The sequence below is a fragment of the Tetrao urogallus genome (genome assembly GCF_951394365.1).
Source record: "Tetrao urogallus genome assembly, chromosome: 4".
Classification (NCBI taxonomy): Eukaryota; Metazoa; Chordata; class Aves; order Galliformes; family Phasianidae; genus Tetrao; species Tetrao urogallus.
The window spans coordinates 309,885-454,063 of NC_136817.1; the positions used below are offsets into that span (position 1 = coordinate 309,885).

General features: G+C 43.3%; 1 protein-coding gene and 1 pseudogene across 2 annotated transcripts; one reads left to right on the top strand and one right to left on the bottom strand.

Moving 5' to 3' along the window:
* Nucleotides 1-20,831: 20,831 nt before the first annotated feature.
* On the top strand, nucleotides 20,832-91,111 carry LOC306945805 (osteoclast-associated immunoglobulin-like receptor; annotated as a pseudogene). The gene is made up of 4 exons: nucleotides 20,832-20,880; nucleotides 20,999-21,277; nucleotides 21,359-21,590; nucleotides 91,066-91,111. The product of its transcript is annotated as an osteoclast-associated immunoglobulin-like receptor (transcript).
* A 1,343-nt stretch (nucleotides 91,112-92,454) lies between these two features.
* On the bottom strand, nucleotides 92,455-109,126 carry LOC306945806 (osteoclast-associated immunoglobulin-like receptor; the record flags this gene model as incomplete). Its single annotated transcript, XM_079534632.1, is given in 7 exon segments — nucleotides 92,455-92,461; nucleotides 108,286-108,425; nucleotides 108,429-108,517; nucleotides 108,599-108,869; nucleotides 108,873-108,877; nucleotides 108,996-109,031; nucleotides 109,105-109,126. Coding segments are annotated over 7 exon segments (570 nt in total).
* Nucleotides 109,127-144,179: the final 35,053 nt, after the last annotated feature.

Below are 144,179 nucleotides of genomic sequence, written 5' to 3' on the forward strand. Positions count from 1 at the left end.
AGGGATTTGAAATATTTGATGGATTGAGATAAAAAAGACCTAGTGGAGATTGTAGGGATTGAACTGTCTTTCCTTCTTCACGTATCAAATTGGAAAGTGCTCTTCAATATCAGGCGAAGGTGACAAATTTCAATTCAATCATATCTCTACAGATTTTTTTTCTGTTCTCATAAAAACGTTGTACAGAAGACTGCAATATTGAAGAGGAAGAGTGAGATTCAATTTCCAGCCACCTACTTTCCTGAACATAGGTGTCCTTACGTTGGTGTCCACATGGGAGCTAGGAACTTGACTCAGGTCCCCACATAAAGGCACCTGATGAAAGTTGAGGTGCTGCAGGGTGCTCCTTGCTTCCTGCTGCTGGTACCGACAAGTCCGGGTGTCTCTGGAGCTGCCTGTCCCATTCAGCAGTCCTGTATGTCCTGAACTGCTGCACAGTTCTGTGCCCTTTTAAGGCCGTGCTGTTGGATAAGGTGATGAGAGCACTTGACCAGTATAGGACAATACAGGAACACAGGATTCAGCCTTGTCTTGAGACTTTGGAGAGAAGAAATAAAAGTCAGCTTCAAATAGGCCCAGAACTGGGAAAGGGTCTTCCACCCCAGGCAGATCCTGCTGATGAACTGCACAGCGCAGAGTTGTCCCACGCTCATAGTGAGGAAACATCAAGAGGAGCAAAGCTGAAAGCTTATTAAAATTCCACATGTACAAAGCTAAGTATGACTGAATTGTTGTATCTAGTATTTTCTGTTCTCACCTCAGGACCAACTGCAAGTAGAGTTCAGTATTTCACTGCTAACTGTAAGGTCAGAACCTTGAGAAACAGATGAGGACTCAACAAATCAATCAACAGAATTATGCTCTCCTTTTAATATAGCTGTCCCTCCTTGATGATAGCAGAGAAGGGACAGTTTGCATTAGTGTTTAATCAGTCGGTTCCCTGACTTGGTCTGGAAATGTCAGTTCTTAGTCCCCCTTGCCTTGAAAAATGAAGATACTGGAATTTGGTGTAACTCCTTTGTGTGAGAGGTACAGTCCTCCTCCCAGTATTTGCCTCATGGAAGGGCTTGCTCATAACCCAGAGTGTAGTGCTCATAACCTCACGTAGCGCAGTGAGTCTTGACAGAAGACTCGGTGGTAAACTCGGAAGTTTTCTCTGTTTATTTTCTTCAGCCTTAAACACATGAATTTTTAGTCATTTTATTTAAACCTTGGTTTCGAGAAAATGTTACCAGTAAAACCTGGTCAGGAAAAAAGCATGATGAAATTATTCACTCTGCTGAAAGTTTTCAAATTATCAAGGTGAATGAAATCCCATCTATTTGAAGTTTCATTAGAAATACCCAAGCATTTCCCTTCCTACCCCGACATACCTTAACCCAGAGGTGGCAATTAAGTATTTGTTGTCCTACAAAAGGAGGTTGAGTATGAACTGAGAAATCGGTCAATTTCTAATGGCATTTCTGTACGCCTTGTGGTGAAAGTGGTGAAGACAGATGAAAGGCAAGTAGGTTGGTATATGAAATGATCATTCTTCACCCTGAATAGCAATTTCATGCACTTTGAATCCAAGAATTAGAGCCTCTTGTTTTGTAACTTGATCACAGCACAGTAACTCCTAAGCTAATTTCTTCAAGGCTCATCTGTAGTCTTAGCTGATTAGCCTCCCGCAGTGAAATGTTTGGGATGGAAGACAGCAGCAAGTAGAGATCGCTGATTTATTTGATTGCAGCCATTATGGCTACCCTAGGAGGACTTGGGAGCAAATCCTGTTTTCCATGTACTCAAGCTAGAGTGAACCTTTGCTCCAACTGTACCAAATGTAACTATGTGAAATGCTTGTTAGTGTCTCAGTAGTAAGGGTGAGCGCTCTATTCAGAGTCACTGCAGTCAAAGACTTGCAGGTAGTTTTCAGAGTTCAAGACAAGTGGCTCTGTGGGCATGCTGCCCAGCCACGGTCCCTCATGCATCCCTACTGGTGGACTGCCAGAGTGCCCTGTGCTTCCCTTTCAGCCTCTGCACCTTTGTTTCCTTCTCAGGGAATCGGGGTAAGAGATGAAAGGCAGAGATAACACGCAGAGTGCTTTGCCCACCTGTATTTTCTGGAGAAGTGCCTTCAGATGTCTTGGCACAAGTTTTCCCTAATGACTTCGGGCTTACAAAATAGGGCTTCATAGTCCTGGATATTGCAAGCATTAGATCCATATGGGTTGAACTCCCTAAGAAAGTCACATAAGCAGAAGCACACACGAAAATAGAACTTATTTTAGTTCAAACTCTGGTACATAAATACAGGAAGGTTTTATGGTTGTTAGGATCTTATGCTTTCATGACACTACAAAACGTCATAGGAAATCAGCAAAATCGTAGCAGTTTTCATTAACAGATTCTTACTAAAAAAAAAAAAAAAAAAAAAAAAAAAAAAAAGGGAGGGGGGTGGGGACTTTAAAGTAGGATAGAACAGAACACTACAAAAGGAAACTTGTGAAGGTACATCAGCTTTGTGAGAACCTATAATAAACAATGTGGATTGCTCATATCTGAGTCCATACAAGGACCCAGTCGGACCGAGAGTGCTGGAAGGAAGCTCGTGCTGCACAGAAGCTGCAAGGAAGTTCAGGCTGCAAAAAGTGCTGCGCTGAAAGAAGCAACCCCGTGCGGAGTCCTGCTTTTCTCTGGATAAGGAACAGCTCCAAGGTGGATGGAATGTACTCAGGGGTCTCCTGAGGGGTTTTTGCAGGGTAGATACAGAATTTGTTAAAATTAGGACTAGTTTGGCTCATTGCCTTTTTGTGGGTTTCGATTTGTGTTTCACACTTGTTGCAGTGTATAGAAAAATGATACAGGATGCTATGAACCGTGCCTTCTTTGTTAATAAGGAAGGGGGAGATGTGGGGGAAGATGTAACTGTGAGCAAGTCAGCCAAGAGTCTATCAGACTCCTTGATAGAGCCTATCACCGTGAAACCTTGGGAGTCTGGAGTGTAAGACTGAGAGCAAATGGGCTCTGTTTGTGTCTAAGGGCAAACAGGAGGTTGTGTCTGTATGCACTGTTAACCTTATCACCCTTAAGAAACCTTTCATCCTTTATCACTATTGTTTGGGAGAAGCTGGGCCAATTAACTGAGGAGGGGGACAGCACTTTCCTGCTTATAAGTGAATGGTACATGAGATGTGTGTTGAACACCATAAAGCAGAACTATTCGGAGAACGATTCTGATGCGACAAGAAACCGTGCGAGCTCTCTAACTCGGCTGAGCGCCGACAATTGGCGCCCGAACAGGGACCCCAAGCCGGGCCCGACTTGAAGACTGACCGCTCCGGAGCACGCTGAGAAAAGCGTGGCAGGTGCCGAGAAAAACACGGAGCACGCTGAGAGAAGCGTGGCACACGCTGAGAGAAGCGTGGCACACTCTGAGAAAGGGCGCAGAACACGCTGAGAAGCACGGCAGACGCGGAGAGAAGTGCCACAACCTGAGGATTCATCGCCCCGACAGCTCGGAGTGCCTTTCTCCGGACCGTTGCCGTGGGGATTCATGTGAGCTCCGAACAAAAGAACGTCCGAGTTACTTTGCAGATTGTTCTGAAAAAATGGGAAAAGACGGTGCCCGCTGCCGTTTTACAGCAGGTGCTGCTCTGGGCTGCCAAGAGTGACCCCTCGATCGCAAATCAGACCATTTACGACCCCGAAGGAGGGGACCGGGTCGGGGTGAAGCTATGGGACGCTGCTGCTGCGGGTGGTAAGACAGCGTTCGGGGAGCTGCAGACTCGGAGAAAGCTCTTTGAAGCGCTAAAGAGTCACTGAAGATCGCAGTCCGACAGCGCCAGTCTGCCTGAGGGCGAGGGAGAGGCTGGTTGCTCTGCAGATCAGCCCACGATACCATCGGCTGCCCGGCCGCCGCCGTCGGGTGGGATTTTCACTGCCGGAATCAGGTGAACGGGAATGCTCATTTCCCACTGATGACATGGGGGAGAGGAAGAATCTTGGGGATATCCTGTCCTGGTTATTGTCACTGTCTTTGTGATTGGTAAATGCTTATGGCAATGAAAGTGTAAATGTAAATGGCAGATGGAAATGTAATGGTTAATGGTATACGGAGGTGGAATTGTTAACAGTGCACAGAAGTGTGAATGTTAGTGCTGTATGGAAGTGCAAACATCAGTGCTGCATGGAAGTGGAATTAGGAACGGTGCATGGAAGCGTAACTGAGGGTACAAATAGTGGAACTGTGAAAAACAAAACAACGAAGACAAAAATCAGCACAACGTTTAAAGAAGAGCAGCGGGTTAAAATATTCAAGTCTGTGATCTGCTCCAGCCAAAGCAGATCAGTGCCGGCAAGAGAACGCATCCCCACACTGCTCCTCCCCCCGCTGGTAACCAGAACGCAAACGAGGCGTTAATGGCGAGTGGGGACGAAAACAAAAGACTGGAAGCGAGAAGAGCCTTGATCTGCAGAGATGTAGGAAACTCGGTATCCCAGTGTCAGCACGGGAAGCCTGAGGAGGGAGGAGCTGAGAGAAGGGCTCTAGGACCCAGAGATCTCCGCAGGAAGAGCTGGGAGGGGGGGCTGGCAGGGCCCAGGAGGGTTCTGCCCTCACTGAACAGAAGAGCAGCTTGTGCCAAAAGCGGCGCTGCGTCTGGTAACAGATGCGATAGCAGTGAAGGGTGGAGAAAATGAAGCTGAGGAAGGAATGACAGCAAGGTGTGGAATTCGTAGCAAACGCTGAAGCAAAATGTGGTGTTCTTACTGCAGTAAGTGATGAGTTTGTAACCAGACGGGAAACCACTGGCAAAAGTGAGGAGGTTTGCTTTGTTAAACGTTTGCAATCTAGTATAGGAAAACAGGTAGGCATACACAGATTGTTGTACGTGCCAAATTAATCCAAACCTTGACTAGGCATGATTTACTAAAACAACAGTGCCACAGCCCATATACAAAGGGTCTGGGCTCTCAGCTGCAGAGGGCAGCAGTAACCTTCCCACTGAAATGTGGCAGGTCTCCCAGTAAAGAAATACTCATGGCTGGACTGTGCATGCGTATTATAAGTGCAGTGCAACGGAGAGCACAGGATACTATGTAAGTATTCAGAACAAGTGAGCTTTCTGTGGACACGCTCAGGGTAGCAGTGGTTCCTGTTCTTCAGGCGGCCGCTCTTGACTCAGTGAATACCAATGCCCCAGTAACAACAGAGGTCTGTCTCTTCAATGGTTTGTATCATATCTGATCATAAATTGATAATCATAAATTAAATAAAATATCTCCATGGCTTTACCTTCTCCAATCAAAACGGAAAGGACTCATAGCCCCTTACAGTGAGGATTATCTAGTTAGGTTTTATACACCAAGTGCTCGGGAAAACTGTAGCAATTACTAACAGTACAAAAAGAAATTTGAGATAATTATAGCTGGCTAATACATTGTAGCTATGTAAAGAATGGAGGAGAGGCAGAATTCAGAAAGTTTTCAGAAATAGTTCAAAGACGTTAAAAAAGGTGAATTCCTGTATGACTGCAATGCACCCTGAGCCTTCTGAGTCCATAGGATGGCACTGTGTAGGCCTCTCATGCTGCTGCTGAGACCTTCAGCTCCAATTCTATCTGATCCAGACTGAATCTTCCTCGTTCATTTGTCAGTCCATCACCAAGAAAAAGCCCAGTCCCTCTCCTCTGCAAGCAGATGCAACAAGGGAACCCCAGGTTATGAAGGCAATATTTACATCCAGATGAAGTTTCTCACTTTTACTTAGGGCCAGCCTGACTTCCTTGCTGGCATCCCAGTCGTCCCACTGCCAAGGCCCGTCACCTCTTCTGGAAAACGCAAGTGCAGCAGTGCTTCTTCCTTGGCAGGGGACAGGTAACAGGAGGAGGCCCCTGGCCTCACCCCATGATTAAACAGTTTTGAGAGAAAGTGTGTGTGCTCATCCACTAGAAAAGGAGGCTGTTTGCATAAGGGGCTTCTCAAATAAAGCTTATGTACAGTTCATTGAGTGCTTTGAAAATTCAGGCTGTTTACAATGATTCTGATTTTGTAAGAATCAATTCTTACAGAGTCTACACTTCCTGAACAATTGAACTAACATTGTATTCCTAATAAACATAAATGTAATTTTAATCAATACACGTGTTGTATGTTTACACAATCCCAACTCACCTTTCTGAAACATTCTTTGGACTTTTCTGATCACAAGAGTATTGCACTGAGTGCAGGTGTCCAGTTGTGGAAAGGCCTGCCATAATGCTGATGTGTGGTGTGAAACTGGGGTGCTAGACACAACTAGTTCCAGCCCACTGCTACTCCCTCCTACTGCCCCACAGGACCCATTAGCCAAAGGGCAGGCAGCTCAGAGGGAGTGGAGCTCAGAAGAAAGATCCCAGAAAAGAGTGGGAACACCTTGGAAGAAGGTCATGGAGAAGGTGCTATGTGCCCCCAGCAACGCTCACCCTGCAGCTCCTGAAGAGCGTATGCTGGATCAGGGAGAGGTGTGAGGAGGAAGGGAGAGCGGAGAGGAGCTACTCTGCGACAGATGAAGGAGTCAGAAACGGAGGGGTGAGGAAGACCTGCTGAGCAGGGCATGGGATGAATAAATGAAATTTATTTTCCCGAAGTTAAATTTGTTTGACTTCTGAGGTAATATTCCCATGGGCTTTCCCCTCTCTCTCTGGCTTTCTGTGCAGGGGGAGTGAGAGAGAGGCTGAGTGAGTGTCTGGTGGCCATAAAATCAACACACCAAATACACTGTGGCAAAAGCAATAGAAAATCAATATACATAGATTGACAAGTTACAGTCTCAGCACCTCGATTATTAGGAAGTCAGGTAGATCTTGATGCATTATACAATAGATGTTCTTATTGATGGTGTCGATTGCCTAAGCAAATTATGCCTTTGAAGTGAAAATCGTACAGCAGATTCCATGTGTATGTATGAGGTCTGCTTCAACAGTAACGTCTCCTATGTGATTATATTCGTCCACAAGATCAGAGGCCGATGCTGGTGGTGTGACAATAGAGGATGAACCTTCTCAACAGTATTCCACTACACGTATATTACATACCTGTATATATACATACGTATATACAGGCGTATTAGTGTTTAGTGTATTTAGCTAACATTTTGACAGTTACCTGCTTTTTTCTTTTTTTTTTCTTTTTTTTTTTTTTTCAGTTTCATACCACACATCAGCATTATTTCTCCAAAGGTGATAAAGGATTACATATTTTCTATGGATATTTTCTTTGAGAATTCTTTTTTTGCCCTCGAATATACAAAATCCGAACATCCATGCTGCTTGTGATTTCATGCTCCTTCTGAAAATTCTTGCTTTTTTCCAGACAAGAAAACGTATATTTGTGTGATCCGTGTTTTATTATTTTTAGATCAAGTGATGACCGTTAGTCTTCTCAGTAAGACTGACATTCACTACCTATTTTTTCCATAAGAGCGCAATCCTTATTCTTGAGATGTAGTTAATATAGCGAGGCTAGAAATGATGGGAGCCACACCGAGCTTGGTCACTACTTCAAAGGTATCATTTTAAATCATATCTATTGAAAGTGAAACTGCCTAGTCATTTCTGTAAGCTAGTTGAACTTATTTTGATAGCACACGTTTAAAGCGTGGATCTGAATGATCTTTTGTAAAATCTGGTGATATTCAGAAGGCAGACACCTTTGAGGTCTATAGAATAATAACACTTAGTTATACCAGTTATTAATCCACGTTTGCTCACGTTACTCATCCTTTTAAGTGAAGGTTGGGTGTCACTATATTATTGAAGTTCAGGGAAATAAAGTAAAATTGATTTTCAAATGGATTCTAAGATTTCATTTGTGTTTTTAATCCCTCTTTAGAGGAAGACAGCATGTCAAGTTATGCAGTTTGACACAGTAGATTGAGGCCATGATCTTGGCTTTATAAACAAATACAGCAACAGTGGTAGTGAGAATCCATGATTTTATTTTCATGCAGCTTGAATGGTCTTTTCTTACTTTTATGTAATTATTATTACTATTTATTTGTATCATTTTTATTAATTGATGTTTTTAATTTATGCAAGTTCTGAAAATGATCAACTGGTTTTCCTTGGCCAAAACAAAACACCATGAGGTTTCCCTCAGGTGGCCATGGCCTCTTAATTGTTTGTTACTCCTAGTGGCTTCTTCTCTACTAATCAGTTTGTAGATGACCTGTTGAAGAATAATGAGGTTTCCTTAGTTGAGTGAAGTATCAGAATATCAGTGAAAGGGTGTCTGTAGTCAATGCTTTTCATATTTGCATTAAAGATCATAATACAAACAGATTTCTGAGATGGACATATACTGGAGTCACTTGGAAGCAGACAGACAAACAGAACAACCAAGCTAAAACAACCAACTCAGCCCTCCCAAAACCCCCTTCTCCCCCCCCCCCCCCCCCCACACACACACACAAACAAACAAACAAACAAACAAAGAAAGAAAAACGAAAGCAACAGCCATACAGATAGACAGACAAACAAAAATAAAAACAAAAACAAAAAAAGAAAGAAAAAAGAAACGAAGAACAAGAAAAAAAAACACACAATGGAAACTACGAAAAAGACAATGAGACATACAGAGTGATGGGGAAGAGAATTGTCAGCAATACCTGTAGACAGTATCTTCTAGAACTAACATTGCAAAGGCAGATATACCTATGCAATAATAACACCAAAAACAAGATCACTACTGCATTATAATTCATATGTCATTCTTTCTAGGAGGCAGTTCTTTTGTCTATGACGTAATCCTGGAATGCAAGGAAATAGCAAGTATCAACTAGTAACAGTGTTACACTATCTCCAGCTCTAAAATGAGACTCCTTATCTGGTTTGGACGAACGGGCTTACAGCAGGTCAGAAAAAGACTTGTGTAAATACTAAGGACAGAGAACTTTCTAAAAAGTAAGCAGCTAATCAGCAGTATTTAACCTGAAGGAAAAAAAACCTATATGCTTTACTGTGCTTTGACTAATTATAGAAATATTTATAAGGCCCCATCCATACAGAATTCAGAGATTTACAGTACAAGGCAGTAAGAATCCCAAATGAATTTTTGCCCTTTTCTCAGAGCTGAAGTTAGAAATGCAATTTCTTGCTCAAACCAGAAAGGCCAATAGATTGGTAAAGAGCTTGACACTGTCACCATGTCAACACTTATAGAGAATGCAAGTAACAAAAGTTTGGGCCCAAAATAGAACAGAACAGAACCTTGCGCTCTATATAATGCATGCCTCTGGGGCCAGGACCACATCCATCAGCCCAGGAAACAGAGCTGCTCTCCTCACCAGTAATAGCAGCCGGAGGAGTCACAGAATCACAGAATCACAGAATGGCCAGGGTTGGAAGGGACCTCAAGCTTCATGAATCTCCAAACCCCCTGCCACATGCAGGGCCACTAACCACCACATTTAATACCAGCGCAGGCTGCGCAGGGCCCCATCCAACCTGGCCTTGAACACCTCCAGGGACGGGGCGTGCACAGCCTCACTGGAAGAAAGTGGCTTATTATTCCACATTTATGCACACTTAGTAGATAAGATGAAATACTTCAGAAGTACCAAAATTGTAACTTTTGTATTATAGGCTATTCTGTTTTGCCAAGAGGCCCTCAGCAAAAGAACAACTTAAGGGGCCTCTGACAGGAGGTCAAACTGCCCCTCCTTTATATTAGGAGGAATGCAAGTGATGCTCCCCTACATTTTTCCTCCCAACTTACCTCTATCCCAGGACAGCAGGTGTCCAGGAATTGTGGCCTAGTGCAGAATGAGCAAATGTGAGAATTAGCAATATACGCTTAGCTAGCAACCGTTCATCTTTAGCCAGTACCTGTATGTTTAGTGGAATGTTGGGAAATTGGTGAGCCTGCAGTACTCAGCCAGTGGGGAACCAGGGCAGGGAGAGAGAAGCGTTGGCTGATAGGGCATAAAAGACACGAAGGCTGTTCTGATAGTTCTGATGGCTGTAACCCCTTTCCCACAATGTAATTTCTGCCAGGTAGTGGTGGTTTTTAGAGGTAGTAGCTCAGATACGATCAGTAAGGAACTTCATTTTCACATTGGCAGACTTTTTAGGAGCTCCTATCTCCTTAGTTCACTTGACAACTGGTGTCTTTAAAGAACTGGAAACGGCACTTATGTACTATCCTGTTGCAGGGACTTCAGAAGCTTGCTTCCTGTGACAAACCTAACTGCAGCTTTTCCACATTTGATTATGCATTGGGCATCTTTGCCAAGCCTTGTAGGGGTATGAAAGAACAACAAAGGAATTCCATGAATTGTTATGGGCTGTGGATATATCCACTTCTGCTTACTAATTAAATAAATAAATTAAAAAAAAAAAATGCGATGCTTTGTGGAAAGCAGCATCTTCTCTTGCAATCTTATCTGTCTTAGGAAAAAACACCCTTGTTTCTCAGCTTTGGTGCTGTCTCGTTCTTGATATGCTTTGTGAATTCACATGACAGTTTTCTAACGACAGCTCTCTCCCACGATCACTGCAGCGACCATCTCCTGCATGCAACACAGGAATCTTCCTGAATTTCATTTCTGTCTGTGCAGATTTCCAGAAGAGTGCAATGGAACCAGCAACAGGTTTTGCAAGAATGGGACTTACTTATTTCGTTGATCCATAGTCCAATAGTATTATTGTGTAAATAAATACGAAGCTTGCATTTTGCCAAGGTTTGAACTTTGAATGGACTTTGGCCTGTTTCAAGAAAGAATGTTCCTGAGCCTTCTCAGCATCACCAATCATCCGGCTTGCCTGGGTGGCATTAGCTGAAGAGTCATTGTCTTGGGCTGAAGATAACGTGTCGTCAGTATATATGAGTAACAAAGCTTCTTTGTAACGTGTGACTAAAACATAAAATGAGAAAGCGTAACACTAGTGGGAATGTGGACCTTGCTTTTGAGAAACAATGCATCAGTGTCTGATTCCAGGGAAGCAGTTGCAATTTTGAAGGAGTTCTCCAGGTGTCTGTGATGCATCTTTGAAAACAGGTTGTTCACATATGTACCTACTGCCAAAAAGGTAATGCGGCTAACTAGGTAAGCCATGTCTCATCTTCACCTTGAGGAACAATATTTCTTCTTGATTCCATCAATGATTTGATTTCATTTGGCAAATCATAACATCTTCTTAGCATTTTATCCCAACTTAGCAACTCCTCTGCCTGCTGGAGGCCCACTATTGCAATTGCAAATAAAATCTGCTTGATCAGAGCTACCGTCCCAGAAAATTATTTGGGTGTTTCCAACGCTTACCAAGATACCATTACAATTACCTGAGTATTTGAAGTTACAATGCAAGGAAACTTCGACAACGAATTTCTATATCTAGTGCTGCCGATCCCAGTTGATGCCCTAGTTCACTAGAGCGTATATACACAAACAGTGATTCTTGAAGAAAATTGAAAAGACACCACAAGAAAAGGGCTCTGGAGATACCAGTATAACAGAGTGGAAATCACAAATTCAGTGCAGCATGTAATCAAAATTAAACTGGCCAAAGCAATATTCCATAACATCTATGTTATAACATATGTTCTATGTTATGACAATATGTTCATGCCGAAGGAGTTTTGAAGGGGACAGAAACTCGTCTAGCTCTCTTCTGGTGCTTCGTAGGTTACATTTGCCTAGTGTTTTGCAACATACATCACTCAATTAAGATTACAATTAGCTCAGCAGTGCAGGAGAGAAGCGAAGGTGAGTTCTGGCTCATCATAAATATGCATGAAGAGTGCCCATATCTATGGGAGTGCAGATAGGGCTAGGCTCGGGGGGTAATATTCTCATATTCTGAATCCAACAGGCCGACCGTCTCTTTAAGTAGTTCTCTAAAAGTATCGGACTTACCGTGCGAAAGAAATGCCGTTTCTGCAGTGAGAAGCAGCAAGATGAGTATTTCATGGTCTCTGCTGCCATCTATTGTCATTTATTGGTCCTAACAATTCTTGCTGGGATTCTCTTTGTAACTGGAAACAGCACTTACGTACTATCCTGTTGCAGGGACTTCAGAAGCTTGCTTCCTGTGACAAACCTAACTGCAGCTTTTCCACATTTGATTATGCATTGGGCATCTTTGCCAAGCCTTGTAGGGGCATGAAAGAACAACAAAGGAATTCCATGAATTGTTATGGGCTGTGGATATATCCACTTCTGCTTACTAATTAAATAAATAAATAAAAAATAAAAAAATGCGATGCTTTGTGGAAAGCAGCATCTTCTCTTGCAATCTTATCTGTCTTAGGAAAAAACACCCTTGTTTCTCAGCTTTGGTGCTGTCTCGTTCTTGATATGCTTTGTGAATTCACATGACAGTTTTCTAACGACAGCTCTCTCCCACGATCACTGCAGCGACCATCTCCTGCATGCAACACAGGAATCTTCCTGAATTTCATTTCTGTCTGTGCAGATTTCCAGAAGAGTGCAATGGAACCAGCAACAGGTTTTGCAAGAATGGGACTTATTTATTTCGTTGATCCATAGTCCAATAGTATTATTGTGTAAATAAATACGAAGCTTGCATTTTGCCAAGGTTTGAACTTGGAATGGACTTTGGCCTGTTTCAAGAAAGAATGTTCCTGAGCCTTCTCAGCATCACCAATCATCCGGCTTGCCTGGGTGGCATTAGCTGAAGAGTCATTGTCTTGGGCTGAAGATAACGTGTCGTCAGTATATATGAGTAACAAAGCTTCTTTGTAACGTGTGACTAAAACATAAAATGAGAAAGCGTAACACTAGCGGGAATGTGGACCTTGCTTTTGAGAAACAATGCATCAGTGTCTGATTCCAGGGAAGCAGTTGCAATTTTGAAGGAGTTCTCCAGGTGTTTGCCAGAGGTTTTTGATGGAATATTGCTCTTTTGTCTCTGGGGTTGTAACCTTGGTTTTCCCTGTTTGTGTTAAAGGGAGATTTACAATTCTCATTCAGTTAATATTCTTTGATCCTTCATTTCAGTTGTATTTAATTTCTTGCCAGAGTAACCTGGCATGTTCTAGAATATATTTATTCCTTCTTGTTTTCTCAGGCCATATTCAATTAATCCCAAAAAGTGAGCTATTCATTTATTTGTTTGCTTGCTTGTGTATTTGTTAGTTTGTTTGTTTTTTTTATTGGCATTAGCTGCTTCTGTTGTTACAAAATCATCTACGGGCAGGAAGAGGCACCCGTATCCACGAAAGGTAAACTTCTTTATCCTGCTCCCCTAGCTGTAATTTAACCAAAGGAACTGCTAGGGTAGACTTCCCAAATTCCCATCCTTCGTCTATGCAACCAGAAATTGCTCCCTCTTTCTCAGTAATGTAAGATTACTTTCATTCCAATGGGGCGGAGCCCTCTCTGGGCTCTTCCAGCCCAGAGACTGCGGCGAAAATAAGCCCCTCCGGAGGAACGGCAGCAGGCTGAATTCGGACGTTCTCGGCTTCAGACCGGCACGACTTCGCTGTCACGGCTCGGAAGTGGCACTCGTGGTGAAGCGCTCCGGAGCGATTGCCGTTGCTGCCCGAGAAGTCGCGCTTATCGCCGAATGCCGCTTTCAGCCTCCAGCCGCGGTGTCGTGTTCCTCCGTCGCCGAGAAAGGGCAACTGTCCCCGGCAGCTTTTCTCCGAGTTGCGGGCTCTTCTCCGCACATCGGAAAGGAGCGGTTTGGACGTCGCCGAGTGTACATATATGCAGAAGGCACTACGCCTGGCTCTGAATGTTGTGTCCGTGCCTTCATTTCGAGCCACAAAGTGTGGTCTCTGTGGCTCCACTTCTGTGTTCTGTGACCACAAGGGTAGAAGAGAAAAGCCTCTCTGAAAGAGGCAGCTGGAGATTCGAGGAGCGACAGATGCTGTGCTCCCAGGGAGCACATTCGAAGAAGTCGGGAGAGATCCTTTCTGGACTGCCGAGAAAATAACCCCCTCTCGGAGGAGCCGCACTGAACATCATTATGTCCAATGGACTGAATAGTTGCTAATTACAGGAATTCATGAGAAGTATAGATGCTGATTATGGGGGCATCATTTACTTTTCCGAAGGAAGGTGGCTGAGTTGGGATAAAATGCTAAGAGGATGTGATGATTTGCGAAATGAAATCAAGTCATTTATGGAATCCAAAAGAAGCATTGGTTTTAAAGGTGAAGATGAGAAATGGCTTTCATAGCTAGTTTTTTTGTGGGATTTGACTGCTCATTTAAATGAGCTGAACATGCATCTCCAAGATGAGAAATCACCTGATCTGTGCTGTTTCAAACCAAAACAAAACGAAAAAAAAAGGAATGAATCTTGAATAATGGCAAGTTGAACTTATGGAAAATGCTTTCATGTGTTTTGATATGCTGGCTAAACAGAGTCCAGTGAGCAGTGCAAAATACACACCCTTGCTTTCATTTCTGATAAAGAAATTTGAGACGAGTTTATGAGTCCTTGTAAGGACTCAGATATGAGCAATCCACATTGTTTATTACAGGTTCTCACAAAGCTGATGTACCTTCACAAGTTTCCTTTTGTAGTGTTCTGTTCTATCCTACTTTAAAGTCCCCACCCCCCTCCCTTTTTTTTTTTTTTTTTTTTTAGTAAGAATCTGTTAATGAAAACTGCTACGATTTTGCTGATTTCCTATGACGTTTTGTAGTGTCATGAAAGCATAAGATCCTAACAACCATAAAACCTTCCTGTATTTATGTACCAGAGTTTGAACTAAAATAAGTTCTATTTTCGTGTGTGCTTCTGCTTATGTGACTTTCTTAGGGAGTTCAACCCATATGGATCTAATGCTTGCAATATCCAGGACTATGAAGCCCTATTTTGTAAGCCCGAAATCATTAGGGAAAACTTGTGCCAAGACATCTGAAGGCACTTCTCCAGAAAATACAGGTGGGCAAAGCACTCTGCGTGTTATCTCTGCCTTTCATCTCTTACCCCGATTCCCTGAGAAGGAAACAAAGGTGCAGAGGCTGAAAGGGAAGCACAGGGCACTCTGGCAGTCCACCAGTAGGGATGCATGAGGGACCGTGGCTGGGCAGCATGCCCACAGAGCCACTTGTCTTGAACTCTGAAAACTACCTGCAAGTCTTTGACTGCAGTGACTCTGAATAGAGCGCTCACCCTTACTACTGAGACACTAACAAGCATTTCACATAGTTACATTTGGTACAGTTGGAGCAAAGGTTCACTCTAGCTTGAGTACATGGAAAACAGGATTTGCTCCCAAGTCCTCCTAGGGTAGCCATAATGGCTGCAATCAAATAAATCAGCGATCTCTACTTGCTGCTGTCTTCCATCCCAAACATTTCACTGTGGGAGGCTAATCAGCTAAGACTACAGATGAGCCTTGAAGAAATTAGCTTAGGAGTTACTGTGCTGTGATCAAGTTACAAAACAAGAGGCTCTAATTCTTGGATTCAAAGTGCATGAAATTGCTATTCAGGGTGAAGAATGATCATTTCATATACCAACCTACTTGCCTTTCATCTGTCTTCACCACTTTCACCACAAGGCGTACAGAAATGCCATTAGAAATTGACCGATTTCTCAGTTCATACTCAACCTCCTTTTGTAGGACAACAAATACTTAATTGCCACCTCTGGGTTAAGGTATATCGGGGTAGGAAGGAAAATGCTTGGGTATTTCTAATGAAACTTCAAATAGATGGGATTTCATTCACCTTCATAATTTGAAAACTTTCAGCAGAGTGAATAATTTCATCATGCTTTTTTCCTGACCAGGTTTTACTGGTAACATTTTCTCGAAACCAAGGTTTAAATAAAATGACTAAAAATTCATGTGTTTAAGGTTGAAGAAAATAAACAGAGAAAACTTCCGAGTTTACCACCGAGTCTTCTGTCAAGACTCACTGCGCTACGTGAGGTTATGAGCACTACACTCTGGGTTATGAGCAAGCCCTTCCATGAGGCAAATACCGGGAGGAGGACTGTACCTCTCACACAAAGGAGTTACACCAAATTCCAGTATCTTCATTTTTCAAGGCAAGGGGGACTAAGAACTGACATTTCCAGACCAAGTCAGGGAACCGACTGATTAAACACTAATGCAAACTGTCCCTTCTCTGCTATCATCAAGGAGGGACAGCTATATTAAAAGGAGAGCATAATTCTGTTGATTGATTTGTTGAGTCCTCATCTGTTTCTCAAGGTTCTGACCTTACAGTTAGCAGTGAAATTCTGAACTCAACTTGCAGTTGGTCCTGAGGTGAGAACAGAAAATACTAGATACAACAATTCAGTCATACTTAGCTTTGTACATGTGGAATTTTAATAAGCTTTCAGCTTTGCTCCTCTTGATGTTTCCTCACTATGAGCGTGAGACAACTCTGCGCTGTGCAGTTCATCAGCAGGATCTGCCTGGGGTGGAAGACCCTTTCCCAGTTCTGGGCCTATTTGAAGCTGACTTTTATTTCTTCTCTCCAAAGTCTCAAGACAAGGCTGAATCCTGTGTTCCTGTATTGTCCTATACTGGTCAAGTGCTCTCATCACCTTATCCAACAGCACGGCCTTAAAAGGGCACAGAACTGTGCAGCAGTTCAGGACATACAGGACTGCTGAATGGGACAGGCAGCTCCAGAGACACCCGGACTTGTCGGTACCAGCAGCAGGAAGCAAGGAGCACCCTGCAGCACCTCAACTTTCATCAGGTGCCTTTATGTGGGGACCTGAGTCAAGTTCCTAGCTCCCATGTGGACACCAACGTAAGGACACCTATGTTCAGGAAAGTAGGTGGCTGGAAATTGAATCTCACTCTTCCTCTTCAATATTGCAGTCTTCTGTACAACGTTTTTATGAGAACAGAAAAAAAATCTGTAGAGATATGATTGAATTGAAATTTGTCACCTTCGCCTGATATTGAAGAGCACTTTCCAATTTGATACATGAAGAAGGAAAGACAGTTCAATCCCTACAATCTCCACTAGGTCTTTTTTATCTCAATCCATCAAATATTTCAAATCCCTTTTTACATCCTTGGTATTCACCCAATAGCTGATATTAAAATCCACCCCATCTTCATTCTCATTTTCATCTTTACAGATCAAAAGTATCTAAGATAATCGGTGTTCCTGAGCAGATCCCAAGCAGCAGCCCAAATACAAAGTGACGTAGAATAGAAAAAAGTATAGGCAATAACTGTTTCTCCTGCTCTCAGAGAATCACCGAGGTTGGAAAAGACCTGCAAGATCATCACCAACAGTTCTCCCTAAACCACGTCCCTCAACACCAAATCCTTGAAACATTCCGTGAATGCCTCCAGGGTCGGTGACTCCAGCACCTCCTGGGAAGCCCATTCCAGTGCCTGACCACTCTTTCCGAGCAGCAGTATTTCCTAACGTCCAACGTGAATCTCCCCTGGTGCAGCTTGAGGCCATTTCCTCTGGTCGTCTCACTGCTTACATGGGAGAAGAGGCCGAGTCCAGCTCACTGCAACTTCCCTTCAGGTAGTTAGAGAGAGCTGTAAGGTCTCCCCTGAGCCTCCTCTTCAGCAGATCGAACAATCCCGGCTCCCTCAGCCAAGCTGATAACAGCCTACACCACTCTGTCAAAGGGAGGAGCTGCACAATATCATAGCAGGGTAAAATTACTCAAGTTCCCCGATAGGCAGGAAGGCAAATATTAAAACTAAAGTCCAGCTGGATCAAAATAACCAAACATATGATTTTCAATAATACAAATTTTAGTTTCATGATTAGGGAGTCACAAACTGCATGGAAATCAGAAACTAGGAGGATTCACCTCTTCAATAGATTTTACTAACGGTGTTTTATCATGAAGTTCTGCACTGATATCTCAGGTCTCCTATAAAGCTGCAAGTAAATCTGCCCCTCCAGCAAGTCTGCTACCTTGAACACATCCCATATCACAGTGCGTTTGGGAAGAGTGACAACTGCTAACTCTTCTTGTACACCTGTTTGTGCATTTACCCTGGAGGTCTCCCTTTAAGCAGTAAGCAAACGCTGTCATTGCTTCAGTTGTGTGATGAGATCAATGTCTGAAGCGTCCTGTCTGACAGTGAATCTCTGCTCTGAGGAAGAAGGTCAGATATTACACGGACTTCTTCATCATTCACATCTGTCACTTTTATCTCAATCTGTGCGTAACTGCCTTATTTTGTAGGCTTTTTTTCCCAGCTGCAAAGTTCAAGTCTTTTGCTTCTGCCTTGCCACACATTCCACTGGAGCCACAGATAGGTACAAGATGGGCACCTTATCAGATGTTCCCCCAGACAACAGAGGAGAAGCAGCCAGCACAGCTGCTTCTTCCACGTGGCATTTCTTATCCCCCTTACAGTTCAATAACACAGAAACAACTTCAGCTGGAGGTGAACTGCTTCCTGAAAAGGCATGCTGCTTTGGAAAGAGTACAGCCATACTGCCACATTACGGAGTACAGCATGAACCAAAGATAGCATACACTACAATTCACACTGAGATGTACACACATACTAAATAGGGAATTTTTTAGATGGCTTTCTTAGAGTGACTTCCAGCTTGAGGCAAGGCAAAAATAAGAGATACATGAAATGAATACATAACAAGCATTTCAAGTTAAAACAGAAAAAAGAGCATGGCTCAGATAAGGTCATTTGCAATAGCTTAACAGCTTTTGGAATAATATTCCATGGTGATGATGAAAGACAGATGGAATCTGTGACTCTGATAAATCTTCAGTACTTAGAGATGAGCAAGGACTACATGAAAATCTTTCAAAATGGAAAGACTCACTGGTATGCCCTTACCTTTGTCAGCTGCTCCCTTTTAACTATATGCTGATGATCATAAAGACAATTGCCACAGTCTGTTTCAGGCGATGAGTAAATCCATGGAGAATACTCAGTTCTGCAGCGCTGCCTGTCTTGTTACTTTTTTGGCAAAAAAGGCCCGTGGCTGAATGGTGCCTTCAGCACTATACCTGACATTTCCCACGCGAGCCTTGAAAGGAACACGTTCTATCATCTTCTTCTCCCTACATGGAACATTCCTTCTTAGCCCAGGTTTTTGATTCAACAGAAGGGGAATGCAAGCTCATCAAATATATGCCTGTAGTATGTGCGGGTACAGCTCTCCTGAGTTCTGAAAAACCACATCTTTCTTCTGCTAAAGGTGGATTTGGCACGCAAATTTGCCCAGAGAATACCAGCTTCTGTCTTTTCCTTCACCATTCTATTCCATTTAGTCAGAGTTGCAGCCAAACAGAGAACGCCACGACCATTGCTACAAACACCTCAAATCACAGAATCACAGAATCACAGAATTGTAGGGGTTGGAAGGGACCTCCAGAGATCTGTGTGCCAGAACGGGCATTTGAGATCCAAAGAAGTCTCAGGCAGGGTGCAGTACACGGTTGATTTCCCCTTGGTTTGTGTAGAGAAGGAAGATGCAGAGAAGTATCAGTGCCAGTGCTGGGTGTTGGAGCCACCAGCGACATCGGAGACAGTGACCCGAGGAGCTGGTGGTAACAAGTGAGGGCACTGGGAAAATGAGTGTCCTTGTGCTGTTCTCCCCAAGGCCATGTCACACTGCTGTCTCCTCTCTGCACTCAGATCACGGGTACCCCCACCAGGCATTTCCCTCAGCCCTGAGGAACATGTGGAAATGGCGACCAATGCTGCCATCCACTGCTGGAACAAGAACTATGGGGCCGCCTTCCTCCTGCACAAGGATGGGTCTTCAACCCCCGTGCAGCACCAAGAACCCAGTGGTGGGGGCACAGCCACCTGCATCCTCTTTGGTGACCCCAGCAGGTGCTGGCACCTATAGGTGCTCCTACCACATCAGGGGTTGCTGCCTACAGTCCTCCCCCCTTGGGGTCAGCATGATGCTGGAGGTGATGCCCACACCTGCACTCAGGTAGGTGTCAGCACCCATTTGTTTGTCCTGCCGTCCGTCAATCCTTCGTGTCAGTGTCTCCACATCCCATCCCTGCGGATGTAGTGGTGGAGAATGGGGACACATAAGCAGCCAGAACCCGCAGGTGGCAGGGAGGAGTTGGACAGGAACCTGGTGGTGGCGGTGGTGGCAGTGGTGGGGAGCTGTGATTGATGTCCCCATCGCACTCACAGTTATTCCCTCCTATGTTTGATGCAGGTGCAATCTCCGGAGGTCGTGAGGCAGTGCAGCAGGGCACGAGGGCATTTGAGAAATGCACTGATGCAAAGCATCCCCACAGTGCTGGAAAAAGCAAAGAGGAAGCGTAAGGGAAAAGGGAGAGGGAAGAGGATGGGGAAGGGGAAGGGTTCTTCAGCCTCGTGTTGATGTTCAGATGTAACGAGATGGAGAAGGCGAGGGGCAGATTTACCCTCATCTCTTGATGCTGATTCCTCACAACTCCCTCTCATTCCCTCCCTGGGCTGCCGCACTCCTTCACCACATCCACCCCTCCAAGTCAGCAGCTGCTGTCTGAATCTGACGCCCTCTCACAGAAGCATCATGCAGATGGCTCTGCAAAGTGTGCTGAGCTCTCTCTGCCTGCCACCACCGCTTTCCCTTGAATTATAGCTCAGATTGCAAACTCTTAATCACCTCCCCTAGTGACACAGTTCTTCCCTCCTTTTATCTTTCTGCCTTGCTATCAGAGCAGCATCAAAAAGCCCGCAAACAATACGCTCTTCTTTACGAGCTCTACATCTATGTTCTATTGCCAGCTCCTGTATCTGTGGATCTAGAAAAGGGATCTGCAGACACTCCCTGTCCCCACTGCAGTCTCGCTGTCCCAAGCTGCTCCTGTCCCAAGGCACCAATGGCGCTGGCCCTCCTCCTGGGTGAGTGACAATGGGGACGTGGTGCCACGGGGGTTGGTGGCCCTGTGTGGGACCAGGACCATGTCCCTTGCAGGTTGGTGGCTGGTGGCAGCGAGCAGGGCAAAGCAAAGTGAATATGAGGACGGGGGAAGAATGGGGCCAGAGGGAGGGGAGCGTGGTCAGTGGGCCATCAGAGGGGCACAGGAGGGTGTGCAGGGAACAAGGCTGACTGCTGTCCCCTGTCCCAGTGCCCTGACCCTCCCTGTTGCTGCACCCTAGCCAGGGGTTAGAAGTGGGGGACAATGTCACCCTGCGGTGTCACCTGCCCCGGCCATCTGCCTGGGTCCGGCTCTGCCAGGAAGGAGGTTTCACCCCCTGCATGAAGAAGTGCAATGTTCAGGACATGGCCGTGTTCTGCTTTGCTATCACAACGTGGGTGCACACAGGGACGTATCGTTGCCAGTACCGGCTGTCTGAGCCAGCAGAGACATCAGAGATGAGTGACCCTGTGGAGCTGGTAGTTACAGGTGAGTGCACTGGGGTCAGAGGGAGGCCCTGAGCTGTCCTCACAGGCCCAAGTCCCATCCATTTTCTCTCCCATCATGCAGATCACTGCTTCCCCCCACCTGGCATTTCCATGAGCCACAAGAGACGTGTGGGGATGGGGACCAACATCACCATCCGATGCAGGAACATGTACCAAGGGGCCACCTTCCTGCACAAGGATGGGCACTCGGCCCCTGTCCAGCAGCAGGACCCTGATGGTGGGGGCACGGCCACCTTCACCCTCTTTGGGCTGACTCCAGCTGACACCGGCACCTATAGGTGCTCCTACCACATGTACACCTCTCACAGACACCTGGAGAACTCCTTCAAAATTGCAACTGCTTCTCTGGAATCAGACACTGATGCATTGTTTCTCAAAAGCAAGGTCCACATTCCCACTAGTGTTACGCTTTCTCATTTTATGTTTTAGTCACACGTTACAAAGAAGCTTTGTTACTCATATATACTGACGACACGTTATCTTCAGCCCAAGACAATGACTCTTCAGCTAATGCCACCCAGGCAAGCCGGATGATTGGTGATGCTGAGAAGGCTCAGGAACATTCTTTCTTGAAACAGGCCAAAGTCCATTCAAAGTTCAAACCTTGGCAAAATGCAAGCTTCGTATTTATTTACACAATAATACTATTGGACTATGGATCAACGAAATAAATGAGTCCCATTCTTGCAAAACCTGTTGCTGGTTCCATTGCACTCTTCTGGAAATCTGCACAGACAGAAATGAAATTCAGGAAGATTCCTGTGTTGCATGCAGGAGATGGTCGCTGCAGTGATCGTGGGAGAGAGCTGTCGTTAGAAAACTGTCATGTGAATTCACAAAGCATATCAAGAACGAGACAGCACCAAAGCTGAGAAACAAGGGTGTTTTTTCCTAAGACAGATAAGATTGCAAGAGAAGATGCTGCTTTCCACAAAGCATCGCATTTTTTTTTTTTTTTATTTTTAATATTTCAATTAGTAAGCAGAAGTGGATATATCCACAGCCCATAACAATTCATGGAATTCCTTTGTTGTTCTTTCATACCCCTACAAGGCTTGGCAAAGATGCCCAGTACATTATCAAATGTGGAAAAGCTGCAGTTAGGTTTGTCACAGGAAGCAAGCTTCTGAAGTCCCTGCAACAGGATAGTACATAAGTGCCGTTTCCAGTTCTTTAAAGACACCAGTTGTCAAGTGAACTAAGGAGATAGGAGCTCCTAAAAAGTCTGCCAATGTGAAAATGAAGTTCCTTACTGATCGTATCTGAGCTACTACCTCTAAAAACCACCACTACCTGGCAGATTACATTGTGGGAAAGGGGTTACAGCCATCAGAACTATCAGAACAGCCTTCGTGTCTTTTATGCCCTATCAGCCAACGCTTCTCTCTCCCTGCCCTGGTTCCCCATTGGCTGAGTACTGCAGGCTCACCAATTTCCCAACATTCCACTAAACATACAGGTACTGGCTAAAGATGAACGGTTGCTAGCTAAGCGTATATTGCTAATTCTCACATTTGCTCATTCTGCACTAGGCCACAATTCCTGGAGACCTGCTGTCCTGGGATAGAGGTAAGTTGGGAGGAAAAATGTAGGGGAGCATCACTTGCATTCCTCCTAATATAAAGGAGGGGCAGTTTGACCTCTTGTCAGAGGCCCCTTAAGTTGTTCTTTTGCTGAGGGCCTCTTGGCAAAACAGAATAGCCTATAATACAAAAGTTACAATTTTGGTACTTCTGAAGTATTTCATCTTATCTACTAAGTGTGCATAAATGTGGAATAATAAGCCACTTTCTTCCAGAGAGGCTGTGCACGCCCCGTCCCTGGAGGTGTTCAAGGCCAGGTTGGATGGGGCCCTGCGCAGCCTGCGCTGGTATTAAATGTGGTGGTTAGTGGCCCTGCATGTGGCAGGGGGTTTGGAGATTCATGAAGCTTGAGGTCCCTTCCAACCCTGGCCATTCTGTGATTCTGTGATTCTGTGACTCCTCCGGCTGCTATTACTGGTGAGGAGAGCAGCTCTGTTTCCTGGGCTGATGGATGTGGTCCTGGCCCCAGAGGCATGCATTATATAGAGCGCAAGGTTCTGTTCTGTTCTATTTTGGGCCCAAACTTTTGTTACTTGCATTCTCTATAAGTGTTGACATGGTGACAGTGTCAAGCTCTTTACCAATCTATTGGCCTTTCTGGTTTGAGCAAGAAATTGCACTTCAAGTAGGTGCACTTGTTTTAGTTTGTGGGATAATTTCTACTCCTATGGTATCATATCCTTTTGATATTTTACAGTTGAACAACTAGAGTAATAAAGACAGAGAGTTTTGGCAAATGCAGAAGCAATCAAAGCACAGAAAGCAAAGCTTTGTAAGAGTTCCATAGCTTGTATCATATCTGATCATAAATTGATAATCATAAATTAAATAAAATATCTCCATGGCTTTACCTTCTCCAATCAAAACGGAAAGGACTCATAGCCCCTTACAGTGAGGATTATCTAGTTAGGTTTTATACACCAAGTGCTCGGGAAAACTGTAGCAATTACTAACAGTACAAAAAGAAATTTGAGATAATTATAGCTGGCTAATACATTGTAGCTATGTAAAGAATGGAGGAGAGGCAGAATTCAGAAAGTTTTCAGAAATAGTTCAAAGACGTTAAAAAAGGTGAATTCCTGAATGACTGCAATGCACCCTGAGCCTTCTGAGTCCATAGGATGGCACTGTGTAGGCCTCTCATGCTGCTGCTGAGACCTTCAGCTCCAATTCTATCTGATCCAGACTGAATCTTCCTCGTTCATTTGTCAGTCCATCACCAAGAAAAAGCCCAGTCCCTCTCCTCTGCAAGCAGATGCAACAAGGGAACCCCAGGTTATGAAGGCAATATTTACATCCAGATGAAGTTTCTCACTTTTACTTAGGGCCAGCCTGACTTCCTTGCTGGCATCCCAGTCGTCCCACTGCCAAGGCCCGTCACCTCTTCTGGAAAACGCAAGTGCAGCAGTGCTTCTTCCTTGGCAGGGGACAGGTAACAGGAGGAGGCCCCTGGCCTCACCCCATGATTAAACAGTTTTGAGAGAAAGTGTGTGTGCTCATCCACTAGAAAAGGAGGCTGTTTGCATAAGGGGCTTCTCAAATAAAGCTTATGTACAGTTCATTGAGTGCTTTGAAAATTCAGGCTGTTTACAATGATTCTGATTTTGTAAGAATCAATTCTTACAGAGTCTACACTTCCTGAACAATTGAACTAACATTGTATTCCTAATAAACATAAATGTAATTTTAATCAATACACGTGTTGTATGTTTACACAATCCCAACTCACCTTTCTGAAACATTCTTTGGACTTTTCTGATCACAAGAGTATTGCACTGAGTGCAGGTGTCCAGTTGTGGAAAGGCCTGCCATAATGCTGATGTGTGGTGTGAAACTGGGGTGCTAGACACAACTAGTTCCAGCCCACTGCTACTCCCTCCTACTGCCCCACAGGACCCATTAGCCAAAGGGCAGGCAGCTCAGAGGGAGTGGAGCTCAGAAGAAAGATCCCAGAAAAGAGTGGGAACACCTTGGAAGAAGGTCATGGAGAAGGTGCTATGTGCCCCCAGCAACGCTCACCCTGCAGCTCCTGAAGAGCGTATGCTGGATCAGGGAGAGGTGTGAGGAGGAAGGGAGAGCGGAGAGGAGCTACTCTGCGACAGATGAAGGAGTCAGAAACGGAGGGGTGAGGAAGACCTGCTGAGCAGGGCATGGGATGAATAAATGAAATTTATTTTCCCGAAGTTAAATTTGTTTGACTTCTGAGGTAATATTCCCATGGGCTTTCCCCTCTCTCTCTGGCTTTCTGTGCAGGGGGAGTGAGAGAGAGGCTGAGTGAGTGTCTGGTGGCCATAAAATCAACACACCAAATACACTGTGGCAAAAGCAATAGAAAATCAATATACATAGATTGACAAGTTACAGTCTCAGCACCTCGATTATTAGGAAGTCAGGTAGATCTTGATGCATTATACAATAGATGTTCTTATTGATGGTGTCGATTGCGTGAGCAAATTATGCCTTTGAAGTGAAAATTGTACAGCAGATTCCATGTGTATGTATGAGGTCTGCTTCAACAGTAACGTCTCCTATGTGATTATATTCGTCCACAAGATCAGAGGCCGACGCTGGTGGTGTGACAATAGAGGATGAACCTTCTCAGCAGTATTCCACTACACGTACATTACATACCTGTATACATACATACGTATATACAGGCGTATTAGTGTATAGTGTATTTAGCTAACATTTTGACAGTTACCTGCTTTTTTCTTTTTTTTTTCTTTTTTTCTTTTTTTTCAGTTTCATACCACACATCAGCATTATTTCTCCAAAGGTGATAAAGGATTACATATTTTCTATGGATATTTTCTTTGAGAATTCTTTTTTTGCCCTCGAATATACAAAATCCGAACATCCATGCTGCTTGTGATTTCATGCTCCTTCTGAAAATTCTTGCTTTTTTCCAGACAAGAAAACGTATATTTGTGTGATCCGTGTTTTATTATTTTTAGATCAAGTGATGACCGTTAGTCTTCTCAGTAAGACTGACATTCACTACCTATTTTTTCCATAAGAGCGCAATCCTTATTCTTGAGATGTAGTTAATATAGCGAGGCTAGAAATGATGGGAGCCACACCGAGCTTGGTCACTACTTCAAAGGTATCATTTTAAATCATATCTATTGAAAGTGAAACTGCCTAGTCATTTCTGTAAGCTAGTTGAGCTTATTTTGATAGCATACGTTTAAAGCGTGGATCTGAATGATCTTTTGTAAAATCTGGTGATATTCAGAAGGCAGACACCTTTGAGGTCTATAGAATAATAACACTTAGTTATACCAGTTATTAATCCACGTTTGCTCACGTTACTCATCCTTTTAAGTGAAGGTTGGGTGTCACTATATTATTGAAGTTCAGGGAAATAAAGTAAAATTGATTTTCAAATGGATTCTAAGATTTCATTTGTGTTTTTAATCCCTCTTTAGAGGAAGACAGCATGTCAAGTTATGCAGTTTTACACAGTAGATTGAGGCCATGATCTTGGCTTTATAAACAAATACAGCAACAGTGGTAGTGAGAATCCATGATTTTATTTTCATGCAGCTTGAATGGTCTTTTCTTACTTTTATGTAATTATTATTACTATTTATTTGTATCATTTTTATTAATTGATGTTTTTAATTTATGCAAGTTCTGAAAATAATCAACTGGTTTTCCTTGGCCAAAACAAAACACCATGAGGTTTCCCTCAGGTGGCCGTGGCCTCTTAATTGTTTGTTACTCCTAGTGGCTTCTTCTCTACTAATCAGTTTGTAGATGACCTGTTGAAGAATAATGAGGTTTCCTTAGTTGAGTGAAGTATCAGAATATCGGTGAAAGGGTGTCTGTAGTCAATGTTTTTCATATTTGCATTAAAGATCATAATACAAACAGATTTCTGAGATGGACATATACTGGAGTCACTTGGAAGCAGACAGACAAACAGAACAACCAAGCTAAAACAACCAACTCAGCCCTCCCAAAACCCCCTGTCTCCCCCCCCCCCCCCCCCCCACACACACACACACAAACAAACAAACAAACAAACAAAGAAAAACGAAAGCAACAGCCATACAGATAGACAGACAAACAAAAATAAAAACAAAAACAAAAAAAGAAAGAAAAAAGAAACGAAGAACAAGAAAAAAAACCACACAATGGAAACTACGAAAAAGACAACGAGAGATACAGAGTGATGGGGAAGAGAATTGTCAGCAATACCTGTAGACAGTATCTTCTAGAACTAACAGTGCAAAGGCAGATATACCTATGCAATAATAACACCAAAAACAAGATCACTACTGCATTATAATTCATATGTCATTCTTTCTAGGAGGCAGTTCTTTTGTCTATGACGTAATCCTGGAATGCAAGGAAATAGCAAGTATCAACTAGTAACAGTGTTACACTATCTCCAGCTCTAAAATGAGACTCCTTATCTGGTTTGGACTAACGGGCTTACAGCAGGTCAGAAAAAGACTTGTGTAAATACTAAGGACAGAGAACTTTCTAAAAAGTAAGCAGCTAATCAGCAGTATTTAACCTGAAGGAAAAAAAACCTATATGCTTTACTGTGCTTTGACTAATTATAGAAATATTTATAAGGCCCCATCCATACAGAATTCAGAGATTTACAGTACAAGGTAGTAAGAATCCCAAATGAATTTTTGTCCTTTTCTCAGAGCTGAAGTTAGAAAAGCACTGGACTGGGCTCCCCAGGGAGGTGGTTGAGTCACCATCCCTGGATGTTTTAAAATCCGTTTGGATGCGGTGCTCAGGAACATGATTTAGCAGAGGGTTGTTAGAGCAAAAGTAGTGTGGTTAGGTTATGGTTGGCTTCGATGATTTTTAAGGTCTTCTCCAACCTGAGTGATTCGATGAGTGTAAGTGAGAAAACGACCTGCCAGGAATCACAAAACATACATAGAAATTGTCTGTAGCTCTGTCAAGGGTTGAAGCCTAGCAAGAAACCTTTTTTAACGTCTTTGAACTATTTCTGAAAACTTTCTGAATTCTGCCTCTCCTCCATTCTTTACATAGCTACAATGTATTAGCCAGCTATGATTATCTCAAATTTCTTTTTGTACTGTTAGTAATTGCTACAGTTTTCCCGAGCACTTGGTGTATAAAACCTAACTAGATAATCCTCACTGTAAGGGGCTATGAGTCCTTTCCGTTTTGATTGGAGAAGGTAAAGCCATGGAGATATTTTATTTAATTTATGATTATCAATTTATGATCAGATATGATACAAACCATTGAAGAGACAGACCTCTGCTGTTACTGGGGCTTACTGTCTGGAAGTGCTTTTTGGGAGAGCAATTTGAAGGACATCATCCTGGGAGCTGGAGGCATTTCTAACTGTAGACAGCGCTGTTTAGGTCTGTTTCTGACCACCACAGAGCCAAGAGGACAGCTACCCCAACTCCTGTGAAGGGGTCTTATGTGACTGATGATGGGGTGAGGCCAGGGGCCTCCTCCTGTTACCTGTCCCCTGCCAAGGAAGAAGCACTGCTGCACTTGCGTTTTCCAGAAGAGGTGACGGGCCTTGGCAGTGGGACGACTGGGATGCCAGCAAGGAAGTCAGGCTGGCCCTAAGTAAAAGTGAGAAACTTCATCTGGATGTAAATATTGCCTTCATAACCTGGGGTTCCCTTGTTGCATCTGCTTGCAGAGGAGAGGGACTGGGCTTTTTCTTGGTGATGGACTGACAAATGAACGAGGAAGATTCAGTCTGGATCAGATAGAATTGGAGCTGAAGGTCTCAGAAGCAGCATGAGAGGCCTACACAGTGCCATCCTATGGACTCAGAAGGCTCAGGGTGCATTGCAGTCATACAGGAATTCATGTTCTGTGAGGCACTCACAGTAGGGGTTGCATGGGGAAGGCATCTGGCTTTTGATCTGAAATGTGCTGCATTTAACGCACTGCTCAAAGGGATGGTATGGGGCCAGAGCAATGGGAATCTGTGCCCTGATATGCAATTAAGTCATATTATGGGCCCTGCAGACAAACGTAATGCCAACAGAAAGATCAGAATTTCCCTTCTCCCAGTAGAAGCTTTTAGTGGAAAAGAAAATAAGGCTTAAAATCATACTTTTAGAAATATTATTGTTATCTGGGAGAGAATATCTGGACAGCATGCCAAAGGCAGCTGAATGAAAGGATTTTCATTTGTAATTGGCTTGAGGCTAATTTCTTTTCCATGAGGATCTCCTCTCGCAAGGTTTAATAGTAATCAGAGGGCTGAAGAGGCTTCCCATGCCCTTCAGTTGCAGTAGCGTGTGCAGTTGGGTGAAGTCTGTGTCCTGTATCTCAAATCCCTGGGCACTGCCTGCCTTTCAACTACATTTCTGGCTTTTCATCTGATATTCCTACCCTTGTTTACAGATGCTTGATTTTACCTTGGTAATCCAATTGGGCCACATCAGTTTTCTGCAATGAGGAACTATAAAAATGAGCACGGGATAATGAAGGTAAAGCTTATGAATTATTGGAAGGTCTTCTTAAATGAAAAAGAGATAATGACTGAAAAATAGATTTCAGATTTTTCTAAGGAAGTGCAGAATAGGTAGAACATTATTTAAGCATACTGAAATACAACCATTTGAAATCTCCTTTGAATTTCAGAATCGCATGCCTTGTGTGCATTTTATCCTTCACAGAGATCAGCTATGTGTTGGAGCTGTGTTCGCCTGTCACTGACCTGGTAGGAAGTTCCTATATGTGAAGTCTGAAAAACGCTGAAAAATAGATCGTGGGGAATACCACTATGACTCACTTTTCAAATAGAAATATGTCATTGCTACAACTGGATCATTATCCTCTTCAATAAATTAAAAACAAAACAAAACAAAAAAAAACAACATTTTGAAAACTCTTTTCCTCTCTGCCAAATTTGACTGAAAGGGGCCTAGAATTTCAAAGAGATATGATGCCAAGTGTCAGTGACGCCCCCTGCCATTGTAGAAGTTAAGTTCTGCAACCAACTGAGAGCAACAGAGTAATGTTAATCAAATCCAGACTAAACGGTGTCTTTTTTCCGTCTGCCTTCCTTTTCCAAGACTCACAAACTGCATTTCAGGTATTGCTGTCAAGAGTGACAAAAGTTGCGCTTGTAAGAAAAGAGTTATCTGCTCATGGGTAAGGTATTCTGCCATGTATTCATGTAGATTTGTACTGGCAGGGTCTGTCCTTCCATCTGCAATATAAAGGAGTTCATTCTTCTCTCAAACAAATTCCATTGTATGTACTTTGATGAAGCAGGTAAAATAAAATTTGTCTATTTTTTCTGCCAGCTCTCTGAGGTGGCGTATTAAAAGGTGTTGCTTCTCCTCACAGACGCTGAATCGATCACATGGATTTCTCCATTTTGCTGCTGAGAGGTTACAGATCAGTAGCACTATGCTGTTTACTGATGTCGGAGTATCAAACCCTCATTTCAGAAGACTTCTGACAACACAGCATTAGTATACAGCTCCCAGAAAGCTGAAATAACTCAGTACTCAGTAGTGTATCACACATGCTTGTCTTTCCAAGTCAAAGAAATAATGTGTGTGCATCTGAAAGCCAAGCAGAAGCTTGGTTACATATGTTTTCTTGGGACAAATCTACTTTCAGTTATTTTAACATGCTTAATAGAACGGTTTCATGTATATATATGTTTCATGCATATTGCCATGTTTCCATAGAATAATCAGGCTATAATTGCTGCGCCTGGAGTGTTTGCTGATTTTATTTCTTGCTGGGATGAATCTCAGCTGTATTCACTCCTCTCTCTGCCTTATTCTCAGATTTGGTCATTTCCTCCTCCTTTTTTTGGTTTCTTTTCCCATGCATTTATGAAAGTGCAAACTTTTCCACGCAGTCCTTTCCTTCCTCTGGTGTCCAGACAGTACTACTACCTCGTCTTCACACTGAGCTGATGAGATCTATTGCCACCCTGATTCAATCTGATCACGTAGTCAAGAACTTCCTTGTTGCTTATGTAATTTTTAAAACTTCCCCAACTATGCTTTTGAAGTGTTTCAGTCTCGTGAGGTTACTTCTGCAAGATCAAGGTTCTCAGAATTCTTTTATGCCTCTTCATTATGAATAAAAAGAGTATTTTCATCTGTAAACTGCATACATGCTCAGATTGCTAAGTAAACATACTACAGCAAACGGCAAGAAGGCTAAGCCTGTAAAATCCCCTTCATTGGCTGTGGTTTGTGACTTTGGTCTTGTATTTTCTGAGTTTTGTAGGACTTGCGTCTAACCCTCTCACCCTGTGTCGTTCATTCAGATGCTGTACAGGTCAGAGCACAAGTCTGCATCTGTACGTTTGAGATTTACTGCAGTTTGAGTCTAGCTTTAATACATTGCTTCCTTGTGTGAAGACTGATTCAACCTTAATGTGACTGTTAAACTGCAGTAGATAGAGACCGTGATTGACTACAGCTTGCCCAGCCCTGAGCTTGGCCGTCACGAGCACTTAGGCACTACTCCTGGAAAGCTGCTGAGTATAAACTTAGCCTGAGAAGATAGATCGGCTGAATTGTCTAATTTGTAACAGATGGACTTGCTGAAACACAGAAGTCTTTGTTATTCTATGGAAAAGGCCATTCAAAACTGAGGCAGATGTATGAAACGGAAAAATACGTAAGATTTTCTTTGGCTGTGGGCCACTCAGAACAACTTAGCAATTACAGTTGGTATGTAAGTAATGTGAAATCAGATGAATTTTTTTTTTTCTGAATCTGAAGTTTCCAAAGCTTCAGAGATGTCACAGATGAAATAGAATTAGAAAAAATGCTTTATGTAAGCAAGAATGAATTTGGTATTCCAAGCACTGTCATTCATAGTGGAAAATTCTTGGTGCTCGTGTACCTTAGATATCTACTGGGGTACTTCCAGATACATGCACTTAGGTACAAGGCATAGTATCTGCAAACTAATGAAGATCACTTAGTTCAGGCACTGAAACCTAGCAAAAAGCTATTAAATAAACCTGAATAAAATAGATTAACTCCACAGTGATCAACTGTTAGGATTCTAACAGGCTTTTATAACAAGTCTTTCTCTTGGATGCAGAAAATACCTTTGGAAAAGACAGATGGGAGGCTATCTGACTGATTTGTGAGAACAGTCAAAATGTGCTATGAGAAGGGATTTCCTCCCGGGTGACCCGCTGCACTGATGTCCAAGCTGCAGCTCATTTCAGAAGTGTTGCTGAGCTCCTTAGTGGTGCTTTGGGACAGCTTTTCCTTATCTGAAACCACTCCTTAATGATACCAAGGGTCTAACTAACTCGCATTGCTTTCAAATACCTGCATACTGAACAAACTCAATTACATGAACTTGATTGCTCTTCATTCTTTAGAGATAATTTGATTGGAAAATCTTGGAGTCAGCTAAAAGGATCCCATTCACCCCTGTGAGCGTAGGTGTTGCTATCCACGTTTCTTAGATAACGACAGATTTCTGTGAATTGCAGTTATTCAGGATAGGACAGCTATTACACTCCCCAGACTGGCTCCTATTGCATTGTAGACCTCAGTGTTTTTGCAACATGGTGTGTACCGCTGCTGACAGCACTTTGCTATATTCAAGATGAACCTTCTTTTGAGTGCAGTGATACCATGGTTTTCATATTGCTTTACCCCAGTCTATGCACATCTGATTGCTGTTGTGGGCCTTTCCCTGTACAGGTTTGATTTCACACACCTGTATCTACCTGTATTACATTGTACAAAACCTTTTGCTTGGAGAGTAATAAATGACTTTACCCCGGAAAGAACAGAAATATTCCTTCCTTCCTTCCTTTCTTCCCTCCTTCCTTCCTTCCTCCCTCACTTACTGCTTTGGCTTATTATTGAAATGCAGATCTCCTAGAGGTCTTCTTTCAAGTGTTTCAAATATTCTCTACAATACTTGTCATTAATTGATGGTATTGCTTTTTTGCCCACATTCTATTGATTAGATGGAGCTGGCCTCAGTATGAGCCTTGAGAGATTGCCATCCAGGAGCATTAAAGAGGTTTAAATCCCTTAATGTTCAGTGCTTCAAAAAGTATTTTATGATAAGGCAATTAAAAATGACCTGCTGCAGAAGGTAACAGGATCCCAGAGTGCGTTACAGGTATGGCTCAGCAGAAAATGAGCACTATATCCAATTTCTCCCCTTGGCCTCTGCTTATCTCATAACAACTGTCACTTTCAAAAAATAAAGGAAGCAACCCAGATCTCTGCTGGGTTGAAGGATGATGTTTTGTTGCAGTGTGGAAAGTTGCAAGTTCTGAGAAAACAATGACCGTTGAAAGGGGTCCGTTCATGGTGCAGGAAATCTGATTTCTGGAGCTGTGTGTGCATGTGTGTTCTCACTTCACAACTGCTTCCAGATAATGGGGCTACCAACTCAGGCAGGAACGGTAGGGTTGTCATCCTTAGTCTAAAGTTCAGATCTTCTTTCTGCCTTGTTACAGTTCATTTGAGGTGTTTGTAGCAATGCTCGTGGCGTTCTCTGTTTGGCTGCAACTCTGACTAAATGGAATAGAATGGTGAAGGAAAAGACAGAAGCTGGTATTCTCTGGGCAAATTTGCGTGCCAAATCCACCTTTAGCAGAAGAAAGATGTGGTTTTTCAGAACTCAGGAGAGCTGTACCCGCAAACACTACAGGCATATTTGATGAGCTTGCATTCCCCTTCTGTTGAATCAAAAACCTGGGCTAAGAAGGAATGTTCCATGTAGGGAGAAGAAGATGATAGAACGTGTTCCTTTCAAGGCTCGCGTGGGAAATGTCAGGTATAGTGCTGAAGGCACCATTCAGCCACGGGCCTTTTTTGCCAAAAAAGTCACAAGACAGGCAGCGCTGCAGAACTGAGTATTCTCCATGGATTTACTCATCGCCTGAAACAGACTGTGGCAATTGTCTTTATGATCATCAGCATATAGTTAAAAGGGAGCAGCTGACAAAGGTTAGGGCATACCAGTGAGCCTTTCCATTTTGAAAGATTTTCGTGTAGTCCTTGCTCATCTCTAAGTACTGAAGATTTATCAGAGTCACAGATTCCATCTGTCTTTCATCATCACCATGGAATATTATTCCAAAAGCTGTTAAGCTATTGCAAATGACCTTATCTGAGCCATGCTCTTTTTTCTGTTTTAACTTGAAATGCTTGTTATGTATTCATTTCATGTATCTCTTATTTTTGCCTTGCCTCAAGCTGGAAGTCACTCTAAGAAAGCCATCTAAAAAATTCCCTATTTAGTATGTGTGTACATCTCAGTGTGAATTGTAGTGTATGCTATCTTTGGTTCATGCTGTACTCCGTAATGTGGCAGTATGGCTGTACTCTTTCCAAAGCAGCATGCCTTTTCAGGAAGCAGTTCACCTCCAGCTGAAGTTGTTTCTGTGTTATTGAACTGTAAGGGGGATAAGAAATGCCACGTGGAAGAAGCAGCTGTGCTGGCTGCTTCTCCTCTGTTGTCTGGGGGAACATCTGATAAGGTGCCCATCTTGTACCTATCTGTGGCTCCAGTGGAATGTGTGGCAAGGCAGAAGCAAAAGACTTGAACTTTGCAGCTGGGAAAAAAAGCCTACAAAATAAGGCAGTTACACACAGATTGAGATAAAAGTGACAGATGTGAATGATGAAGAAGTCCGTGTAATATCTGACCTTCTTCCTCAAAGCAGAGATTCACTGTCAGACAGGCTGCTTCAGACATTGATCTCATCACACAACTGAAGCAATGACAGCGTTTGCTTACTGCTTAAAGGGAGACCTCCAGGGTAAATGCACAAACAGGTGTACAAGAAGAGTTAGCAGTTGTCACTCTTCCCAAATGCACTGTGATATGGGATGTGTTCAAGGTAGCAGACTTGCTGGAGGGGCAGATTTACTTGCAGCTTTATAGGAGACCTGAGATATCAGTGCAGAACTTTACGATAAAACACCGTTAGTAAAATCTATTGAAGAGGTGAATCCTCCTAGTTTCTGATTTCCTTGAAGTTTGTGACTCCCTAATCATGAAACTAAAATTGGTATTATTGAAAATCATATGTTTGGTTATTTTGATCCAGCTGGACTTTAGTTTTAATATTTGCCTTCCTGCCTATCGGGGAACTTGAGTAATTTTACCCTGCTATGATATTGTGCAGCTCCTCCCTTTGACAGAGTGGTGTAGGCTGTTATCAGCTTGGCTGAGGGAGCCGGGATTGTTCGATCTGCTGAAGAGGAGGCTCAGGGGAGACCTTACAGCTCTCTCTAACTACCTGAAGGGAAGTTGCAGTGAGCTGGACTCGGCCTCTTCTCCCATGTAAGCAGTGAGACGACCAGAGGAAATGGCCTCAAGCTGCACCAGGGGAGATTCACGTTGGACGTTAGGAAATACTGCTGCTCGGAAAGAGTGGTCAGGCACTGGAATGGGCTTCCCAGGAGGTGCTGGAGTCACCGACCCTGGAGGCATTCAAGGAATGTTTCAAGGATTTGGTGTTGAGGGACGTGGTTTAGGGAGAACTGTTGGTGATGATCTTGCAGGTCTTTTCCAACCTCGGTGATTCTCTGAGAGCAGGAGAAACAGTTATTGCCTATACTTTTTTCTATTCTACGTCACTTTGTATTTGGGCTGCTGCTTGGGATCTGCTCAGGAACACCGATTATCTTAGATACTTTTGATCTGTAAAGATGAAAATGAGAATGAAGATGGGGTGGATTTTAATATCAGCTATTGGGTGAATACCAAGGATGTAAAAGGGGATTTGAAATATTTGATGGATTGAGATAAAAAAGACCTAGTGGAGATTGTAGGGATTGAACTGTCTTTCCTTCTTCATGTATCAAATTGGAAAGTGCTCTTCAATATCAGGCGAAGGTGACAAATTTCAATTCAATCATATCTCTACAGATTTTTTTCTGTTCTCATAAAAACGTTGTACAGAAGACTGCAATATTGAAGAGGAAGAGTGAGATTCAATTTCCAGCCACCTACTTTCCTGAACATAGGTGTCCTTACGTTGGTGTCCACATGGGAGCTAGGAACTTGACTCAGGTCCCCACATAAAGGCACCTGATGAAAGTTGAGGTGCTGCAGGGTGCTCCTTGCTTCCTGCTGCTGGTACCGACAAGTCCGGGTGTCTCTGGAGCTGCCTGTCCCATTCAGCAGTCCTGTATGTCCTGAACTGCTGCACAGTTCTGTGCCCTTTTAAGGCCGTGCTGTTGGATAAGGTGATGAGAGCACTTGACCAGTATAGGACAATACAGGAACACAGGATTCAGCCTTGTCTTGAGACTTTGGAGAGAAGAAATAAAAGTCAGCTTCATATAGGCCCAGAACTGGGAAAGGGTCTTCCACCCCAGGCAGATCCTGCTGATGAACTGCACAGCGCAGAGTTGTCTCACGCTCATAGTGAGGAAACATCAAGAGGAGCAAAGCTGAAAGCTTATTAAAATTCCACATGTACAAAGCTAAGTATGACTGAATTGTTGCATCTAGTATTTTCTGTTCTCACCTCAGGACCAACTGCAAGTTGAGTTCAGTATTTCACTGCTAACTGTAAGGTCAGAACCTTGAGAAACAGATGAGGACTCAACAAATCAATCAACAGAATTATGCTCTCCTTTTAATATAGCTGTCCCTCCTTGATGATAGCAGAGAAGGGACAGTTTGCATTAGTGTTTAATCAGTCGGTTCCCTGACTTGGTCTGGAAATGTCAGTTCTTAGTCCCCCTTGCCTTGAAAAATGAAGATACTGGAATTTGGTGTAACTCCTTTGTGTGAGAGGTACAGTCCTCCTCCCGGTATTTGCCTCATGGAAGGGCTTGCTCATAACCCAGAGTGTAGTGCTCATAACCTCACGTAGCGCAGTGAGTCTTGACAGAAGACTCGGTGGTAAACTCGGAAGTTTTGTCTGTTTATTTTCTTCAACCTTAAACACATGAATTTTTAGTCATTTTATTTAAACCTTGGTTTCGAGAAAATGTTACCAGTAAAACCTGGTCAGGAAAAAAGCATGATGAAATTATTCACTCTGCTGAAAGTTTTCAAATTATCAAGGTGAATGAAATCCCATCTATTTGAAGTTTCATTAGAAATACCCAAGCATTTCCCTTCCTACCCCGACATACCTTAACCCAGAGGTGGCAATTAAGTATTTGTTGTCCTACAAAAGGAGGTTGAGTATGAACTGAGAAATCGGTCAATTTCTAATGGCATTTCTGTACGCCTTGTGGTGAAAGTGGTGAAGACAGATGAAAGGCAAGTAGGTTGGTATATGAAATGATCATTCTTCACCCTGAATAGCAATTTCATGCACTTTGAATCCAAGAATTAGAGCCTCTTGTTTTGTAACTTGATCACAGCACAGCCCTCCCTAAACTCAGCCCTCCCAAAACCCCCTGTCTCCCCCCCCACACACACACACAAACAAACAAACAAACAAACAAACGAATAAAGAAAAACGAAAGCAACAGCCATACAGATAGACAGACAAACAAAAATAAAAACAAAAACAAAAAAAGAAAGAAAAAAGAAACGAAGAACAAGAAAAATAAACACACAATGGAAACTACGAAAAAGACAACGAGAGATACAGAGTGATGGGGAAGAGAATTGTCAGCAATACTTGTAGACAGTATCTTCTAGAACTAACAGTGCAAAGGCAGATATACCTATGCAATAATAACACCAAAAACAAGATCACTACTGCATTATAATTCATATGTCATTCTCTTCTAGGAGGCAGTTCTTTTGTCTATGACGTAATCCTGGAATGCAAGGAAATAGCAAGTATCAACTAGTAACAGTGTTACACTATCTCCAGCTCTAAAATGAGACTCCTTATCTGGTTTGGACTAACGGGCTTACAGCAGGTCAGAAAAAGACTTGTGTAAATACTAAGGACAGAGAACTTTCTAAAAAGTAAGCAGCTAATCAGCAGTATTTAACCTGAAGGAAAAAAAACCTATATGCTTTACTGTGCTTTGACTAATTATAGAAATATTTATAAGGCCCCATCCATACAGAATTCAGAGATTTACAGTACAAGGTAGTAAGAATCCCAAATGAATTTTTGCCCTTTTCTCAGAGCTGAAGTTAGAAATGCAATTTCTTGCTCAAACCAGAAAGGCCAATAGATTGGTAAAGAGCTTGACACTGTCACCATGTCAACACTTATAGAGAATGCAAGTAACAAAAGTTTGGGCCCAAAATAGAACAGAACAGAACCTTGCGCTCTATATAATGCATGCCTCTGGGGCCAGGACCACATCCATCAGCCCAGGAAACAGAGCTGCTCTCCTCACCAGTAATAGCAGCCGGAGGAGTCACAGAATCACAGAATCACAGAATGGCCAGGGTTGGAAGGGACCTCAAGCTTCATGAATCTCCAAACCCCCTGCCACATGCAGGGCCACTAACCACCACATTTAATACCAGCGCAGGCTGCGCAGGGCCCCATCCAACCTGGCCTTGAACACCTCCAGGGACGGGGCGTGCACAGCCTCTCTGGAAGAAAGTGGCTTATCATTCCACATTTATGCACACTTAGTAGAGAAGATGAAATACTTCAGAAGTACCAAAATTGTAACTTTTGTATTATAGGCTATTCTGTTTTGCCAAGAGGCCCTCAGCAAAAGAACAACTTAAGGGGCCTCTGACAGGAGGTCAAACTGCCCCTCCTTTATATTAGGAGGAATGCAAGTGATGCTCCCCTACATTTTTCCTCCCAACTTACCTCTATCCCAGGACAGCAGGTGTCCAGGAATTGTGGCCTAGTGCAGAATGAGCAAATGTGAGAATTAGCAATATACGCTTAGCTAGCAACAGTTCATCTTTAGCCAGTACCTGTATGTTTAGTGGAATGTTGGGAAATTAGTGAGCCTGCAGTACTCAGCCAGTGGGGAACCAGGGCAGGGAGAGAGAAGCGTTGGCTGATAGGGCATAAAAGACACGAAGGCTGTTCTGATAGTTCTGATGGCTGTAACCCCTTTCCCACAATGTAATTTCTGCCAGGTAGTGGTGGTTTTTAGAGGTAGTAGCTCAGACACGATCAGTAAGGAACTTCATTTTCACATTGGCAGACTTTTTAGGAGCTCCTATCTCCTTAGTTCACTTGACAACTGGTGTCTTTAAAGAACTGGAAACGGCACTTATGTACTATCCTGTTGCAGGGACTTCAGAAGCTTGCTTCCTGTGACAAACCTAACTGCAGCTTTTCCACATTTGATTATGCATTGGGCATCTTTGCCAAGCCTTGTAGGGGTATGAAAGAACAACAAAGGAATTCCATGAATTGTTATGGGCTGTGGATATATCCACTTCTGCTTACTAATTAAATAAATAAACAAAAAAATAAAAAAATTCCATGCTCTGTGGAAAGCAGCATCTTCTCTTGCAATCTTATCTGTCTTAGGAAAAAACACCCTTGTTTCTCAGCTTTGGTGCTATCTCGTTCTTGATATGCTTTGTGAATTCACATGACAGTTTTCTAAGGACAGCTCTCTCCCACGATCACTGCAGCGACCATCTCCTGCATGCAACACCGGAATCTTCCTGAATTTCATTTCTGTCTGTGCAGATTTCCAGAAGAGTGCAATGGAACCAGCAACAGGTTTTGCAAGAATGGGACTTATTTATTTCGTTGATCCATAGTCCAATAGTATTATTGTGTAAATAAATACGAAGCTTGCATTTTGCCAAGGTTTGAACTTTGAATGGACTTTGGCCTGTTTCAAGAAAGAATGTTCCTGAGCCTTCTCAGCATCACCAATCATCCGGCTTGCCTGGGTGGCATTAGCTGAAGAGTCATTGTCTTGGGCTGAAGATAACGTGTCGTCAGTATATATGAGTAACAAAGCTTCTTTGTAACGTGTGACTAAAACATAAAATGAGAAAGCGTAACACTAGCGGGAATGTGGACCTTGCTTTTGAGAAACAATGCATCAGTGTCTGATTCCAGGGAAGCAGTTGCAATTTTGAAGGAGTTCTCCAGGTGTTTGCCAGAGGTTTTTGATGGAATATTGCTCTTTTGTCTCTGGGGTTGTAACCTTGGTTTTCCCTGTTTGTGTTAAAGGGAGATTTACAATTCTCATTCAGTTAATATTCTTTGATCCTTCATTTCAGTTGTATTTAATTTCTTGCCAGAGTAACCTGGCATGTTCAAGAATATTTTTATTCCTTCTTGTTTTCTCAGGCCATATTCAATTAATCCCAAAAAGTAAGCTATTCATTTATTTGTTTGCTTGTTTGTGTATTTGTTTGTTTGTTTTTTTTTATTGGCATTAGCTGCTTCTGTTGTTACAAAATCATCTACGGGCAGGAAGAGGCACCCGTATCCACGAAAGGTAAACTTCTTTATCCTGCTCCCCTAGCTGTAATTTAACCAAAGGAACTGCTAGGGTAGACTTCCCAAATTCCCATCCTTCGTCTATGCAACCAGAAATTGCTCCCTCTTTCTCAGTAATGTAAGATTACTTTCATTCCAATGGGGCGGAGCCCTCTCTGGGCTCTTCCAGCCCAGAGACTGCGGCGAAAATAAGCCCCTCCGGAGGAACGGCAGCAGGCTGAATTCGGACGTTCTCGGCTGCAGAACGGCACGACTTCGCTGTCACGGCTCGGAAGTGGCACTCGCGGTGAAGCGCTCCGGAGCGATTGCCGTTGCTGCCCGAGAAGTCGCGCTTATCGCCGAATGCCGCTTTCAGCCTCCAGCCGCGGTGTCGTGTTCCTCCGTCGCCGAGAAAGGGCGACTGTCCCCGGCAGCTTTTCTCCGAGTTGCGGGCTCTTCTCCGCACATCGGAAAGGAGCGGTTTGGACGTCGCCGAGTGTACATATATGCAGAAGGCACTACGCCTGGCTCTGAATGTTGTGTCCGTGCCTTCATTTCGAGCCACAAAGTGTGGTCTCTGTGGCTCCACTTCTGTGTTCTGTGACCACAAGGGTAGAAGAGAAAAGCCTCTCTGAAAGAGGCAGCTGGAGATTCGAGGAGCGACAGATGCTGTGCTCCCAGGGAGCACATTCGAAGAAGTCGGGAGAGATCCTTTCTGGACTGCCGAGAAAATAACCCCCTCTCGGAGGAGCCGCACTGAACATCATTATGTCCAATGGACTGAATAGTTGCTAATTACAGGAATTCATGAGAAGTATAGATGCTGATTATGGGGGCATCATTTACTTTTCCGAAGGAAGGTGGCTGAGTTGGGATAAAATGCTAAGAGGATGTGATGATTTGCGAAATGAAATCAAGTCATTTATGGAATCCAAAAGAAGCATTGGTTTTAAAGGTGAAGATGAGAAATGGCTTTCATAGCTAGTTTTTTTGTGGGATTTGACTGCTCATTTAAATGAGCTGAACATGCATCTCCAAGATGAGAAATCACCTGATCTGTGCTGTTTCAAACCAAAACAAAACGAAAAAAAAAGGAATGAAACTTGAATAATGGCAAGTTGAACTTATGGAAAATGCTTTCATGTGTTTTGATATGCTGGCTAAACAGAGTCCAGTGAGCAGTGCAAAATACACACCCTTGCTTTCATTTCTGATAAAGAAATTTGAGACTAGGCTTCAAAACTAAATAGGCTGAAAATAGAAGTGAATAAGCTGGTATTTGGGGAAGAAAGGCCGTATTTTTATAACTAAGCAGGTAATTCCGGGGGAATATATCACATCATTGGGAGAAACTGCTATACATCTGAGAGAAAACGTCAAGTCCTTGGGAGACTTCCCGATGTGCGGAGAGGAGCCCGCAACTCGGAGAAAAGCTGCCGGGGACAGTCGCCCTTTCTCGGCGACGGAGGAACACGACACCGCGGCTGGAGGCTGAAAGCGGCATTCGGCGATAAGCGCGACTTCTCGGGCAGCAACGGCAATCGCTCCGGAGCGCTTCACCGCGAGTGCCACTTCCGAGCCGTGAGAGCGAAGTCGTGCCGTTCTGCAGCCGAGAACGTCCGAATTCAGCCTGCTGCCGTTCCTCCGGAGGGGCTTATTTTCGCCGCAGTCTCTGGGCTGGAAGAGCCCAGAGAGGGCTCCGCCCCATTGGAATGAAAGTAATCTTACATTACTGAGAAAGAGGGAGCAATTTCTGGTTGCATAGACGAAGGATGGGAATTTGGGAAGTCTACCCTAGCAGTTCCTTTGGTTAAATTACAGCTAGGGGAGCAGGATAAAGAAGTTTACCTTTCGTGGATACGGGTGCCTCTTCCTGCCCGTAGATGATTTTGTAACAACAGAAGCAGCTAATGCCAATAAAAAAAAACAAACAAACTAACAAATACACAAGCAAGCAAACAAATAAATGAATAGCTCACTTTTTGGGATTAATTGAATATGGCCTGAGAAAACAAGAAGGAATAAATACATTCTTGTACATGCCAGGTTACTCTGGCAAGAAATTAAATACAACTGAAATGAAGGATCAAAGAATATTAACTGAATGAGAATTGTAAATCTCCCTTTAACACAAACAGGGAAAACCAAGGTTACAACCCCAGAGACAAAAGAGCAATATTCCATCAAAAACCTCTGGCAAACACCTGGAGAACTCCTTCAAAATTGCAACTGCTTCCCTGGAATCAGACACTGATGCATTGTTTCTCAAAAGCAAGGTCCACATTCCCACTAGTGTTACGCTTTCTCATTTTATGTTTTAGTCACACGTTACAAAGAAGCTTTGTTACTCATATATACCGAGGACACGTTATCTTCAGCCCAAGACAATGACTCTTCAGCTAATGCCACCCAGGCAAGCTGGATGATTGGTGATGCTGAGAAGGCTCAGGAACATTCTTTCTTGAAACAGGCCAAAGTCCATTCAAAGTTCAAACCTTGGCAAAATGCAAGCTTCGTATTTATTTACACAATAATACTATTGGACTATGGATCAACGAAATAAGTAAGTCCCATTCTTGCAAAACCTGTTGCTGGTTCCATTGCACTCTTCTGGAAATCTGCACAGACAGAAATGAAATTCAGGAAGATTCCTGTGTTGCATGCAGGAGATGGTCGCTGCAGTGATCGTGGGAGAGAGCTGTCGTTAGAAAACTGTCATGTGAATTCACAAAGCATATCAAGAACGAGACAGCACCAAAGCTGAGAAACAAGGGTGTTTTTTCCTAAGACAGATAAGATTGCAAGAGAAGATGCTGCTTTCCACAAAGCATCGCATTTTTTTTTTTTTTATTTATTTATTTAACTAGTAAGCAGAAGTGGATATATCCACAGCCCATAACAATTCATGGAATTCCTTTGTTGTTCTTTCATGCCCCTACAAGGCTTGGCAAAGATGCCCAATGCATAATCAAATGTGGAAAAGCTGCAGTTAGGTTTGTCACAGGAAGCAAGCTTCTGAAGTCCCTGCAACAGGATAGTACGTAAGTGCTGTTTCCAGTTACAAAGAGAATCCCAGCAAGAATTGTTAGGACCAATAAATGACAATAGATGGCAGCAGAGACCATGAAATACTCATCTTGCTGCTTCTCACTGCAGAAACGGCATTTCTTTCGCACGGTAAGTCCGATACTTTTAGAGAACTACTTAAAGAGACGGTCGGCCTGTTGGATTCAGAATATGAGAATATTACCCCCCGAGCCTAGCCCTATCTGCACTCCCATAGATATGGGCACTCTTCATGCATATTTATGATGAGCCAGAACTCACCTTCGCTTCTCTCCTGCACTGCTGAGCTAATTGTAATCTTAATTGAGTGATGTATGTTGCAAAACACTAGGCAAATGTAACCTACGAAGCACCAGAAGAGAGCTAGACGAGTTTCTGTCCCCTTCAAAACTCCTTCGGCATGAACATATTGTCATAACATAGAACATATGTTATAACATAGATGTTATGGAATATTGCTTTGGCCAGTTTAATTTTGATTACATGCTGCACTGAATTTGTGATTTCCACTCTGTTATACTGGTATCTCCAGAGCCCTTTTCTTGTGGTGTCTTTTCAATTTTCTTCAAGAATCACTGTTTGTGTATATACGCTCTAGTGAACTAGGGCATCAACTGGGATCGGCAGCACTAGATATAGAAATTCGTTGTCGAAGTTTCCTTGCATTGTAACTTCAAATACTCAGGTAATTGTAATGGTATCTTGGTAAGCGTTGGAAACACCCAAATAATTTTCTGGGACGGTAGCTCTGATCAAGCAGATTTTATTTGCAATTGCAATAGTGGGCCTCCAGCAGGCAGAGGAGTTGCTAAGTTGGGATAAAATGCTAAGAAGATGTTATGATTTGCCAAATGAAATCAAATCATTGATGGAATCAAGAAGAAATATTGTTCCTCAAGGTGAAGATGAGACATGGCTTACCTAGTTAGCCGCATTACCTTTTTGGCAGTAGGTACATATGTGAACAACCTGTTTTCAAAGATGCATCACAGACACCTGGAGAACTCCTTCAAAATTGCAACTGCTTCTCTGGAATCAGACACTGATGCATTGTTTCTCAAAAGCAAGGTCCACATTCCCACTAGTGTTACGCTTTCTCATTTTATGTTTTAGTCACACGTTACAAAGAAGCTTTGTTACTCATATATACCGAGGACACGTTATCTTCAGCCCAAGACAATGACTCTTCAGCTAATGCCACCCAGGCAAGCTGGATGATTGGTGATGCTGAGAAGGCTCAGGAACATTCTTTCTTGAAACAGGCCAAAGTCCATTCAAAGTTCAAACCTTGGCAAAATGCAAGCTTCGTATTTATTTACACAATAATACTATTGGACTATGGATCAACGAAATAAGTAAGTCCCATTCTTGCAAAACCTGTTGCTGGTTCCATTGCACTCTTCTGGAAATCTGCACAGACAGAAATGAAATTCAGGAAGATTCCTGTGTTGCATGCAGGAGATGGTCGCTGCAGTGATCGTGGGAGAGAGCTGTCGTTAGAAAACTGTCATGTGAATTCACAAAGCATATCAAGAACGAGACAGCACCAAAGCTGAGAAACAAGGGTGTTTTTTCCTAAGACAGATAAGATTGCAAGAGAAGATGCTGCTTTCCACAAAGCATCGCATTTTTTTTTTTTTTATTTATTTATTTAACTAGTAAGCAGAAGTGGATATATCCACAGCCCATAACAATTCATGGAATTCCTTTGTTGTTCTTTCATGCCCCTACAAGGCTTGGCAAAGATGCCCAATGCATAATCAAATGTGGAAAAGCTGCAGTTAGGTTTGTCACAGGAAGCAAGCTTCTGAAGTCCCTGCAACAGGATAGTACGTAAGTGCTGTTTCCAGTTACAAAGAGAATCCCAGCAAGAATTGTTAGGACCAATAAATGACAATAGATGGCAGCAGAGACCATGAAATACTCATCTTGCTGCTTCTCACTGCAGAAACGGCATTTCTTTCGCACGGTAAGTCCGATACTTTTAGAGAACTACTTAAAGAGACGGTCGGCCTGTTGGATTCAGAATATGAGAATATTACCCCCCGAGCCTAGCCCTATCTGCACTCCCATAGATATGGGCACTCTTCATGCATATTTATGATGAGCCAGAACTCACCTTCGCTTCTCTCCTGCACTGCTGAGCTAATTGTAATCTTAATTGAGTGATGTATGTTGCAAAACACTAGGCAAATGTAACCTACGAAGCACCAGAAGAGAGCTAGACGAGTTTCTGTCCCCTTCAAAACTCCTTCGGCATGAACATATTGTCATAACATAGAACATATGTTATAACATAGATGTTATGGAATATTGCTTTGGCCAGTTTAATTTTGATTACATGCTGCACTGAATTTGTGATTTCCACTCTGTTATACTGGTATCTCCAGAGCCCTTTTCTTGTGGTGTCTTTTCAATTTTCTTCAAGAATCACTGTTTGTGTATATACGCTCTAGTGAACTAGGGCATCAACTGGGATCGGCAGCACTAGATATAGAAATTCGTTGTCGAAGTTTCCTTGCATTGTAACTTCAAATACTCAGGTAATTGTAATGGTATCTTGGTAAGCGTTGGAAACACCCAAATAATTTTCTGGGACGGTAGCTCTGATCAAGCAGATTTTATTTGCAATTGCAATAGTGGGCCTCCAGCAGGCAGAGGAGTTGCTAAGTTGGGATAAAATGCTAAGAAGATGTTATGATTTGCCAAATGAAATCAAATCATTGATGGAATCAAGAAGAAATATTGTTCCTCAAGGTGAAGATGAGACATGGCTTACCTAGTTAGCCGCATTACCTTTTTGGCAGTAGGTACATATGTGAACAACCTGTTTTCAAAGATGCATCACAGACACCTGGAGAACTCCTTCAAAATTGCAACTGCTTCTCTGGAATCAGACACTGATGCATTGTTTCTCAAAAGCAAGGTCCACATTCCCACTAGTGTTACGCTTTCTCATTTTATGTTTTAGTCACACGTTACAAAGAAGCTTTGTTACTCATATATACTGACGACACGTTATCTTCAGCCCAAGACAATGACTCTTCAGCTAATGCCACCCAGGCAAGCCGGATGATTGGTGATGCTGAGAAGGCTCAGGAACATTCTTTCTTGAAACAGGCCAAAGTCCATTCAAAGTTCAAACCTTGGCAAAATGCAAGCTTCATATTTATTTACACAATAATACTATTGGACTATGGATCAACGAAATAAGTAAGTCCCATTCTTGCAAAACCTGTTGCTGGTTCCATTGCACTCTTCTGGAAATCTGCACAGACAGAAATGAAATTCAGGAAGATTCCTGTGTTGCATGCAGGAGATGGTCGCTGCAGTGATCGTGGGAGAGAGCTGTCGTTAGAAAACTGTCATGTGAATTCACAAAGCATATCAAGAACGAGACAGCACCAAAGCTGAGAAACAAGGGTGTTTTTTCCTAAGACAGATAAGATTGCAAGAGAAGATGCTGCTTTCCACAAAGCATCGCATTTTTTTATTTTTTATTTATTTATTTAACTAGTAAGCAGAAGTGGATATATCCACAGCCCATAACAATTCATGGAATTCCTTTGTTGTTCTTTCATGCCCCTACAAGGCTTGGCAAAGATGCCCAATGCATAATCAAATGTGGAAAAGCTGCAGTTAGGTTTGTCACAGGAAGCAAGCTTCTGAAGTCCCTGCAACAGGATAGTACATAAGTGCTGTTTCCAGTTACAAAGAGAATCCCAGCAAGAATTGTTAGGACCAATAAATGACAATAGATGGCAGCAGAGACCATGAAATACTCATCTTGCTGCTTCTCACTGCAGAAACGGCTTTTCATTCGCACGGTAAGTCCAATACTTTTAGAGAACTACTTAAAGAGACGGTCCGCCTGTTGGATTCAGAATATGAGAATATAACCCCCCGAGCCTAGCCCTATCTGCACTCCCATAGATATGGGCACTCTTCATGCATATTTATGATGAGCCAGAACTCACCTTCTCTTCTCTCCTGCACTGCTGAGCTAATTGTAATCTTAATTGAGTGATGTATGTTGCAAAACACTAGGCAAATGTAACCTACGAAGCACCAGAAGAGAGCTAGACGAGTTTCTGTCCCCTTCAAAACTCCTTCGGCATGAACATATTGTCATAACATAGAACATATGTTATAACATAGATGTTATGGAATATTGCTTTGGCCAGTTTAATTTTGATTACATGCTGCACTGAATTTGTGATTTCCACTCTGTTATACTGGTATCTCCAGAGCCCTTTTCTTGTGGTGTCTTTTCAATTTTCTTCAAGAATCACTGTTTGTGTATATACGCTCTAGTGAACTAGGGCATCAACTGGGATCGGCAGCACTAGATATAGAAATTCGTTGTCGAAGTTTCCTTGCATTGTAACTTCAAATACTCAGGTAATTGTAATGGTATCTTGGTAAGCGTTGGAAACACCCAAATAATTTTCTGGGACGGTAGCTCTGATCAAGCAGATTTTATTTGCAATTGCAATAGTGGGCCTCCAGCAGGCAGAGGAGTTGCTAAGTTGGGATAAAATGCTAAGAAGATGTTATGATTTGCCAAATGAAATCAAATCATTGATGGAATCAAGAAGAAATATTGTTCCTCAAGGTGAAGATGAGACATGGCTTACCTAGTTAGCCGCATTACCTTTTTGGCAGTAGGTACATATGTGAACAACCTGTTTTCAAAGATGCATCACAGACACCTGGAGAACTCCTTCAAAATTGCAACTGCTTCTCTGGAATCAGACACTGATGCATTGTTTCTCAAAAGCAAGGTCCACATTCCCACTAGTGTTACGCTTTCTCATTTTATGTTTTAGTCACACGTTACAAAGAAGCTTTGTTACTCATATATACTGACGACACGTTATCTTCAGCCCAAGACAATGACTCTTCAGCTAATGCCACCCAGGCAAGCCGGATGATTGGTGATGCTGAGAAGGCTCAGGAACATTCTTTCTTGAAACAGGCCAAAGTCCATTCAAAGTTCAAACCTTGGCAAAATGCAAGCTTCGTATTTATTTACACAATAATACTATTGGACTATGGATCAACGAAATAAGTAAGTCCCATTCTTGCAAAACCTGTTGCTGGTTCCATTGCACTCTTCTGGAAATCTGCACAGACAGAAATGAAATTCAGGAAGATTCCTGTGTTGCATGCAGGAGATGGTCGCTGCAGTGATCGTGGGAGAGAGCTGTCGTTAGAAAACTGTCATGTGAATTCACAAAGCATATCAAGAACGAGACAGCACCAAAGCTGAGAAACAAGGGTGTTTTTTCCTAAGACAGATAAGATTGCAAGAGAAGATGCTGCTTTCCACAAAGCATCGCATTTTTTTATTTTTTATTTATTTATTTAACTAGTAAGCAGAAGTGGATATATCCACAGCCCATAACAATTCATGGAATTCCTTTGTTGTTCTTTCATACCCCTACAAGGCTTGGCAAAGATGCCCAGTACATTATCAAATGTGGAAAAGCTGCAGTTAGGTTTGTCACAGGAAGCAAGCTTCTGAAGTCCCTGCAACAGGATAGTACATAAGTGCCGTTTCCAGTTCTTTAAAGACACCAGTTGTCAAGTGAACTAAGGAGATAGGAGCTCCTAAAAAGTCTGCCAATGTGAAAATGAAGTTCCTTACTGATCGTGTCTGAGCTACTACCTCTAAAAACCACCACTACCTGGCAGAAATTACATTGTGGGAAAGGGGTTACAGCCATCAGAACTATCAGAACAGCCTTCGTGTCTTTTATGCCCTATCAGCCAACGCTTCTCTCTCCCTGCCCTGGTTCCCCACTGGCTGAGTACTGCAGGCTCACTAATTTCCCAACATTCCACTAAACATACAGCTACTGGCTAAAGATGAACGGTTGCTAGCTAAGCGTATATTGCTAATTCTCACATTTGCTCATTCTGCACTAGGCCACAATTCCTGGACACCTGCTGTCCTGGGATAGAGGTAAGTTGGGAGGAAAAATGTAGGGGAGCATCACTCGCATTCCTCCTAATATAAAGGAGGGGCAGTTTGACCTCTTGTCAGAGGCCCCTTAAGTTGTTCTTTTGCTGAGGGCCTCTTGGCAAAACAGAATAGCCTATAATACAAAAGTTACAATTTTGGTACTTCTGAAGTATTTCATCTTCTCTACTAAGTGTGCATAAATGTGGAATGATAAGCCACTTTCTTCCAGAGAGGCTGTGCACGCCCGTCCCTGGAGGTGTTCAAGGCCAGGTTGGATGGGGCCCTGCGCAGCCTGCGCTGGTATTAAATGTGGTGGTTAGTGGCCCTGCATGTGGCAGGGGGTTTGGAGATTCATGAAGCTTGAGGTCCCTTCCAACCCTGGCCATTCTGTGATTCTGTGATTCTGTGACTCCTCCGGCTGCTATTACTGCTGAGGAGAGCAGCTCTGTTTCCTGGGCTGATGGATGTGGTCCTGGCCCCAGAGGCATGCATTATATAGAGCGCAAGGTTCTGTTCTGTTCTATTTTGGGCCCAAACTTTTGTTACTTGCATTCTCTATAAGTGTTGACATGGTGACAGTGTCAAGCTCTTTACCAATCTATTGGCCTTTCTGGTTTGAGCAAGAAATTGCACTTCAAGTAGGTGCACTTGTTTTAGTTTGTGGGATAATTTCTACTCCTATGGTATCATATCCTTTTGATATTTTACAGTTGAACAACTAGAGTAATAAGGACAGAGAGTTTTGGCAAATCTGCAAAAAGCAATCAAAGCACAGAAAGCAAAGCTTTGTAAGAGTTCCATAGCTTGTATCATATCTGATCATAAATTGATAATCATAAATTAAATAAAATATCTCCATGGCTTTACCTTCTCCAATCAAAACGGAAAGGACTCATAGCCCCTTACAGTGAGGATTATCTAGTTAGGTTTTATACACCAAGTGCTCGGGAAAACTGTCGCAATTACTAACAGTACAAAAAGAAATTTGAGATAATCAGAGCTGGCTAATACATTGTAGCTATGTAAAGAATGGAGGAGAGGCAGAATTCAGAAAGTTTTCAGAAATAGTTCAAAGACGTTAAAAAAGGTGAATTCCTGAATGACTGCAATGCACCCTGAGCCTTCTGAGTCCATAGGATGGCACTGTGTAGGCCTCTCATGCTGCTGCTGAGACCTTCAGCTCCAATTCTATCTGATCCCGACTGAATCTTCCTCGTTCATTTGTCAGTCCATCACCAAGAAAAAGCCCAGTCCCTCTCCTCTGCAAGCAGATGCAACAAGGGAACCCCAGGTTATGAAGGCAATATTTACATCCAGATGAAGTTTCTCACTTTTACTTAGGGCCAGCCTGACTTCCTTGCTGGCATCCCAGTCGTCCCACTGCCAAGGCCCGTCACCTCTTCTGGAAAACGCAAGTGCAGCAGTGCTTCTTCCTTGGCAGGGGACAGGTAACAGGAGGAGGCCCCTGGCCTCACCCCATGATTAAACAGTTTTGAGAGAAAGTGTGTGTGCTCATCCACTAGAAAAGGAGGCTGTTTGCATAAGGGGCTTCTCAAATAAAGCTTATGTACAGTTCATTGAGTGCTTTGAAAATTCAGGCTGTTTACAATGATTCTGATTTTGTAAGAATCAATTATTACAGAGTCTACACTTCCTGAACAATTGAACTAACATTGTATTCCTAATAAACATAAATGTAATTTTAATCAATACACGTGTTGTATGTTTACACAATCCCAACTCACCTTTCTGAAACATTCTTTGGACTTTTCTGATCACAAGAGTATTGCACTGAGTGCAGGTGTCCAGTTGTGGAAAGGCCTGCCATGATGCTGATGTGTGGTGTGAAACTGGGGTGCTAGACACAACTAGTTCCAGCCCACTGCTACTCCCTCCTACTGCCCCACAGGACCCATTAGCCAAAGGGCAGGCAGCTCAGAGGGAGTGGAGCTCAGAAGAAAGATCCCAGAAAAGAGTGGGAACACCTTGGAAGAAGGTCATGGAGAAGGTGCTATGTGCCCCCAGCAACGCTCACCCTGCAGCTCCTGAAGAGCGTATGCTGGATCAGGGAGAGGTGTGAGGAGGAAGGGAGAGCGGAGAGGAGCTACTCTGCGACAGATGAAGGAGTCAGAAACGGAGGGGTGAGGAAGACCTGCTGAGCAGGGCATGGGATGAATAAATGAAATTTATTTTCCCTAAGTTAAATTTGTTTGACTTCTGAGGTAATATTCCCATGGGCTTTCCCCTCTCTCTCTGGCTTTCTGTGCAGGGGGAGTGAGAGAGAGGCTGAGTGAGTGTCTGGTGGCCATAAAATCAACACACCAAATACACTGTGGCAAAAGCAATATAAAATCTGTATACATAGATTGACAAGTTACAGTCTCAGCACCTTGATTATTAGGAAGTCAGGTAGATCTTGATGCATTATACAATAGATGTTCTTATTGATGGTGTCGATTGCCTAAGCAAATTATGCCTTTGAAGTGAAAATTGTACAGCAGATTCCATGTGTATGTATGAGGTCTGCTTCAACAGTAACGTCTCCTATGTGATTATATTCGTCCACAAGATCAGAGGCCGACGCTGGTGGTGTGACAATAGAGGATGAACCTTCTCAACAGTATTCCACTACACGTACATTACATACCTGTATACATACATACGTATATACAGGCGTATTAGTGTTTAGTGTATTTAGCTAACATTTTGACAGTTACCTGCTTTTTTCTTTTTTTTTCTTTTTTTTTTTTTTCAGTTTCATACCACACATCAGCATTATTTCTCCAAAGGTGATAAAGGATTACATATTTTCTATGGATATTTTCTTTGAGAATTCTTTTTTTGCCCTCGAATATACAAAATCCGAACATCCATGCTGCTTGTGATTTCATGCTCCTTCTGAAAATTCTTGCTTTTTTCCAGACAAGAAAACGTATATTTGTGTGATCCGTGTTTTATTATTTTTAGATCAAGTGATGACCGTTAGTCTTCTCAGTAAGACTGACATTCACTACCTATTTTTTCCATAAGAGCGCAATCCTTATTCTTGAGATGTAGTTAATATAGCGAGGCTAGAAATGATGGGAGCCACACCGAGCTTGGTCACTACTTCAAAGGTATCATTTTAAATCATATCTATTGAAAGTGAAACTGCCTAGTCATTTCTGTAAGCTAGTTGAGCTTATTTTGATAGCATACGTTTAAAGCGTGGATCTGAATGATCTTTTGTAAAATCTGGTGATATTCAGAAGGCAGACACCTTTGAGGTCTATAGAATAATAACACTTAGTTATACCAGTTATTAATCCACGTTTGCTCACGTTACTTTTAAGTTACTTTTAAGTGAAGGTTGGGTGTCACTATATTATTGAAGTTCAGGGAAATAAAGTAAAATTGATTTTCAAATGGATTCTAAGATTTCATTTGTGTTTTTAATCCCTCTTTAGAGGAAGACAGCATGTTAAGTTATGCAGTTTTACACAGTAGATTGAGGCCATGATCTTGGCTTTATAAACAAATACAGCAACAGTGGTAGTGAGAATCCATGATTTTATTTTCATGCAGCTTGAATGGTCTTTTCTTACTTTTATGTAATTATTATTACTATTTATTTGTATCATTTTTATTAATTGATGTTTTTAATTTATGCAAGTTCTGAAAATGATCAACTGGTTTTCCTTGGCCAAAACAAAACACCATGAGGTTTCCCTCAGGTGGCCGTGGCCTCTTAATTGTTTGTTACTCCTAGTGGCTTCTTCTCTACTAATCAGTTTGTAGATGACCTGTTGAAGAATAATGAGGTTTCCTTAGTTGAGTGAAGTATCAGAATATCGGTGAAAGGGTGTCTGTAGTCAATGTTTTTCATATTTGCATTAAAGATCATAATACAAACAGATTTCTGAGATGGACATATACTGGAGTCACTTGGAAGCAGACAGACAAACAGAACAACCAAGCTAAAACAACCAACTCAGCCCTCCCAAAACCCCCTGTCTCCCCCCCCCCACACACACACAAACAAACAAACAAACAAACAAACAAAGAAAAACGAAAGCAACAGCCATACAGATAGACAGACAAACAAAAATAAAAACAAAAACAAAAAAAGAAAGAAAAAAGAAACGAAGAACAAGAAAAAAAAACACACAATGGAAACTACGAAAAAGACAACGAGAGATACAGAGTGATGGGGAAGAGAATTGTCAGCAATACCTGTAGACAGTATCTTCTAGAACTAACAGTGCAAAGGCAGGTATACCTATGCAATAATAACACCAAAAACAAGATCACTACTGCATTATAAGTCATATGTCATTCTCTTCTAGGAGGCAGTTCTTTTGTCTATTACGTAATCCTGGAATGCAAGGAAATAGCAAGTATCAACTAGTAACAGTGTTACACTATCTCCAGCTCTAAAATGAGACTCCTTATCTGGTTTGGACTAACGGGCTTACAGCAGGTCAGAAAAAGACTTGTGTAAATACTAAGGACAGAGAACTTTCTAAAAAGTAAGCAGCTAATCAGCAGTATTTAACCTGTAGGAAAAAAAACTATATGCTTTACTGTGCTTTGACTAATTATAGAAATATTTATAAGGCCCCATCCATACAGAATTCAGAGATTTACAGTACAAGGTAGTAAGAATCCCAAATGAATTTTTGTCCTTTTCTCAGAGCTGAAGTTAGAAAAGCACTGGACTGGGCTCCCCAGGGAGGTGGTTGAGTCACCATCCCTGGATGTTTTAAAATCCGTTTGGATGCGGTGCTCAGGAACATGATTTAGCAGAGGGTTGTTAGAGCAAAAGTAGTGTGGTTAGGTTATGGTTGGCTTCGATGATTTTTAAGGTCTTTTCCAACCTGAGTGATTCGATGAGTGTAAGTGAGAAAACGACCTGCCAGGAATCACAAAACATACATAGAAATTGTCTGTAGCTCTGTCAAGGGTTGAAGCCTAGCAAGAAACCTTTTTTAACGTCTTTGAACTATTTCTGAAAACTTTCTGAATTCTGCCTCTCCTCCATTCTTTACATAGCTACAATGTATTAGCCAGCTCTGATTATCTCAAATTTCTTTTTGTACTGTTAGTAATTGCGACAGTTTTCCCGAGCACTTGGTGTATAAAACCTAACTAGATAATCCTCACTGTAAGGGGCTATGAGTCCTTTCCGTTTTGATTGGAGAAGGTAAAGCCATGGAGATATTTTATTTAATTTATGATTATCAATTTATGATCAGATATGATACAAACCATTGAAGAGACAGACCTCTGCTGTTACTGGGGCTTACTGTCTGGAAGTGCTTTTTGGGAGAGCAATTTGAAGGACATCATCCTGGGAGCTGGAGGCATTTCTAACTGTAGACAGCGCTGTTTAGGTCTGTTTCTGACCACCACAGAGCCAAGAGGACAGCTACCCCAACTCCTGTGAAGGGGTCTTATGTGACTGATGATGGGGTGAGGCCAGGGGCTTCCTCCTGTTACCTGTCCCCTGTCAAGGAAGAAGCACTGCTGCACTTGCGTTTTGCAGAAGAGGTGACGGGCCTTGGCAGTGGGACGACTGGGATGCCAGCAAGGAAGTCAGGCTGGCCCTAAGTAAAAGTGAGAAACTTCATCTGGATGTAAATATTGCCTTCATAACCTGGGGTTCCCCTGTTGCATCTGCTTGCAGAGGAGAGGGACTGGGCTTTTTCTTGGTGATGGACTGACAAATGAACGAGGAAGATTCAGTCTGGATCAGATAGAATTGGAGCTGAAGGTCTCAGCAGCAGCATGAGAGGCCTACACAGTGCCATCCTATGGACTCAGAAGGCTCAGGGTGCATTGCAGTCATACAGGAATTCATGTTCTGTGAGGCACTCACAGTAGGGGTTGCATGGTGAAGGCATCTGGCTTTTGATCTGAAATGTGCTGCATTTAACGCACTGCTCAAAGGGATGGTATGGGGCCAGAGCAATGGGAATCTGTGCCCTGATATGCAATTAAGTCATATTATGGGCCCTGCAGACAAACGTAATGCCAACAGAAAGATCAGAATTTCCCTTCTCCCAGTAGAAGCTTTTAGTGGAAAAGAAAATAAGGCTTAAAATCATACTTTCAGAAAAATTATTGTTATCTGGGAGAGAATATCTGGACAGCATGCCAAAGGCAGCTGAATGAAAGGATTTTCAATTGTAATTGGCTTGAAGCTAATTTCTTTTCCATGAGGATCTCCTCTCGCAAGGTTTAATAGTAATCAGAGGGCTGAAGAGGCTTCCCATGCCCTTCAGTTGCAGTAGCGTGTGCAGTTGGGTGAAGTCTGTGTCCTGTATCTCAAATCCCTGGGCACTGCCTGCCTTTCAACTACATTTCTGGCTTTTCATCTGATATTCCTACCCTTGTTTACAGATGCTTGATTTTACCTTGGTAATCCAATTGGGCCACATCAGTTTTCTGCAATGAGGAACTATAAAAATGAGCGCGGGATAATGAAGGTAAAGCTTATGAATTATTGGAAGGTCTTCTTAAATGAAAAAGAGATAATGACTGAAAAATAGATTTCAGATTTTTCTAAGGAAGTGCAGAATAGGTAGAACATTATTTAAGCATACTGAAATACAACCATTTGAAATCTCCTTTGAATTTCAGAATCGCATGCCTTGTGTGCATTTTATCCTTCACAGAGATCAGCTATGTGTTGGAGCTGTGTTCGCCTGTCACTGACCTGGTAGGAAGTTCCTATATGTGAAGTCTGAAAAACGCTGAAAAATAGATCGTGGGGAATACCACTATGACTCACTTTTCAAATAGAAATATGTCATTGCTACAACTGGATCATTATCCTCTTCAATAAATTTAAAAAAAAAACAAAAAAAAAAAAAACCCAACATTTTCAAAACTCTTTTCCTCTCTGCCAAATTTGACTGAAAGGGGCCTAGAATTTCAAAGAGATATGATGCCAAGTGTCAATGACGCCCCCTGCCATTGTAGAAGTTAAGTTCTGCAACCAACTGAGAGCAACAGAGTAATGTTAATCAAATCCAGACTAAACGGTGTCTTTTTTCCGTCTGCCTTCCTTTTCCAAGACTCACAAACTGCATTTCAGGTATTGCTGTCAAGAGTGACAAAAGTTGCGCTTTTAAGAAAAGAGTTATCTGCTCATGGGTAAGGTATTCTGCCATGTATTCATGTAGATTTGTACTGGCAGGGTCTGTCCTTCCATCTGCAATATAAAGGAGTTCATTCTTCTCTCAAACAAATTCCATTGTATCTACTTTGATGAAGCAGGTAAAATAAAATTTGTCTATTTTTTCTGCCAGCTCTCTGAGGTGGCGTATTAAAAGGTGTTGCTTCTCCTCACAGACGCTGAATCGATCACATGGATTTCTCCATTTTGCTGCTGAGAGGTTACAGATCAGTAGCACTATGCTGTTTACTGATGTCGGAGTATCAAACCCTCATTTCAGAAGACTTCTGACAACACAGCATTAGTATACAGCTCCCAGAAAGCTGAAATAACTCAGTACTCAGTAGTGTATCACACATGCTTGTCTTTCCAAGTCAAAGAAATAATGTGTGTGCATCTGAAAGCCAAGCAGAAGCTTGGTTACATATGTTTTCTTGGGACAAATCTACTTTCAGTTATTTTAACATGCTTAATAGAACGGTTTCATGTATATATATGTTTCATGCATATTGCCATGTTTCCATAGAATAATCAGGCTATAATTGCTGCGCCTGGAGTGTTTGCTGATTTTATTTCTTGCTGGGATGAATCTCAGCTGTATTCACTCCTCTCTCTGCCTTATTCTCAGATTTGGTCATTTCCTCCTCCTTTTTTTGGTTTCTTTTCCCATGCATTTATGAAAGTGCAAACTTTTCCACGCAGTCCTTTCCTTCCTCTGGTGTCCAGACAGTACTACTACCTCGTCTTCACACTGAGCTGATGAGATCTATTGCCACCCTGATTCAATCTGATCACGTAGTCAAGAACTTCCTTGTTGCTTATGTAATTTTTAAAACTTCCCCAACTATGCTTTTGAAGTGTTTCAGTCTCGTGAGGTTACTTCTGCAAGATCAAGGTTCTCAGAATTCTTTTATGCCTCTTCATTATGAATAAAAAGAGTATTTTCATCTGTAAACTGCATACATGCTCAGATTGCTAAGTAAACATACTACAGCAAACGGCAAGAAGGCTAAGCCTGTAAAATCCCCTTCATTGGCTGTGGTTTGTGACTTTGGTCTTGTATTTTCTGAGTTTTGTAGGACTTGCGTCTAACCCTCTCACCCTGTGTCGTTCATTCAGATGCTGTACAGGTCAGAGCACAAGTCTGCATCTGTACGTTTGAGATTTACTGCAGTTTGAGTCTAGCTTTAATACATTGCTTCCTTGTGTGAAGACTGATTCAACCTTAATGTGACTGTTAAACTGCAGTAGATAGAGACCGTGATTGACTACAGCTTGCCCAGCCCTGAGCTTGGCCGTCACGAGCACTTAGGCACTACTCCTGGAAAGCTGCTGAGTATAAACTTAGCCTGAGAAGATAGATCGGCTGAATTGTCTAATTTGTAACAGATGGACTTGCTGAAACACAGAAGTCTTTGTTATTCTATGGAAAAGGCCATTCAAAACTGAGGCAGATGTATGAAACGGAAAAATACGTAAGATTTTCTTTGGCTGTGGGCCACTCAGAACAACTTAGCAATTACAGTTGGTATGTAAGTAATGTGAAATCAGATGAATTTTTTTTTTTCTGAATCTGAAGTTTCCAAAGCTTCAGAGATGTCACAGATGAAATAGAATTAGAAAAAATGCTTTATGTAAGCAAGAATGAATTTGGTATTCCAAGCACTGTCATTCATAGTGGAAAATTCTTGGTGCTCGTGTACCTTAGATATCTACTGGGGTACTTCCAGATACATGCACTTAGGTACAAGGCATAGTATCTGCAAACTAATGAAGATCACTTAGTTCAGGCACTGAAACCTAGCAAAAAGCTATTAAATAAACCTGAATAAAATAGATTAACTCCACAGTGATCAACTGTTAGGATTCTAACAGGCTTTTATAACAAGTCTTTGTCTTGGATGCAGGAAATACCTTTGGAAAAGACAGATGGGAGGCTATCTGACTGATTTGTGAGAACAGTCAAAATGTGCTATGAGAAGGGATTTCCTCCCGTGTGACCCGCTGCACTGATGTCCAAGCTGCAGCTCATTTCAGAAGTGTTGCTGAGCTCCTTAGTGGTGCTTTGGGACAGCTTTTCCTTATCTGAAACCACTCCTTAATGATACCAAGGGTCTAACTAACTCGCATTGCTTTCAAATACCTGCATACTGAACAAACTCAATTACATGAACTTGATTGCTCTTCATTCTTTAGAGATAATTTGATAGGAAAATCTTGGAGTCAGCTAAAAGGATCCCATTCACCCCTGTGAGCGTAGGTGTTGCTATCCACGTTTCTTAGAGAACGACAGATTTCTGTGAATTGCAGTTATTCAGGATAGGACAGCTATTACACTCCCCAGACTGGCTCCTATTGCATTGTAGACCTCAGTGTTTTTGCAACATGGTGTGTACCGCTGCTGACAGCACTTTGCTATATTCAAGATGAACCTTCTTTTGAGTGCAGTGATACCATGGTTTTCATATTGCTTTACCCCAGTCTATGCACATCTGATTGCTGTTGTGGGCCTTTCCCTGTACAGGTTTGATTTCACACACCTGTATCTACCTGTATTACATTGTACAAAACCTTTTGCTTGGAGAGTAATAAATGACTTTACCCCGGAAAGAACAGAAATATTCCTTCCTTCCTTCCTTCCTTCCTTCCTTCCTTCCTTCCTTCCTTCCTTCCTTCCTTCCTTCCTTCCTTCCTTCCTTCCTTCCTTCCTTCCTTCCTTCCTTCCTTCCTTCCTTCCTTCCTTCCTTCCTTCCTTCCTTCCTTCCTTCCTTCCTTCCTTCCTTCCTTCCTTCCTTCCTTCCTTCCTCCCTCACTTACTGCTTTGGCTTATTATTGAAATGCAGATCTCCTAGAGGTCTTCTTTCAAGTGTTTCAAATATTCTCTACAATACTTGTCATTAATTTATGGTATTGCTTTTTTGCCTACATTCTATTGATTAGATGGAGCTGGCCTCAGTATGAGCCTTGAGAGATTGCCATCCAGGAGCATTAAAGAGGTTTAAATCCCTTAATGTTCAGTGCTTTAAAAAGTATTTTATGATAAGGCAATTAAAAATGACCTGCTGCAGAAGGTAACAGGATCCCAGAGTGTCTTACAGGTATGGCTCAGCAGAAAATGAGCACTATGTCCAATTTCTCCCCTTGGCCTCTGCTTATCTCATAACAACTGTCACTTTCAAAAAATAAAGGAAGCAACCCAGATCTCTGCTGGGTTGAAGGATGATGTTTTCTTGCAGCGTGGAAAGTTGCAAGTTCTGAGAAAACAATGACCGTTGAAAGGGGTCCGTTCATGGTGCAGGAAATCTGATTTCTGGAGCTGTGTGTGCATGTGTGTGCTCACTTCACAACTGCTTCCAGATAATGGGGCTACCAACTCAGGCAGGAACGGTAGGGCTGTCATCCTTAGTCTAAAGTTCAGATCTTCTTTCTGCCTTGTTATAGTTCATTTGAGGTGTTTGTAGCAATGCTCGTGGCGTTCTCTGTTTGGCTGCAACTCTGACTAAATGGAATAGAATGGTGAAGGAAAAGACAGAAGCTGGTATTCTCTGGGCAAATTTGCGTGCCAAATCCACCTTTAGCAGAAGAAAGATGTGGTTTTTCAGAACTCAGGAGAGCTGTACCCGCAAACACTACAGGCATATTTGATAAGCTTGCATTCCCCTTCTGTTGAATCAAAAACCTGGGCTAAGAAGGAATGTTCCATGTAGGGAGAAGAAGATGATAGAACGTGTTCCTTTCAAGGCTCGCGTGGGAAATGTCAGGTCTTTCTGAAGGCACCATTCAGCCACGGGCCTTTTTTGCCAAAAAAGTCACAAGACAGGCAGCGCTGCAGAACTGAGTATTCTCCATGGATTTACTCATCGCCTGAACTAGACTGTGGCAATTGTCTTTGTGATCATCAGCATATAGTTAAAAGGGAGCAGCTGACAAAGGTAAGGGCATACCAGTGAGTCTTTCCATTTTGAAAGATTTTCATGTAGTCCTTGCTCATCTCTAAGTACTGAAGATTTATCAGAGTCACAGATTCCATCTGTCTTTCATCACCACCATGGGATATTATTCCAAAAGCTGTTAAGCTATTGCAAATGACCTTATCTGAGCCATGCTCTTTTTTCTGTTTTAACTTGAAATGCTTGTTATGTATTCATTTCATGTATCTCTTATTTTTGCCTTGCCTCAAGCTGGAAGTCACTCTAAGAAAGCCATCTAAAAAATTCCCTATTTAGTATGTGTGTACATCTCAGTGTGAATTGTAGTGTATGCTATCTTTGGTTCATGCTGTACTCCGTAATGTGGCAGTATGGCTGTACTCTTTCCAAAGCAGCATGCCTTTTCAGGAAGCAGTTCACCTCCAGCTGAAGTTGTTCCTGTGTTATTGAACTGTAAGGGGGATAAGAAATGCCACGTGGAAGAAGCAGCTGTGCTGGCTGCTTCTCCTCTGTTGTCTGGGGGAACATCTGATAAGGTGCCCATCTTGTACCTATCTGTGGCTCCAGTGGAATGTGTGGCAAGGCAGAAGCGAAAGACTTGAACTTGGCAGCTGGGAAAAAGCCTACAAAATAAGGCAGTTACGCACAGATTGAGATAAAAGTGACAGATGTGAATGATGAAGAAGTCCGTGTAATATCTGACCTTCTTCCTCAAAGCAGAGATTCACTGTCAGACAGGCTGCTTCAGACATTGATCTCATCACACAACTGAAGCAATGACAGCGTTTGCTTACTGCTTAAAGGGAGACCTCCAGGGTAAATGCACAAACAGGTGTACAAGAAGAGTTAGCAGTTGTCACTCTTCCCAAACGCACTGTGATATGGGATGTGTTCAAGGTAGCAGACTTGCTGGAGGGGCAGATTTACTTGCAGCTTTATAGGAGACCTGAGATATCAGTGCAGAACTTTACGATAAAACACCGTTAGTAAAATCTATTGAAGAGGTGAATCCTCCTAGTTTCTGATTTCCATGCAGTTTGTGACTCCCTAATAATGAAACTAAAATTTGTATTATTGAAAATCATATGTTTGGTTATTTTGATCCAGCTGGACTTTAGTTTTAATATTTGCCTTCCTGCCTATCGGGGAACTTGAGTAATTTTAACCTGCTATGATATTGTGCAGCTCCTCCCTTTGACAGAGTGGTGTAGGCTGTTATCAGCTTGGCTGAGGGAGCCGGGATTGTTCGATCTGCTGAAGAGGAGGCTCAGGGGAGACCTTACAGCTCTCTCTAACTACCTGAAGGGAAGTTGCAGTGAGCTGGACTCGGCCTCTTCTCCCATGTAAGCAGTGAGACGACCAGAGGAAATGGCCTCAAGCTGCACCAGGGGAGATTCACGTTGGACGTTAGGAAATACTGCTGCTCGGAAAGAGTGGTCAGGCACTGGAATGGGCTTCCCAGGAGGTGCTGGAGTCACCGACCCTGGAGGCATTCAAGGAATGTTTCAAGGATTTGGTGTTGAGGGATGTGGTTTAGGGAGAACTGTTGGTGATGATCTTGCAGGTCTTTTCCAACCTCGGTGATTCTCTGAGAGCAGGAGAAACAGTTATTGCCTATACTTTTTTCTATTCTACGTCACTTTGTATTTGGGCTGCTGCTTGGGATCTGCTCAGGAACACCGATTATCTTAGATACTTTTGATCTGTAAAGATGAAAATGAGAATGAAGATGGGGTGGATTTTAATATCAGCTATTGGGTGAATACCAAGGATGTAAAAAGGGATTTGAAATATTTGATGGATTGAGATAAAAAAGACCTAGTGGAGATTGTAGGGATTGAACTGTCTTTCCTTCTTCATGTATCAAATTGGAAAGTGCTCTTCAATATCAGGCGAAGGTGACAAATTTCAATTCAATCATATCTCTACAGATTTTTTTCTGTTCTCATTAAAACGTTGTACAGAAGACTGCAATATTGAAGAGGAAGAGTGAGATTCAATTTCCAGCCACCTACTTTCCTGAACATAGGTGTCCTTACGTTGGTGTCCACATGGGAGCTAGGAACTTGACTCAGGTCCCCACATAAAGGCACCTGATGAAAGTTGAGGTGCTGCAGGGTGCTCCTTGCTTCCTGCTGCTGGTACCGACAAGTCCGGGTGTCTCTGGAGCTGCCTGTCCCATTCAGCAGTCCTGTATGTCCTGAACTGCTGCACAGTTCTGTGCCCTTTTAAGGCCGTGCTGTTGGATAAGGTGATGAGAGCACTTGACCAGTATAGGACAATACAGGAACACAGGATTCAGCCTTGTCTTGAGACTTTGGAGAGAAGAAATAAAAGTCAGCTTCAAATAGGCCCAGAACTGGGAAAGGGTCTTCCACCCCAGGCAGATCCTGCTGATGAACTGCACAGCGCAGAGTTGTCTCACGCTCATAGTGAGGAAACATCAAGAGGAGCAAAGCTGAAAGCCTCATGGTCAGGGGCATTGCCTGAAAGAGAGTTAAATGTTAATCTGGTTAATCTGCTTAGTTTTACACAAATTACTTTGCTCCGAGTCCCCCGAGAATGCAAGATCCTGGCCAAAAGGCAGTGCAAGGAACAGCTGTGCACTGTAGTGGAACCTATTTGACAGTAAATCTGGACTTCTCACCTGTAAGATGAAACAGACAAATGCTCATAAAAGAAAGCACTTCAGAAATGTTTAAAAGGTGTATATCGTGGATGTGAAGTCAGAGAGCCCCATGACATCCAATTCTCCAAGTTTAACATTTGCGTAATCAGTCTCTAGACTAATGTTACTAGATTGCCAACGATAATAATTACAGATCTGTACTAGGACCAATGAGGCAACCAGGTGATTCAGTTCATCAGCTGGAAGCTACTCTTCTGTCAGCGGTGGGTTGTATGCTGCCTGTAAGAAAAGAATGTATATGAAGCTGGCTAGTTTACCCAGAATATCAGTGATTAAACAGATGCTCTTCAAGGTTTCTTTGAGTGGATGTGTGAGTGGGAGATACACATGAACACAGAAATCTTTTAAGGATACGAAGAATATATTAAAATTCCACATGTACAAAGCTAAGTATGACTGAATTGTTGCATCTAGTATTTTCTGTTCTCACCTCAGGACCAGCTGCAAGTTGAGTTCAGTATTTCACTGCTAACTGTAAGGTCAGAACCTTGAGAAACAGATGAGGACTCAACAAATTAATCAACAGAATTATGCTCTCCTTTTAATATAGCTGTCCCTCCTTGATGATAGCAGAGAAGGGACAGTTTGCATTAGTGTTTAATCAGTCGGTTCCCTGACTTGGTCTGGAAATGTCAGTTCTTAGTGTCCCCCTTGCCTTGAAAAATGAAGATACTGGAATTTGGTGTAACTCCTTTGTGTGAGAGGTACAGTCCTCCTCCCGGTATTTGCCTCATGGAAGGGCTTGCTCATAACCCAGAGTGTAGTGCTCATAACCTCACGTAGCGCAGTGAGTCTTGACAGAAGACTCAGTGGTAAACTCAGAAGTTTTCTCTGTTTATTTTCTTCAACCTTAAACACATGAATTTTTAGTCATTTTATTTAAACCTTGGTTTCGAGAAAATGTTACCAGTAAAACCTGGTCAGGAAAAAAGCATGATGAAATTATTCACTCTGCTGAAAGTTTTCAAATTATGAAGGTGAATGAAATCCCATCTATTTGAAGTTTCATTAGAAATACCCAAGCATTTCCCTTCCTACCCCGATATACCTTAACCCAGAGGTGGCAATTAAGTATTTGTTGTCCTACAAAAGGAGGTTGAGTATGAACTGAGAAATCGGTCAATTTCTAATGGCATTTCTGTACGCCTTGTGGTGAAAGTGGTGAAGACAGATGAAAGGCAAGTAGGTTGGTATACGAAATGATCATTCTTCACCCTGAATAGCAATTTCATGCACTTTGAATCCAAGAATTAGAGCCTCTTGTTTTGTAACTTGATCACAGCACAGTAACTCCTAAGCTAATTTCTTCAAGGCTCATCTGTAGTCTTAGCTGATTAGCCTCCCGCAGTGAAATGTTTGGGATGGAAGACAGCAGCAAGTAGAGATCGCTGATTTATTTGATTGCAGCCATTATGGCTACCCTAGGAGGACTTGGGAGCAAATCCTGTTTTCCATGTATTCAAGCTAGAGTGAACCTTTGATCCAGCTGTACTAAATGTAACTATGTGAAATGCTTGTTAGTGTCTCAGTAGTAAGGGTGAGCACTCTATTCAGAGTCACTGCAGTCAAAGACTTGCAGGTAGTTTTCAGAGTTCAAGACAAGTGGCTCTGTGGGCATGTTGCCCAGCCACGGTGCCTCATGCATCCCTACTGGTGGACTGCCAGAGTGCCCTGTGCTTCCCTTTCAGCCTCTGCACCTTTGTTTCCTTCTCAGGGAATCGGGGTAAGAGATGAAAGGCAGAGATAACACGCAGAGTGCTTTGCCCACCTGTATTTTCTGGAGAAGTGCCTTCAGATGTCTTGGCACAAGTTTTCCCGAATGATTTCGTAGTGCTTGGCATATGGCTGCAGACTAGCACTGTAGGCCAGCTTTGAACACACAACATAAAGTTAATGTAGGTGCCCTGCTCACAAAGAAGCAAAACTGCTTCTGACAGATTCTTGGAGATAGCAGGCCAAGTATTCACAAGTAGACCAGTAATCATAGAAAGAAAAATTGTGCTCACCCCACTAGTGAAGGGCTATGGCTACATGGCTACAAAGCACTCCGTCACAGGAAGCAGCCTCGGTCCAAGAGACACTCTCTTGTCTTGGTTTTATGTTTTTTGGTCAGTATTCCACACCATCACACCTCGCAGTGCACTGGAGTTAAAGGGTTAGTACTGCCGTTCTGTGGCTTGTCAACATTTCTGGTTTCCTGGTCTCAGAAGACAAGAGTGAACTACAACTCCCAGAGGACTTCGTTGTTCCATTTCCGTTCGAACAAACAGATAAAATGACGGAGTCTCAAGACTGCCTCTCTTTGCTGTCTGTGCTCCTGGCTGTCTCACCTGTAGCATTAGAGTAAGGAATGCAGTTTTGTAAACTCTCTCCTATTTTATTGATGAGCTTCAAATCCCATCATATTCTATTATCGTACATTCCGCTGCTATATTTTGTAAATTCAGTTTTTCCCTTAGTTCACTGCTGCTGGTTTTCTTGCCTAGGCCTAACTTCCCCCACCCTTTTCTCTTCTCAGTCCGTAGATGCCTTAGCTCCCTATCACCAAACCTGGCCAAACTACAACAGCTTTCTTCAGTGACTGGCCCTTACAGGAGCCCAGGCTAACAGAAGCGGTCTTATTTTCTGGAGAACATTTCTGTTCTTTTGTTTTTCTTTTAGGAACTGTGCAAGCTTTGGGTAGCAATGTCATGGTAGCGAAAGGAGAACATGTGAACTTACCAACAGGCAGGACACAGTGCCACCTGCAGAGCTGGCTTCAGACAGAGCACAGAGGGCACCTGAAGAATATGGGATAGGGCATAGTGGATATAGCTCATCTTGCTGGAGGATCATTAGACGAGGTAATTGGAGGTAGAAGGTAAAGGAGTTTACACTGGACAGCAGGGATTTATCTGAGCATCAGCTTAGTAAGGGCTGTGCAGAATATCTCATCGTGCCAACCTAGCTTCTCCCCATCTCACTTTTGAGCATTGCACAGACTTTTTGACGTGCTGTATGTTCTGACATGGTGGGGCTCAATAGTCAGGAACCAGAGGAGACAGACCATACCCTCTCAACCCACTTGGAGGGTTTGGTTTGGAGATGTCTTGGGCTGATGCAAGTGAGCAACTCTGAACCACTCAGGAAATCATTTTTGCTACTGTATCTTCAGTTAGTGAGCAGGTGTAGCCTGTGAGCTCTCAGGGCCAAATCAGATAGCATTCAGGAAAAGCAGCATTACCTTTAGGTGAGGGTGGAGCCACTCATGTGATTAAGTTCTGAAGCGTGGTCTAAACTACTTAAAAGTAAACTCCAGGTTGAATGAAGTAAAAGTAAACTCCAGGTTGAATGAATATAGCTTCACATAAAAAATGAAGATGCGTAATTGCTTACAACACAACAGTCTTGAAAAATACAGCTCTCTAGGAGTTAGATTCTTATGTCCTATTGGGGAAAGAAACGGTGTGATTCCTAGTGATTTGATCTGGGGGCATCCAAAGGTACAAAAGGAGTAATTTCAGAGAATTTCAGTTGGAATCACAGAATCACTGATTCTGTGAATACTTCACTGTTCCATTTCCGTTTTCTGTTTAGAAGGGAAGAGAAAACTGGGAGTCATGAGACTTCTATTTCTGCTTGGCTCTGCAGTGTATGCTCCCTAGCTGTCCCACCTTCCACATTAGAGTAAGGCCTTCAGTTTTGGACAATCTCTCTCCTGTTTGTTTGATTTATTAGCTACAATTCCAATTGTATTGTGCTATATTGCATTCTCTCACATTGTGCTATAATATCTAGTAAATTAATTTTCTCCCTTAGCTCGTTGCCGCTGTTTTGTTTTTAGACCCATCACAGGGCGTGGGTCCATGGGTCCCCCTGTGCCATTTAGTCAAGGATCCAGGTCGAACCAGGCCAGAGCTGTGACCATGCTGTATCTGAATGACCGTGTAAAAGGCACTAAGTGCACTGAGTAGGACTTCTGCTCCTCCGTACGTTTTTGTTGAGTTTGTAATATAGAGTTGGTTGTATTGAAACGGAGCTTAATTGTAACTTTCCTAAAATCAGAATGCTGTAACGTCATAATTCCAAAGATGCTCACTGTATGTTTCCCATTTACAAGTATTTATAGCTGACCGACTGTTACTGAATCCTCGCTAATTTTATATTTACTTTTATTCTTTAAAAGATACAACTGTGAAGTGAGAAGATGAAAAGTTCATTGTACTCTGCAGAGAAGAAAGACAATTTTCTTTGTATGACTGGCAGAACAGCCCCATGGCAGGATTCGTAGGGTGAGTTAAAACCTTTTTCTGGACCAACTTCTCACATAGAGAAGACACAAAAGCTGCTTGCAGTTCCGAAATGGGGGATGTATGGCAGAATAATTAATATTGACCTTCGAAGGTAAATACAGGACAAAGGATGTTGTACCAAAGGCCAGGACATGCCCCAGCACAAGTGGAGCTGTTTGACTCAAGACAAAAACGCAGCCTGTATCCTACCACTGAAGGCAGACCCACCACTCCTGATACCTTTTAAACATCTGTACTACTCCCCTTGAGGCTGCAAAGTCCACAGGACCACTGGTAGAAGCATCAACACCTCAGCGTGCTTCGGTGTCTACGAGGGTATGTCATGACACCAGGTGGTGGAGTGCTGAAATTCTGGGAACCAGTGAACCCAAACCCAAACTGAAGAAGATAAGCCTCCAGAAGGAACATCAAGTACTGTTCCAACAGAACCATAAGAAGACCGCCAACAATCACCTTGCAACAATCGCCTGTCAATCACATCATTGATAGGTACTGTACCTGCATCACGATGCACGTTGTACTTCATGTTTCCCAAACAGCAGGAGTTTACCCCTGACCTACTCACTCTTTGGTTCAGGCTGTGACCTGGCAACTCTGCTGCACTCCATCCCTTCACAGCCTGAACCAATGATTGAACGTTAGTTGAGAGGTCAAGGCTATCCCAGGGAGCTCAGGTGCAAGCGATGATTGGAAAAGGTGCTTTTATTTAAGTGTTAGCAGCAGAGGGAGCAGTATCTCTCTGAGTTTGCTCTTCTTTTGAGTTGTTACTAGTTTCTGGAAGGGGTGAGCTAATTTGTCTTCGTTACCTGCTGCTATGGTTCTTGTAGGTTATGTATGGTTACCTGTTAGGCATGGCCGTATGGTCTTGTATGGTTACCTGCTGTGGCGCTTATATCCCATTAGAGAGCACTGTCATTACATTCTTTTGCCATGTGACTTTGTTTAAAATATTTTCTTCAGGTGGCAGCCTTTTCTCAGTTCTGTTGCTTTATTTGTCAATGCTGCTCTGCCAACCTTGCTGTGACTCTGGGCTGGGCCTGGCCACTCATCAGGGTCGAGCTGCTACCATGATAGATACAGCTGTAGGGGGTGCAAGTTGAGTTGGGATTCACGTAGCATGTGGGTTACAGGTTGTGTATGCCTGAGTATCTAATTCACACTAAAATGTCTTGGCTGTATGCATGTGGTGGCTGGAAAAGCTTTGCATTGTAGAAGCAAAGTTCAGAGCCAGAAAGTAAGGGAACGCAACATTATGAAAAAAAGAAGAAATGATCTATGGAAAATTAATTGTTATAGATGTTCTTTGATCCTGGAAAATCATAAAAATAGTCTTGGGGGGGGGGGGGGTAGAAAAAAAAGCAGGTAACTGTCAAAATGTTAGCTAAATACACTAAACACTAATACGCCTGTATATACGTATGTATATATACAGGTATGTAATATACGTGTAGTGGAATACTGTTGAGAAGGTTCATCCTCTATTGTCACACCACCAGCGTCGGCCTCTGATCTTGTGGACGAATATAATCACATAGGAGACGTTACTGTTGAAGCAGACCTCATACATACACATGGAATCTGCTGTACAATTTTCACTTCAAAGGCATAATTTGCTCAGGCAATCGACACCATCAATAAGAACATCTATTGTATAATGCATCAAGATCTACCTGACTTCCTAATAATCAAGGTGCTGAGACTGTAACTTGTCAATCTATGTATATTGATTTTATATTGCTTTTGCCACAGTGTATTTGGTGTGTTGATTTTATGGCCACCAGACACTCACTCAGCCTCTCTCTCACTCCCCCTGCACAGAAAGGCAGAGAGAGAGGTTAAAGCCCATGGGAATATTACCTCAGAAGTAAAACAAATTTAACTTCGGGAAAATAAATTTCATTTATTGAACATATAATAAAAAAAGGAATGAATCTTGAATTATGGCAACTTGAACTTATGGAAAATGCTTTCATGTGTTTTGATATGCTGGCTAAACAGAGTCCAGTGAGCAGTGCAAAATACACACCCTTGCTTTCATTTCTGATAAAGAAATTTGAGACTAGGCTTCAAAACTAAATAGGCTGAAAATAGAAGTGAATAAGCTGGTATTTGGGGAAGAAAGGCCGTATTTTTATAACTAAGCAGGTAATTCCGGGGGAATATATCACATCATTGGGAGAAACTGCTATACATCTGAGAGAAAACGTCGAGTCCTTGGGAGACTTCCCGATGTGCGGAGAGGAGCCCGCAACTCGGAGAAAAGCTGCCGGGGACAGTCGCCCTTTCTCGGCGACGGAGGAACACGACACCGCGGCTGGAGGCTGAAAGCGGCATTCGGCGATAAGCGCGACTTCTCGGGCAGCAACGGCAATCGCTCCGGAGCGCTTCACCGCGAGTGCCACTTCCGAGCCGTGAGAGCGAAGTCGTGCCGTTCTGCAGCCGAGAACGTCCGAATTCAGCCTGCTGCCGTTCCTCCGGAGGGGCTTATTTTCGCCGCAGTCTCTGGGCTGGAAGAGCCCAGAGAGGGCTCCGCCCCATTGGAATGAAAGTAATCTTACATTACTGAGAAAGAGGGAGCAATTTCTGGTTGCATAGACGAAGGATGGGAATTTGGGAAGTCTACCCTAGCAGTTCCTTTGGTTAAATTACAGCTAGGGGAGCAGGATAAAGAAGTTTACCTTTCGTGGATACGGGTGCCTCTTCCTGCCCGTAGATGATTTTGTAACAACAGAAGCAACTAATGCCAATAAAAAAAACAAACAAACTAACAAATACACAAGCAAGCAAACAAATAAATGAATAGCTCACTTTTTGGGATTAATTGAATATGGCCTGAGAAAACAAGAAGGAATAAATATATTCTTGTACATGCCAGGTTACTCTGGCAAGAAATTAAATACAACTGAAATGAAGGATCAAAGAATATTAACTGAATGAGAATTGTAAATCTCCCTTTAACACAAACAGGGAAAACCAAGGTTACAACCCCAGAGACAAAAGAGCAATATTCCATCAAAAACCTCTGGCAAACACCTGGAGAACTCCTTCAAAATTGCAACTGCTTCCCTGGAATCAGACACTGATGCTTTGTTTCTCAAAAGCAAGGTCCACATTCCCACTAGTGTTACGCTTTCTCATTTTATGTTTTAGTCACACGTTACAAAGAAGCTTTGTTGCTCATATATACTGAGGACACGTTATCTTCAGCCCAAGACAATGACTCTTCAGCTAATGCCACCCAGGCAAGCCGGATGATTGGTGATGCTGAGAAGGCTCAGGAACATTCTTTCTTGAAACAGGCCAAAGTCCATTCAAAGTTCAAACCTTGGCAAAATGCAAGCTTCGTATTTATTTACACAATAATACTATTGGACTATGGATCAACGAAATAAATGAGTCCCATTCTTGCAAAACCTGTTGCTGGTTCCATTGCACTCTTCTGGAAATCTGCACAGACAGAAATGAAATTCAGGAAGATTCCTGTGTTGCATGCAGGAGATGGTCGCTGCAGTGCTCGTGGGAGAGAGCTGTCGTTAGAAAACTGTCATGTGAATTCACAAAGCATATCAAGAACGAGACAGCACCAAAGCTGAGAAACAAGGGTGTTTTTTCCTAAGACAGATAAGATTGCAAGAGAAGATGCTGCTTTCCACAAAGCATCGCATTTTTTTATTTTTTTATTTTTAATATTTCAATTAGTAAGCAGAAGTGGATATATCCACAGCCCATAACAATTCATGGAATTCCTTTGTTGTTCTTTCATGCCCCTACAAGGCTTGGCAAAGATGCCCAATGCATAATCAAATGTGGAAAAGCTGCAGTTAGGTTTGTCACAGGAAGCAAGCCTCTGAAGTCCCTGCAACAGGATAGTACGTAAGTGCTGTTTCCAGTTACAAAGAGAATCCCAGCAAGAATTGTTAGGACCAATAAATGACAATAGATGGCAGCAGAGACCATGAAATACTCATCTTGCTGCTTCTCACTGCAGAAACGGCATTTCATTCGCACGGTAAGTCCGATACTTTTAGAGAACTACTTAAAGAGACGGTCGGCCTGTTGGATTCAGAATATGAGAATATTACCCCCCGAGCCTAGCCCTATCTGCACTCCCATAGATATGGGCACTCTTCATGCATATTTATGATGAGCCAGAACTCACCTTCTCTTCTCTCCTGCACTGCTGAGCTAATTGTAATCTTAATTGAGTGATGTATGTTGCTTTGAGATGATCCATGTGTCTGATTCCAGGTTTCTAGTTTAATCACAGTGCAGTTTTATGCCGTGTTGATTTCTTTGCTCTGCAGTTTATGATGATGCTTTTCACAGAATTCCTAGAGGGGCCTGAATAATTCCCAGGCAAGTATATAAAGACACAAAGATAGTAGACATTAGAGAGTCCCAAGATCATTCAAGAGGGACTAAGGAGGTGATTGTCTGCCTGGTGAGGCCACAGCATGAGCTGTGTGTTCAGTTTTGGGCCACTCACTCCAAGAAAGACCTTGAGGCCATGGAATGTGTCCGGAGAGGGGCAACGAAAGTGGAGAATGGTCTGGAATGCAAGTCTTTTGGGGAGCGGCTGAGGGAGCTAGGATTGTTGAGTCTGGAGAAGATAAGGCTCCAAGGGAGACCTTATCACTCTCTGCAACTCCCTGAAACACGTTTGAGGTGTGGTGAAGGTCAGCTTCTTCTCCCAGGGACCAGTGATAGGAAAGGAGGTGATGGCTCTTAGGTGTTTCTAGGTGAAATATCTTCAGGCTGACTCTGATTTCATTGGTTTTCTTTTTCTTTTGTACATCATCTGCCCACGTGGCCTGCATTTTATTTCATCTTGCCACCTATCCGTTTGATGTAGAGTGTGGTCTCTCTTTTTCTACCACCGATAGGTACACCTCTCTGCCATTTATCTTGGATGAGAAGCAAACTCATACCTACCCGTTTCGATAATGTTCCCTAGTCCTTGGTGTCTTTTATGCTCACAATGGCTTATTCCTTTGAAAACCTCAAAGCCATTGCCTTCACCAAATCTCTTTCAGAAACTAGCAATCTGATTTTGGTGCCGTGAACCTTGGTTGACGGAACTCCTAGAGCATTTGGCGGTGGAACATACATCACGATCGTGTTTCTGTTTCAACGTGGTTTATCTGTAGTTAGGAGTGTTTACGCTTGCACCTGAAGTGCCTAGGAAAAAAAAGCACGTGTTGGGAAAGGTAAAGGTAAGCAAGAGTAGGGAACTTGTTTTCCTTTCTATCCTCCGGATCACACGCATTTCTCAGCTCTATTGTCTCTATAATCTGGAGATCGCTACTCTTCATGGCTTTGGGGAGTTTTTAAAAAACAGTATTGAATCATCACTTCGTAATGCAAATGGAGATCTAAAAAAACTCCTTTAATAGTCTTAGTGAAACTTCAGCCAGAAGGGGTATCCTCAAGGCTAAATTGAAGATTCTGAAGTGGAAGATGAGTACCTGATGAGTATGTTTCACTTCACCGTATCACGCCATGCTCCGCCATGCCAAGCAGCAGCAGATGAAATAGGAAGCCTTTTGTCTGGCTTTGTCCTCTGAAACCAGAGTTACTGTCCACTCAGTAGACTCAGTAGACTCTGAACTACTGTTGTTAGGAAGAAAGGAGTATGTTGAAAGAGTTGTTCTGAAAAGTTTTCAAATGAAGCCTAAGAATTGTCTTCAAATTTCTGGATGTTGCCAAGGAGAGGAAAATGTTTTCTTTCCTAGCTCTCTCCCCTTTTCCATTTTGCTTTTTAAACCTGAAAGACTTTGGTTTACCTTCCATTCCAATTTCACTAAAATTCCGTCTACTAAAAACAACTTCTGCAATATCCTGAGCGTGAAAAGAAATCAAGCGATGTAAAATACATGCCTTCAGAACCCTCTTTTCTCTGACAGAGAATGAATCTTTCTTTCCCAAGTGAATTTGAAAGCTACTGTATATCAGGTACACGAAACTGCTCACTGCTTGGATATCTTTCATAGAAAAAGGAATCTTTAAAAGACACCCATTCATCCGTGGTAAGGACAGTAGAGGTTGGAAAAGAATGAAAAGCAAGTTAGAGCAAAATAAATCTAAAACAATGAAACAAATGGAAAAGATAATAGCCATGCAAGTGAACAGGGCACGCGAAGAAATAATCAATCCAAATAATTCTCCCTGAGCAAAGCTGACGGTGGGATATGACCTTCTAGAATGAAAAGATGTGCTCAATTGTTTTAATGAAAGGTAAAGAAGAATATGCAGCATAAATAATCATAGTAATTAGACATGTCAGAAACATAGCCTACAAGCAAAGTCTGGAAGTTACAGGCACGGGAATGCGAAAGGGTTGTATGTGAGCAGTCATCACATAAGTAGTAGGACGTAAAAAGCAAGAAAAAACATCTTGCCATGAGTTAAACTTAGAATATCCGGAGTGCCTGACAATGCTAAAAGGTTAAAAAAAGCTGCAATAGAGCACTCCGTGTTTCTTAGTGGTTGCTGGGTTTATCTTTTTACATATCTATTCATTTCACATAATAAGCAGCACAACTAGAGTGGTTTTAAAGCAGGAAATTGAAGCAAAACTGTCTGATCTCAGGTTTTAGCATACTGTGTATTCTATTTAGAAAAGTCTGATGAGCAGATTAACATCTGTTTAATGCATGTAAAATGCAGTTTTACTCAACACATAGTAAAAGAAAAGCTCAACAGTCCTACCTCTGATGAAGATAGGGTATCTTGGAATCGCTAGGTATGAACAGTATGCGTATGGTGAAATTTCTCTAGTATAGACTTAGGTTTTACTTCTGCGTCCCATTACTCTGCTTACCATAAAGAAACACTGTTCAGATAAGTAGCAGCCCTAATATTCTGACCACTTTAGAATAGTCAGAATTTTTTAATCACCGGACAGTAACTCACTTCATCTTTGACAAGATACACCGGCAGTAGGCTCACAGAAGCATGAGACTCGGTGAGCGTATTGATTGGAAGACATTTGTTTATTCTGAAAACCACATTGGCTTTTGCTGAGAAAGTGCAAACTAAGGATCAAATGCTTTCTACAAGAAATGAGGATCAGGAAAGTTTATAAGAGGACTTAGGAAATCGTACCCTTTCTTTTACCATCAGTATCGAAGTAGGAAATGCATTAACAGTCAATGGCAGTGTTGTTTTTTCCCTCTCATTCATTAGTGTTCTTGGTGACTTTCTCCTCTACGTAATTTGCAGCCTTAATTAAAAGAAAACAAAACAGAAAGAAAACCCTCTAGTTTGCAGAATAAAAGAAGATCTGTTCACTTACTTAGCACACTAAAATCAAGAATTTCAAGACTTCCATTATTGCAGGCGGAAGCTTATTAGAATGTGTTTTTGTTTCTTGGAGTTCCTTCACTGAAATAGAATTCAAAACCCATGCTGCGGCACTGCACTATTGTTCACTGCAAGAAAGCAGTTTGCTCTGCCTCAGAGGCGGTGCGTTTCTCTGTTGCATTTGCTCTGGGTATATACAACGCTTGTTTATGTCCTTGAAATGTCTCCGAAAGAGATGGATTTCCATGCATCTCCAGTAAATCTGGCTAGAACGATGTAATTCTCTCCCTTACGCAGCAAGCCAACGTTTCCATTAGAACTTTCGTAGGCTCATTTGACTAGCAGGTAATGATGGACATAGTATCTAATCACAAGCATGGAGATAGACGCAGATATTTGTTTCAGATCCTCAGATTAGCATCATTTTGCTTCAAGTTTTATTTCGAGCTTGAGATCACTCTTTTCGCCTGAAGCGCTTTTACCAGATGTACCTCTGCCAGAAATACAGGGCAGGTGATGCCTCACGTTGCGGGTTAAAGAACGGCACGACTTGGCTCTCACGGCTGGAAACCGGCATTCGCGCTGAATCGCTCCGGAGCGTTTGCACTCGCTTGCCGAGAAATCGCGCTTGTGCCCGGTTGCCGCTTCCAGCGCTCAGCCGCGGTCTCGTTTTGTTCGCTCGCCGCGAAAGAGCGACTGCCGGCGGTTGCTTTTCGCCGAGTCGCCGGCTCTTCTCCGCGCATCGGAAAGGAGCGCTTTGGACTTCGCCCGGCGTACGTCTATGCACGATGCACTGCGCCTGGCTCGGAATGCGGTGTCCGTGCCTCTCCTTCGAGCGACACTTCGTTGCAGTATGCTTCTCCGTGGCTCCACTTCTGCGCTCCGTGACGAAGAGTGGAAGGGAGCACTTTACCTAAAGAGGCAGCTGGGCGTTCGTGGAGCGACAGATGTAGTGCTCCCAGGGAGCACATTCGAAAAAGGCGAGAGGGATCCTTCCAGCACTGCGCAGATAAAAGCCCCCTTCGGAGGGACCGCGGCACGCTGAATTCACCCTTCTCGGCATCGGAACGGCGTACAGAGTAAAATGTCCTAATTAATATTGAAAATGACACATTCTGTATTGTAATGTATTTGATGGAGAAAACGTGAATTATTTCTAAGGAAAGTGATATTTCTGAGCAGACCGCGGCTGAGAGCTGGAAGCGGCATCCGGGGAGAAGCGCGATTTCTCGGGCAGCGAGTGCAAACGCTCCGGAGCGATTCCGAGCGAATGCCGGTTCGAGACGTGAGAGCCAAGTCGTGTCGTTCCGATGCTGACAAGGGGCCAATTCAGCACAATTGAGCACATCTTTTCATTCTAGAAGGTCATATCCCACCGTCAGCTTTGCTCAGGGAGAATTATTTGAATTGATTATTTCTTCGCGTGCCCTGTTCACTTGCATGGCTATTATCTTTTCCATTTGTTTCATTGTTTTAGATTTATTTTGCTCTAACTTGCTTTTCATTCTTTTCCAACCTCTACTGTCCTTACCACGTATGAATGGGTGTCTTTTAAAGATTCCTTTTTCTATTCAAGAAATCCAAGCAGTGAGCAGTTTCGTGTACCTGATATACAGTAGCTTTCAAATTCACTTGGGAAAGAAAGATTCATTCTCTGTCAGAGAAAAGAGGGTTCTGAAGGCATGTATTTTACATCGCTTGATTTCTTTTCACGCTCAGGATATTGCAGAAGTTGTTTTTAGTAGACGGAATTTTAGTGAAATTGGAATGGAAGGTAAACCAAAGTCTTTCAGGTTTAAAAAGCAAAATGGAAAAGGGGAGAGAGCTAGGAAAGAAAACATTTTCCTCTCCTTGGCAACATCCAGAAATTTGAAGACAATTCTTAGGCTTCATTTGAAAACTTTTCAGAACAACTCTTTCAACATACTCCTTTCTTCCTAACAACAGTAGTTCAGAGTCTACTGAGTCTACTGAGTGGACAGTAACTCTGGTTTCAGAGGACAAAGCCAGACAAAAGGCTTCCTATTTCATCTGCTGCTGCTTGGCATGGCGGAGCATGGCGTGATACGGTGAAGTGAAACATACTCATCAGGTACTCATCTTCCACTTCAGAATCTTCAATTTAGCCTTGAGGATACCCCTTCTGGCTGAAGTTTCACTAAGACTATTAAAGGAGTTTTTTTAGATCTCCATTTGCATTACGAAGTGATGATTCAAAACTGTTTTTTAAAAACTCCCCAAAGCCATGAAGAGTAGCGATCTCCAGATTATAGAGACAATAGAGCTGAGAAATGCGTGTGATCCGGAGGATAGAAAGGAAAACAAGTTCCCTACTCTTGCTTACCTTTACCTTTCCCAACACGTGCTTTTTTTTCCTAGGCACTTCAGGTGCAAGCGTAAACACTCCTAACTACAGATAAACCACGTTGAAACAGAAACACGATCGTGATGTATGTTCCACCGCCAAATGCTCTAGGAGTTCCGTCAACCAAGGTTCACGGCACCAAAATCAGATTGCTAGTTTCTGAAAGAGATTTGGTGAAGGCAATGGCTTTGAGGTTTTCAAAGGAATAGGCCATTGTGAGCATAAAAGACAGCCAAGGACTAGGGAACATTATCGAAACGGGTAGGTATGAGTTTGCTTCTCATCCAAGATAAATGGCAGAGAGGTGTACCTATCGGTGGTAGAAAAAGAGAGACCACACTCTACATCACACGGATAGGTGGCAAGATGAAATAAAATGCAGGCCACGTGGGCAGATGATGTACAAAAGAAAAAGAAAACCAATGAAATCAGAGTCAGCCTGAAGATATTTCACCTAGAAACACCTAAGAGCCATCACCTCCTTTCCTATCACTGGTCCCTGGGAGAAGAAGCTGACCTTCACCACACCTCAAACGTGTTTCAGGGAGTTGCAGAGAGTGATAAGGTCTCCCTTGGAGCCTTATCTTCTCCAGACTCAACAATCCTAGCTCCCTCAGCCGCTCCCCAAAAGACTTGCATTCCAGACCATTCTCCACTTTCGTTGCCCCTCTCCGGACACATTCCATGGCCTCAAGGTCTTTCTTGGAGTGAGTGGCCCAAAACTGAACACACAGCTCATGCTGTGGCCTCACCAGGCAGACAATCACCTCCTTAGTCCCTCTTGAATGATCTTGGAACTCTCTAATGTCTACTATCTTTGTGTCTTTATATACTTGCCTGGGAATTATTCAGGCCCCTCTAGGAATTCTGTGAAAAGCATCATCATAAACTGCAGAGCAAAGAAATCAACACGGCATAAAACTGCACTGTGATTAAACTAGAAACCTGGAATCAGACACATGGATCATCTCAAAGCAACATACATCACTCAATTAAGATTACAATTAGCTCAGCAGTGCAGGAGAGAAGAGAAGGTGAGTTCTGGCTCATCATAAATATGCATGAAGAGTGCCCATATCTATGGGAGTGCAGATAGGGCTAGGCTCGGGGGGTAATATTCTCATATTCTGAATCCAACAGGCCGACCGTCTCTTTAAGTAGTTCTCTAAAAGTATCGGACTTACCGTGCGAATGAAATGCCGTTTCTGCAGTGAGAAGCAGCAAGATGAGTATTTCATGGTCTCTGCTGCCATCTATTGTCATTTATTGGTCCTAACAATTCTTGCTGGGATTCTCTTTGTAACTGGAAACAGCACTTACGTACTATCCTGTTGCAGGGACTTCAGAAGCTTGCTTCCTGTGACAAACCTAACTGCAGCTTTTCCACATTTGATTATGCATTGGGCATCTTTGCCAAGCCTTGTAGGGGCATGAAAGAACAACAAAGGAATTCCATGAATTGTTATGGGCTGTGGATATATCCACTTCTGCTTACTAATTGAAATATTAAAAATAAAAAAATAAAAAAATGCGATGCTTTGTGGAAAGCAGCATCTTCTCTTGCAATCTTATCTGTCTTAGGAAAAAACACCCTTGTTTCTCAGCTTTGGTGCTGTCTCGTTCTTGATATGCTTTGTGAATTCACATGACAGTTTTCTAACGACAGCTCTCTCCCACGATCACTGCAGCGACCATCTCCTGCATGCAACACAGGAATCTTCCTGAATTTCATTTCTGTCTGTGCAGATTTCCAGAAGAGTGCAATGGAACCAGCAACAGGTTTTGCAAGAATGGGACTCATTTATTTCGTTGATCCATAGTCCAATAGTATTATTGTGTAAATAAATACGAAGCTTGCATTTTGCCAAGGTTTGAACTTTGAATGGACTTTGGCCTGTTTCAAGAAAGAATGTTCCTGAGCCTTCTCAGCATCACCAATCATCCGGCTTGCCTGGGTGGCATTAGCTGAAGAGTCATTGTCTTGGGCTGAAGATAACGTGTCCTCAGTATATATGAGTAACAAAGCTTCTTTGTAACGTGTGACTAAAACATAAAATGAGAAAGCGTAACACTAGCGGGAATGTGGACCTTGGTTTTGAGAAACAATGCATCAGTGTCTGATTCCAGGGAAGCAGTTGCAATTTTGAAGGAGTTCTCCAGGTGTTTGCCAGAGGTTTTTGATGGAATATTGCTCTTTTGTCTCTGGGGTTGTAACCTTGGTTTTCCCTGTTTGTGTTAAAGGCAGATTTACAATTCTCATTCAGTTAATATTCTTTGATCCTTCATTTCAGTTGTATTTAATTTCTTGCCAGAGTAACCTGGCATGTACAAGAATATATTTATTCCTTCTTGTTTTCTCAGGCCATATTCAATTAATCCCAAAAAGTGAGCTATTCATTTATTTGTTTGCTTGCTTGTGTATTTGTTAGTTTGTTTGTTTTTTTTATTGGCATTAGCTGCTTCTGTTGTTACAAAATCATCTACGGGCAGGAAGAGGCACCCGTATCCACGAAAGGTAAACTTCTTTATCCTGCTCCCCTAGCTGTAATTTAACCAAAGGAACTGCTAGGGTAGACTTCCCAAATTCCCATCCTTCGTCTATGCAACCAGAAATTGCTCCCTCTTTCTCAGTAATGTAAGATTACTTTCATTCCAATGGGGCGGAGCCCTCTCTGGGCTCTTCCAGCCCAGAGACTGCGGCGAAAATAAGCCCCTCCGGAGGAACGGCAGCAGGCTGAATTCGGACGTTCTCGGCTGCAGACCGGCACGACTTCGCTCTCACGGCTCGGAAGTGGCACTCGCGGTGAAGCGCTCCGGAGCGATTGCCGTTGCTGCCCGAGAAGTCGCGCTTATCGCCGAATGCCGCTTTCAGCCTCCAGCCGCGGTGTCGTGTTCCTCCGTCGCCGAGAAAGGGCGACTGTCCCCGGCAGCTTTTCTCCGAGTTGCGGGCTCCTCTCCGCACATCGGGAAGTCTCCCAAGGACTTGACGTTTTCTCTCAGATGTATAGCAGTTTCTCCCAATGATGTGATATATTCCCCCGGAATTACCTGCTTAGTTATAAAAATACGGCCTTTCTTCCCCAAATACCAGCTTATTCACTTCTATTTTCAGCCTATTTAGTTTTGAAGCCGAGTCTCAAATTTCTTTATCAGAAATGAAAGCAAGGGTGTGTATTTTGCACTGCTCACTGGACTCTGTTTAGCCAGCATATCAAAACACATGAAAGCATTTTCCATAAGTTCAAGTTGCCATTATTCAAGTTTCATTCCTTTTTTTTTCGTTTTGTTTTGGTTTGAAACAGCACAGATCAGGTGATTTCTCATCTTGGAGATGCATGTTCAGCTCATTTAAATGAGCAGTCAAATCCCACAAAAAAACTAGCTATGAAAGCCATTTCTCATCTTCACCTTTAAAACCAATGTTTCTTTTGGATTCCATAAATGACTTGATTTCATTTCGCAAATCATCACATCCTCTTAGCATTTTATCCCAACTCAGCCACCTTCCTTCGGAAAAGTAAATGATGCCCCCATAATCAGCATCTATACTTCTCATGAATTCCTGTAATTAGCAACTATTCAGTCCATTGGACATAATGATGTTCAGTGCAGCTCCTCCGAGAGGGGGTTATTTTCTCGGCAGTCCAGAAAGGATCTCTCCCGACTTCTTCGAATGTGCTCCCTGGGAGCACAGCATCTGTCGCTCCTCGAATCTCCAGCTGCCTCTTTCAGAGAGGCTTTTCTCTTCTACCCTTGTGGTCACAGAACACAGAAGTGGAGCCACAGAGACCACACTTTGTGGCTCGAAATGAAGGCACGGACACAACATTCAGAGCCAGGCGTAGTGCCTTCTGCATATATGTACACTCGGCGACGTCCAAACCGCTCCTTTCCGATGTGCGGAGAAGAGCCCGCAACTCGGAGAAAAGCTGCCGGGGACAGTCGCCCTTTCTCGGCGACGGAGGAACACGACACCGCGGCTGGAGGCTGAAAGCGGCATTCGGCGATAAGCGCGACTTCTCGGGCAGCAACGGCAATCGCTCCGGAGCGCTTCACCGCGAGTGCCACTTCCGAGCCGTGAGAGCGAAGTCGTGCCGGTCTGCAGCCGAGAACGTCCGAATTCAGCCTGCTGCCGTTCCTCCGGAGGGGCTTATTTTCGCCGCAGTCTCTGGGCTGGAAGAGCCCAGAGAGGGCTCCGCCCCATTGGAATGAAAGTAATCTTACATTACTGAGAAAGAGGGAGCAATTTCTGGTTGCATAGACGAAGGATGGGAATTTGGGAAGTCTACCCTAGCAGTTCCTTTGGTTAAATTACAGCTAGGGGAGCAGGATAAAGAAGTTTATCTTTCGTGGATACGGGTGCCTCTTCCTGCCCGTAGATGATTTTGTAACAACAGAAGCAACTAATGCCAATAAAAAAAACAAACAAACTAACAAATACACAAGCAAGCAAACAAATAAATGAATAGCTCACTTTTTGGGATTAATTGAATATGGCCTGAGAAAACAAGAAGGAATAAATATATTCTTGTACATGCCAGGTTACTCTGGCAAGAAATTAAATACAACTGAAATGAAGGATCAAAGAATATTAACTGAATGAGAATTGTAAATCTGCCTTTAACACAAACAGGGAAAACCAAGGTTACAACCCCAGAGACAAAAGAGCAATATTCCATCAAAAACCTCTGGCAAACACCTGGAGAACTCCTTCAAAATTGCAACTGCTTCCCTGGAATCAGACACTGATGCATTGTTTCTCAAAAGCAAGGTCCACATTCCCGCTAGTGTTACGCTTTCTCATTTTATGTTTTAGTCATACGTTACAAAGAAGCTTTGTTACTCATATATACTGAGGACACGTTATCTTCAGCCCAAGACAATGACTCTTCAGCTAATGCCACCCAGGCAAGCCGGATGATTGGTGATGCTGAGAAGGCTCAGGAACATTCTTTCTTGAAACAGGCCAAAGTCCATTCAAAGTTCAAACCTTGGCAAAATGCAAGCTTCGTATTTATTTACACAATAATACTATTGGACTATGGATCAACGAAATAAATGAGTCCCATTCTTGCAAAACCTGTTGCTGGTTCCATTGCACTCTTCTGGAAATCTGCACAGACAGAAATGAAATTCAGGAAGATTCCTGTGTTGCATGCAGGAGATGGTCGCTGCAGTGATCGTGGGAGAGAGCTGTCGTTAGAAAACTGTCATGTGAATTCACAAAGCATATCAAGAACGAGACAGCACCAAAGCTGAGAAACAAGGGTGTTTTTTCCTAAGACAGATAAGATTGCAAGAGAAGATGCTGCTTTCCACAAAGCATCGCATTTTTTTATTTTTTTATTTTTAATATTTCAATTAGTAAGCAGAAGTGGATATATCCACAGCCCATAACAATTCATGGAATTCCTTTGTTGTTCTTTCATACCCCTACAAGGCTTGGCAAAGATGCCCAGTACATTATCAAATGTGGAAAAGCTGCAGTTAGGTTTGTCACAGGAAGCAAGCTTCTGAAGTCCCTGCAACAGGATAGTACCTAAGTGCCGTTTCCAGTTCTTTAAAGACACCAGTTGTCAAGTGAACTAAGGAGATAGGAGCTCCTAAAAAGTCTGCCAATGTGAAAATGAAGTTCCTTACTGATCGTATCTGAGCTACTACCTCTAAAAACCACCACTACCTGGCAGATTACATTGTGGGAAAGGGGTTACAGCCATCAGAACTATCAGAACAGCCTTCGTGTCTTTTATGCCCTATCAGCCAACGCTTCTCTCTCCCTGCCCTGGTTCCCCATTGGCTGAGTACTGCAGGCTCACCAATTTCCCAACATTCCACTAAACATACAGGTACTGGCTAAAGATGAACGGTTGCTAGCTAAGCGTATATTGCTAATTCTCACATTCTGCACTAGGCCACAATTCCTGGAGACCTGCTGTCCTGGGATAGAGGTAAGTTGGGAGGAAAAATGTAGGGGAGCATCACTTGCATTCCTCCTAATATAAAGGAGGGGCAGTTTGACCTCCTGTCAGAGGCCCCTTAAGTTGTTCTTTTGCTGAGGGCCTCTTGGCAAAACAGAATAGCCTATAATACAAAAGTTACAATTTTGGTACTTCTGAAGTATTTCATCTTATCTACTAAGTGTGCATAAATGTGGAATAATAAGCCACTTTCTTCCAGAGAGGCTGTGCACGCCCCGTCCCTGGAGGTGTTCAAGGCCAGGTTGGATGGGGCCCTGCGCAGCCTGCGCTGGTATTAAATGTGGTGGTTAGTGGCCCTGCATGTGGCAGGGGGTTTGGAGATTCATGAAGCTTGAGGTCCCTTCCAACCCTGGCCATTCTGTGATTCTGTGATTCTGTGACTCCTCCGGCTGCTATTACTGGTGAGGAGAGCAGCTCTGTTTCCTGGGCTGATGGATGTGGTCCTGGCCCCAGAGGCATGCATTATATAGAGCGCAAGGTTCTGTTCTGTTCTATTTTGGGCCCAAACTTTTGTTACTTGCGTTCTCTATAAGTGTTGACATGGTGACAGTGTCAAGCTCTTTACCAATCTATTGGCCTTTCTGGTTTGAGCAAGAAATTGCATTTCTAACTTCAGCTCTGAGAAAAGGGCAAAAATTCATTTGGGATTCTTACTACCTTGTACTGTAAATCTCTGAATTCTGTATGGATGGGGCCTTATAAATATTTCTATAATTAGTCAAAGCACAGTAAAGCATATAGTTTTTTTTTCCTACAGGTTAAATACTGCTGATTAGCTGCTTACTTTTTAGAAAGTTCTCTGTCCTTAGTATTTACACAAGTCTTTTTCTGACCTGCTGTAAGCCCGTTAGTCCAAACCAGATAAGGAGTCTCATTTTAGAGCTGGAGATAGTGTAACACTGTTACTAGTTGATACTTGCTATTTCCTTGCATTCCAGGATTACATAATAGACAAAAGAACTGCCTCCTAGAAGAGAATGACTTCTGAATTATAATGCAGTAGTGATCTTGTTTTTGGTGTTATTATTGCATAGGTATATCTGCCTTTGCACTGTTAGTTCTAGAAGATACTGTCTACAGGTATTGCTGACAATTCTCTTCCCCATCACTCTGTATCTCTCGTTGTCTTTTTCGTAGATTCCATTGTGTGTTTTTTTTTCTTGTTCTTCGTTTCTTTTTTCTTTCTTTTTTTGTTTTTGTTTTTATTTTTGTTTGTCTGTCTATCTGTATGGCTGTTGCTTTCGTTTTTCTTTCTTTGTTTGTTTGTTTGTTTGTTTGTGTGTGTGTGGGGGGGGGAGACAGGGGGTTTTGGGAGGGCTGAGTTGGTTGTTTTAGCTTGGTTGTTCTGTTTGTCTGTCTGCTTCCAAGTGACTCCAGTATATGTCCATCTCAGAAATCTGTTTGTATTATGATCTTTAATGCAAATATGAAAAACATTGACTACAGACACCCTTTCACCGATATTCTGATACTTCACTCAACTAAGGAAACCTCATTATTCTTCAACAGGTCATCTACAAACTGATTAGTAGAGAAGAAGCCACTAGGAGTAACAAACAATTAAGAGGCCACGGCCACCTGAGGGAAACCTCATGGTGTTTTGTTTTGGCCAAGGAAAACCAGTTGATTACTTTCAGAACTTGCATAAATTAAAAACATCAATTAATAAAAATGATACAAATAAATAGTAATAATAATTACATAAAAGTAAGAAAAGACCATTCAAGCTGCATGAAAATAAAATCATGGATTCTCACTACCACTGTTGCTGTATTTGTTTATAAAGCCAAGATCATGGCCTCAATCTACTGTGTAAAACTGCATAACTTGACATGCTGTCTTCCTCTAAAGAGGGATTAAAAACACAAATGAAATCTTAGAATCCATTTGAAAATCAATTTTACTTTATTTCCCTGAACTTCAATAATATAGTGACACCCAACCTTCACTTAAAAGTAACTTAAAAGTAACGTGAGCAAACGTGGATTAATAACTGGTATAATTAAGTGTTATTATTCTATAGACCTCAAAGGTGTCTGCCTTCTGAATATCACCAGATTTTACAAAAGATCATTCAGATCCACGCTTTAAACGTATGCTATCAAAATAAGCTCAACTAGCTTACAGAAATGGCTAGGCAGTTTCACTTTCAATAGATACGATTTAAAATGATACCTTTGAAGTAGTGACCAAGCTCGGTGTGGCTTCCATCATTTCTAGCCTCGCTATATTAACTACATCTCAAGAATAAGGATTGCGCTCTTATGGAAAAAATAGGTAGTGAATGTCAGTCTTACTGAGAAGACTAACGGTCATCACTTGATCTAAAAATAATAAAACACGGATCACACAAATATACGTTTTCTTGTCTGGAAAAAAGCAAGAATTTTCAGAAGGAGCATGAAATCACAAGCAGCATGGATGTTCGGATTTTGTATATTCGAGGGCAAAAAAAGAATTCTCAAAGAAAATATCCATAGAAAATACGTAATCCTGTATCGCCTCTGGAGAAACTGCATGTATGCAAGAGCAGTTGGTGAATCAGATGCTAGGGGAGTACTGCTTTGTCTTATCCACAAGTCAGTTCTTTCCACTTAAACACAACAACTTATGAACAGAATTAGGTAATGTTGGAGGAAGATCAAAGCACTGGATTCAGTACCAAAAAACATTCAATGCTGCCAAACTCTTTTAAAACAGCTCAAAGGAAAATATTTGATTTTACTGTGCATCAGAAATACTTGAAGGAAAGATATCTTTATACTCTAGGTCATCAAAAGCCCAAAAGGTAATGCTAACTCCCAGTGCTACTGATGATACAAAAAATGAAAAATTGTCTTTTAATGCAAATATGAATTACATATTTTTTCTGAGATATCAAAGGAAGAGAAAGAGGCTGGAGGGTCACCTTAGATAGTCAAGCTGTCTCCGATATTGTGAGCTCCTCCATCAAGACAAAAAAGAAGGGCTGTTGCTCTAGGTGACAACCTTCCGAGGCAAAAAGAGGGCCTGAGATGTAAACCAGATCCAACACATAGGGAAGCCTTTGGTTTCCCTGGAGAACGGGTAAGAGACATTATTAGAAATCTCACAAGCCTAGTACAGTCACCTGATTATCCTTTTGTGTGTGTGTGTGTGTATTGGCAGTACTTGTCAAATTCACAGAGGTCAGGCAATGTAAACCGAAGTAGGCAGAGGCTTTGGAAGTAAGGAAAAAGTGCTGATACCTTGTACAATTCGGAGATAACTACTTTGTTCCTACACTATCCCGATAACCATTATTGTGCTAGGATGTAGCTGTCAACTGAACTCTGCACCCCTTTGTGGCCGTGTCTATTAGCACGGATGAGTCTGCCCAGTGTTGTCATGGCTAGCGAAATTGGGCCACATCAGTTTTCTGCAATGAGGAACTATAAAAATGAGCGCGGGATAATGAAGGTAAAGCTTATGAATTATTGGAAGGTCTTCTTAAATGAAAAAGAGATAATTACTGAAAAATAGATTTCAGATTTTTCTAAGGAAGTGCAGAATAGGTAGAACATTATTTAAGCATACTGAAATACAACCATTTGAAATCTCCTTTGAATTTCAGAATCGCATGCCTTGTGTGCATTTTATCCTTCACAGAGATCAGCTATGTGTTGGAGCTGTGTTCGCCTGTCACTGACCTGGTAGGAAGTTCCTATATGTGAAGTCTGAAAAACGCTGAAAAATAGATCGTGGGGAATACCACTATGACTCACTTTTCAAATAGAAATTTTCAAATAGAATTGCGACAACTGGATCATTATCCTCTTCAATAAATTAAAAAAAAAAAAACAAAACAAAAAAACCCCACATTTTGAAAACTCTTTTCCTCTCTGCCAAATTTGACTGAAAGGGGCCTAGAATTTCAAAGAGATATGATGCCAAGTGTCAGTGACGCCCCCTGTCATTGTAGAAGTTAAGTTCTGCAACCAACTGAGAGCAACAGAGTAATGTTAATCAAATCCAGACTAAACGGTGTCTTTTTTCCGTCTGCCTTCCTTTTCCAAGACTCACAAACTGCATTTCAGGTATTGCTGTCAAGAGTGACAAAAGTTGCGCTTTTAAGAAAAGAGTTACCTGCTCATGGGTAAGGTATTCTGCCATGTATTCATGTAGATTTGTACTGGCAGGGTCTGTCCTTCCATCTGCAATATAAAGGAGTTCATTCTTCTCTCAAACAAATTCCATTGTATGTACTTTGATGAAGCAGGTAAAATAAAATTTGTCTATTTTTTCTGCCAGCTCTCTGAGGTGGCGTATTAAAAGGTGTTGCTTCTCCTCACAGACGCTGAATCGATCACATGGATTTCTCCATTTTGCTGCTGAGAGGTTACAGATCAGTAGCACTATGCTGTTTACTGATGTCGGAGTATCAAACCCTCATTTCACAAGACTTCTGACAACACAGCATTAGGCACAGGAGTCAGAAACGGAGGGGTGAGGACAATATAGCATTGTGTACAGCTCCCAGAAAGCTGAAATAACTCAGTACTCGGTAGAGTATCACACATGCTTGTCTTTCCAAGTCAAAGAAATAATGTGTGTGCATCTGAAAGCCAAGCAGAAGCTTAGTTACATATGTTTTCTTGGGACGAATCTACTTTCAGTTATTTTAACATGCTTAATAGAACGGTTTCATGTATATATATGTTTCATGCATATTGCCATGTTTCCATAGAATAATCAGGCTATAATTGCTGCGCCTGGAGTGTTTGCTGATTTTGTCATGAAATATCTTGCATTTTACTCACGTTTTTACCTCTTACTCCTGTTAACATGCAACATCATCTAGTAACAACATTCATGTAGACAAGTGATTTCATTATGGGTTAAACAACCGTTGGATAAAAAGCTATCAGACATTCCCATTACTATGTGCTCCAAATACTTTGAGAATAACTGAAAATTCATGAAGAAAAAAAATGGCTGGTGGCTGAGAAAGGTTAAAGATACATGGTGCTGTATGTCCCCTAACGACACAGCAAATTGAATACAAAGAAAGATACTGAGCAGGCTCCCACCTAGCATCTGCACAGTAAGCTACAGAGTAAAAAGCCAATCAACATCTTCATGCCACTCTCTGGTAAGAAGAATAACCTCCAAAACAACTTCATTGAAAATCTTTTAACTTGCACTAAGAGAAACCTTTTATTAAACAGTTTTGAGAGAAAGTGTGTGTGCTCATCCACTAGAAAAGGAGGCTGTTTGCATAAGGGGCTTCTCAAATAAAGCTTATGTACAGTTCATTGAGTGCTTTGAAAATTCAGGCTGTTTACAATGATTCTGATTTTGTAAGAATCAATTATTACAGAGTCTACACTTCCTGAACAATTGAACTAACATTGTATTCCTAATAAACATAAATGTAATTTTAATCAATACACGTGTTGTATGTTTACACAATCCCAACTCACCTTTCTGAAACATTCTTTGGACTTTTCTGATCACAAGAGTATTGCACTGAGTGCAGGTGTCCAGTTGTGGAAAGGCCTGCCTTAATGCTGATGTGTGGTGTGAAACTGGGGTGCTAGACACAACTAGTTCCAGCCCACTGCTACTCCCTCCTACTGCCCCACAGGACCCATTAGCCAAAGGGCAGGCAGCTCAGAGGGAGTGGAGCTCAGAAGAAAGATCCCAGAAAAGAGTGGGAACACCTTGGAAGAAGGTCATGGAGAAGGTGCTATGTGCCCCCAGCAACGCTCACCCTGCAGCTCCTGAAGAGCGTATGCTGGATCAGGGAGAGGTGTGAGGAGGAAGGGAGAGCGGAGAGGAGCTACTCTGCGACAGATGAAGGAGTCAGAAACGGAGGGGTGAGGAAGACCTGCTGAGCAGGGCATGGGATGAATAAATGAAATTTATTTTCCCTAAGTTAAATTTGTTTGACTTCTGAGGTAATATTCCCATGGGCTTTCCCCTCTCTCTCTGGCTTTCTGTGCAGGGGGAGTGAGAGAGAGGCTGAGTGAGTGTCTGGTGGCCATAAAATCAACACACCAAATACACTGTGGCAAAAGCAATATAAAATCAATATACATAGATTGACAAGTTACAGTCTCAGCACCTTGATTATTAGGAAGTCAGGTAGATCTTGGGGCATTATACAACAGATGTTCTTATTGATGGTGTTGATTGCCTAAGCAAATTATGCCTTTGAAGTGAAAATCGTACAGTAGATTCCGTGTGTATGTATGAGGTCTGCTTCAACAGTAACGTCTCCTATGTGATTATATTCGTCCACAAGATCAGAGGCCGACGCTGGTGGTGTGACAATAGAGGATGTACCTTCTCAACAGTATTCCACTACACGTATATTACATACCTGTATATAAACATACGTATATACAGGCGTATTAGTGTTTAGTGTATTTAGCTAACATTTTGACAGTTACCTGCTTTTTTTTCTACCCCCCCCCCCCCCAAGACTATTTTTATGATTTTCCAGGATCAAAGAACATCTATAACAATTAATTTTCCATAGATCATTTCTTCTTTTTTTCATAATGTTGCGTTCCCTTACTTTCTGGCTCTGAACTTTGCTTCCACAATGCAAAGCTTTTCCAGCCACCACATGCATACAGCCAAGACATTTTAGTGTGAATTAGATACTCAGGCATACACAACCTGTAACCCACATGCTACGTGTATCCCAACTCAACTTGCACCCCCTACAGCTGTATCTATCATGGTAGCAGCTCGACCCTGATGAGTGGCCAGGCCCAGCCCAGAGTCACAGCAAGGTTGGCAGAGCAGCATTGACAAATAAAGCAACAGAACTGAGAAAAGGCTGCCACCTGAAGAAAATATTTTAAACAAAGTCACATGGCAAAAGAATGTAATGACAGTGCTCTCTAATGGGATATAAGCGCCACAGCAGGTAACCATACAAGACCATACGGCCATACCTAACAGGTAACCATACATAACCTACAAGAACCATAGCAGCAGGTAACGAAGACAAATTAGCTCACCCCTTCCAGAAACTAGTAACAACTCAAAAGAAGAGCAAACTCAGAGAGATACTGCTCCCTCTGCTGCTAACACTTAAATAAAAGCACCTTTTCCAATCATCGCTTGCACCTGAGCTCCCTGGGATAGCCTTGACCTCTCAACTAACGTTCAATCACTGGTTCAGGCTGTGAAGGGATGGAGTGCAGCAGAGTTGCCAGGTCACAGCCTGAACCAAAGAGTGAGTAGGTCAGGGGTAAACTCCTGCTGTTTGGGAAACATGAAGTACAACGTGCATCGTGATGCAGGTACAGTACCTATCAATGATGTGATTGACAGGCGATTGTTGCAAGGTGATTGTTGGCGGTCTTCTTATGGTGCTGTTGGAACAGTACTTGATGTTCCTTCTGGAGGCTTATCTTCTTCAGTTTGGGTTTGGGTTCACTGGTTCCCAGAATTTCAGCACTCCACCACCTGGTGTCATGACATACCCTCGTAGACACCGAAGCACGCTGAGGTGTTGATGCTCCTACCAGTGGTCCTGTGGACTTTGCAGCCTCAAGGGGAGTAGTACAGATGTTTAAAAGGTATCAGGAGTGGTGGGTCTGCCTTCAGTGGTAGGATACAGGCTGCGTTTTTGTCTTGAGTCAAACAGCTCCACTTGTGCTGGGGCATGTCCTGGCCTTTGGTACAACATCCTTTGTCCTGTATTTACCTTCGAAGGTCAATATTAATTATTCTGCCATACATCCCCCATTTCGGAACTGCAAGCAGCTTTCGTGTCTTCTCTATGTGAGAAGTTAGTCCAGAAAAAGGTTTTAACTCACCCTACGAATCCTGCCATGGGGCTGTTCTGCCAGTCATACAAAGAAAATTGTCTTTCTTCTCTGCAGAGTACAATGAACTTTTCATCTTCTCATTTCACAGTTGTATCTTTTAAAGAATAAAAGTAAATATAAAATTAGCGAGGATTCAGTAACAGTCGGTCAGCTATAAATACTTGTAAATGGGAAACATACAGTGAGCATCTTTGGAATTATGACGTTACAGCATTCTGATTTTAGGAAAGTTACAATTAAGCTCCGTTTCAATACAACCAACTCTATATTACAAACTCAACAAAAACGTACGGAGGAGCAGAAGTCCTACTCAGTGCACTTAGTGCCTTTTACACGGTCATTCAGATACAGCATGGTCACAGCTCTGGCCTGGTTCGACCTGGATCCTTGACTAAATGGCACAGGGGGACCCATGGACCCACGCCCTGTGATGGGTCTAAAAACAAAACAGCGGCAACGAGCTAAGGGAGAAAATTAATTTACTAGATATTATAGCACAATGTGAGAGAATGCAATATAGCACAATACAATTGGAATTGTAGCTAATAAATCAAACAAACAGGAGAGAGATTGTCCAAAACTGAAGGCCTTACTCTAATGTGGAAGGTGGGACAGCTAGGGAGCATACACTGCAGAGCCAAGCAGAAATAGAAGTCTCATGACTCCCAGTTTTCTCTTCCCTTCTAAACAGAAAACGGAAATGGAACAGTGAAGTATTCACAGAATCAGTGATTCTGTGATTCCAACTGAAATTCTCTGAAATTACTCCTTTTGTACCTTTGGATGCCCCCAGATCAAATCACTAGGAATCACACCGTTTCTTTCCCCAATAGGACATAAGAATCTAACTCCTAGAGAGCTGTATTTTTCAAGACTGTTGTGTTGTAAGCAATTACGCATCTTCATTTTTTATGTGAAGCTATATTCATTCAACCTGGAGTTTACTTTTACTTCATTCAACCTGGAGTTTACTTTTAAGTAGTTTAGACCACGCTTCAGAACTTAATCACATGAGTGGCTCCACCCTCACCTAAAGGTAATGCTGCTTTTCCTGAATGCTATCTGATTTGGCCCTGAGAGCTCACAGGCTACACCTGCTCACTAACTGAAGATACAGTAGCAAAAATGATTTCCTGAGTGGTTCAGAGTTGCTCACTTGCATCAGCCCAAGACATTTCCAAACCAAACCCTCCAAGTGGGTTGAGAGGGTATGGTCTGTCTCCTCTGGTTCCTGACTATTGAGCCCCACCATGTCAGAACATACAGCACGTCAAAAAGTCTGTGCAATGCTCAAAAGTGAGATGGGGAGAAGCTAGGTTGGCACGATGAGATATTCTGCACAGCCCTTACTAAGCTGATGCTCAGATAAATCCCTGCTGTCCAGTGTAAACTCCTTTACCTTCTACCTCCAATTACCTCGTCTAATGATCCTCCAGCAAGATGAGCTATATCCACTATGCCCTATCCCATATTCTTCAGGTGCCCTCTGTGCTCTGTCTGAAGCCAGCTCTGCAGGTGGCACTGTGTCCTGCCTGTTGGTAAGTTCACATGTTCTCCTTTCGCTACCATGACATTGCTACCCAAAGCTTGCACAGTTCCTAAAAGAAAAACAAAAGAACAGAAATGTTCTCCAGAAAATAAGACTGCTTCTGTTAGCCTGGGCTCCTGTAAGGGCCAGTCACTGAAGAAAGCTGTTGTAGTTTGGCCAGGTTTGGTGATAGGGAGCTAAGGCATCTACGGACTGAGAAGAGAAAAGGGTGGGGGAAGTTAGGCCTAGGCAAGAAAACCAGCAGCAGTGAACTAAGGGAAAAACTGAATTTACAAAATATAGCAGCGGAATGTACGATAATAGAATATGATGGGATTTGAAGCTCATCAATAAAATAGGAGAGAGTTTACAAAACTGCATTCCTTACTCTAATGCTACAGGTGAGACAGCCAGGAGCACAGACAGCAAAGAGAGGCAGTCTTGAGACTCCGTCATTTTATCTGTTTGTTCGAACGGAAATGGAACAACGAAGTCCTCTGGGAGTTGTAGTTCACTCTTGTCTTCTGAGACCAGGAAACCAGAAATGTTGACAAGCCACAGAACGGCAGTACTAACCCTTTAACTCCAGTGCACTGCGAGGTGTGATGGTGTGGAATACTGACCAAAAAACATAAAACCAAGACAAGAGAGTGTCTCTTGGACCGAGGCTGCTTCCTGTGACGGAGTGCTGTGTAGCCATGTAGCCATAGCCCTTCACTAGTGGGGTGAGCACAATTTTTCTTTCTATGATTACTGGTCTACCTGTGAATACTTGGCCTGCTATCTCCAAGAATCTGTCAGAAGCAGTTTTGCTTCTTTGTGAGCAGGGCACCTACATTAACTTTATGTTGTGTGTTCAAAGCTGGCCTGCAGTGCTAGTCTGCAGCCATATGCCAAGCACTACGAAATCATTCGGGAAAACTTGTGCCAAGACATCTGAAGGCACTTCTCCAGAAAATACAGGTGGGCAAAGCACTCTGCGTGTTATCTCTGCCTTTCATCTCTTACCCCGATTCCCTGAGAAGGAAACAAAGGTGCAGAGGCTGAAAGGGAAGCACAGGGCACTCTGGCAGTCCACCAGTAGGGATGCATGAGGGACCGTGGCTGGGCAACATGCCCACAGAGCCACTTGTCTTGAACTCTGAAAACTACCTGCAAGTCTTTGACTGCAGTGACTCTGAATAGAGTGCTCACCCTTACTACTGAGACACTAACAAGCATTTCACATAGTTACATTTGGTACAGTTGGAGCAAAGGTTCACTCTAGCTTGAGTACATGGAAAACAGGATTTGCTCCCAAGTCCTCCTAGGGTAGCCATAATGGCTGCAATCAAATAAATCAGCGATCTCTACTTGCTGCTGTCTTCCATCCCAAACATTTCACTGTGGGAGGCTAATCAGCTAAGACTACAGATGAGCCTTGAAGAAATTAGCTTAGGAGTTACTGTGCTGTGATCAAGTTACAAAACAAGAGGCTCTAATTCTTGGATTCAAAGTGCATGAAATTGCTATTCAGGGTGAAGAATGATCATTTCGTATACCAACCTACTTGCCTTTCATCTGTCTTCACCACTTTCACCACAAGGCGTACAGAAATGCCATTAGAAATTGACCGATTTCTCAGTTCATACTCAACCTCCTTTTGTAGGACAACAAATACTTAATTGCCACCTCTGGGTTAAGGTATATCGGGGTAGGAAGGAAAATGCTTGGGTATTTCTAATGAAACTTCAAATAGATGGGATTTCATTCACCTTCATAATTTGAAAACTTTCAGCAGAGTGAATAATTTCATCATGCTTTTTTCCTGACCAGGTTTTACTGGTAACATTTTCTCGAAACCAAGGTTTAAATAAAATGACTAAAAATTCATGTGTTTAAGGTTGAAGAAAATAAACAGAGAAAACTTCTGAGTTTACCACTGAGTCTTCTGTCAAGACTCACTGCGCTACGTGAGGTTATGAGCACTACACTCTGGGTTATGAGCAAGCCCTTCCATGAGGCAAATACTGGGAGGAGGACTGTACCTCTCACACAAAGGAGTTACACCAAATTCCAGTATCTTCATTTTTCAAGGCAAGGGGGACTAAGAACTGACATTTCCAGACCAAGTCAGGGAACCTACTGATTAAACACTAATGCAAACTGTCCCTTCTCTGCTATCATCAAGGAGGGACAGCTATATTAAAAGGAGAGCATAATTCTGTTGATTGATTTGTTGAGTCCTCATCTGTTTCTCAAGGTTCTGACCTTACAGTTAGCAGCGAAATACTGAACTCAACTTGCAGTTGGTCCTGAGGTGAGAACAGAAAACACTAGATGCAACAATTCAGTCATACTTAGCTTTGTACATGTGGAATTTTAATATATTCTTCGTATCCTTAAAAGATTTCTGTGTTCATGTGTATCTCCCACTCACACATCCACTCAAAGAAACCTTGAAGAGCATCTGTTTAATCACTGATATTCTGGGTAAACTAGCCAGCTTCATATACATTCTTTTCTTACAGGCAGCATACAACCCACCGCTGACAGAAGAGTAGCTTCCCGCTGATGAACTGAATCACCTGGTTGCCTCATTGGTCCTAGTACAGATCTGTAATTATTATCGTTGGCATTCTAGTAACATTAGTCTAGAGACTGATTACGCTAAAGTTAAACTTGGAGAATTGGATGTCATGGGGCTCTCTGACTTCACATCCACGATATACACCTTTTAAACATTTCTGAAGTGCTTTCTTTTATGAGCATTTGTCTGTTTCATCTTACAGGTGAGAAGTCCAGATTTACTGTCAAATAGGTTCCACTACAGTGCACAGCTGTTCCTTGCACTGCCTTTTGGCCAGGATCTTGCATTCTCGGGGGACTCGGAGCAAAGTAATTTGTGTAAAACTAAGTAGATTAACCAGATTAACATTTAACTCTCTTTCAGGCAATGCCCCTGACCATGAGGCTTTCAGCTTTGCTCCTCTTGATGTTTCCTCACTATGAGCGTGAGACAACTCTGCGCTGTGCAGTTCATCAGCAGGATCTGCCTGGGGTGGAAGACCCTTTCCCAGTTCTGGGCCTATTTGAAGCTGACTTTTATTTCTTCTCTCCAAAGCCTCAAGACAAGGCTGAATCCTGTGTTCCTGTATTGTCCTATACTGGTCAAGTGCTCTCATCACCTTATCCAACAGCACGGCCTTAAAAGGGCACAGAACTGTGCAGCAGTTCAGGACATACAGGACTGCTGAATGGGACAGGCAGCTCCAGAGACACCCGGACTTGTCGGTACCAGCAGCAGGAAGCAAGGAGCACCCTGCAGCACCTCAACTTTCATCAGGTGCCTTTATGTGGGGACCTGAGTCAAGTTCCTAGCTCCCATGTGGACACCAACGTAAGGACACCTATGTTCAGGAAAGTAGGTGGCTGGAAATTGAATCTCACTCTTCCTCTTCAATATTGCAGTCTTCTGTACAACGTTTTAATGAGAACAGAAAAAAATCTGTAGAGATATGATTGAATTGAAATTTGTCACCTTTGCCTGATATTGAAGAGCACTTTCCAATTTGATACATGAAGAAGGAAAGACAGTTCAATCCCTACAATCTCCACTAGGTCTTTTTTATCTCAATCCATCAAATATTTCAAATCCCCTTTTACATCCTTGGTATTCACCCAATAGCTGATATTAAAATCCACCCCATCTTCATTCTCATTTTCATCTTTACAGATCAAAAGTATCTAAGATAATCGGTGTTCCTGAGCAGATCCCAAGCAGCAGCCCAAATACAAAGTGACGTAGAATAGAAAAAAGTATAGGCAATAACTGTTTCTCCTGCTCTCAGAGAATCACCGAGGTTGGAAAAGACCTGCAAGATCATCACCAACAGTTCTCCCTAAACCACGTCCCTCAACACCAAATCCTTGAAACATTCCTTGAATGCCTCCAGGGTCGGTGACTCCAGCACCTCCTGGGAAGCCCATTCCAGTGCCTGACCACTCTTTCCGAGCAGCAGTATTTCCTAACGTCCAACGTGAATCTCCCCTGGTGCAGCTTGAGGCCATTTCCTCTGGTCGTCTCACTGCTTACATGGGAGAAGAGGCCGAGTCCAGCTCACTGCAACTTCCCTTCAGGTAGTTAGAGAGAGCTGTAAGGTCTCCCCTGAGCCTCCTCTTCAGCAGATCGAACAATCCCGGCTCCCTCAGCCAAGCTGATAACAGCCTACACCACTCTGTCAAAGGGAGGAGCTGCACAATATCATAGCAGGGTAAAATTACTCAAGTTCCCCGATAGGCAGGAAGGCAAATATTAAAACTAAAGTCCAGCTGGATCAAAATAACCAAACATATGATTTTCAATAATACAAATTTTAATTTCATGATTAGGGAGTCACAAACTTCATGGAAATCAGAAACTAGGAGGATTCACCTCTTCAATAGATTTTACTAACGGTGTTTTATCGTGAAGTTCTGCACTGATATCTCAGGTCTCCTATAAAGCTGCAAGTAAATCTGCCCCTCCAGCAAGTCTGCTACCTTGAACACATCCCATATCACAGTGCGTTTGGGAAGAGTGACAACTGCTAACTCTTCTTGTACACCTGTTTGTGCATTTACCCTGGAGGTCTCCCTTTAAGCAGTAAGCAAACGCTGTCATTGCTTCAGCTGTGTGATGAGATCAATGTCTGAAGCGGCCTGTCTGACAGTGAATCTCTGCTCTGAGGAAGAAGGTCAGATATTACACGGACTTCTTCATCATTCACATCTGTCACTTTTATCTCAATCTGTGCGTAACTGCCTTATTTTGTAGGCTTTTTCCCAGCTGCCAAGTTCAAGTCTTTCGCTTCTGCCTTGCCACACATTCCACTGGAGCCACAGACAGGTACAAGATGGGCCCCTTATCAGATGTTCCCCCAGACAACAGAGGAGAAGCAGCCAGCACAGCTGCTTCTTCCACGTGGCATTTCTTATCCCCCTTACAGTTCAATAACACAGGAACAACTTCAGCTGGAGGTGAACTGCTTTCTGAAAAGGCATGCTGCTTTGGAAAGAGTACAGCCATACTGCCACATTACGGGGTACAGCATGAACCAAAGATAGCATACACTACAATTCACACTGAGATGTACACACATACTAAATAGGGAATTTTTTAGATGGCTTTCTTAGAGTGACTTCCAGCTTGAGGCAAGGCAAAAATAAGAGATACATGAAATGAATACATAACAAGCATTTCAAGTTAAAACAGAAAAAAGAGCATGGCTCAGATAAGGTCATTTGCAATAGCTTAACAGCTTTTGGAATAATATTCCATGGTGATGATGAAAGACAGATGGAATCTGTGACTCTGATAAATCTTCAGTACTTAGAGATGAGCAAGGACTACATGAAAATCTTTCAAAATGGAAAGACTCACTGGTATGCCCTAACCTTTGTCAGCTGCTCCCTTTTAACTATATGCTGATGATCACAAAGACAATTGCCACAGTCTGTTTCAGGCGATGAGTAAATCCATGGAGAATACTCAGTTCTGCAGTGCTGCCTGTCTTGTTACTTTTTTGGCAAAAAAGGCCCGTGGCTGAATGGTGCCTTCAGCACTATACCTGACATTTCCCACGCGAGCCTTGAAAGGAACACGTTCTATCATCTTCTTCTCCCTACATGGAACATTCCTTCTTAGCCCAGGTTTTTGATTCAACAGAAGGGGAATGCAAGCTCATCAAATATATGCCTGTAGTATGTGCGGGTACAGCTCTCCTGAGTTCTGAAAAACCACATCTTTCTTCTGCTAAAGGTGGATTTGGCACGCAAATTTGCCCAGAGAATACCAGCTTCTGTCTTTTCCTTCATCATTCTATTCCATTTAGTCAGAGTTGCAGCCAAACAGAGAACGCCACGAGCATTGCTACAAACACCTCAAATGAACTGTAACAAGGCAGAAAGAAGATCTGAACTTTAGACTAAGGATGACAGCCCTACCGTTCCTGCCTGAGTTGGTAGCCCCATTATCTGGAAGCAGTTGTGAAGTGAGAACACACATGCACACACAGCTCCAGAAATCAGATTTCCTGCACCATGAACGGACCCCTTTCAACGGTCATTGTTTTCTCAGAACTTGCAACTTTCCACGCTGCAACAAAACATCATCCTTCAACCCAGCAGAGATCTGGGTTGCTTCCTTTATTTTTTGAAAGTGACAGTTGTTATGAGATAAGCAGAGGCCAAGGGGAGAAATTGGACATAGTGCTCATTTTCTGCTGAGCCATACCTGTAACGCACTCTGGGATCCTGTTACCTTCTGCAGCAGGTCATTTTTAATTGCCTTATCATAAAATACTTTTTAAAGCACTGAACATTAAGGGATTTAAACCTCTTTAATGCTCCTGGATGGCGATCTCTCAAGGCTCATACTGAGGCCAGCTCCATCTAATAAATAGAATGTGGGCAAAAAAGCAATACCATCAATTAATGACAAGTATTGTAGAGAATATTTGAAACATTTGAAAGAAGACCTCTAGGAGATCTGCATTTCAATAATAAGCCAAAGCAGTAAGTGAGGGAGGAAGGAAGGAAGCAGGGAAGGAAGGAAGGAAGGAAGGAATATTTCTGTTCTTTCCGGGGTAAAGTCATTTATTACTCTCCAAGCAAAAGGTTTTGTACAATGTAATACAGGTAGATACAGGTGTGTGAAATCAAACCTGTACAGGGAAAGGCCCACAACAGCAATCAGATGTGCATAGACTGGGGTAAAGCAATATGAAAACCATGGTATCACTGCACTCAAAAGAAGGTTCATCTTGAATATAGCAAAGTGCTGTCAGCAGCGGTACACACCATGTTGCAAAAACACTGAGGTCTACAATGCAATAGGAGCCAGTCTGGGGAGTGTAATAGCTGTCCTATCCTGAATAACTGCAATTCACAGAAATCTGTCGTTATCTAAGAAACGTGGATAGCAACACCTACGCTCACAGGGTGAATGGGATCCTTTTAGCTGACTCCAAGATTTTCCTATCAAATTATCTCTAAAGAATGAAGAGCAATCAAGTTCATGTAATTGAGTTTGTTCAGTATGCAGGTATTTGAAAGCAATGCGAGTTAGTTAGACCCTTGGTATCATTAAGGAGTGGTTTCAGATAAGGAAAAGCTGTCCCAAAGCACCACTAAGGAGCTCAGCAACACTTCTGAAATGAGCTGCAGCTTGGACATCAGTGCAGCAGGTCACACGGGAGGAAATCCCTTCTCATAGCACATTTTGACTGTTCTCACAAATCAGTCAGATAGCCTCCCATCTGTCTTTTCCAAAGGTATTTTCTGCATCCAAGACAAAGACTTGTTATAAAAGCCTGTCAGAATCCTAACAGTTGATCACTGTGGAGTTAATCTATTTTATTCAGGTTTATTTAATAGCTTTTTGCTAGGTTTCAGTGCCTGAACTAAGTGATCTTCATTAGTTTGCAGATACTATGCCTTGTACCTAAGTGCATGTATCTGGAAGTACCCCAGTAGATATCTAAGGTACACGAGCACCAAGAATTTTCCACTATGAATGACAGTGCTTGGAATACCAAATTCATTCTTGCTTACATAAAGCATTTTTTCTAATTCTATTTCATCTGTGTCATCTCTGAAGCTTTGGAAACTTCAGATTCAGAAAAAAAAAAAATTCATCTGATTTCACATTACTTACATACCAACTGTAATTGCTAAGTTGTTCTGAGTGGCCCACAGCCAAAGAAAATCTTACGTATTTTTCCGTTTCATACATCTGCCTCAGTTTTGAATGGCCTTTTCCATAGAATAACAAAGACTTCTGTGTTTCAGCAAGTCCATCTGTTACAAATTAGACAATTCAGCCGATCTATCTTCTCAGGCTAAGTTTATACTCAGCAGCTTTCCAGGAGTAGTGCCTAAGTGCTCGTGACGGCCAAGCTCAGGGCTGGGCAAGCTGTAGTCAATCACGGTCTCTATCTACTGCAGTTTAACAGTCACATTAAGGTTGAATCAGTCTTCACACAAGGAAGCAATGTATTAAAGCTAGACTCAAACTGCAGTAAATCTCAAACGTACAGATGCAGACTTGTGCTCTGACCTGTACAGCATCTGAATGAACGACACAGGGTGAGAGGGTTAGACGCAAGTCCTACAACACTCAGAAAATACAAGACAAAAGTCACAAACCACAGCCAATGAAGGGGATTTTACAGGCTTAGCCTTCTTGCCGTTTGCTGTAGTATGTTTACTTAGCAATCTGAGCATGTATGCAGTTTACAGATGAAAATACTCTTTTTATTCATAATGAAGAGGCATAAAAGAATTCTGAGAACCTTGATCTTGCAGAAGTAACCTCACGAGACTGAAACACTTCAAAAGCATAGTTGGGGAAGTTTTAAAAATTACATAAGCAACAAGGAAGTTCTTGACTACGTGATCAGATTGAATCAGGGTGGCAATAGATCTCATCAGCTCAGTGTGAAGACGAGGTAGTAGTACTGTCTGGACACCAGAGGAAGGAAAGGACTGCGTGGAAAAGTTTGCACTTTCATAAATGCATGGGAAAAGAAACCAAAAAAAGGAGGAGGAAATGACCAAATCTGAGAATAAGGCAGAGAGAGGAGTGAATACAGCTGAGATTCATCCCAGCAAGAAATAAAATCAGCAAACACTCCAGGCGCAGCAATTATAGCCTGATTATTCTATGGAAACATGGCAATATGCATGAAACATATATATACATGAAACCGTTCTATTAAGCATGTTAAAATAACTGAAAGTAGATTCGTCCCAAGAAAACATATGTAACTAAGCTTCTGCTTGGCTTTCAGATGCACACACATTATTTCTTTGACTTGGAAAGACAAGCATGTGTGATACTCTACCGAGTACTGAGTTATTTCAGCTTTCTGGGAGCTGTATACTAATGCTGTGTTGTCAGAAGTCTTGTGAAATGAGGGTTTGATACTCCGACATCAGTAAACAGCATAGTGCTACTGATCTGTAACCTCTCAGCAGCAAAATGGAGAAATCCATGTGATCGATTCAGCGTCTGTGAGGAGAAGCAACACCTTTTAATACGCCACCTCAGAGAGCTGGCAGAAAAAATAGACAAATTTTATTTTACCTGCTTCATCAAAGTACATACAATGGAATTTGTTTGAGAGAAGAATGAACTCCTTTATATTGCAGATGGAAGGACAGACCCTGCCAGTACAAATCTACATGAATACATGGCAGAATACCTTACCCATGAGCAGATAACTCTTTTCTTAAAAGCGCAACTTTTGTCACTCTTGACAGCAATACCTGAAATGCAGTTTGTGAGTCTTGGAAAAGGAAGGCAGACGGAAAAAAGACACCGTTTAGTCTGGATTTGATTAACATTACTCTGTTGCTCTCAGTTGGTTGCAGAACTTAACTTCTACAATGACAGGGGGCGTCACTGACACTTGGCATCATATCTCTTTGAAATTCTAGGCCCCTTTCAGTCAAATTTGGCAGAGAGGAAAAGAGTTTTCAAAATGTTTTGGTTTTTTTTTTGTTTTGTTTTGTTTTTAATTTATTGAAGAGGATAATGATCCAGTTGTAGCAATGACATATTTCTATTTGAAAAGTGAGTCATAGTGGTATTCCCCACGATCTATTTTTCAGCGTTTTTCAGACTTCACATATAGGAACTTCCTACCAGGTCAGTGACAGGCGAACACAGCTCCAACACATAGCTGATCTCTGTGAAGGATAAAATGCACACAAGGCATGCGATTCTGAAATTCAAAGGAGATTTCAAATGGTTGTATTTCAGTATGCTTAAATAATGTTCTACCTATTCTGCACTTCCTTAGAAAAATCTGAAATCTATTTTTCAGTCATTATCTCTTTTTCATTTAAGAAGACCTTCCAATAATTCATAAGCTTTACCTTCATTATCCCGCGCTCATTTTTATAGTTCCTCATTGCAGAAAACTGATGTGGCCCAATTGGATTACCAAGGTAAAATCAAGCATCTGTAAACAAGGGTAGGAATATCAGATGAAAAGCCAGAAATGTAGTTGAAAGGCAGGCAGTGCCCAGGGATTTGAGATACAGGACACAGACTTCACCCAACTGCACACGCTACTGCAACTGAAGGGCATGGGAAGCCTCTTCAGCCCTCTGATTACTATTAAACCTTGCGAGAGGAGATCCTCATGGAAAAGAAATTAGCTTCAAGCCAATTACAAATGAAAATCCTTTCATTCAGCTGCCTTTGCCATGCTGTCCAGATATTCTCTCCCAGATAACAATAATTTTTCTAAAAGTATGATTTTAAGCCTTATTTTCTTTTCCACTAAAAGCTTCTACTGGGAGAAGGGAAATTCTGATCGTTCTGTTGGCATTACATTTGTCTGCAGGGCCCATAATATGACTTAATTGCATATCAGGGCACAGATTCCCATTGCTCTGGCCCCATACCATCCCTTTGAGCAGTGCGTTAAATGCAGCACATTTCAGATCAAAAGCCAGATGCCTTCCCCATGCAACCCCTACTGTGAGTGCCTCACAGAACATGAATTCCTGTATGACTGCAATGCACCCTGAGCCTTCTGAGTCCATAGGATGGCACTGTGTAGGCCTCTCATGCTGCTGCTGAGACCTTCAGCTCCAATTCTATCTGATCCAGACTGAATCTTCCTCGTTCATTTGTCAGTCCATCACCAAGAAAAAGCCCAGTCCCTCTCCTCTGCAAGCAGATGCAACAAGGGAACCCCAGGTTATGAAGGCAATATTTACATCCAGATGAAGTTTCTCACTTTTACTTAGGGCCAGCCTGACTTCCTTGCTGGCATCCCAGTCGTCCCACTGCCAAGGCCCGTCACCTCTTCTGGAAAACGCAAGTGCAGCAGTGCTTCTTCCTTGGCAGGGGACAGGTAACAGGAGGAGGCCCCTGGCCTCACCCCATGATTAAACAGTTTTGAGAGAAAGTGTGTGTGCTCATCCACTAGAAAAGGAGGCTGTTTGCATAAGGGGCTTCTCAAATAAAGCTTATGTACAGTTCATTGAGTGCTTTGAAAATTCAGGCTGTTTACAATGATTCTGATTTTGTAAGAATCAATTATTACAGAGTCTACACTTCCTGAACAATTGAACTAACATTGTATTCCTAATAAACATAAATGTAATTTTAATCAATACACGTGTTGTATGTTTACACAATCCCAACTCACCTTTCTGAAACATTCTTTGGACTTTTCTGATCACAAGAGTATTGCACTGAGTGCAGGTGTCCAGTTGTGGAAAGGCCTGCCTTAATGCTGATGTGTGGTGTGAAACTGGGGTGCTAGACACAACTAGTTCCAGCCCACTGCTACTCCCTCCTACTGCCCCACAGGACCCATTAGCCAAAGGGCAGGCAGCTCAGAGGGAGTGGAGCTCAGAAGAAAGATCCCAGAAAAGAGTGGGAACACCTTGGAAGAAGGTCATGGAGAAGGTGCTATGTGCCCCCAGCAACGCTCACCCTGCAGCTCCTGAAGAGCATATGCTGGATCAGGGAGAGGTGTGAGGAGGAAGGGAGAGCGGAGAGGAGCTACTCTGCGACAGATGAAGGAGTCAGAAACAGAGGGGTGAGGAAGACCTGCTGAGCAGGGCATGGGATGAATAAATGAAATTTATTTTCCCTAAGTTAAATTTGTTTGACTTCTGAGGTAATATTCCCATGGGCTTTCCCCTCTCTCTCTGGCTTTCTGTGCAGGGGGAGTGAGAGAGAGGCTGAGTGAGTGTCTGGTGGCCATAAAATCAACACACCAAATACACTGTGGCAAAAGCAATATAAAATCAATATACATAGATTGACAAGTTACAGTCTCAGCACCTTGATTATTAGGAAGTCAGGTAGATCTTGGGGCATTATACAATAGATGTTCTTATTGATGGTGTTGATTGCCTAAGCAAATTATGCCTTTGAAGTGAAAATCGTACAGCAGATTCCATGTGTATGTATGAGGTCTGCTTCAACAGTAACGTCTCCTATGTGATTATATTCGTCCACAAGATCAGAGGCCGACGCTGGTGGTGTGACAATAGAAGATGAACCTTCTCAACAGTATTCCACTACACGTATATTACATACCTGTATATATACATACGTATATACAGGCGTATTAGTGTTTAGTGTATTTAGCTAACATTTTGACAGTTACCTGCTTTTTTCTTTTTTTTTTCTTTTTTTTTTTTTTTCAGTTTCATACCACACATCAGCATTATTTCTCCAAAGGTGATAAAGGATTACATATTTTCTATGGATATTTTCTTTGAGAATTCTTTTTTTGCCTTCGAATATACAAAATCCGAACATCCATGCTGCTTGTGATTTCATGCTCCTTCTGAAAATTCTTGCTTTTTTCCAGACAAGAAAACGTATATTTGTGTGATCCGTGTTTTATTATTTTTAGATCAAGTGATGACCGTTAGTCTTCTCAGTAAGACTGACATTCACTACCTATTTTTTCCATAAGAGCGCAATCCTTATTCTTGAGATGTAGTTAATATAGCGAGGCTAGAAATGATGGAAGCCACACCGAGCTTGGTCACTACTTCAAAGGTATCATTTTAAATCGTATCTATTGAAAGTGAAACTGCCTAGCCATTTCTGTAAGCTAGTTGAGCTTATTTTGATAGCATACGTTTAAAGCGTGGATCTGAATGATCTTTTGTAAAATCTGGTGATATTCAGAAGGCAGACACCTTTGAGGTCTATAGAATAATAACACTTAATTATACCAGTTATTAATCCACGTTTGCTCACGTTACTTTTAAGTTACTTTTAAGTGAAGGTTGGGTGTCACTATATTATTGAAGTTCAGGGAAATAAAGTAAAATTGATTTTCAAATGGATTCTAAGATTTCATTTGTGTTTTTAATCCCTCTTTAGAGGAAGACAGCATGTCAAGTTATGCAGTTTTACACAGTAGATTGAGGCCATGATCTTGGCTTTATAAACAAATACAGCAACAGTGGTAGTGAGAATCCATGATTTTATTTTCATGCAGCTTGAATGGTCTTTTCTTACTTTTATGTAATTATTATTACTATTTATTTGTATCATTTTTATTAATTGATGTTTTTAATTTACGCAAGTTCTGAAAATAATCAACTGGTTTTCCTTGGCCAAAACAAAGCACCATGAGGTTTCCCTCAGGTGGCCGTGGCCTCTTAATTGTTTGTTACTCCTAGTGGCTTCTTCTCTACTAATCAGTTTGTAGATGACCTGTTGAAGAATAATGAGGTTTCCTTAGTTGAGTGAAGTATCAGAATATCGGTGAAAGGGTGTCTGTAGTCAATGTTTTTCATATTTGCATTAAAGATCATAATACAAACAGATTTCTGAGATGGACATATACTGGAGTCACTTGGAAGCAGACAGACAAACAGAACAACCAAGCTAAAACAACCAACTCAGCCCTCCCAAAACCCCCTGTCTCCCCCCCCCACACACACACAAACAAACAAACAAACAAACAAAGAAAGAAAAACGAAAGCAACAGCCATACAGATAGACAGACAAACAAAAATAAAAACAAAAACAAAAAAAGAAAGAAAAAAGAAACGAAGAACAAGAAAAAAAAACACACAATGGAATCTACGAAAAAGACAACGAGAGATACAGAGTGATGGGGAAGAGAATTGTCAGCAATACCTGTAGACAGTATCTTCTAGAACTAACAGTGCAAAGGCAGATATACCTATGCAATAATAACACCAAAAACAAGATCACTACTGCATTATAATTCAGAAGTCATTCTCTTCTAGGAGGCAGTTCTTTTGTCTATTATGTAATCCTGGAATGCAAGGAAATAGCAAGTATCAACTAGTAACAGTGTTACACTATCTCCAGCTCTAAAATGAGACTCCTTATCTGGTTTGGACTAACGGGCTTACAGCAGGTCAGAAAAAGACTTGTGTAAATACTAAGGACAGAGAACTTTCTAAAAAGTAAGCAGCTAATCAGCAGTATTTAACCTGTAGGAAAAAAAAACTATATGCTTTACTGTGCTTTGACTAATTATAGAAATATTTATAAGGCCCCATCCATACAGAATTCAGAGATTTACAGTACAAGGTAGTAAGAATCCCAAATGAATTTTTGCTCTTTTCTCAGAGCTGAAGTTAGAAATGCAATTTCTTGCTCAAACCAGAAAGGCCAATAGATTGGTAAAGAGCTTGACACTGTCACCATGTCAACACTTATAGAGAATGCAAGTAACAAAAGTTTGGGCCCAAAATAGAACAGAACAGAACCTTGCGCTCTATATAATGCATGCCTCTGGGGCCAGGACCACATCCATCAGCCCAGGAAACAGAGCTGCTCTCCTCAGCAGTAATAGCAGCCGGAGGAGTCACAGAATCACAGAATCACAGAATGGCCAGGGTTGGAAGGGACCTCAAGCTTCATGAATCTCCAAACCCCCTGCCACATGCAGGGCCACTAACCACCACATTTAATACCAGCGCAGGCTGCGCAGGGCCCCATCCAACCTGGCCTTGAACACCTCCAGGGACGGGGCGTGCACAGCCTCTCTGGAAGAAAGTGGCTTATTATTCCACATTTATGCACACTTAGTAGATAAGATGAAATACTTCAGAAGTACCAAAATTGTAACTTTTGTATTATAGGCTATTCTGTTTTGCCAAGAGGCCCTCAGCAAAAGAACAACTTAAGGGGCCTCTGACAGGAGGTCAAACTGCCCCTCCTTTATATTAGGAGGAATGCAAGTGATGCTCCCCTACATTTTTCCTCCCAACTTACCTCTATCCCAGGACAGCAGGTGTCCAGGAATTGTAGCCTAGTGCAGAATGAGCAAATGTGAGAATTAGCAATATACGCTTAGCTAGCAACCGTTCATCTTTAGCCAGTAGCTGTATGTTTAGTGGAATGTTGGGAAATTGGTGAGCCTGCAGTACTCAGCCAATGGGGAACCAGGGCAGGGAGAGAGAAGCGTTGGCTGATAGGGCATAAAAGACACGAAGGCTGTTCTGATAGTTCTGATGGCTGTAACCCCTTTCCCACAATGTAATCTGCCAGGTAGTGGTGGTTTTTAGAGGTAGTAGCTCAGATACGATCAGTAAGGAACTTCATTTTCACATTGGCAGACTTTTTAGGAGCTCCTATCTCCTTAGTTCACTTGACAACTGGTGTCTTTAAAGAACTGGAAACGGCACTTATGTACTATCCTGTTGCAGGGACTTCAGAAGCTTGCTTCCTGTGACAAACCTAACTGCAGCTTTTCCACATTTGATAATGTACTGGGCATCTTTGCCAAGCCTTGTAGGGGTATGAAAGAACAACAAAGGAATTCCATGAATTGTTATGGGCTGTGGATATATCCACTTCTGCTTACTAATTAAATAAATAAATAAAAAATAAAAAAATGCGATGCTTTGTGGAAAGCAGCATCTTCTCTTGCAATCTTATCTGTCTTAGGAAAAAACACCCTTGTTTCTCAGCTTTGGTGCTGTCTCGTTCTTGATATGCTTTGTGAATTCACATGACAGTTTTCTAACGACAGCTCTCTCCCACGATCACTGCAGCGACCATCTCCTGCATGCAACACAGGAATCTTCCTGAATTTCATTTCTGTCTGTGCATATTTCCAGAAGAGTGCAATGGAACCAGCAACAGGTTTTGCAAGAATGGGACTTATTTATTTCGTTGATCCATAGTCCAATAGTATTATTGTGTAAATAAATACGAAGCTTGCATTTTGCCAAGGTTTGAACTTTGAATGGACTTTGGCCTGTTTCAAGAAAGAATGTTCCTGAGCCTTCTCAGCATCACCAATCATCCGGCTTGCCTGGGTGGCATTAGCTGAAGAGTCATTGTCTTGGGCTGAAGATAACGTGTCCTCAGTATATATGAGTAACAAAGCTTCTTTGTAACGTATGACTTAAACATAAAATGAGAAAGCGTAACACTAGCGGGAATGTGGACCTTGCTTTTGAGAAACAATGCATCAGTGTCTGATTCCAGAGAAGCAGTTGCAATTTTGAAGGAGTTCTCCAGGTGTCTGTGAGAGGTGTACATGTGGTAGGAGCACCTATAGGTGCCGGTGTCAGCTGGAGTCAGCCCAAAGAGGGTGAAGGTGGCCGTGCCCCCACCATCAGGGTCCTGCTGCTGGACAGGGGCCGAGTGCCCATCCTTGTGCAGGAAGGTGGCCCCTTGTTACATGTTCCTGCATCGGATGGTGATGTTGGTCCCCATCCCCACACGTCTCTTGTGGCTCATGGAAATGCCAGGTGGGGGGAAGCAGTGATCTGCATGATGGGAGAGAAAATGGATGGGACTTGGGCCTGTGAGGACAGCTCAGGGCCTCCCTCTGACCCCAGTGCACTCACCTGTAACTACCAGCTCCACAGGGTCACTCATCTCTGATGTCTCTGCTGGCTCAGACAGCCGGTACTGGCAACGATACGTCCCTGTGTGCACCCACGTTGTGATAGCAAAGCAGAACACGGCCATGTCCTGAACATTGCACTTCTTCATGCAGGGGGTGAAACCTCCTTCCTGGCAGAGCCGGACCCAGGCAGATGGCCGGGGCAGGTGACACCGCAGGGTGACATTGTCCCCCACTTCTAACCCCTGGCTAGGGTGCAGCAACAGGGAGGGTCAGGGCACTGGGACAGGGGACAGCAGTCAGCCTTGTTCCCTGCACACCCTCCTGTGCCCCTCTGATGGCCCACTGACCACGCTCCCCTCCCTCTGGCCCCATTCTTCCCCCGTCCTCATATTCACTTTGCTTTGCCCTGCTCACTGCCACCAGCCACCAACCTGCAAGGGACATGGTCCTGGTCCCACACAGGGCCACCAACCCCCGTGGCACCACGTCCCCATTGTCACTCACCCAGGAGGAGGGCCAGCGCCATTGGTGCCTTGGGACAGGAGCAGCTTGGGACAGCGAGACTGCAGTGGGGACAGGGAGTGTCTGCAGATCCCTTTTCTAGATCCACAGATACAGGAGCTGGCAATAGAACATAGATGTAGAGCTCGTAAAGAAGAGCGTATTGTTTGCGGGCTTTTTGATGCTGCTCTGATAGCAAGGCAGAAAGATAAAAGGAGGGAGGAACTGTGTCACTAGGGGAGGTGATTAAGAGTTTGCAATCTGAGCTATAATTCAAGGGAAAGCGGTGGTGGCAGGCAGAGAGAGCTCAGCACACTTTGCAGAGCCATCTGCATGATGCTTCTGTGAGAGGGCGTCAGATTCAGACAGCAGCTGCTGACTTGGAGGGGTGGATGTGGTGAAGGAGTGCGGCAGCCCAGGGAGGGAATGAGAGGGAGTTGTGAGGAATCAGCATCAAGAGATGAGGGTAAATCTGCCCCTCGCCTTCTCCATCTCGTTACATCTGAACATCAACACGAGGCTGAAGAACCCTTCCCCTTCCCCATCCTCTTCCCTCTCCCTTTTCCCTTACGCTTCCTCTTTGCTTTTTCCAGCACTGTGGGGATGCTTTGCATCAGTGCATTTCTCAAATGCCCTCGTGCCCTGCTGCACTGCCTCACGACCTCCGGAGATTGCACCTGCATCAAACATAGGAGGGAATAACTGTGAGTGCGATGGGGACATCAATCACAGCTCCCCACCACTGCCACCACCGCCACCACCAGGTTCCTGTCCAACTCCTCCCTGCCACCTGCGGGTTCTGGCTGCTTATGTGTCCCCATTCTCCACCACTACATCCACAGGGATGGGATGTGGAGACACTGACACGAAGGATTGACGGACGGCAGGACAAACAAATGGGTGCTGACACCTACCTGAGTGCAGGCAGGTGTGGGCATCACCTCCAGCATCATGCTGACCCCAAGGGGGGAGGACTGTAGGCAGCAACCCCTGATGTGGTAGGAGCACCTATAGGTGCCAGCACCTGCTGGGGTCACCAAAGAGGATGCAGGTGGCTGTGCCCCCACCACTGGGTTCTTGGTGCTGCACGGGGGTTGAAGACCCATCCTTGTGCAGGAGGAAGGCGGCCCCATAGTTCTTGTTCCAGCAGTGGATGGCAGCATTGGTCGCCATTTCCACATGTTCCTCAGGGCTGAGGGAAATGCCTGGTGGGGGTACCCGTGATCTGAGTGCAGAGAGGAGACAGCAGTGTGACATGGCCTTGGGGAGAACAGCACAAGGACACTCATTTTCCCAGTGCCCTCACTTGTTACCACCAGCTCCTCGGGTCACTGTCTCCGATGTCGCTGGTGGCTCCAACACCCAGCACTGGCACTGATACTTCTCTGCATCTTCCTTCTCTACACAAACCAAGGGGAAATCAACCGTGTACTGCACCCTGCCTGAGACTTCTTTGGGTCTCAAATGCCCGTTCTGGCACACAGATCTCTGGAGGTCCCTTCCAACCCCTACAATTCTGTGATTCTGTGATTCTGTGATTTGAGGTGTTTGTAGCAATGGTCGTGGCGTTCTCTGTTTGGCTGCAACTCTGACTAAATGGAATAGAATGGTGAAGGAAAAGACAGAAGCTGGTATTCTCTGGGCAAATTTGCGTGCCAAATCCACCTTTAGCAGAAGAAAGATGTGGTTTTTCAGAACTCAGGAGAGCTGTACCCACAAACACTACAGGCATATTTGATGAGCTTGCATTCCCCTTCTGTTGAATCAAAAACCTGGGCTAAGAAGGAATGTTCCATGTAGGGAGAAGAAGATGATAGAACGTGTTCCTTTCAAGGCTCGCGTGGGAAATGTCAGGTATAGTGCTGAAGGCACCATTCAGCCACGGGCCTTTTTTGCCAAAAAAGTAACAAGACAGGCAGCGCTGCAGAACTGAGTATTCTCCATGGATTTACTCATCGCCTGAAACAGACTGTGGCAATTGTCTTTATGATCATCAGCATATAGTTAAAAGGGAGCAGCTGACAAAGGTTAGGGCATACCAGTGAGTCTTTCCATTTTGAAAGATTTTCATGTAGTCCTTGCTCATCTCTAAGTACTGAAGATTTATCAGAGTCACAGATTCCATCTGTCTTTCATCATCACCATGGAATATTATTCCAAAAGCTGTTAAGCTATTGCAAATGACCTTATCTGAGCCATGCTCTTTTTTCTGTTTTAACTTGAAATGCTTGTTATGTATTCATTTCATGTATCTCTTATTTTTGCCTTGCCTCAAGCTGGAAGTCACTCTAAGAAAGCCATCTAAAAAATTCCCTATTTAGTATGTGTGTACATCTCAGTGTGAATTGTAGTGTATGCTATCTTTGGTTCATGCTGTACCCCGTAATGTGGCAGTATGGCTGTACTCTTTCCAAAGCAGCATGCCTTTTCAGAAAGCAGTTCACTGACAGCTGAAGTTGTTCCTGTGTTATTGAACTGTAAGGGGGATAAGAAATGCCACGTGGAAGAAGCAGCTGTGCTGGCTGCTTCTCCTCTGTTGTCTGGGGGAACATCTGATAAGGTGCCCATCTTGTACCTGTCTGTGGCTCCAGTGTGTGGCAATGTGTGGCAATGTGGCAATGTGTGGCAAGGCAGAAGCGAAAGACTTGAACTTGGCAGCTGGGAAAAAGCCTACAAAATAAGGCAGTTACGCACAGATTGAGATAAAAGTGACAGATGTGAATGATGAAGAAGTCCGTGTAATATCTGACCTTCTTCCTCAAAGCAGAGATTCACTGTCAGACAGGCTGCTTCAGACATTGATCTCATCACACAACTGAAGCAATGACAGCGTTTGCTTACTGCTTAAAGGGAGACCTCCAGGGTAAATGCACAAACAGGTGTACAAGAAGAGTTAGCAGTTGTCACTCTTCCCAAACGCACTGTGATATGGGATGTGTTCAAGGTAGCAGACTTGCTGGAGGGGCAGATTTACTTGCAGCTTTATAGGAGACCTGAGATATCAGTGCAGAACTTCACGATAAAACACCGTTAGTAAAATCTATTGAAGAGGTGAATCCTCCTAGTTTCTGATTTCCATGAAGTTTGTGACTCCCTAATCATGAAATTAAAATTTGTATTATTGAAAATCATATGTTTGGTTATTTTGATCCAGCTGGACTTTAGTTTTAATATTTGCCTTCCTGCCTATCGGGGAACTTGAGTAATTTTAACCTGCTATGATATTGTGCAGCTCCTCCCTTTGACAGAGTGGTGTAGGCTGTTATCAGCTTGGCTGAGGGAGCCGGGATTGTTCGATCTGCTGAAGAGGAGGCTCAGGGGAGACCTTACAGCTCTCTCTAACTACCTGAAGGGAAGTTGCAGTGAGCTGGACTCGGCCTCTTCTCCCATGTAAGCAGTGAGACGACCAGAGGAAATGGCCTCAAGCTGCACCAGGGGAGATTCACGTTGGACGTTAGGAAATACTGCTGCTCGGAAAGAGTGGTCAGGCACTGGAATGGGCTTCCCAGGAGGTGCTGGAGTCACCGACCCTGGAGGCATTCAAGGAATGTTTCAAGGATTTTGTGTTGAGGGACGTGGTTTAGGGAGAACTGTTGGTGATGATCTTGCAGGTCTTTTCCAACCTCGGTGATTCTCTGAGAGCAGGAGAAACAGTTATTGCCTATACTTTTTTCTATTCTACGTCACTTTGTATTTGGGCTGCTGCTTGGGATCTGCTCAGGAACACCAGTTCCTCAGTTCAGTTCAGTTCATCAGCTGGAAGCTACTCTTCTGTCAGAGGTGGGTTGTATGCTGCCTATAAGAAAAGAATGTATATGAAGCTGGCTAGTTTACCCAGAATATCAGTGATTAAACAGATGCTCTTCAAGGTTTCTTTGAGTAGATGTGTGTGTGGGAGATACACATGAACACAGAAATCTTTCAAGGATACGAAGAATATATTAAAATTCCACATGTACAAAGCTAAGTATGACTGAATTGTTGTATCTAGTATTTTCTGTTCTCACCTCAGGACCAACTGCAAGTTGAGTTCAGTATTTCACTGCTAACTGTAAGGTCAGAACCTTGAGAAACAGATGAGGACTCAACAAATCAATCAACAGAATTATGCTCTCCTTTTAATATAGCTGTCCCTCCTTGATGATAGCAGAGAAGGGACAGTTTGCATTAGTGTTTAATCAGTAGGTTCCCTGACTTGGTCTGGAAATGTCAGTTCTTAGTGTCCCCCTTGCCTTGAAAAATGAAGATACTGGAATTTGGTGTAACTCCTTTGTGTGAGAGGTACAGTCCTCCTCCCGGTATTTGCCTCATGGAAGGGCTTGCTCATAACCCATAGTGTAGTGCTCATAACCTCACGTAGCGCAGTGAGTCTTGACAGAGGACTCAGTGGTAAACTCAGAAGTTTTCTCTGTTTATTTTCTTCAACCTTAAACACATTAATTTTTAGTCATTTTATTTAAACCTTGGTTTCGAGAAAATGTTACCAGTAAAACCTGGTCAGGAAAAAAGCATGATGAAATTATTCACTCTGCTGAAAGTTTTCAAATTATGAAGGTGAATGAAATCCCATCTATTTGAAGTTTCATTAGAAATACCCAAGCATTTCCCTTCCTACCTGGATATACCTTAACCCAGAGGTGGCAATTAAGTATTTGTTGTCCTACAAAAGGAGGTTGAGTATGAACTGAGAAATCGGTCAATTTCTAATGGCATTTCTGTACGCCTTGTGGTGAAAGTGGTGAAGACAGATGAAAGGCAAGTAGGTTGGTATATGAAATGATCATTCTTCACCCTGAATAGCAATTTCATGCACTTTGAATCCAAGAATTAGAGCCTCTTGTTTTGTAACTTGATCACAGCACAGTAACTCCTAAGCTAATTTCTTCAAGGCTCATCTGTAGTCTTAGCTGATTAGCCTCCCACAGTGAAATGTTTGGGATGGAAGACAGCAGCAAGTAGAGATCGCTGATTTATTTGATTGCAGCCATTATGGCTACCCTAGGAGGACTTGGGAGCAAATCCTGTTTTCCATGTACTCAAGCTAGAGTGAACCTTTGCTCCAACTGTACCAAATGTAACTATGTGAAATGCTTGTTAGTGTCTCAGTAGTAAGGGTGAGCGCTCTATTCAGAGTCACTGCAGTCAAAGACTTGCAGGTAGTTTTCAGAGTTCAAGACAAGTGGCTCTGTGGGCATGCTGCCCAGCCACGGTCCCTCATGCATCCCTACTGGTGGACTGCCAGAGTGCCCTGTGCTTCCCTTTCAGCCTCTGCACCTTTGTTTCCTTCTCAGGGAATCGGGGTAAGAGATGAAAGGCAGAGATAACACGCAGAGTGCTTTGCCCACCTGTATTTTCTGGAGAAGTGCCTTCAGATGTCTTGGCACAAGTTTTCCCTAATGACTTCGGGCTTACAAAATAGGGCTTCATAGTCCTGGATATTGCAAGCATTAGATCCATATGGGTTGAACTCCCTAAGAAAGTCACATAAGCAGAAGCACACACGAAAATAGAACTTATTTTAGTTCAAACTCTGGTACATAAATACAGGAAGGTTTTATGGTTGTTAGGATCTTATGCTTTCATGACACTACAAAACGTCATAGGAAATCAGCAAAATCGTAGCAGTTTTCATTAACAGATTCTTACTAAAAAAAAAAAAAAAAAAAAAAAAAAAAGGGAGGGGGGTGGGGACTTTAAAGTAGGATAGAACAGAACACTACAAAAGGAAACTTGTGAAGGTACATCAGCTTTGTGAGAACCTGTAATAAACAATGTGGATTGCTCATATCTGAGTCCATACAAGGACCCAGTCGGACCGAAAGTGCTGGAAGGAAGCTCGTGCTGCACAGAAGCTGCAAGGAAGTTCAGGCTGCAAAAAGTGCTGCGCTGAAAGAAGCAACCCCGTGCGGAGTCCTGCTTTTCTCTGGATAAGGAACAGCTCCAAGGTGGATGGAATGTACTCAGGGGTCTCCTGAGGGGTTTTTGCAGGGTAGATACAGAATTTGTTAAAATTAGGACTAGTTTGGCTCATTGCCTTTTTGTGGGTTTCGATTTGTGTTTCACACTTGTTGCAGTGTATAGAAAAATGATACAGGATGCTATGAACCGTGCCTTCTTTGTTAATAAGGAAGGGGGAGATGTGGGGGAAGATGTAACTGTGAGCAAGTCAGCCAAGAGTCTATCAGACTCCTTGATAGAGCCTATCACCGTGAAACCTTGGGAGTCTGGAGTGTAAGACTGAGAGCAAATGGGCTCTGTTTGTGTCTAAGGGCAAACAGGAGGTTGTGTCTGTATGCACTGTTAACCTTATCACACTTAAGAAACCTTTCATCCTTTATCACTATTGTTTGGGAGAAGCTGGGCCAATTAACTGAGGAGGGGGACAGCATTTTCCTGCTTATAAGTGAATGGTACATGAGATGTGTGTTGAACACCATAAAGCAGAACTATTCGGAGAACGATTCTGATGCGACAAGAAACCGTGCGAGCTCTCTAACTCGGCTGAGCGCCGACAATTGGCGCCCGAACAGGGACCCCAAGCCGGGCCCGACTTGAAGACTGACCGCTCCGGAGCACGCTGAGAAAAGCGTGGCAGGTGCCGAGAAAAACACGGAGCACGCTGAGAGAAGCGTGGCACACGCTGAGAGAAGCGTGGCACACGCTGAGAGAAGCGTGGCACACGCTGAGAAAGGGCGCAGAACACGCTGAGAAGCACGGCAGACGCGGAGAGAAGTGCCACATCCTGAGGATTCATCGCCCCGACAGCTCGGAGTGCCTTTCTCCGGACCGTTGCCGTGGGGATTCATGTGAGCTCCGAACAAAAGAACGTCCGAGTTACTTTGCAGATTGTTCTGAAAAAATGGGAAAAGACGGTGCCCGCTGCCGTTTTACAGCAGGTGCTGCTCTGGGCTGCCAAGAGTGACCCCTCGATCGCAAATCAGACCATTTACGACCCCGAAGGAGGGGACCGGGTCGGGGTGAAGCTATGGGACGCTGCTGCTGCGGGTGGTAAGACAGCGTTCGGGGAGCTGCAGACTCGGAGAAAGCTCTTTGAAGCGCTAAAGAGTCACTGAAGATCGCAGTCCGACAGCGCCAGTCTGCCTGAGGGCGAGGGAGAGGCTGGTTGCTCTGCAGATCAGCCCACGATACCATCGGCTGCCCGGCCGCCGCCGTCGGGTGGGATTTTCACTGCCGGAATCAGGTGAACGGGAATGCTCATTTCCCACTGATGACATGGGGGAGAGGAAGAATCTTGGGGATATCCTGTGACTGGTTATTGTCACTGTCTTTGTGATTGGTAAATGCTTATGGCAATGAAAGTGTAAATGTAAATGGCAGATGGAAATGTAATGGTTAATGGTATACGGAGGTGGAATTGTTAACAGTGCACAGAAGTGTGAATGTTAGTGCTGTATGGAAGTGCAAACATCAGTGCTGCATGGAAGTGGAATTAGGAACGGTACATGGAAGCGTAACTGAGGGTACAAATAGTGGAACTGTGAAAAACAAAACAACGAAGACAAAAATCAGCACAACGTTTAAAGAAGAGCAGCGGGTTAAAATATTCAAGTCTGTGATCTGCTCCAGCCAAAGCAGATCAGTGCCGGCAAGAGAACGCATCCCCACACTGCTCCTCCCCCCGCTGGTAACCAGAACGCAAACGAGGCGTTAATGGCGAGTGGGGACGAAAACAAAAGACTGGAAGCGAGAAGAGCCTTGATCTGCAGAGATGTAGGAAACTCGGTATCCCAGCGTCAGCACGGGAAGCCTGAGGAGGGAGGAGCTGAGAGAAGGGCTCTAGGACCCAGAGATCTCCGCAGGAAGAGCTGGGAGGGGGGGCTGGCAGGGCCCAGGAGGGTTCTGCCCTCACTGAACAGAAGAGCAGCTTGTGCCAAAAGCGGCGCTGCGTCTGGTAACAGATGCGATAGCAGTGAAGGGTGGAGAAAATGAAGCTGAGGAAGGAATGACAGCAAGGTGTGGAATTCGTAGCAAACGCTGAAGCAAAATGTGGTGTTCTTACTGCAGTAAGTGATGAGTTTGTAACCAGACGGGAAACCACTGGCAAAAGTGAGGAGGTTTGCTTTGTTAAACGTTTGCAATCTAGTATAGGAAAACAGGTAGGCATACACAGATTGTTGTACGTGCCAAATTAACCCAAACCTTGACTAGGCATGATTTACTAAAACAACAGTGCCACAGCCCATATACAAAGGTCTGGGCTCTCAGCTGCAGAGGGCAGCAGTAACCTTCCCACTGAAATGTGGCAGGTCTCCCAGTAAAGAAATACTCATGGCTGGACTGTGCATGCGTATTATAAGTGCAGTGCAACGGAGAGCACAGGATACTATGTAAGTATTCAGAACAAGTGAGCTTTCTGTGGACACGCTCAGGGTAGCAGTGGTTCCTGTTCTTCAGGCGGCCGCTCTTGACTCAGTGAATACCAATGCCCTCGTACGTTCACTTTTCTGTGCAGGGAGTAGAAAACAGCAGGAGCTGCTGGCCTGAAGGCTTTGCCATAACTGAGCAACCTGATGTGGCCATAGGTGACCCTGTTCACTGCAGGGGAGTTGGGTCAGATGGCTTTAAAGGTCCCTTCTGACTCAAGCAGGTCTATGATTCTCCCTGCCCCTTTCTGGTAACTGCGTGGCACAGGCCTCACCAATGATGCAGGTACAAAACGTATTACCCAAAGCAGGAGTTTCTGCTCATAAAGTGGGGCAAAACCTGAATTGTCCAGTCTGAAATTTCCTTGCAGTAGCTCAGATCACTCTTGTTCGAGTGTCTCGTACTGATTCAAGGTATTCCTAAAGAACAAAGTTCATTAGAGAATGAGAAATCACCATCCTTACATGAAGGCAAGAGGTTCTCCAGAACACCTTGCTACATAATCCAGTTCCCCAGGTGAGACATGAGCTACTATGAAGTAGCTATTGCTTCTGCAGAAGTTATTAGTGTAATGTGAACAGGTGCAGAAATCACTTGAAGAAAGCGACATCTTACTTGAAAATTCTTAGTTCCAGCTTGTTAGACAGAGGCGAGCAGGTGGGAGGAGGTTGGTGGGGAAGTGCTTTGATGGGAGAAATATTCAGAGCTCGCTCCTCTTGCAGTGAAACCCAGCTCTGATCAGATGCAGGTCTTCTGAACTTGGCCACAGACTCTAGCTTCTTACAACCCTTGTTATTGCACAGGTGCTGTTTGGATGCACAGCTGTAGTCTCCAGCACCTTGCTGGAGCCTGTTTTTCTCTGTGCTTTACAGGCAAGGCCATTTGTGGGCTAAAGACTATTAAGCAGGAAAAGTTTTGTTTATGGAAAGGCTTAAATTCTTTATAAAGGAATCCCAGCCTATACTGAAAATGTGGTGTGGCTCCACTAAGTTTCCCTCTCCAAAGGAGCTGAAAACTTCCAAATACATCCGTGAAAACTACATTCCAACACAGGCAAGTGTCTTTCAATCCACGCTTAAAGCAAAAACCCACGTGTGCCGACCAACTGAATGTAACTGAGAAACTGATCCAAACGCTGGCCACGAGCAATGGCTACTTTAAACAAAACGCTCTCAGGCTACTGTCTGCAAACACCCTAGAAGCAGGAATCTGTTGACTGACAGGCAAAAAGTAATTGCAATCACCAAAACCCCTGGAGCTCTCATTCTCCTCTCCCTTGTCCTAGTTTGCTTCATGACTCTATCTGTATCTGCTTTGGCTCAGTCTACTCTCTGAGTGCAGAACAATCATCTGTGCTGAAGTCTGAACCCTGAGCTCTGCCTAAATGGGAATCCTAAGAAAACCTTCACTCGATATTTAAGAGAAAAGCAATGTCAGGAACAGAAGTACTTGATCTTTCCTTAACACTTACCATCGATGCTGTTCTCCAGGCATTTAAAGCCTTCAGCTCCTGCAGCCTGTTTCTCCATTGTTGCACATACTGATGGACAGCGTTTATCTAAACGTGGGAAAACACAAACGTGCTTTTGTTAAGCATGGCTTTTGTTTTTTTCTTATTTGCGTCCCTTTCCCCCCCTTCCCCCCCCTTTGCCTTCTTTAAAAGGGGGAACAAGAGTGATCTGAGCTACTGCAAGGAAATTTCAGACTGGACAATTCAGGTTTTGCCCCACTTTATGAGCAGAAACTCCTGCTTTGGGTAATATGTTTTGTACCTGCATCATTGGTGAGGCCTGTGCCACGCAGTTACCAGAAAGGGGCAGGGAGAATCATAGACCTGCTTGAGTCAGAAGGGACCTTTAAAGCCATCTGACCCAACTCCCCTGCAGTGAACAGGGTCACCTATGGCCACATCAGGTTGCTCAGTTATGGCAAAGCCTTCAGGCCAGCAGCTCCTGCTGTTTTCTACTCCCTGCACAGAAAAGTGAACGTACGAGGGCATTGGTATTCACTGAGTCAAGAGCGGCCGCCTGAAGAACAGGAACCACTGCTACCCTGAGCGTGTCCACAGAAAGCTCACTTGTTCTGAATACTTACATAGTATCCTGTGCTCTCCATTGCACTGCACTTATAATACGCCAGGTGCAGCTCCTCAGGGGAGATCTCTGGAAAGCTTGCAGGGAGGCAAACAATCAGCATGCTCCAAAGGGAATACAACAAAAATACAAAATTGCCCTCTGGACTTACACAAGAAACTGCCAATGCGACCGCTTTCCTGAAAAAATGAAAATGCAAACAAATGGCAAAGCCGACTGCGTTCCAAATGCCTGCAGGAGCCGAGTGCTGGGCATTTGCATTTCTGCTTCCTTAATTTTCCTGAGAGGAGCTTGCTCCACAAACAGCACTCAGCTGATCTCCAAATGTCATCTCCTCAGGAGGCTTTGGGTAACAGAACTGCACCCACTGCGCTGCTGCTGCTGCTGCTGCTGCTGCTGCCGTGGGCTGTAACTGTCCTTTGCTGGGTTTTTCCTTGTCACCTGGACTTGAAGCACTGAAGATGACTCATTAGTCCTTAATAAAATACAGCCATTACCAAAATCAACATGTAGAAGAACATTAACAGATAATTGTCACCCAGCTACTCCTCTGGAACTTGGTTTAGTTTCTCACTTCAGAGAAATCACAAGTACAGATTCATCAGTTTTACAAGTACTTAAAATATCAAAGTGATAATGAGCACTGGAAGTGAATTGCAGAGAGTCAATTAGCTTCTAATTCAGCTTCTAATTACTGGAGGTGGGCTTGGCAGCCAAAGAGCCAATCCAGTTCCTAGCTATACTAGAAAACTTGCACTTAGCCAGCTGGGCCTTGCCTGGAACTTGCCTCTCATTTACTCCTAAGACACAGAAACATCGTGTTGAATGCTGAACTTGAGTAGAGTTTATTCCAGCTATCCCCAGAGATCTCTTCTTTTTATGCTTTTATTTGCTTTTTATGTTTAGAAAAGAAAAAGAAAAAAAAAAGAAAAAAAAGCCTGAGGAAAAGGGAGAGGCTTTTTTTTTTTTTTTTTCAGAATCTTTCCTGCAGTAAAGACTTGGGAGAAGTTGCAGCTGTGCTGCACAGTTCTCTGATCAATGGAAAGAAGATGCCTGCATGTTTTATGTTCCTGATTTCCTAGAACTTCTCAAAAATGTAATTAACATACGGTAATGAAACACTGCTTGGTAACTGGGTGTCTGTGCTCTACATTCGCGTTCCTGTGGCTCCTGACAAGTGTCTGTCAAAATGAGGAAGGAAGAAGAGCATCTTGTACAGATGCTGTTTATGATTTAATATTTACTACTGCCACAGGCACATTGAAATCTGCTGGAGAATGCAAAAGCAGCTGCATTCCACTATTTCAGAAGCAGATTGTTTATCAGACACCTGGTTTGAAGCCCAGTAACTCTGCAAATCATCTGTGTGTGTCTTGGAAAACAGGGAATGAGATAGATGACACCAAGCTTTTCTCTGCAGGTTAGAGCAACTGTGAGGTTTAACAAAACTGCTCACTTTGTATTCACAGAGTAAATGAGAATCAATTCACCAAGAGCAAAAATGAGCTCAGGGAGTAAGGACAGCAATATTAATATTTATTCAGTGCATCCTGTGGAGCTGTGTTGACTTTTCTGGACTGGGAGCAAAGAAGAAAATTCATTGCATGGTTGCATTAGATGCCTGGAGCAGAAGCAATCATTTTCCATCCCAGTGCTGCCCAGAAGACTGATTCAGTAAGTGGAAAGCTGCAGGAGACTTCCTTAGAGTAACTCCCCCAGGCTGAGACATGAGTCAGGACAAGGCATGCAGTGATGTCACTGCCTGCATTGCCTCATGGCAGCACGTGGCAGCCACCTTTGGTACCCATTGCCATCCCTGGCCATTTAATGCCGCCTTGTGAAAACCAAAATTCTCCTTGGAACTCGTACATCCAAGGGTGAGACATAGAGCCCTAGATCGTAATAAATCACTCGGGCACTGATGTGATACAATTCCAGTTTTACTGTGCTGTCAGTTCTTGCCTAGGATAAAGCATGGCAAGGTGGCTTTTTTCCTATCACACAGGACAAGCTGCAACCCTGAGAATTTGGCAATGAAGAGGAGCTGTCTGTGTCTCATCGGTGTATCAGTCACCGCAACACTCTCAAGTCAGAGAAAGCATTTTCAATTTCTGCTTAGTGGAGCCACACCACATTTTCAGTATAGGCTGGGATTCCTTTATAAAGAATTTAAGCCTTTCCATAAACAAAACTTTTCCTGCTTAATAGTCTTTAGCCCACAAATGGCCTTGCCTGTAAAGCACAGAGAAAAACAGGCTCCAGCAAGGTGCTGGAGACTACAGCTGTGCATCCAAACAGCACCTGTGCAATAACAAGGGTTGTAAGAAGCTAGAGTCTGTGGCCAAGTTCAGAAGACCTGCATCTGATCAGAGCTGGGTTTCACTGCAAGAGGAGCGAGCTCTGAATATTTCTCCCATCAAAGCACTTCCCCACCAACCTCCTCCCACCTGCTCGCCTCTGTCTAACAAGCTGGAACTAAGAATTTTCAAGTAAGATGTCGCTTTCTTCAAGTGATTTCTGCACCTGTTCACATTACACTAATAACTTCTGCAGAAGCAATAGCTACTTCATAGTAGCTCATGTCTCACCTGGGGAACTGGATTATGTAGCAAGGTGTTCTGGAGAACCTCTTGCCTTCATGTAAGGATGGTGATTTCTCATTCTCTAATGAACTTTGTTCTTTAGGAATACCTTGAATCAGTACGAGACACTCGAACAAGAGTGATCTGAGCTACTGCAAGGAAATTTCAGACTGGACAATTCAGGTTTTGCCCCACTTTATGAGCAGAAACTCCTGCTTTGGGTAATACGTTTTGTACCTGCATCATTGGTGAGGCCTGTGCCACGCAGTTACCAGAAAGGGGCAGGGAGAATCATAGACCTGCTTGAGTCAGAAGGGACCTTTAAAGCCATCTGACCCAACTCCCCTGCAGTGAACAGGGTCACCTATGGCCACATCAGGTTGCTCAGTTATGGCAAAGCCTTCAGGCCAGCAGCTCCTGCTGTTTTCTACTCCCTGCACAGAAAAGTGAACGTACGAGGGCATTGGTATTCACTGAGTCAAGAGCGGCCGCCTGAAGAACAGGAACCACTGCTACCCTGAGCGTGTCCACAGAAAGCTCACTTGTTCTGAATACTTACATAGTATCCTGTGCTCTCCATTGCACTGCACTTATAATACGCCAGGTGCAGCTCCTCAGGGGAGATCTCTGGAAAGCTTGCAGGGAGGCAAACAATCAGCATGCTCCAAAGGGAATACAACAAAAATACAAAATTGCCCTCTGGACTTACACAAGAAACTGCCAATGCGACCGCTTTCCTGAAAAAATGAAAATGCAAACAAATGGCAAAGCCGACTGCGTTCCAAATGCCTGCAGGAGCCGAGTGCTGGGCATTTGCATTTCTGCTTCCTTAATTTTCCTGAGAGGAGCTTGCTCCACAAACAGCACTCAGCTGATCTCCAAATGTCATCTCCTCAGGAGGCTTTGGGTAACAGAACTGCACCCACTGCGCTGCTGCTGCTGCTGCTGCTGCTGCTGCCGTGGGCTGTAACTGTCCTTTGCTGGGTTTTTCCTTGTCACCTGGACTTGAAGCACTGAAGATGACTCATTAGTCCTTAATAAAATACAGCCATTACCAAAATCAACATGTAGAAGAACATTAACAGATAATTGTCACCCAGCTACTCCTCTGGAACTTGGTTTAGTTTCTCACTTCAGAGAAATCACAAGTACAGATTCATCAGTTTTACAAGTACTTAAAATATCAAAGTGATAATGAGCACTGGAAGTGAATTGCAGAGAGTCAATTAGCTTCTAATTCAGCTTCTAATTACTGGAGGTGGGCTTGGCAGCCAAAGAGCCAATCCAGTTCCTAGCTATACTAGAAAACTTGCACTTAGCCAGCTGGGCCTTGCCTGGAACTTGCCTCTCATTTACTCCTAAGACACAGAAACATCGTGTTGAATGCTGAACTTGAGTAGAGTTTATTCCAGCTATCCCCAGAGATCTCTTCTTTTTATGCTTTTATTTGCTTTTTATGTTTAGAAAAGAAAAAGAAAAAAAAAAGAAAAAAAAGCCTGAGGAAAAGGGAGAGGCTTTTTTTTTTTTTTTTTCAGAATCTTTCCTGCAGTAAAGACTTGGGAGAAGTTGCAGCTGTGCTGCACAGTTCTCTGATCAATGGAAAGAAGATGCCTGCATGTTTTATGTTCCTGATTTCCTAGAACTTCTCAAAAATGTAATTAACATACGGTAATGAAACACTGCTTGGTAACTGGGTGTCTGTGCTCTACATTCGCGTTCCTGTGGCTCCTGACAAGTGTCTGTCAAAATGAGGAAGGAAGAAGAGCATCTTGTACAGATGCTGTTTATGATTTAATATTTACTACTGCCACAGGCACATTGAAATCTGCTGGAGAATGCAAAAGCAGCTGCATTCCACTATTTCAGAAGCAGATTGTTTATCAGACACCTGGTTTGAAGCCCAGTAACTCTGCAAATCATCTGTGTGTGTCTTGGAAAACAGGGAATGAGATAGATGACACCAAGCTTTTCTCTGCAGGTTAGAGCAACTGTGAGGTTTAACAAAACTGCTCACTTTGTATTCACAGAGTAAATGAGAATCAATTCACCAAGAGCAAAAATGAGCTCAGGGAGTAAGGACAGCAATATTAATATTTATTCAGTGCATCCTGTGGAGCTGTGTTGACTTTTCTGGACTGGGAGCAAAGAAGAAAATTCATTGCATGGTTGCATTAGATGCCTGGAGCAGAAGCAATCATTTTCCATCCCAGTGCTGCCCAGAAGACTGATTCAGTAAGTGGAAAGCTGCAGGAGACTTCCTTAGAGTAACTCCCCCAGGCTGAGACATGAGTCAGGACAAGGCATGCAGTGATGTCACTGCCTGCATTGCCTCATGGCAGCACGTGGCAGCCACCTTTGGTACCCATTGCCATCCCTGGCCATTTAATGCCGCCTTGTGAAAACCAAAATTCTCCTTGGAACTCGTACATCCAAGGGTGAGACATAGAGCCCTAGATCGTAATAAATCACTCGGGCACTGATGTGATACAATTCCAGTTTTACTGTGCTGTCAGTTCTTGCCTAGGATAAAGCATGGCAAGGTGGCTTTTTTCCTATCACACAGGACAAGCTGCAACCCTGAGAATTTGGCAATGAAGAGGAGCTGTCTGTGTCTCATCGGTGTATCAGTCACCGCAACACTCTCAAGTCAGAGAAAGCATTTTCAATTTCTGCTTAGTGGAGCCACACCACATTTTCAGTATAGGCTGGGATTCCTTTATAAAGAATTTAAGCCTTTCCATAAACAAAACTTTTCCTGCTTAATAGTCTTTAGCCCACAAATGGCCTTGCCTGTAAAGCACAGAGAAAAACAGGCTCCAGCAAGGTGCTGGAGACTACAGCTGTGCATCCAAACAGCACCTGTGCAATAACAAGGGTTGTAAGAAGCTAGAGTCTGTGGCCAAGTTCAGAAGACCTGCATCTGATCAGAGCTGGGTTTCACTGCAAGAGGAGCGAGCTCTGAATATTTCTCCCATCAAAGCACTTCCCCACCAACCTCCTCCCACCTGCTCGCCTCTGTCTAACAAGCTGGAACTAAGAATTTTCAAGTAAGATGTCGCTTTCTTCAAGTGATTTCTGCACCTGTTCACATTACACTAATAACTTCTGCAGAAGCAATAGCTACTTCATAGTAGCTCATGTCTCACCTGGGGAACTGGATTATGTAGCAAGGTGTTCTGGAGAACCTCTTGCCTTCATGTAAGGATGGTGATTTCTCATTCTCTAATGAACTTTGTTCTTTAGGAATACCTTGAATCAGTACGAGACACTCGAACAAGAGTGATCTGAGCTACTGCAAGGAAATTTCAGACTGGACAATTCAGGTTTTGCCCCACTTTATGAGCAGAAACTCCTGCTTTGGGTAATACGTTTTGTACCTGCATCATTGGTGAGGCCTGTGCCACGCAGTTACCAGAAAGGGGCAGGGAGAATCATAGACCTGCTTGAGTCAGAAGGGACCTTTAAAGCCATCTGACCCAACTCCCCTGCAGTGAACAGGGTCACCTATGGCCACATCAGGTTGCTCAGTTATGGCAAAGCCTTCAGGCCAGCAGCTCCTGCTGTTTTCTACTCCCTGCACAGAAAAGTGAACGTACGAGGGCATTGGTATTCACTGAGTCAAGAGCGGCCGCCTGAAGAACAGGAACCACTGCTACCCTGAGCGTGTCCACAGAAAGCTCACTTGTTCTGAATACTTACATAGTATCCTGTGCTCTCCATTGCACTGCACTTATAATACGCCAGGTGCAGCTCCTCAGGGGAGATCTCTGGAAAGCTTGCAGGGAGGCAAACAATCAGCATGCTCCAAAGGGAATACAACAAAAATACAAAATTGCCCTCTGGACTTACACAAGAAACTGCCAATGCGACCGCTTTCCTGAAAAAATGAAAATGCAAACAAATGGCAAAGCCGACTGCGTTCCAAATGCCTGCAGGAGCCGAGTGCTGGGCATTTGCATTTCTGCTTCCTTAATTTTCCTGAGAGGAGCTTGCTCCACAAACAGCACTCAGCTGATCTCCAAATGTCATCTCCTCAGGAGGCTTTGGGTAACAGAACTGCACCCACTGCGCTGCTGCTGCTGCTGCTGCTGCTGCTGCCGTGGGCTGTAACTGTCCTTTGCTGGGTTTTTCCTTGTCACCTGGACTTGAAGCACTGAAGATGACTCATTAGTCCTTAATAAAATACAGCCATTACCAAAATCAACATGTAGAAGAACATTAACAGATAATTGTCACCCAGCTACTCCTCTGGAACTTGGTTTAGTTTCTCACTTCAGAGAAATCACAAGTACAGATTCATCAGTTTTACAAGTACTTAAAATATCAAAGTGATAATGAGCACTGGAAGTGAATTGCAGAGAGTCAATTAGCTTCTAATTCTGCTTCTAATTACTGGAGGTGGGCTTGGCAGCCAAAGAGCCAATCCAGTTCCTAGCTATACTAGAAAACTTGCACTTAGCCAGCTGGGCCTTGCCTGGAACTTGCCTCTCATTTACTCCTAAGACACAGAAACATCGTGTTGAATGCTGAACTTGAGTAGAGTTTATTCCAGCTATCCCCAGAGATCTCTTCTTTTTATGCTTTTATTTGCTTTTTATGTTTAGAAAAGAAAAAGAAAAAAAAAAGAAAAAAAAGCCTGAGGGAAAGGGAGAGGCTTTTTTTTTTTTTTTTTCAGAATCTTTCCTGCAGTAAAGACTTGGGAGAAGTTGCAGCTGTGCTGCACAGTTCTCTGATCAATGGAAAGAAGATGCCTGCATGTTTTATGTTCCTGATTTCCTAGAACTTCTCAAAAATGTAATTAACATACGGTAATGAAACACTGCTTGGTAACTGGGTGTCTGTGCTCTACATTCGCGTTCCTGTGGCTCCTGACAAGTGTCTGTCAAAATGAGGAAGGAAGAAGAGCATCTTGTACAGATGCTGTTTATGATTTAATATTTACTACTGCCACAGGCACATTGAAATCTGCTGGAGAATGCAAAAGCAGCTGCATTCCACTATTTCAGAAGCAGATTGTTTATCAGACACCTGGTTTGAAGCCCAGTAACTCTGCAAATCATCTGTGTGTGTCTTGGAAAACAGGGAATGAGATAGATGACACCAAGCTTTTCTCTGCAGGTTAGAGCAACTGTGAGGTTTAACAAAACTGCTCACTTTGTATTCACAGAGTAAATGAGAATCAATTCACCAAGAGCAAAAATGAGCTCAGGGAGTAAGGACAGCAATATTAATATTTATTCAGTGCATCCTGTGGAGCTGTGTTGACTTTTCTGGACTGGGAGCAAAGAAGAAAATTCATTGCATGGTTGCATTAGATGCCTGGAGCAGAAGCAATCATTTTCCATCCCAGTGCTGCCCAGAAGACTGATTCAGTAAGTGGAAAGCTGCAGGAGACTTCCTTAGAGTAACTCCCCCAGGCTGAGACATGAGTCAGGACAAGGCATGCAGTGATGTCACTGCCTGCATTGCCTCATGGCAGCACGTGGCAGCCACCTTTGGTACCCATTGCCATCCCTGGCCATTTAATGCCGCCTTGTGAAAACCAAAATTCTCCTTGGAACTCGTACATCCAAGGGTGAGACATAGAGCCCTAGATCGTAATAAATCACTCGGGCACTGATGTGATACAATTCCAGTTTTACTGTGCTGTCAGTTCTTGCCTAGGATAAAGCATGGCAAGGTGGCTTTTTTCCTATCACACAGGACAAGCTGCAACCCTGAGAATTTGGCAATGAAGAGGAGCTGTCTGTGTCTCATCGGTGTATCAGTCACTGCAACACTCTCAAGTCAGAGAAAGCATTTTCAATTTCTGCTTAGTGGAGCCACACCACATTTTCAGTATAGGCTGGGATTCCTTTATAAAGAATTTAAGCCTTTCCATAAACAAAACTTTTCCTGCTTAATAGTCTTTAGCCCACAAATGGCCTTGCCTGTAAAGCACAGAGAAAAACAGGCTCCAGCAAGGTGCTGGAGACTACAGCTGTGCATCCAAACAGCACCTGTGCAATAACAAGGGTTGTAAGAAGCTAGAGTCTGTGGCCAAGTTCAGAAGACCTGCATCTGATCAGAGCTGGGTTTCACTGCAAGAGGAGCGAGCTCTGAATATTTCTCCCATCAAAGCACTTCCCCACCAACCTCCTCCCACCTGCTCGCCTCTGTCTAACAAGCTGGAACTAAGAATTTTCAAGTAAGATGTCGCTTTCTTCAAGTGATTTCTGCACCTGTTCACATTACACTAATAACTTCTGCAGAAGCAATAGCTACTTCATAGTAGCTCATGTCTCACCTGGGGAACTGGATTATGTAGCAAGGTGTTCTGGAGAACCTCTTGCCTTCATGTAAGGATGGTGATTTCTCATTCTCTAATGAACTTTGTTCTTTAGGAATACCTTGAATCAGTACGAGACACTCGAACAAGAGTGATCTGAGCTACTGCAAGGAAATTTCAGACTGGACAATTCAGGTTTTGCCCCACTTTATGAGCAGAAACTCCTGCTTTGGGTAATACGTTTTGTACCTGCATCATTGGTGAGGCCTGTGCCACGCAGTTACCAGAAAGGGGCAGGGAGAATCATAGACCTGCTTGAGTCAGAAGGGACCTTTAAAGCCATCTGACCCAACTCCCCTGCAGTGAACAGGGTCACCTATGGCCACATCAGGTTGCTCAGTTATGGCAAAGCCTTCAGGCCAGCAGCTCCTGCTGTTTTCTACTCCCTGCACAGAAAAGTGAACGTACGAGGGCATTGGTATTCACTGAGTCAAGAGCGGCCGCCTGAAGAACAGGAACCACTGCTACCCTGAGCGTGTCCACAGAAAGCTCACTTGTTCTGAATACTTACATAGTATCCTGTGCTCTCCGTTGCACTGCACTTATAATACGCATGCACAGTCCAGCCATGAGTATTTCTTTACTGGGAGACCTGCCACATTTCAGTGGGAAGGTTACTGCTGCCCTCTGCAGCTGAGAGCCCAGACCTTTGTATATGGGCTGTGGCACTGTTGTTTTAGTAAATCATGCCTAGTCAAGGTTTGGGTTAATTTGGCACGTACAACAATCTGTGTATGCCTACCTGTTTTCCTATACTAGATTGCAAACGTTTAACAAAGCAAACCTCCTCACTTTTGCCAGTGGTTTCCCGTCTGGTTACAAACTCATCACTTACTGCAGTAAGAACACCACATTTTGCTTCAGCGTTTGCTACGAATTCCACACCTTGCTGTCATTCCTTCCTCAGCTTCATTTTCTCCACCCTTCACTGCTATCGCATCTGTTACCAGACGCAGCGCCGCTTTTGGCACAAGCTGCTCTTCTGTTCAGTGAGGGCAGAACCCTCCTGGGCCCTGCCAGCCCCCCCTCCCAGCTCTTCCTGCGGAGATCTCTGGGTCCTAGAGCCCTTCTCTCAGCTCCTCCCTCCTCAGGCTTCCCGTGCTGACGCTGGGATACCGAGTTTCCTACATCTCTGCAGATCAAGGCTCTTCTCGCTTCCAGTCTTTTGTTTTCGTCCCCACTCGCCATTAACGCCTCGTTTGCGTTCTGGTTACCAGCGGGGGGAGGAGCAGTGTGGGGATGCGTTCTCTTGCCGGCACTGATCTGCTTTGGCTGGAGCAGATCACAGACTTGAATATTTTAACCCGCTGCTCTTCTTTAAACGTTGTGCTGATTTTTGTCTTCGTTGTTTTGTTTTTCACAGTTCCACTATTTGTACCCTCAGTTACGCTTCCATGTACCGTTCCTAATTCCACTTCCATGCAGCACTGATGTTTGCACTTCCATACAGCACTAACATTCACACTTCTGTGCACTGTTAACAATTCCACCTCCGTATACCATTAACCATTACATTTCCATCTGCCATTTACATTTACACTTTCATTGCCATAAGCATTTACCAATCACAAAGACAGTGACAATAACCAGTCACAGGATATCCCCAAGATTCTTCCTCTCCCCCATGTCATCAGTGGGAAATGAGCATTCCCGTTCACCTGATTCCGGCAGTGAAAATCCCACCCGACGGCGGCGGCCGGGCAGCCGATGGTATCGTGGGCTGATCTGCAGAGCAACCAGCCTCTCCCTCGCCCTCAGGCAGACTGGCGCTGTCGGACTGCGATCTTCAGTGACTCTTTAGCGCTTCAAAGAGCTTTCTCCGAGTCTGCAGCTCCCCGAACGCTGTCTTACCACCCGCAGCAGCAGCGTCCCATAGCTTCACCCCGACCCGGTCCCCTCCTTCGGGGTCGTAAATGGTCTGATTTGCGATCGAGGGGTCACTCTTGGCAGCCCAGAGCAGCACCTGCTGTAAAACGGCAGCGGGCACCGTCTTTTCCCATTTTTTCAGAACAATCTGCAAAGTAACTCGGACGTTCTTTTGTTCGGAGCTCACATGAATCCCCACGGCAACGGTCCGGAGAAAGGCACTCCGAGCTGTCGGGGCGATGAATCCTCAGGATGTGGCACTTCTCTCCGCGTCTGCCGTGCTTCTCAGCGTGTTCTGCGCCCTTTCTCAGCGTGTGCCACGCTTCTCTCAGCGTGTGCCACGCTTCTCTCAGCGTGCTCCGTGTTTTTCTCGGCACCTGCCACGCTTTTCTCAGCGTGCTCCGGAGCGGTCAGTCTTCAAGTCGGGCCCGGCTTGGGGTCCCTGTTCGGGCGCCAATTGTCGGCGCTCAGCCGAGTTAGAGAGCTCGCACGGTTTCTTGTCGCATCAGAATCGTTCTCCGAATAGTTCTGCTTTATGGTGTTCAACACACATCTCATGTACCATTCACTTATAAGCAGGAAAATGCTGTCCCCCTCCTCAGTTAATTGGCCCAGCTTCTCCCAAACAATAGTGATAAAGGATGAAAGGTTTCTTAAGTGTGATAAGGTTAACAGTGCATACAGACACAACCTCCTGTTTGCCCTTAGACACAAACAGAGCCCATTTGCTCTCAGTCTTACACTCCAGACTCCCAAGGCTTCACGGTGATAGGCTCTATCAAGGAGTCTGATAGACTCTTGGCTGACTTGCTCACAGTTACATCTTCCCCCACATCTCCCCCTTCCTTATTAACAAAGAAGGCACGGTTCATAGCATCCTGTATCATTTTTCTATACACTGCAACAAGTGTGAAACACAAATCGAAACCCACAAAAAGGCAATGAGCCAAACTAGTCCTAATTTTAACAAATTCTGTATCTACCCTGCAAAAACCCCTCAGGAGACCCCTGAGTACATTCCATCCACCTTGGAGCTGTTCCTTATCCAGAGAAAAGCAGGACTCCGCACGGGGTTGCTTCTTTCAGCGCAGCACTTTTTGCAGCCTGAACTTCCTTGCAGCTTCTGTGCAGCACGAGCTTCCTTCCAGCACTCTCGGTCCGACTGGGTCCTTGTATGGACTCAGATATGAGCAATCCACATTGTTTATTACAGGTTCTCACAAAGCTGATGTACCTTCACAAGTTTCCTTTTGTAGTGTTCTGTTCTATCCTACTTTAAAGTCCCCACCCCCCTCCCTTTTTTTTTTTTTTTTTTTTTTTTTAGTAAGAATCTGTTAATGAAAACTGCTACGATTTTGCTGATTTCCTATGACGTTTTGTAGTGTCATGAAAGCATAAGATCCTAACAACCATAAAACCTTCCTGTATTTATGTACCAGAGTTTGAACTAAAATAAGTTCTATTTTCGTGTGTGCTTCTGCTTATGTGACTTTCTTAGGGAGTTCAACCCATATGGATCTAATGCTTGCAATATCCAGGACTATGAAGCCCTATTTTGTAAGCCCGAAGTCATTAGGGAAAACTTGTGCCAAGACATCTGAAGGCACTTCTCCAGAAAATACAGGTGGGCAAAGCACTCTGCGTGTTATCTCTGCCTTTCATCTCTTACCCCGATTCCCTGAGAAGGAAACAAAGGTGCAGAGGCTGAAAGGGAAGCACAGGGCACTCTGGCAGTCCACCAGTAGGGATGCATGAGGGACCGTGGCTGGGCAGCATGCCCACAGAGCCACTTGTCTTGAACTCTGAAAACTACCTGCAAGTCTTTGACTGCAGTGACTCTGAATAGAGCGCTCACCCTTACTACTGAGACACTAACAAGCATTTCACATAGTTACATTTGGTACAGTTGGAGCAAAGGTTCACTCTAGCTTGAGTACATGGAAAACAGGATTTGCTCCCAAGTCCTCCTAGGGTAGCCATAATGGCTGCAATCAAATAAATCAGCGATCTCTACTTGCTGCTGTCTTCCATCCCAAACATTTCACTGTGGGAGGCTAATCAGCTAAGACTACAGATGAGCCTTGAAGAAATTAGCTTAGGAGTTACTGTGCTGTGATCAAGTTACAAAACAAGAGGCTCTAATTCTTGGATTCAAAGTGCATGAAATTGCTATTCAGGGTGAAGAATGATCATTTCATATACCAACCTACTTGCCTTTCATCTGTCTTCACCACTTTCACCACAAGGCGTACAGAAATGCCATTAGAAATTGACCGATTTCTCAGTTCATACTCAACCTCCTTTTGTAGGACAACAAATACTTAATTGCCACCTCTGGGTTAAGGTATATCGGGGTAGGAAGGAAAATGCTTGGGTATTTCTAATGAAACTTCAAATAGATGGGATTTCATTCACCTTCGTAATTTGAAAACTTTCAGCAGAGTGAATAATTTCATCATGCTTTTTTCCTGACCAGGTTTTACTGGTAACATTTTCTCGAAACCAAGGTTTAAATAAAATGACTAAAAATTCATGTGTTTAAGGTTGAAGAAAATAAACAGAGAAAACTTCTGAGTTTACCACTGAGTCTTCTGTCAAGACTCACTGCGCTACGTGAGGTTATGAGCACTACACTATGGGTTATGAGCAAGCCCTTCCATGAGGCAAATACCGGGAGGAGGACTGTACCTCTCACACAAAGGAGTTACACCAAATTCCAGTATCTTCATTTTTCAAGGCAAGGGGGACACTAAGAACTGACATTTCCAGACCAAGTCAGGGAACCTACTGATTAAACACTAATGCAAACTGTCCCTTCTCTGCTATCATCAAGGAGGGACAGCTATATTAAAAGGAGAGCATAATTCTGTTGATTGATTTGTTGAGTCCTCATCTGTTTCTCAAGGTTCTGAACTTACAGTTAGCAGCGAAATACTGAACTCAACTTGCAGTTGGTCCTGAGGTGAGAACAGAAAACACTAGATACAACAATTCAGTCATACTTAGCTTTGTACATGTGGAATTTTAATAAGCTTTCAGCTTTGCTCCTGTTGATGTTTCCTCACTATGAGCGTGAGACAACTCTGCGCTGTGCAGTTCATCAGCAGGATCTGCCTGGGGTGGAAGACCCTTTCCCAGTTCTGGGCCTATTTGAAGCTGACTTTTATTTCTTCTCTCCAAAGCCTCAAGACAAGGCTGAATCCTGTGTTGCTGTATTGTCCTGTACTGGTCAAGTGCTCTCATCGCCTTATCCAACAGCACGGCCTTAAAAGGGCACAGAACTGTGCAGCAGTTCAGGACATACAGGACTGCTGAATGGGACAGGCAGCTCCAGAGACACTCGGACTTGTCTGTACCAGCAGCAGGAAGCAAGGAGCACCCTGCAGCACCTCAACTTTCATCAGGTGCCTTTATGTGGGGACCTGAGTCAAGTTCCTAGCTCCCATGTGGACACCGACAGAAGGACACCTATGTTCAGGAAAGTAGGTGGCTGGAAATTGAATCTCACTCTTCCTCTTCAATATTGCAGTCTTCTGTACAACGTTTTAATGAGAACAGAAAAAAATCTGTAAAGATATGATTGAATTGAAATTTGTCACCTTCGCCTGATATTGAAGAGCACTTTCCAATTTGATACATGAAGAAGGAAAGACAGTTCAATCACTACAATCTCCACTAGGTCTTTTTTATCTCAATCCATCAAATATTTCAAATCCCTTTTTACATCCTTGGTATTCACCCAATAGCTGATATTAAAATCCACCCCATCTTCATTCTCATTTTCATCTTTACAGATCAAAAGTATCTAAGATAATCGGTGTTCCTGAGCAGATCCCAAGCAGCAGCCCAAATACAAAGTGACGTAGAATAGAAAAAAGTATAGGCAATAACTGTTTCTCCTGCTCTCAGAGAATCACCGAGGTTGGAAAAGACCTGCAAGATCATCACCAACAGTTCTCCCTAAACCACGTCCCTCAACACCAAATCCTTGAAACATTCCTTGAATGCCTCCAGGGTCGGTGACTCCAGCACCTCCTGGGAAGCCCATTCCAGTGCCTGACCACTCTTTCCGAGCAGCAGTATTTCCTAACGTCCAACGTGAATCTCCCCTGGTGCAGCTTGAGGCCATTTCCTCTGGTCGTCTCACTGCTTACATGGGAGAAGAGGCCGAGTCCAGCTCACTGCAACTTCCCTTCAGGTAGTTAGAGAGAGCTGTAAGGTCTCCCCTGAGCCTCCTCTTCAGCAGATCGAACAATCCCGGCTCCCTCAGCCAAGCTGATAACAGCCTACACCACTCTGTCAAAGGGAGGAGCTGCACAATATCATAGCAGGTTAAAATTACTCAAGTTCCCCGATAGGCAGGAAGGCAAATATTAAAACTAAAGTCCAGCTGGATCAAAATAACCAAACATATGATTTTCAATAATACAAATTTTAATTTCATGATTAGGGAGTCACAAACTTCATGGAAATCAGAAACTAGGAGGATTCACTAACGGTGTTTTATCGTGAAGTTCTGCACTGATATCTCAGGTCTCCTATAAAGCTGCAAGTAAATCTGCCCCTCCAGCAAGTCTGCTACCTTGAACACATCCCATATCACAGTGCGTTTGGGAAGAGTGACAACTGCTAACTCTTCTTGTACACCTGTTTGTGCATTTACCCTGGAGGTCTCCCTTTAAGCAGTAAGCAAACGCTGTCATTGCTTCAGCTGTGTGATGAGATCAATGTCTGAAGCGGCCTGTCTGACAGTGAATCTCTGCTCTGAGGAAGAAGGTCAGATATTACACGGACTTCTTCATCATTCACATCTGTCACTTTTATCTCAATCTGTGCGTAACTGCCTTATTTTGTAGGCTTTTTCCCAGCTGCCAAGTTCAAGTCTTTCGCTTCTGCCTTGCCACACATTGCCACATTGCCACACATTGCCACACACTGGAGCCACAGACAGGTACAAGATGGGCACCTTATCAGATGTTCCCCCAGACAACAGAGGAGAAGCAGCCAGCACAGCTGCTTCTTCCACGTGGCATTTCTTATCCCCCTTACAGTTCAATAACACAGGAACAACTTCAGCTGGAGGTGAACTGCTTCCTGAAAAGGCATGCTGCTTTGGAAAGAGTACAGCCATACTGCCACATTACGGAGTACAGCATGAACCAAAGATAGCATACACTACAATTCACACTGAGATGTACACACATACTAAATAGGGAATTTTTTAGATGGCTTTCTTAGAGTGACTTCCAGCTTGAGGCAAGGCAAAAATAAGAGATACATGAAATGAATACATAACAAGCATTTCAAGTTAAAACAGAAAAAAGAGCATGGCTCAGATAAGGTCATTTGCAATAGCTTAACAGCTTTTGGAATAATATTCCATGGTGATGATGAAAGACAGATGGAATCTGTGACTCTGATAAATCTTCAGTACTTAGAGATGAGCAAGGACTACATGAAAATCTTTCAAAATGGAAAGACTCACTGGTATGCCCTAACCTTTGTCAGCTGCTCCCTTTTAACTATATGCTGATGATCACAAAGACAATTGCCACAGTCTAGTTCAGGCGATGAGTAAATCCATGGAGAATACTCAGTTCTGCAGCGCTGCCTGTCTTGTTACTTTTTTGGCAAAAAAGGCCCGTGGCTGAATGGTGCCTTCAGCACTATACCTGACATTTCCCACGCGAGCCTTGAAAGGAACACGTTCTACCATCTTCTTCTCCCTACATGGAACATTCCTTCTTAGCCCAGGTTTTTGATTCAACAGAAGGGGAATGCAAGCTCATCAAATATATGCCTGTAGCATGTGCGGGTACAGCTCTCCTGAGTTCTGAAAAACCACATCTTTCTTCTGCTAAAGGTGGATTTGGCACGCAAATTTGCCCAGAGAATACCAGCTTCTGTCTTTTCCTTCACCATTCTATTCCATTTAGTCAGAGTTGCAGCCAAACAGAGAACGCCACGACCATTGCTACAAACACCTCAAATCACAGAATCACAGAATCACAGAATTGTAGGGGTTGGAAGGGACCTCCAGAGATCTTTGTGCCAGAACGGGCATTTGAGACCCAAAGAAGTCTCAGGCAGGGTGCAGTACACGGTTGATTTCCCCTTGGTTTGTGTAGAGAAGGAAGATGCAGAGAAGTATCAGTGCCAGTGCTGGGTGTTGGAGCCACCAGCGACATCGGAGACAGTGACCCGAGGAGCTGGTGGTAACAAGTGAGGGCACTGGGAAAATGAGTGTCCTTGTGCTGTTCTCCCCAAGGCCATGTCACACTGCTGTCTCCTCTCTGCACTCAGATCACGGGTACCCCCACCAGGCATTTCCCTCAGCCCTGAGGAACATGTGGAAATGGCGACCAATGCTGCCATCCACTGCTGGAACAAGAACTATGGGGCCGCCTTCCTCCTGCACAAGGATGGGTCTTCAACCCCCGTGCAGCACCAAGAACCCAGTGGTGGGGGCACAGCCACCTGCATCCTCTTTGGTGACCCCAGCAGGTGCTGGCACCTATAGGTGCTCCTACCACATCAGGGGTTGCTGCCTACAGTCCTCCCCCCTTGGGGTCAGCATGATGCTGGAGGTGATGCCCACACCTGCCTGCACTCAGGTAGGTGTCAGCACCCATTTGTTTGTCCTGCCGTCCGTCAATCCTTCGTGTCAGTGTCTCCACATCCCATCCCTGTGGATGTAGTGGTGGAGAATGGGGACACATAAGCAGCCAGAACCCGCAGGTGGCAGGGAGGAGTTGGACAGGAACCTGGTGGTGGCGGTGGTGGCAGTGGTGGGGAGCTGTGATTGATGTCCCCATCGCACTCACAGTTATTCCCTCCTATGTTTGATGCAGGTGCAATCTCCGGAGGTCGTGAGGCAGTGCAGCAGGGCACGAGGGCATTTGAGAAATGCACTGATGCAAAGCATCCCCACAGTGCTGGAAAAAGCAAAGAGGAAGCGTAAGGGAAAAGGGAGAGGGAAGAGGATGGGGAAGGGGAAGGGTTCTTCAGCCTCGTGTTGATGTTCAGATGTAACGAGATGGAGAAGGCGAGGGGCAGATTTACCCTCATCTCTTGATGCTGATTCCTCACAACTCCCTCTCATTCCCTCCCTGGGCTGCCGCACTCCTTCACCACATCCACCCCTCCAAGTCAGCAGCTGCTGTCTGAATCTGACGCCCTCTCACAGAAGCATCATGCAGATGGCTCTGCAAAGTGTGCTGAGCTCTCTCTGCCTGCCACCACCGCTTTCCCTTGAATTATAGCTCAGATTGCAAACTCTTAATCACCTCCCCTAGTGACACAGTTCCTCCCTCCTTTTATCTTTCTGCCTTGCTATCAGAGCAGCATCAAAAAGCCCGCAAACAATACGCTCTTCTTTACGAGCTCTACATCTATGTTCTATTGCCAGCTCCTGTATCTGTGGATCTAGAAAAGGGATCTGCAGACACTCCCTGTCCCCACTGCAGTCTCGCTGTCCCAAGCTGCTCCTGTCCCAAGGCACCAATGGCGCTGGCCCTCCTCCTGGGTGAGTGACAATGGGGACGTGGTGCCACGGGGGTTGGTGGCCCTGTGTGGGACCAGGACCATGTCCCTTGCAGGTTGGTGGCTGGTGGCAGTGAGCAGGGCAAAGCAAAGTGAATATGAGGACGGGGGAAGAATGGGGCCAGAGGGAAGGGAGCGTGGTCAGTGGGCCATCAGAGGGGCACAGGAGGGTGTGCAGGGAACAAGGCTGACTGCTGTCCCCTGTCCCAGTGCCCTGACCCTCCCTGTTGCTGCACCCTAGCCAGGGGTTAGAAGTGGGGGACAATGTCACCCTGCGGTGTCACCTGCCCCGGCCATCTGCCTGGGTCCGGCTCTGCCAGGAAGGAGGTTTCACCCCCTGCATGAAGAAGTGCAATGTTCAGGACATGGCCGTGTTCTGCTTTGCTATCACAACGTGGGTGCACACAGGGACGTATCGTTGCCAGTACCGGCTGTCTGAGCCAGCAGAGACATCAGAGATGAGTGACCCTGTGGAGCTGGTAGTTACAGGTGAGTGCACTGGGGTCAGAGGGAGGCCCTGAGCTGTCCTCACAGGCCCAAGTCCCATCCATTTTCTCTCCCATCATGCAGATCACTGCTTCCCCCCACCTGGCATTTCCATGAGCCACAAGAGACGTGTGGGGATGGGGACCAACATCACCATCCGATGCAGGAACATGTAACAAGGGGCCACCTTCCTGCACAAGGATGGGCACTCGGCCCCTGTCCAGCAGCAGGACCCTGATGGTGGGGGCACGGCCACCTTCACCCTCTTTGGGCTGACTCCAGCTGACACCGGCACCTATAGGTGCTCCTACCACATGTACACCTCTCACAGACACCTGGAGAACTCCTTCAAAATTGCAACTGCTTCTCTGGAATCAGACACTGATGCATTGTTTCTCAAAAGCAAGGTCCACATTCCCGCTAGTGTTATGCTTTCTCATTTTATGTTTAAGTCATACGTTACAAAGAAGCTTTGTTACTCATATATACTGAGGACACGTTATCTTCAGCCCAAGACAATGACTCTTCAGCTAATGCCACCCAGGCAAGCCGGATGATTGGTGATGCTGAGAAGGCTCAGGAACATTCTTTCTTGAAACAGGCCAAAGTCCATTCAAAGTTCAAACCTTGGCAAAATGCAAGCTTCGTATTTATTTACACAATAATACTATTGGACTATGGATCAACGAAATAAATAAGTCCCATTCTTGCAAAACCTGTTGCTGGTTCCATTGCACTCTTCTGGAAATATGCACAGACAGAAATGAAATTCAGGAAGATTCCTGTGTTGCATGCAGGAGATGGTCGCTGCAGTGATCGTGGGAGAGAGCTGTCGTTAGAAAACTGTCATGTGAATTCACAAAGCATATCAAGAACGAGACAGCACCAAAGCTGAGAAACAAGGGTGTTTTTTCCTAAGACAGATAAGATTGCAAGAGAAGATGCTGCTTTCCACAAAGCATCGCATTTTTTTATTTTTTATTTATTTATTTAATTAGTAAGCAGAAGTGGATATATCCACAGCCCATAACAATTCATGGAATTCCTTTGTTGTTCTTTCATACCCCTACAAGGCTTGGCAAAGATGCCCAGTACATTATCAAATGTGGAAAAGCTGCAGTTAGGTTTGTCACAGGAAGCAAGCTTCTGAAGTCCCTGCAACAGGATAGTACATAAGTGCCGTTTCCAGTTCTTTAAAGACACCAGTTGTCAAGTGAACTAAGGAGATAGGAGCTCCTAAAAAGTCTGCCAATGTGAAAATGAAGTTCCTTACTGATCGTATCTGAGCTACTACCTCTAAAAACCACCACTACCTGGCAGATTACATTGTGGGAAAGGGGTTACAGCCATCAGAACAATCAGAACAGCCTTCGTGTCTTTTATGCCCTATCAGCCAACGCTTCTCTCTCCCTGCCCTGGTTCCCCATTGGCTGAGTACTGCAGGCTCACCAATTTCCCAACATTCCACTAAACATACAGCTACTGGCTAAAGATGAACGGTTGCTAGCTAAGCGTATATTGCTAATTCTCACATTCTGCACTAGGCCACAATTCCTGGAGACCTGCTGTCCTGGGATAGAGGTAAGTTGGGAGGAAAAATGTAGGGGAGCATCACTTGCATTCCTCCTAATATAAAGGAGGGGCAGTTTGACCTCCTGTCAGAGGCCCCTTAAGTTGTTCTTTTGCTGAGGGCCTCTTGGCAAAACAGAATAGCCTATAATACAAAAGTTACAATTTTGGTACTTCTGAAGTATTTCATCTTATCTACTAAGTGTGCATAAATGTGGAATAAGAAGCCACTTTCTTCCAGAGAGGCTGTGCACGCCCCGTCCCTGGAGGTGTTCAAGGCCAGGTTGGATGGGGCCCTGCGCAGCCTGCGCTGGTATTAAATGTGGTGGTTAGTGGCCCTGCATGTGGCAGGGGGTTTGGAGATTCATGAAGCTTGAGGTCCCTTCCAACCCTGGCCATTCTGTGATTCTGTGATTCTGTGACTCCTCCGGCTGCTATTACTGCTGAGGAGAGCAGCTCTGTTTCCTGGGCTGATGGATGTGGTCCTGGCCCCAGAGGCATGCATTATATAGAGCGCAAGGTTCTGTTCTGTTCTATTTTGGGCCCAAACTTTTGTTACTTGCATTCTCTATAAGTGTTGACATGGTGACAGTGTCAAGCTCTTTACCAATCTATTGGCCTTTCTGGTTTGAGCAAGAAATTGCACTTCAAGTTGGTGCACTTGTTTTAGTTTGTGGGATAATTTCTACTCCTATGGTATCATATCCTTTTGATATTTTACAGTTGAACAACTAGAGTAATAAGGACAGAGAGTTTTGGCAAATGCAGAAGCAATCAAAGCACAGAAAGCAAAGCTTTGTAAGAGTTCCATAGCTTGTATCATATCTGATCATAAATTGATAATCATAAATTAAATAAAATATCTCCATGGCTTTACCTTCTCCAATCAAAACGGAAAGGACTCATAGCCCCTTACAGTGAGGATTATCTAGTTAGGTTTTATACACCAAGTGCTCGGGAAAACTGTAGCAATTACTAACAGTACAAAAAGAAATTTGAGATAATCAGAGCTGGCTAATACATTGTAGCTATGTAAAGAATGGAGGAGAGGCAGAATTCAGAAAGTTTTCAGAAATAGTTCAAAGACGTTAAAAAAGGTGAATTCCTGTATGACTGCAATGCACCCTGAGCCTTCTGAGTCCATAGGATGGCACTGTGTAGGCCTCTCATGCTGCTGCTGAGACCTTCAGCTCCAATTCTATCTGATCCAGACTGAATCTTCCTCGTTCATTTGTCAGTCCATCACCAAGAAAAAGCCCAGTCCCTCTCCTCTGCAAGCAGATGCAACAAGGGAACCCCAGGTTATGAAGGCAATATTTACATCCAGATGAAGTTTCTCACTTTTACTTAGGGCCAGCCTGACTTCCTTGCTGGCATCCCAGTCGTCCCACTGCCAAGGCCCGTCACCTCTTCTGGAAAACGCAAGTGCAGCAGTGCTTCTTCCTTGGCAGGGGACAGGTAACAGGAGGAGGCCCCTGGCCTCACCCCATGATTAAACAGTTTTGAGAGAAAGTGTGTGTGCTCATCCACTAGAAAAGGAGGCTGTTTGCATAAGGGGCTTCTCAAATAAAGCTTATGTACAGTTCATTGAGTGCTTTGAAAATTCAGGCTGTTTACAATGATTCTGATTTTGTAAGAATCAATTATTACAGAGTCTACACTTCCTGAACAATTGAACTAACATTGTATTCCTAATAAACATAACTGTAATTTTAATCAATACACGTGTTGTATGTTTACACAATCCCAACTCACCTTTCTGAAACATTCTTTTGACTTTTCTGATCACAAGAGTATTGCACTGAGTGCAGGTGTCCAGTTGTGGAAAGGCCTGCCATAATGCTGATGTGTGGTGTGAAACTGGGGTGCTAGACACAACTAGTTCCAGCCCACTGCTACTCCCTCCTACTGCCCCACAGGACCCATTAGCCAAAGGGCAGGCAGCTCAGAGGGAGTGGAGCTCAGAAGAAAGATCCCAGAAAAGAGTGGGAACACCTTGGAAGAAGGTCATGGAGAAGGTGCTATGTGCCCCCAGCAACGCTCACCCTGCAGCTCCTGAAGAGCATATGCTGGATCAGGGAGAGGTGTGAGGAGGAAGGGAGGGCGGAGAGGAGCTACTCTGCGACAGATGAAGGAGTCAGAAACGGAGGGGTGAGGAAGACCTGCTGAGCAGGGCATGGGATGAATAAATGAAATTTATTTTCCCGAAGTTAAATTTGTTTGACTTCTGAGGTAATATTCCCATGGGCTTTCCCCTCTCTCTCTGGCTTTCTGTGCAGGGGGAGTGAGAGAGAGGCTGAGTGAGTGTCTGGTGGCCATAAAATCAACACACCAAATACACTGTGGCAAAAGCAATATAAAATCAATATACATAGATTGACAAGTTACAGTCTCAGCACCTTGATTATTAGGAAGTCAGGTAGATCTTGATGCATTATACAACAGATGTTCTTATTGATGGTGTCGATTGCCTAAGCAAATTATGCCTTTGAAGTGAAAATTGTACAGCAGATTCCATGTGTATGTATGAGGTCTGCTTCAACAGTAACGTCTCCTATGTGATTATATTCGTCCACAAGATCAGAGGCCGACGCTGGTGGTGTGACAATAGAGGATGAACCTTCTCAACAGTATTCCACTACACGTATATTACATACCTGTATATATACATACGTATATACAGGCGTATTAGTGTTTAGTGTATTTAGCTAACATTTTGACAGTTACCTGCTTTTTTCTTTTTTTTTTCTTTTTTTTTTTTTTTTCAGTTTCATACCACACATCAGCATTATTTCTCCAAAGGTGATAAAGGATTACATATTTTCTATGGATATTTTCTTTGAGAATTCTTTTTTTGCCCTCGAATATACAAAATCCGAACATCCATGCTGCTTGTGATTTCATGCTCCTTCTGAAAATTCTTGCTTTTTTCCAGACAAGAAAACGTACATTTGTGTGATCCGTGTTTTATTATTTTTAGATCAAGTGATGACCGTTAGTCTTCTCAGTAAGACTGACATTCACTACCTATTTTTTCCATAAGAGCGCAATCCTTATTCTTGAGATGTAGTTAATATAGCGAGGCTAGAAATGATGGAAGCCACACCGAGCTTGGTCACTACTTCAAAGGTATCATTTTAAATCATATCTATTGAAAGTGAAACTGCCTAGCCATTTCTGTAAGCTAGTTGAGCTTATTTTGATAGCATACGTTTAAAGCGTGGATCTGAATGATCTTTTGTAAAATCTGGTGATATTCAGAAGGCAGACACCTTTGAGGTCTATAGAATAATAACACTTAATTATACCAGTTATTAATCCACGTTTGCTCACGTTACTTTTAAGTTACTTTTAAGTGAAGGTTGGGTGTCACTATATTATTGAAGTTCAGGGAAATAAAGTAAAATTGATTTTCAAATGGATTCTAAGATTTCATTTGTGTTTTTAATCCCTCTTTAGAGGAAGACAGCATGTCAAGTTATGCAGTTTTACACAGTAGATTGAGGCCATGATCTTGGCTTTATAAACAAATACAGCAACAGTGGTAGTGAGAATCCATGATTTTATTTTCATGCAGCTTGAATGGTCTTTTCTTACTTTTATGTAATTATTATTACTATTTATTTGTATCATTTTTATTAATTGATGTTTTTAATTTATGCAAGTTCTGAAAGTAATCAACTGGTTTTCCTTGGCCAAAACAAAACACCATGAGGTTTCCCTCAGGTGGCCGTGGCCTCTTAATTGTTTGTTACTCCTAGTGGCTTCTTCTCTACTAATCAGTTTGTAGATGACCTGTTGAAGAATAATGAGGTTTCCTTAGTTGAGTGAAGTATCAGAATATCAGTGAAAGGGTGTCTGTAGTCAATGTTTTTCATATTTGCATTAAAGATCATAATACAAACAGATTTCTGAGATGGACATATACTGGAGTCACTTGGAAGCAGACAGACAAACAGAACAACCAAGCTAAAACAACCAACTCAGCCCTCCCAAAACCCCCTGTCTCCCCCCCACACACACACACAAACAAACAAACAAACAAACAAAGAAAGAAAAACGAAAGCAACAGCCATACAGATAGACAGACAAACAAAAATAAAAACAAAAACAAAAAAAGAAAGAAAAAAGAAACGAAGAACAAGAAAAAAAAACACACAATGGAATCTACGAAAAAGACAACGAGAGATACAGAGTGATGGGGAAGAGAATTGTCAGCAATACCTG